Source organism: Hemitrygon akajei, chromosome 17, assembly GCF_048418815.1.
Source record: "Hemitrygon akajei chromosome 17, sHemAka1.3, whole genome shotgun sequence".
NCBI classification, from domain to species: domain Eukaryota; kingdom Metazoa; phylum Chordata; class Chondrichthyes; order Myliobatiformes; family Dasyatidae; genus Hemitrygon; species Hemitrygon akajei.
The window spans coordinates 19,991,794-20,122,947 of record NC_133140.1 but is presented as its reverse complement, the minus strand read 5'-3'; the positions used below and the strand labels follow the sequence as shown (position 1 = coordinate 20,122,947).

The following is a 131,154-nucleotide window of genomic DNA, read 5'->3' as shown; positions in this document are numbered from 1 at the left end:
AGAAGCTGCAGAAGATAGTGAACATAGCCCAGCACATCACACAAACCAATCTTCCATCCTTGGACTCATTTTACACCACACGCTGTCGGAGCAGTGCTGCCAGGATAATCAAGGACAAGACCCACCCAGCCAACACACTTTTTGTCCCACTTCCCTCTGGGAGAAGATACAGGAGCATGAAGATTTGTACAGCCAGATTTGGGAACAGCTTCTTTCCAACTGTGATAAGACTGCTGAACAGATCCTGACCCAGATCTGGGCCGTACCTTCCAAATATCTGGACCTGACTTGCACTACCTTACTTTCCCTTTTCTATTTTCTAATTATGATTTATAATTAAAATTTTTATTATATTTATTTCAATTTGTACTTCAGGAAGTGCGAAGCACAGAAACAAATATCACTGTGATGATTGTACGCTCTAGTATCAATTGTTTGGTGACAATAAAGTAAAGATATTGACCATTTGGTAAATTGTATTTGTTTGAATTTCTTCTTTACGAGTTCAATCACCATTCATAATCGAGGTGGACAAGTTAGTAAAGCAATTGTCCCTTAGTTGTTGGGTGTGTTTCACATCTTTCTGTTATTCCTATCTTCTCTATCCCAGGCAACCCCTCGTGTAAAGGGATACAATGTCTTAGGAAGACCTTTCCAGAAGTTACTTGTCTGGTTTGAGTACACACAGCTGCAGTCACCTTCCCCCCCCCCCCCCCCCCCCACCGGCTAGCAAGTGGGTGGGTAGGTATCTCCAGTGGTCTCACTGGACTACAAACACCCCAAGCTATCTTTGCCAGAGCATTGTCTTTAACCCTTACCTTACCACAACTTTCACAGATCTAAGGTGATGTAAATCATGGGGTGGAGGTAGTCTGTTGGTGGCTGTAGACAGCAAAAATTAGTTCAGAGTAAAATGTATTATCAGAATGTATCACCACATAACAATCCTTAAATTCTTTTTCTGCAGCCACAGTTAGAAAATCTATAGAACAGTAACTGTCAACAGGATCAGTAAACTCTAAACAAACTCTACAAATAAAGATAATAAATTGTAAGAAATAATGAGCATGAAATAACAATATAGCAGAGTCCTTAATTGAGTGTAGTTATCATCTTTTGTTCAAGAGCCTGATGGTTGAGGGATAATATCTGTTCTTAAACCTGGTGGTGTGAGTCCTGAGGCACCTGTACCTTCTACCTGATGGCAGCAGAGAGAAAAGAGCATGATCTGGGTGGTGAGGATCTTTGATGATGGATGCTCTTTAACGTTTCATGTAGATGCACTCAGTGTTTGGGAGGTACTGTAATGTACTGGGCTGAATCCATAACCTTTTGTAGGATTTTCTACTCAAAGGCATTGGCGTCCCCAAACCAGGTCATAATGCAGCCAGTCAAAATACTTTCCACCATGCATCTATAGAAGTTTGCCAAGATTTTTGATGACATGGAGAATCTCCACAGTCTCTCGAGGAAGTAGAAGCGCTGTCATGCTTTCTTCACAGTTATATTTGTATGATGGGTCCAGGACAGGTCCTTTGAGATGATGACACCCAGAAATTTAAAGTTACTGACCCTCTTAGTAACTTTAGTGACCCTCTCAATATTTCAGTGACAAATATGAACTGAAAGGTAGAAATAATGGGATGTGTAAAAGGATGTAAATCTTGCAGAAAAACAACCAGAATGGAAGTTAAAAGACTTAGTTACTTCTACTTTAGAGCTACCTGAATTTTATTCCAGGACAGTCACAAGAAAATGCAACTCGAAAATGTATCATTGTGTTGGTATTTTAGGTCCCAATAATTTTGCAATGACTACAATTTAATTCAACTTGAGGACCACCTCACCGAAAGTCTTCAAAATAGAATTGGAAGATAATGAACTGTTAAAGATAAATGGTTATGCAAGAGATAATAGCTGTCCATGTGTGACCAATATATCTATTTTATTTCCTGTCCATTGACTATAGTAAAATCCCCAGGCTCCTGCTTCCCTAACTTGGTGGTAGAGCCATACCCATTTGTGCATGAGGTGATTATGTGCCACAGAGTATTAAAATGAGCTGCAAAATTTATTTCTCCCCATAATATTTCACCTGCTTTTGGTCTGGCCTTACGCCAGATTACAGTTGACAGGTGCTCAGAACCCATTTGTGTTTTTTGTGACGATTCTTAATGAATGAGAGGGGTCTATTATTTGAGAATGACTGGGAGATATTACAGTGAACACAATGTATTCAAATGCACTTTTGTAGTGAAGTCTCACTGAATTTACTTGTAGTGGGAATCCATCTGAGCACTCCTGGTGTAATGATTGATATAGTTTTTACAGCTCCTTTTAAGAAATTTATTCTTATTATATTGCACCAAATCATATTACTGCTCACACAGGAAAAAAAGCTATGCAAATAGTAGAGTTGTTGAGGTAAATACTCTTAAGCAAATATTAAAGAACTGGGGAACTCAGAGATAGAAGGATTTGTATAATGGGTGAATTACATCTTGAAATTGCTAAAATAAAAACTGTCACATTCAGTTACATTCCTTACTGCTAATACTGGTACTCTGCCTAGGTTTACTCTATCATTACCTAGCATATCATTATTCACTTGAGCTATGTTAAGCAATTTTTCTAATGTCCCAGAGATGTAGCTGCATATGATAATTTTATCGTAACCTTTGGAACCTTATGTAGTGTCATCCTTCCACATTGTGCTACAGAATGTCCTGACTTGGGTACTTTTTATGTTTATAATACAACATCAAACATTAAGGTTAATTTTTTTAAAGGAACTGTTTGTTAGGGTTCGGAGGGAGGGAGGATCAGAAGCCTGGAGATCAGCTAAAGAAGCAAGTACAAATTCAGACAGTGGTTTCTTTTTTCACACCCGTAGTGGCACTTTGGGATTATCGTTAGTCTTCTGTTTCTTATTGTTGTGCAACACTTCTGCAACATCATCCATGATCATACCTTTCACCTGTCCATTGATCATTCCTAGTTCCATCTCATCAACAGCTCTCTTGTATCCCATCATGTCAGGGAGCTTGTACAAGATCTCGTCTTAGTTGAGTAAAACAAAGGTCTTCCAAATAAATAGAGGGAAGACTAATGCTGTTAACACCACATTTGTCACAATGTCCAACCACATAGTGATTGACTATGTGAATATGATAGTGAAGCTGAACCAGAGCATTCCCAGAAAGTGGGGGCAATTCAGGGTACCAGATGTCGATTGTCAGTCCAAATTATTGGAGATTAGGAAATTAGGAGGTGCTGATGAAAGTTCCAAAGTTATTGCCATATATTTTTACTCCCAGTGCAAATTGAAGCCACCAGTGATTGAGAAAGTGAATATTTTAGGTGATGGAGGGAGTGGTAATCAATCAAGCTGCTTTGGCTTGGTGGTGTAGAGTTTTCATGTAGGAAATGCATTACTTATTAGAAGTAGAAAATATCTATCACACTCATGACATGTCTTGAAGATGCTGGAGATTCAGAAGGTGAGCCACATGCCACAAGACAGTGAGCCTTCATTTCTATTAGAGTTCTTTAACTTCATGAATGATGTCAAACATATCCATAACCAGTCCTGAAAACATTTTCTCCATAACACTACCTTACCACGGAGTCCCAAGCTACAACTTTCATGGGTCTCTGAATTTGAGATATGGAAACTCTGTTCCTTCATGGTTACAAGCAACCACAGGAGATAAGTACAAATTCCAAATGCAAAAATAGGGAAGTGATGCAGAACAGAGATTTTGGTATCAGACTAAAGAAACAAAATGCAAAAGTGCTTTTCAATACACAAGGATAATTACACCAGTGAATCTTGTGGTGAGAAATTATAGATAGGGAAAGCTAAGTTCTGCTCTTGCCAAGAGACCATATATAGAGCACTTTGCCATGAATAACATACTTTAAAAGGCCATTTACAGAAGAATCTCTACGCATTTTGGGATTTAAAATAACCGTTCAAGACTATAGATTCAGAAATCTGATCAGTTTGGAATTGTGCTGTATTTTATTTAGATGAATACAATCAGTTCAGACCTCCTGCCAAAAGGACAATTATAAATTACATATGGAGAAACAATGAGATAAAACCTCACATCTGTCACCTTGAACAGTGATAATATTTGAGAACAATTTAATTGCTTGTAAGGTACTTTGAGATACCCTGATTTATTTGGTGGATTCTACAGAACAAAATACTCCAAATCATTTCATAGCATGTGATAAAATAAATTGACATATTTAAAAGGTTTGAATTAATTAACTGAGGGTTTCAATGGCAAGGCCACCATTATTGCCTTAGAGAAGATGGGTAACCTGTAGCTTTGAATGGCTGCTGTCCTTCTGCCGACAGAATCTTTGTGCAGATTCGGCATGTTCAAAGTTCAAAGTAAGTGTACATACTTTGAACCAAAGAGCATACATGTCACCATATACAACCCTGAGATTCAGCTCCTTGCGGACATACTTAGTAAATCCATAATAAAATAATAACCATAACAGAATCAGTGAAAGACTGTACCAACTTGGGCATTCAACCAGTGTATAAAAGACAACAAACCGTGCAAATACAAAAAAGAAAGAAATAATAAACAATAAATATTGAGAACATGAGATGAAGAGTCCTTGAAAGTGAGTCCATACGTTGTAGGAACATTTCAATGATGGGGCAACTGAAATTGAGTGAAGTTATTCCCTTTGGTTCAAGAGCCTGGTGGTTTGAGTCCTGAAGCTTCTGTACCTTCTTCCTGATGGCAGCAGTGAGAAGAGAGCATGCCCTGGAGGGAGGGGATGATGGATACCACTTTCCTGCAAAAACGTTTTGTGGAGATGTGTTCAATGGTGGAGAGGGCTTTGCCCATGGTGGACTTTTGCATTCAAGGGCATTGTTCTTTCCATATCAGGCTGTGATACAGCCAGTCAATATATTCTTCACTACACATCTATAGAAGTTTATCAATGTTTTAGATGTCATGCTGGATCTTTGCAAACTCCCAAGGAAGTAGAGGAGATGCCATGCTTTCTTCATAACTGTACTTACGTGCTGGGTCCAGGACAGATCCTCCAAAATAATAACACTGAGGATATTAAAGTTGCTGACCCTCTCTGATCCTCCGATGAGGACAGGCTCATAGACCTCTGCTTTCCTCCTTTGGAAGTCAACAGTCAGCTCTTCAGTCTTGCTGACATTGGGTAAGAGGTTGGTGCTATGGCACCACTCAGCCAGATTTTCAATCTCCCTCCTGTAGTCTGATTCATCACCACCTTTTATTCAACTTACGACAGTGGTGCCATCAGTAAATTTGAATATGACATTAGAACTGTACTTAGCCACAAAGTTATAAGTATAAAGAGAAAAGAGCAGAGGGTGGTGTACCTGTGCTGATGGAGATGTTGTTGCCAATCCTAACTGACTAGGGTCTGCAAGTGAGGAAATTGAGAATCCAATTGCACAAGGAGATATTGAGGCCAAGGTCTTGGAACTTATTGAATAGTTTTGAGAGGATGGTGGTATTGAATACTGAGCTGTATTTGATGAAGAACATCTTCGCAGTCCAGATGCACCAGGATTGAGTGAAGAGTCAATAAGATGGCATTTGCTGTGGACCTGTGGATGTATGTGCTATGGATGATTGTCATTGAGGTAGGTTACCATGTTCTTCTTAGACACTGGTATAACTGAAGCATGTGGGTACTTCAGACTGCTGAAGTGAGAGGTTAAAGATTTCAGTGAACCCTCCAAGTTGATCAGTACAGGTACCCCGTCTGGGCTTTTCATGGGCTCCGCCTCCTGCATGTCAGCCTCAGAGACTGAAATCACAGAATCATCGAGGGCTATCATATTTTTAGATACCACCAGGGAAAATGGCCTCCCAACACCCACCTGCCAATCCTCCTCAGAATCTTAGATGCTTCCGTTTTTTAAAACTCTAATCTACTTGACATTTCTTCATACATGTCAACCTCTTTATCCCAGGGATCAACAGAGCAAAGTTTCTCTGCCCTTCCTCCAGTGTTGTTGATCAAGTTGAGTTTATTGCCATGTGCATAAGAGTGATGAGGGATGAGTACAATGTAAAACTTGCTTGTAGCAGCATCACAGGCACATTGATTCACCACAACACACAGCAAGTAAATTATATTTGGATCATCCAACAGTGAAGAAAAAGGCTGTGCAAAACAGAACATCAGTACAAAAAATCCCACCGAGTCCCAGGTGGTGCAAGAGATAGCTTGTGGTGTTCCATTGAAGAGGCAGCATGAGGGTTTTGCAAGTCAGTTCAAGAATCTGATAGTTGTAGGAAAGTAGCTGTTCCTGAACCGGGTTGTGTGGAACTTCAGGCCTTAAACAAAGGCAACCAAAACTGAACACAAGGCACACACAAAATATGGAACAAGTCAGGCAGTATCAATGGAGGGGAGTAAATAGCTGACGTTTTGGGATGAGACCCTTCTTTGGGACTGGAAAGGAAGGGGGGAGGAAGCCAGAATAAGGTGCGGTGGCATAAGGGGAGGGGAAGGAGTATAAGCTGGTAGGTGATAGGTGAAACCAGGTGTGGTTGAAAATGGATGAATGGGAAATGGGGAATGAAGAAGGAAGCTGTGAGGTGATCAGTTGATGAGCTAAGGTGCTGAAGAAGAAGGAATCTAATAGGAGAGGACCATGGAAGAAATAGAAGGACGAGGGGCACGGGGGAAATGATGCACAGGTATGTAGAAGGGTTAACCAGGGAACTAGAATGGGGATAAAGAGAGAAGAGGGAGGGGGAAATATTCCCACAAGATAGAGAAATCTATGTTCATGTCATCAAGTTAGAGGCTACCCAGATAGCATATGAAGTGTTGCTCCTCCAACCTGAGTGTGGCTGCAGAATAGGCAAAGACAAACATGTCAGAATGGGAATGGGAATGGAAGTCCAACTGAAATGAATGGCCACTGGGAGATCTTGCCTCTTGTAACAAAGGTGTTTGACAAAGCGCCCACCATCTGCATTGGATGTCAGCAATGTAGGGGAGGCCACCCTGGGAGCACCATATACAATAGATGACCCCGAGAGACTCGCAGGTGAAATGTCACCTCATCTGGAAGGTCTATTTGGGAGTGTGAATGACAGTGAGAAGAGGTACAAGGGAAAGTGGAGCACCTGTTACGCTTGAGGTACACAGTCTTCCAGACAAGGCTTCATCAGTCCAATGTAAAGTTGCATCAAAATTTCTCTAATCTCCACTCTTCTTGCCACAAACATCAACATTCCATTTGTCTTCCTAAACACTAGAACTAGCCATGGGTTAAGGGTGAAAGGTAAAATGTTTAAGGGGAACTTCTTCACTCAAGAGGGTGGTGAAAGTGAGGAACGAGCTGCCAGTGAAAGTGATGAATGTGGGTTTGATTTCAACATCTAAGCAAAGTTTGGATAAGTACATGGATGGAGGGGTATGATCTGGGTACAGGGCAATTGGGTGAGGCAGATTCATAGTCCATCATGGACCAGATGGGATGAAGGGCCTTTTTCTGTGCTGTAGTGTTCTATGACTCTTAGAAATATTATGTGGCTAATTTGCCTATCTATTTGCAATGTGGTTTACAATAGGCATAAAGGTGCGGTCTCTACATCATAAACAACACAGACCCCAAGTCGATCCGCAACTGGTATCAAATTCAGTAAGAACAGAATATTACCCTTTCTTTTAAAAAAGTCCACATATCACATATGTTTGAGGGAAATCCATGTGATCCACCTTTCATTATTTACACATTTAGAGAAATACCAACTGAGCTGGAAATAATTGTATTAACCATTCTATTGGCATGGGTTTTTGAGGACTGTTGAATACATGAGCAATATGTGGTAGATAGGTAATGACACTATATGTTTATCAGAATAGTTATACACTGCAATGTTAACCTTAGGCCAAGGTATTTGCATTTATGTAATATGTAAGAACAATATTCATTGCCATACCTTACCTCAGGTAATAGATCAAATGATTTGAAAAAAAGGTGCATATTTCATTTGAGCAAAAAAAAAAATGACATGGTGTTTTTCCAGAAACCTTGAACACTTAAGAAAAGTTGCAAATGATGAAAGATTGTTTCCATTTCTTTAGGAGGTCCAAATTAAGTGGCACCAAAAATAGGCGTAATAGAAGCTCAGAATAAGGAATTCAGAGCTCTTGGAACTTCACTCTCAGTGACATTGGTTGAGACAATTTTGTTGGTTGAACTGTTGGGTAACAATGAAGGGAGAATAAAGGGAACTAGGACAGTGATTTAATTAATTTTAAAACTTAATGGAAGCTTAGTGATGATACGGACTAGTTGGACCCTTTCCCATCTGGTCACCAGTATTCAGTGGTAATAAGCAAACATCATTGGAATTAGGCTTGGATTTTAAGAAGTATTTTTTTTTAAGATTTGCTAGTAATGTGCTTTAAGGCTTGGATTATTCACAGGTTGTTTATTTTTGTTTGCAATAACTGACCTCAGATAAAATGGCTATAGAAGCTGTTACACTGACTGCACCATGGCTATTTTAGAAACAGTCATATTCAATTACAAAACCACACTGGTAAACATTCTTGCCTGCCCACGATGTGTTTGGAAATTCGAGGCTGCTTGTTTTCAAAGGCAGTGCTGTTTATTTCTCTCGCAACACCTGGCAAGCACATGATTAAACTCAGTTGTGATGAAGGCATGGGAACTGAGTACAAAAGGATTGATGTCCTTATTTAGGGAAGTATGAATGGGAAATAATTCAGGGAAGTTTATGATACTTGGAATGCGTCGGTTGTCCAATAACCTGGTCTGTTTTTCACGACAGGCTTGGTTCTCCGCGAATGTAGAGAAGGGGCTAGTATGAAAATAGAAGATCCTTGGGTGTTTGTACAGGGTCAATGCAGACGGGAAGTTTCTGCTTCTGGGGAGAAACTTTGCACAAAAATGAACTTTTTCCGTCCCGTCCCCCCACCCCACCCCCAGTGAATGTCCAATGCTCGTGATGTTGAAGTTTATCATTGCAGCTGTACATACAACGGTAAACACGACTTGAACACAGACAAAATTAATTTTTATTCATAGTATCACCGGGACTTTCAGGAACCCGTACTCTGCAGGCAGTGGAAGCAGTTTTTCGACCGTCTTTAAGGCAGAAGTTCACATTGTTTATTCAGCCAGCCAGGGGAGGTGAGGGTATGGATGGATGGATGCAGGACCTCAGTGCACGGTGGAGCAGCTCCACACACCAAGCAGCATGATAGCACGATGTCCCCTTCCTTTCTGGTCCTGATGAAGGGTGTCGGCCCGAAACATTTCCGTCCGCAGATGCTGGCTAACATGCTGAATTCCTTTAGCATTCGGTGTGAGTCATGATTCCCTTTAACCCTCCCCAACCCCCTTCCCCCCTTCCCCCTGTATCCCCACTCCCCTGTCACCCCACCCCTCCCCTCCCCTGTACCCCCTACCCCGTAACCCTTTCCCTCTCCCCTCCACCATAACCCCTGCCCTCTCCCCTCATACGCCCTACACCCTGCCCCCTCCCTCACCCAAATCCCCTCTACCCTCCCCTATACCCCATGCCTCCCTCCCTACCATACTCCTGCCCCTCCTCCCCCGCAATTCCCGTAGCCCTGCCCCCCGACGGCTGGGCGCTCCCGCGGCTCCCCGCCGCCGATCTAACGTAGACGACGTGACCGCGCAGCGCGGGCGCGCGAGCGACTCCCCGCGACTGCCGCAAACGTGGGCGGCCGCGCCACCCGGAAGCGCTTGCGACGGAAGTGCTGTTGTTTAATCAGCTGATGGTGATGGAAGCGGCGACTGTTACTGTTCGGCGCTGAGACACAGAGCCAACCGCCTCTCTGACCGCGGCTCCTGTACGGCCGTGACCGCCGCATCGGCACTGCCTCCCTCCACACACACACAGCCACCGCCTCCCACCCCTCTCTCAGCTCTGACACCCCCCGGGCTTCCTGCTACCCAGGGCGGATAGGCACCCCAACACTCACTCAGTCACCGGCTGGGGATCCCGTACCCCATCCCCACCGCTTCCTCCGACGTCGGGCCTCCTTCAGCCGCAGCTCGCAACGGGCGGCTTGGCCGGCAACGCGTAACCGAGGCCGGATCCGTCTGACTCCTCTCCCGCAGCCGGGCCAATGCTGGATTTGGAAGTGGTGCCCGAGCGGTCACTGGGGAACGAACGATGGGAATTCGCTTTAGGTAAAATGATAGCATGGTTAACCTCTTTTTTCTCTTATTCCAGAAGGGATAACTGTATCGGTGGCAATAATGGAGAAAGAAGCGGGTTTTAATATTGCTGAGAACTGGTTGCTCTGAAGTAACGGGAGGGCTGAATGCAGTGGCAAAGACAGTGTAGAATGGGATGGGGGATGGCCTTTTTTTAGAGGGGAAGGTGTGGGATGCAGGAGGCGAGTGGTTTGAGTGCCAAGGTAGAGAGCAGATGGTAGGGTTGTGCGTGGTAGCATGTGCATGTGTGGGCAGGGTGGACAAGGATGGTTAGAGGGTATGGGAATGATGTTAAGGTGGAAGTGCTGGGTGTGAGGTTTGTCATGGACGGTGACTTGCCTGGGGATGCGGAATAGAGAGTTAATAGTGCTTTAGGGGAGTCAGGTATGCCACAGCACTGGGAAAGTAGTGGGCAAGTGTGTTTTAGAAAGTGGAGTTGTGGGGAGAGAATGGGTGCGGTGTCATGGAGATGATCACAGTGAGGGGTAATAGGGGTGAGATCAGTTGAATTTGGGGAGGGGTGTCAAACATGCTGATGGTATAGTGGAGCACAGCGTGTTGTGGAGGGAGATGGGACAAGGAGTACTGTAAGGTGCTGATGGGAAAAAGTGGTTACAGGCATTGGCCCAGATGTGGGATTGGAGTGGGCTAGGGTCACTACAAGAAGAGGAAGGAAATGTTTTTGTTGTGAATGGAACAGAAATTCTAGGTCTGCACACCTTTTAATGTACTCCTTAAAGTGTAACTCTTGAGCTGTTATGTAAAAGTATCTGACTAATAAAGCTGATCCTGCAATCTCTGCTTTCAAATGTTGATAGTTCTCTTAATGAGCCTGAAGCTATATTTCAAAGTAAAACAAGACCATACAAGTGGTTGTTTTGAAGTTGCATCGACTTGGGAAGAGGTTATGTTGTACGAGGCTCCTCCTGCTCTGTGGGCAACTACAGTTTGATTAACTACTTATACTTTTCTCAAGTTATCTGTGCTGGTGGATTAAATCCAGTCTCTCCAGGAGGGTTTCTGATAATTACTGACAATTAATCATTGCAAGTTGAATATATTTATTGAGATAGAGTGCAGAATAGGCCCTTTGAGCCACACTGCCCAACAATCCCTCATTGAAAAGATTGCAAAAGCAATACCTCAGAGAGAAAAACAGACACATTCAAAACCATGTCCACTGCAATGCGAAAGGTGGCCCACAGTGAGGGTGATGCAGGTTGGTTCAGGAACATGGTAGTTGTAAGAAAGTAGCTCTTCCTGAAACTGTAGGGTGGAACCTCCGAACTGTCCCTCTTGTGCAATGGTAACAACAAGAAGAGGGCGTGACCCACGTGGTGGGGTAATTACTGATCTGGCCCCTGCCGCCCATGGTGCAGTGACTCCTGTAGATACAGTAAATGGGAGTGACTTTGCCCAGCCCTCTGTGTAGCCTCATGTTCCTGTGCATTCATCTACTTATCCAAATGCTACTGATTCAGGAATCAGTATCAGCAATAAAACATTCTTGGATTTATAATAACTATTTGACTTAAAACCTGCTCGGCCCCTGAGTGGAGATATGTATGTAAATACACTCCTGAAAGGTAAATTAGCCTCCTTGCTTATGACTAGAATGAGGACCTTGTACCCTGCAATTGTGCTCGGATTATCCTAAATCACTCCTGTTGTGCAGGGCTGATGTTACACCTTCAGGGTTTGGTGTAATTTGCTTCCAGTGAGTCATCTGTATAGTCATATATTTTCTTTGTTTTATTTGGTGGTCGATCACAAATATGTGCCCTTCCAAAAATTATGTACCCGGACTTGAGGCAACTGAAATTTGTAAGTTTTGTGCAATTGTTTGAGGTATTAAAAATAGCAATTGCCACTGTGAGGTGGATTATTGTAAGAATTTGTAGTGTCTCAGAGAATTTAGTAAGATAACGAGAATTTGTGTAGGTAGATAGTGCTTCATCCAGTACTTTAAATTAGGCTCCATTGTCCTGCAGCATATTTTTCTGCCCAGAGAATTGCCAGATTTGCTGAGCTTGGAAATGTGTCTGAGGTCCCCAGTAGTGTTTGGATAAGTAGATGAATGCACAGGAACATGAGGCTACACAGAGGGCTGGGCACAGTCACTTCCACCATTTACTGTATCTACAGGAGACACTGCACCATGGCGGCAGGGGCCAGATCAGTAAATACCCCACCACGTGGGTCACGCCCTCTTCTTGTTGTTACCAGTGCACAAGAGAGACGGTTCTGAAGTTCCAGACCACAGTTTCAGGAAGAGCTACTTTCTTACAACTACCATGTTCCTGAACCAACCTGCATCACCCTCACTGTGGGCCACCTTTCGCATTGCAGTGGACATGGTTTTGAATGTGCCTGTTTTTCTCTGAGGTATTGCTTTTGCAGCCTTTAAAATTTGTTTCAACATTGTTGGGTGGTGTGGCTCGAAGGGCCTATTCTGCACTCTACCTCAATAAATAATTTCTTTTCACTGTCTTGTATAATTTATATTTTTGAGTTGTCTTTATCTGTGTACCCATGATGCAATTTTTTCATTGTATGTGTAACTTTTCTGTACGACTTGACTTGGGTGACAAAATCAGCTAGATTCTCACTAAATGTCAGAACAAGCTCAGTGCCTGTTCCCTGCCCACAAGTCCAGGCATTCCTCCAGTTCTAATTGTTCCACTTTTGGCAATTTATCTTCAGCTGTGTAGGATGTAAACTCTGAAATTCTCTTCTTGAATCACTCTTTTAAGATGCTTCAGAAGGACCTACTATGTTGACCAATTTTGGTCATTTAACCTCATCTTCTAATATGTATATTTTGTTTGGTATTATTTTTGTGGAGACTTGATGAATTAGATGTATGGCCTTGTGATGAGAAGTGCAACACACACATTTCCTCGCCATGCAGCTGGGGCTGTGTTGTGGCATAGATTGATACTAATCTGTTATTTCCTTGTCCTAGTAAACTATTTCAGCTTTTTGCTGATGGAAAATGTTTCTTTTTAAATTTAAATTAAGATTTTAATTTCTGTCATTGGGGTTCTGTGACCTTGAAACAAGAAGTACATGATCAAATTTAGATTGTTGCCCATGTTGGTTTCATTGGTGTTTTTTGCAGATCTTTGCTATAAGAAGATGTCATTGAGCTAAAAAGGGCACAGACAAGATTTATAATGATGCTACTAGAACTGGAGGGATATAGAGATGAGGAGTGAGTAGATAGATTGAGGCACTTTTCTCTAGGGTATAAGAGGCTGAGATGTGACCTTCTAGAGGTTTATAAAATCATGATGGACATAGATAACATGAATAGTGATAATCTTTCTCCCATGGTAGAGGCGTCAAAATACAGGGGAATGATTTAACCCAAGTGGCAAGCTTTTCCACACAGCGATGGGTACAGGCCATTCCTGGTAACAAATTAGTTTAGTTTCGTTTTTGAGATGTCCGTAAGTAGATTTTTTTTCAGTAAGTCAGAAATTGCACAAAAATCATAATGACCATAATTCTGTCCCAGTGCAATGCATCAAAAGCGCGAATACTGATAAGAAACAAAAATTACTAAAAGTGAAGAGGTAAAACAATTTGCTCTACTACAATCAATTTGTTTTGTCAGTGGATGTAGTCTATATGGAGTTTACTAAGATGTTAGACAAGATTCCTCACTATAGGCTCATTCAGAAAGCCACGAAAACTCGGCTTTGTGGTTTCAGAAATTTCTTGCCCACTGAAGGCAGAGGGTGAGCGGTAGATTAAGTATATTCTACCTCAGGTCAGAACAAGCTAGGAACAGTTTGACTGGGAACTGTTCTGGGCCCCCTGCTCTTTGTGATTTTGGTATATTATTTGGATGAGGAGGAGGGGGGAAAGATGGGTTAGTAAGTTTGCAGATGATAGGAAGGTTGGTGGTATTTTGAATGGTGTAGAACATGGGTTCCCAACCTGGGGTCCACGGACCCCTTGTTTAATGGTATTGTTCCATGGCAACAATTTAAAAAATGGGAACATCTGATTTAGAAGTTTCATAGGTTAACACAGGACATTGATAGGATGCAGAGCTGGGTGAGAAGTGGCAGATGGTATTCAGTCCAGAAAAGTGTGAAGTAGTATGCTTTGGAAGATCAAGCTTGAAGCAGTGTACAGGATTCTTAGCAGTATAGTTAAACAGAGGTACCCTGGAGTCTACATCCACAGATCCCTCAAAGTTGCTGAACAAATTGATAGGCTGGTTAAGAAGGTATATGGGTGTTATGCCTTCGTTAGTCAGGGGATTGAGTTCAAGAGACTTGAGCTAATACTGCAGCTCTCTGGTTAGACCACTTATGGTGTATTGTGTTCAGTTCTGGTTGCCTCATAGGCAGAATGTGGGAACTTTGGAGAGGTACAGAGGAGACTTACCAGGAAGCTGTCTGGATTGGAAAGAATGTCTTTTGAGGGTGGGTGAGTGAGTTTGGACTATTTGGAATGAGCGTGGATGAGAGGTGATATTATAGAGGTATCTAAGATAAGAAGCATAGGTAGAATGGACAGCCAGACTTCTTCCCAGGGTTGAAATGGCTTGTACAGGGTGGCGTAATTTTAAGCTGATTATAGGAAGTTATAGGGGGATATCAGAGGTAAGTTTTTTTTTGCATGGAGTGGTGGGTGCATGGAATGTGCTACCAGTGATAGTGGTGGGGGCAGATACATGAGCAACATTTAAGAAACTTTTAGGCACATGGCCTATGGGGGCTGGGGTGGTTAGACTGATGTTAGTAGTAGTAGTAGAGGAGGTACAAGGCACTCCTTCCCTGCTCTAGCCTGCAGGTTACCCTCGGGCAAGGTGTAGCACCTGCTTAGCCCCTGAGCAGGGTCACGTGAAGCCATGTGAGCAGCTAATGGATGTTTGCAGGAGCAGCTGGTGCATATCACAAGTCCGGGTTATGTGACCACTGATGCCAGGCAGACAGTCTCTGAAGAGTATTGATAATGGTTGGGGTCACCCATCTTGTAAAGACTCTGCCTAGAAAAAGGCAATGGCAGGCCACTTATGTAGAAGGATTTGCCAAGAGCAATCATGGTCATTGAAAGACGATGATCACCCACGACATACGACACAGCACAAAACGAGCGCAAACATACTCGTATGTGACTATATGCATTGTGGCTGGAGCACAGTTCTTTTATAATACTGTTCAGGAAGCACTTGAGATTTGAATTGCTTTCGAGTATTTGAAGATGTGCTGGAATGACTAATGAGATGATTTATGATTTCACACTTATTAAAACAATATTTATAAGAAGAATGGGCCCAAACATTTTCAATACAAGATTTATTAGTACAGTGCATTCCCCTGAGCTGCAGATCTGCAGTTCTCACTTGGGAACAGTTGTGCTCTGTCATTATAATCCAATTTATATGGCATTTCTGAACCTTGGAAGAAATGGTAAGTGAAGTTCACTTTTCAATTGATTTTTTTTATTAATAGGTTGATGAGAAAAATTGGAGTCATTATAATCCAAATTGTGAATGTGCAAATGATAGTTATTAACAGTATAGTAGTTCATAGTGCATTGTAACCAAATGCATAAGAACTGAAGACTTGTAGTTAAATTTAAGGAAGTGCTGGCATCTTTAGTTTGTTTTTTTCCCTTCGTTTTAAAATTGTGATTGGCTACTACAGAATGTACAATTGATTGCAAAAGATACCTTTTTTGAAACAAGGTGATGATCGATTTGGAATATTTGCTTTAATAGCCCATGTAGGAACTGGAAAATTACAGCTAGTTGTAGTTCAACAGTCCACAGTGTCAATGATAGGTCAGAACGGGTTGTACTGCTGCTGTAGGTTAAATACATTAGCTGACAGTGTGTTCAAGAAACTGGATGATCGCCATTTCGTATGCAACTGCGTCACAGGAAAGGGTGGAAGCTAATTATGTTGAGAGTGGTTTGAACACTCAGGTATTTAGGAATAGTTTTTTGCAAGCTGTCCTTTCACCTGTGGGACATGGAATAGTTTTCAGATTGACGAAATGAGTGTTCGCTCTCCACACTACCAGGCAAATCATGTGCTGCATTGACCTAGTGCTTTGAGACCAAGTCCATAAACACATCTCATTGCATGTTGGCAGTATATTAGAAGTCTTGTTAAAAATTTTGCTGCTGCTACAGCTGTTGCTGTTCTGAACTTTGGAATTAGGAATATTATTAAGTACAGTTTAGGAAACTTTACCCCTCATTCAGCTATTCAGAGTGGAACCTGAAAATGCACAATACTGTAACCGTGAGAGTGTGAACACTGAGGGTATTGATTTCTCATCCAATAATTGAAGTGCTCTTTATATTGTGATATGTTACCAATGACATAATTTGATTAAAACCAACCTTAAAAGGATTTTAAATATGAGCAAGTGAATAAGCTGTTTTCAGAAATGCTCTGAAAGTTGAAGCTTCCAGCAAGTGTTCCGAGTATCTATATTCTTGTTTTAATCTGGCCCAGTTGTTTCATTCTAGTACTTTAATTATTTTTCCTTCATGTACTTAGTTGATATAAGGTGGACAGTAAAGTTCATCTTGCAAAGCTTGTGAAGCACACCCATACTCCTGTGCATGTTGTTTCCTTAAAAACTTGTGATTGGTTTGCAGTGTTTGTCTTTTATTAAGTTTTATTGATTGCATTTTTCCTCTTTCCCACTGATCTTGGTCACTTTCCAGCTAAACAGTATTTCAATATGCCGTGCATTCCGGTTAATTGGGGCGACCACATGGGACAACTCTTAAAGAACAAACACTAATGGAGAAAATTGCTGGATACCCTTTATTTATTAGGCACTATGCTGCTTAATTGGGGCAGGAGTCTGTTGCTGAACCATTTCTAACTAGCGTCAACTGTGTGCACTTGTATCTGTTAGACACTACACTGTGCTTAGAGCAAACAGTTTTAGTTAGCGTCAGCTGTGTGTGTACTCAAAAAGCCATGATTTTTTGACACTGATCATTGGCAAGAAATAAGCAGGAAGATGATTCAGAACTGTTTTGCTCGCTGTGGTTTCAAGCATTCAGGCTTGGAGATGCCAGAAATAAGGAGGAGTGAAAATGAAACTATTTCACTACTTCAACAAGTTGGGAACTACGAGGAAATTGAGGTACAGTATTGACAATCATCTTCAATGTTACAGTGCTAATAAAGATTTGGAGGATGCAATTGTTGATAGCATTGTATAATGCAGTCCTATGTGCCTGCATTGATTTTGTTACCGTAGATGTCGGATTATAAGCCGCTACTTTTTTCCCACATTTTGAACAGCTTTGAACACTGCGGCCTTTACTACGGTGCGGCTAATGCATGATTTTTTTTCATGCCGCCAAAAACATTTTGCCTCGTAACAGTAGACCAATAAAATTGATGAGTAGTTCACAGAGGTCCAATGAAATTGTACGATAAATCAAGCGCACTTTCACAATTAAATTATTGTAAATCAGTCATTTGTACTCACCCTCATCAACATGGAAAACACTCGAAGAAAAGCATTGTGCTGCCTTTATGGCAGTTATTTAGTTTATAATATTTTCGCTTAGTAATTCATTTGTTAGTATTTTTTAAGTTAGAAGTGTTTTAACTATATTTGTTTTCTGTACTACATCCCGGGATGCTATGACGTCACACCCGGTTTCGCCACGTCTTGTGGGAAATACCGGTTTGCGATAAACGGGAAGGTGGGGGGCGAGCGGCATTAGATCTGAGCGAACGCTGCTTTTAAGTTAAAGGCGATCAATAACTTTTCCTGGTAGGCTGCAGTATATATATTTTTTACCAGTCGTTAGGAGATATTGGAATGTTGTTCAGTAAAAAAGTATACGCAACGTAATTTGTGTGTTACCGATACGTATGTATATTTAAAAGTAGCCGCGTTACAGGCACGGTTCGAAAAAAAGCATTTGCAATATGTATTTGTTTATGTTACCATATGGATTTAATTAAAAGTTAAAAAATCCTCACGTGTAATATCTTTCTGTGTAAATATCTCATATTACAACGTGGGACACCTGCAGCCGAAAATCCGGTGCGGCTTGTACAAGTACAAAATTGATTTTCTTTCTAAAATTAGAGCCAGCGGCTTTTAATCAGGTGCGCTCTGTAGTGCGAAATCTACGGTAATTCAAAAGATACTGAATTAATTCCTCTATTGATAACAATTAAGAATTAATAGTTTTATAGTACTGTAGTAGTATTGATTGTGTTCTAATTTGTTCTGTGTTGACTTTAAATGCATGATTTGTTACAGTTAATGGCAATTTTTTACACCTTTTTAACTCTTTCCATGAAAGACTTTGGCTAATTGGGTCACAATGTGCTGAACAAGATCTGTCCCAATTAACCAAATCTACTGTATTTAGAAAGTTTTTTCAAGCAATTCTGGTATTCTGCTCCATTAGTTAATTCTGTTCACAACAAGTGGACAGAATTAACAACTTGTAATATTATGAAACGGGTGAGGACACAGCAAATCATACAGCACAGGAACAAGCCCTTCTGTCCACTGAGTATGCACTGACCATCAGGCACCTATCTGCACTAATTTCTACCTACCCCTAAACCATGTTATTCTCGCCCACCCCCTTCCCAGATTCTACTACTCACCAACACACAAGTCAATTTACAGTTGGCAATAAACCTACCAACCCTTGCATTTTTGGGATGTCTGAGAAACTGGAATACAGAGAAGGAATGCACGGTCACTGAGAATTTGCACGTTCCATGCAGTTGAACATGGATCACTGGAGCCAAAAGGCAGATGCTCCACTAACTGCTCCTCACAGCTGTCCATAAATGTAAAACAAAGGTTGTGATTTCAGAAAATGTCCTTGGATGAAGGCATGACTTGTTCTAAAGAAGTGAAGAAAACTTCTACTTCAGAACAAATTGTGCCTGTATCCAAGCTCTTTTACAACACTGGCATCTAAACAAATAGGTCATTACCCACAAAACAAACTGCGGAGATGACCTAAGTGTGACTTCAGGACAGCATTTGAACAGCTATGGCTTGGAAAAGTCTTGACCAAGCTAAAGTCAGTCTGTATTATGGTTGGAGTTGCTTATTGTACATGGAAGATGATTTTTTGTCTGTTGGTCATTAATCATTGTAATCTCAAGACATCACAACAGGAGTCCAAATGGGAACGTCCAAAGCACATCCTCTTCATCTCCCTTCCTTCCGTTATAAGAATGGAACTGAGGATGTTCACACCAGACAACAATTTTTTTTGAATTTTTGTTTATGATAGACCACTTGAAGCTGAACACAAATATAATTTCAGATTACTTGTAGGAATTTGGAGAAATAAGAAATCAATTTTTATTGATTTTGGAGAAGGAAGTCTGAGAATCGGAACGGGAGTGTGGCGGGAGCCATTTTGATTTTTTTCTTCTCCTCGGGTTAAGAGAAGAGGGGAAGGCAACAGTGGCCGTGCCTCCGGCACAGAGTCCAGCCCTGTAGCTCAGAAGGGTAGGGAAAGGAAGAGGAAGGCAGTAGTAATAAGGGACTCGATAGTTAGGGGGTCAGATGGGTGATTCTGTGGACGCAGTTAGGAGACCCGGATGGTAGTTTGCCTCCATGGTGCCAGGGTCCAGGATGTTTCTGATCGTGTCGAAGATATCCTGAAGTGGGAGGCTGAGGAGCCAGAGGTCGTGGTATATATAGGTACCAATGACATAGGTAGAAAAAGGGAAGAGGTCCTGAAAGGAGAATATAGGGAGTTGAGAAAAAGGACCGCAAAGGTAGTAATCTCGGGATTACTGCCTGTGCCACGCAACAATGAGAGTAGGAATGGAATGAGGTGGAGGATAAATGCATGGCTGAGGGATTGGAGCAGGAGTCAGGGATTCAAGTTTCTGGACCATTGGGACCTCTTTTGGGGCAGGTATGACCTGTACAAAAAGGATGGGTTGCACTTGAATCCGAGGGAGACCAATATCCTGGCAGGGAGATTTGCTAAGGCTGCTGGGGAGACTTTAAACTAGAATGGTTGGGGGCTGGGAATCAAATTGAAAAGACTAGGAGAGAGGAAGTTAGCTCACAAATAGAGAAAGCTAGTAGACAGTGAGTGAGGGAGGATAGGCAGGTGTTAGAGAAGGGGAGCACTCAGACCGAAGATGTAGGGGAGAAGGAAGAATAAGATAATAAAGTTGTTTGCACCGTTCGGGACAAACCAAGAGTAAGAGGTGGAGAATTTCTTAAATGCATCTATTTTAATGCTAGGAGCATTGTAAGAAAGGTGGATGAGCTCAGATCATGGATTGATACCTGGAAATATGATGTTGTAGCCATTAGTGAAACATAGTTGCAGGAGGGGTGTGATTGGCAACAAAATATTCCTGAATTTCGTTGCTTCAGGTGTGATAGAGTTGGAAGGGCAAGAGGGGGAGGTGTTGAATTGCTTGTCAGAGAAAACATTACAGCGGTGCTTTGGCAGGATCGGTTAGAGGGCTTGTCTAGTGAGGCTATTTGGGTGGAATTGAGGAATGGGAAAGGTGTTAGTAACTCTATAGGGGTGTATTATAGACCACCTAATGGGGAGCCAGAATTAGAGGAGCAAATTTGTAAGGAGATAGCAGATATTTGTAGTAAGCACAAGGTTGTGATTGTGGGAGATTTTAATTTTCCACACATAGACTGGGAAGCCCATTCTGTAAAAGGGCTGGATGGTTTGGAGTTTGTAAAATGTGTGCAGGATAGTTTTTTGCAGGCTGAGTACTGGGCTACAGTGGGAAACTTCGTCACATGGTGTGAGCAGAATCATCTGCAGCTTAATGTGAAAAAGACTAAGGAGCTGGTGGTGGACCTGAGGAGGGCCAAGGCACCGGTGACCCCTGTTTCCATCTAAAGAGTCAGTGTGGACATGGTGGAGGATTACAAGTACCTGGGGATATGAATTGACAATAAACTAGACTGGTCAAAGAACACTGAGGCTGTCTACAGGAAGGGTCAGTTCCGTCTCTATTTCCTGAGAAGACTGAGGTCCTTTAACATCTGCTGGACAATGCTCAGGATGTTCTACGAGTCTGTGGTGGCCAGTGCTATCATGTTTGCTGTTGTGTGCTGGGACAGCAGGCTGAGGGTAGCAGACACCAACAGAATCAACAAACTCATTCGCAAGGCCAGTGATGTGGGGGTGGAACTGGACTCTCTGATGTTGGTATCTGAAAAGAGGATACTGTCCAAGTTGCATGCCATCTTGGATAATGTCTCCCATCCACTCCATAATGTACTGTATTTTCAAAAGGCTTTTGGCAAGGTCCCACACAGGAGATTAGTGTGCAAACTTAAAGCACACGGTATTGGGGGTATGGTATTGATGTGGATAGAGAATTGGTTGGCAGACAGGAAGCAAAGAGTGGGAGTAAACAGGACCTTTTCAGAATGGCAGGCAGTGACTAGTGGGGTACCGCAAGGCTCAGTGCTGGGACCCCAGTTGTTTACAATATATATTAATGATTTAGACGAGGGAATTAAATGCAGCATCTCCAAGTTTGCAGATGACACGAAGCTGGGCGGCGGTGTTAGCTGTGAGGAGGATGCTAAGAGGATGCAGGGTGACTTGGATAGGTTAGGTGAGTGGGCAAATTCATGGCAGATGCAATTTAATGTGGATAAATGTGAGGTTATCCACTTTGGTTGCAAGAACAGGAAAACAGATTATTATCTGAACGGTGGCCCATTAGGAAAAGGGGAGGTACAACGAGACCTTGGTGTCATTGTACACCCGTCATTGAAGGTGGGCATGCAGGTACAGCAGGTGGTGAAAAAGGCAAATGGTATGTTGGCATTCATAGCAAAAGGATTCGAGTACAGGAGCAGGGAGGTTCTACTGCAGTTGTACAAGGCCTTGGTGAGACCGCACCTAGAGTATTGTGTGCAGTTTTGGCCCCCTAATCTGAGGAAAGACATTCTTGCCATAGAGGGAGTACAAAGAAAGTTCACCAGATTGATTCCTGGGATGGCAGGACTTTCATATGAAGAAAGGCTGGATCAACTAGGCTTATACTCACTGGAATTTAGAAGATTGAAGGGAGATCTTATTGAAACGTATAAAATTCTAAAGGGATTGGACAGGCTAGATGCAGGAAGATTGTTCCCGATGTTGGGGAAGTCCAGAACGAGGGGTCACAGTTTAAGGATAAAGGGGAAGCCTTTTAGGACCGAGATGAGGAAAAACTTCTTCACACACAGAGTGGTGAATCTGGAATTCTCTGCCACAGGAAACAGTTGAGGCCAGTTCATTGGCTATATTTAAGAGGAAGTTAGATATGGCCTTTGTGGCTAAAAGGATCAGGGGGTATGGAGAGAAAGCAGGTACAGGGTTCTGAGTTGGATGATCAGCCGTGATCATACTGAATGGTGGTGCAGGCTCGAAGGGCCGAATAGCCTACTCCTGCACCTATTTTCTATGTCTCTATGTTTCTACTGGTTAGGCACAGGAGTATGTTCAGCCAGAGACTCATTCCACTGCGATGCAACACTGAGCAACAGTTTCCCTCGGGATCAATAAAGTACGTCTGTCTGTCTGTCATAGAGGTGCCAACTAGAGAAGGGACAGTGTTGCATCTCCTGTTAGGGAATGAGATAGGTCAGGTGATGGAGGTATGTTTTGGGGAGCACTTCGGGTCCACTGATCACAATGCCATTAGTTTCAATTTAATTATGGAGAAGGATAGGACTGGACCCAGGGTTGAGATTTTTGATTGGAGAAAGGCTAACTTTGAAGAGATGTGAAAGGTTTTAGGAGTGGATTGGGACAATTTGTTTTATGGGAAGGATGTAATGGAGAAATGAAGGTCATTTAAAGGTGAAATTTTGAGGGTACAGAATCTCTATGTTCCTGTTAAGTTGAAAGGAAAGGTTAGAAGTTTGGGAACCATGGTTTTCAAGGGATATTGAAAACTTGGTTCAGAAAAAGAGAGAGATTGACGATAAATATAGGCAGTATGGAGTAAATGAGGTACTCGAGGAATATAAAGAATGTAAAAAGAATCTTAAGAAAGAAATTAGAAAAGCTAAAATAAGATTACGAGGTTGCTTTGGCAAGTAAGGTGAAAATAAATCCAAAGAGTGGACAGCTATGTGTGGAGCCAAAAGAGATGGGGGGAAATTTTGACCAATTTCTTTTCTTCGGTATTCACTAAGGAGAAGGATATTGAATTGTGTAAGGTAAGGGAAACATGTAGGGAAGTTATGGAAACTATGATGATTAAAGAAGAGGAAGTACTGGTGCTTTTAAAGAATATAAAAGTGGATAAGTCTCCGGGTCCTGACAGGATATTCCCTCGGACCTTGAGGGAAGTTAGCGTAGAAATAGCAGGGGCTCTGACAGAAATATTTCAAATGTTATTAGAAGCGGGGATGGTGCTGGAGGATTGGCGTATTGCTTGTCTGCTTCCATTATTTAAAAAGGGTTCTAAGAGTAAACCTAGCAATTATCGACCTGTAAGTTTGACGTCAGTGATTGGTAAATTAATGGAAAGTATTCTTAGAGATGGCATATATAATTATCTGGATAGACAGGATCGGATTAGGAACAGTCAACATGGATTTGTGCGTGGAAGTCATGTTTGACAAATCTTATTGAATTTTTTTGAAGAGGTTACTAGGAAAGTTGATGAGGGTTAAGCAGTGGATGTTGTCTATGTGGACTTCAGTAAGGCCTTTGACGAGGTTCCACACGGAAGGCTAGTTAGGAAGGTTCAATCATTAGGTATTAATATTGACGTAGTAAAATGGATTCACCAGTGGCTGGATGGGAGATGCCAGAGAGTAGTGGTGGATAACTGTTTGTCAGGTTGGAGGCCAGTGACTAGTGGTGTGCCTCAGAGATCTGTACTGGGTCCAATGTTGTTTGTCATATACATTAATGATCTGGATGATGGGGTGGTAAATTGGATTAGTAAGTATGCAGGTGATACTAAGATAGGTGGTGGTGTGGATAATGAAGTAGGTTTTCAAAACTTGCAGAGAGATTTAGGCCAGTTAGAAGAGTGGGCTGAACGATGGCAGATGTAGTTTAATGCTGATAAGTGTGAGGTGTTACATTTTGGTAGTAATAATCCAATTAGGACATACATGGTAAATGGTAGGGTATTAAGGAATGCAGTAGAACAAAGTGATCTAGGAATAATGGTGCATAATTCCCTGAAGGTGGAATCTCATGTGGATAGGGTGGTGAAGAAAGCTTTTGGTATGTTGGCCTTTATAAATCAGAACATTGAGTATAGGAGTTGGGATGTAATGTTAAAATTGTACAAGGCATTGGTAAGACCAAATTTGGAGTATTGTGTACAGTTCTGGTCACCAAATGATAGGAAAGATGTCAACAAAATATAGAGAGAGTGCAGAGGAGATTTACTAGAATGTTACCTGTGTTTCAGCACCCAAGTTACAGAGAAAGGTTGAACAAGTTAGGTCTTTAGTCTTTGGAGCGTAGAAGGTTGAGGGGGGACTTGATAGAGGTATTTAAAATTATGAGGGGGATAGATAGAGTTGACGTGGATAGGCTTTTTTCCATTGAGAGTAGGGGAGATTCAAACAAGAGGACATGAGTTGAGAGTTAAGGGGCAAAAGTTTAAGCATAACACGAGGGGGAACTTCTTTACTCAGAGAGTGGTAGCTGTGCGGAACTAGCTTCCAGTAGAAGTGGTAGAGGCAGGTTTGATATTGTCATTTAAAAAAAAAAAATTGGATAGGTATATGGACAAGAAAGGAATGGAGGGTTATGGGCTGACTGTGGGTCGGTGGGACTAGGTGAGAGTAAGCGTTCAGCACGTGACTAGAAGGGTCGAGATGGCCTGTTTCCGTGCTGTAATTGTTATATGGTTATAATGAGTTTGCATAATGGTGCTGGCATTTTGCAATAGTTTAACTAAGCTAAAGAAGTTTTGATGAATTTAATTTGTACTCTGTTTCTGAGGCTTCTTGCTTAAGTGTCCAACAATAATTAGCAGCATTGATGGATTTCAGTTTCCTTGATACGGTTTCTCCAGGACGGTAAAATCCCAGTGAAACCGTTCGCCATGCTTGTCATTGACAGATTTGTAGGGAAGAAGTCTAAATGGGAATGTGGAAAATGAATCTTTAATGACTGTTGCATTTCATGGTTTTGTATGTTCGAAGCTTGTTGTTAACCAGCTGTACATAGTTCTGTCGTTCCAAGAAAATTTTCAAAAACATCCTTGAATCCTTCTATGCGATTTTCTCCAGTTCCACTAGAAGTTCTTTGAATCGCCTGTCATTGATAACCTGTTTGATTTGTGGATGAACAAATGCCAACCTTAATCTTGGCATCAGTTATTCTGACTTGAATTATGAATTGGAATAACAAATATAGACGATTTTAAAAAAGTGATGTGTGATAGAGAACTTTCATGATCAACAGTCCAAAATCCATAAGTATTTCAGGAAGCAGAATCTTTGCTGCCCAGTGTTATTGTATGAAGCAAAACCTAGCTCACATTTCAGTGTGATTAGTGTGCCACTGATCCAATAAGAGTTATCACCATCACCCCTTGCTTTGCCCTGCTGTCCCCATTATCATTATCCCATGGGATGTCAATAACAACTCAACAGGGCCAGCCAAATAAATGTCTTCAGTGCCACTGGGTGTTCTGCAGTGTTACCCTGTTGCCTGATGGGTCTTTGGAACTCCTTCTCAAAGGGCTTTGACTGCCAACTCATGAAATATTTTTAATACAGTCATAGATTCTCAGTAAAGAAGGGGTGAAAGATTGCTGCAGTTCAACAGGAATATATAGTTTAGTTTCCAATCAGATCAGCTCCTGATTGGATCTATGCTTGGCTTAAACCAGTCATCCCTACTAGGGCATAGGCTGCCAACAGCAGCTTACCAGAGTCCTCTATCCTTGGCCAGTCTTTCAAGATGTCCCCAGCTGTAGCCCATTATCTTTGATCCTTCCTCTCATAGGAATGAAGTTCCCAGAGCTTCTGTTGACATTTCTGCAGCACTTTTTTATGGGTTGGGCTTGCTGGTCCCATACTCAACCCTCCTTTCGCAGCTGGGCTTGGACCCGTCCATAGCGGAGTTAATTAGAATCTGTGCAATCTAAGTACACGTTATTAGTCTATTCCAGCAGCACCCCTCAAACCTGAAGCTCCATTTCTAAGAATAAGACCAGCTGGCCCACAGGAGCACCACATCTCTTAGGTCCCATTCCAATGGGCACACTATCTTGCCTTGGATAAATTACCCCATTCCTCTTATTGTGCAAGCGTCACCACACTTCCGGCACCCACATAGCATGCCCATGACTCACTAGCCCTAACCAAATGTCCTTGGAAACTGGAGCACCTGGAGGAAATCCTCACGGTCGTGAAGAGAAGATACAAGCTCCTTACAGCAGCAGGAATCGAACCCCCATCTTACAGCTGATATGCTGAATTGCTATGCTGTCATGCTGTACAAATATGTACCAAAAATTAATTAAAATATTGTATGTCTCTAAATATGCACACCTAATTAAATGCTAATTCTTTTATATTGCATGTCTGTTTCAGGAATGCCATTGGCTCAGGGTGTTGCTATTCTCCAAAAGCACTGTCGCATCATCAAAAACGTACAGGTTCTCTACAGCGAGCAAGTGAGTGAGACTCATCCTTAATGTACTTGCCATGAAAGTTGTGTTTTCCTGTTGTCAGATGTTGTACTGCTTTAAGGTTCAGTTCAGATAAGGGAAACGAAGCTGGTCATGCAGCATTTACTCTCATTATTGATTACTTTCCTGGTTCTCTGACCGCTTGTACACATTTGTTGGCTATGGAATATCAGTACACATTGCCTTACAAAAATATAGCTGGAAGCCTTTTGTACGATGTGGACCCATGTAATTAATTCTTTATTGCACTTGATCTTAAAGTGAAGTTTGTTTATGTCCCTCCCATTCTAAAGTGGCTGTGGTGACCTCCTTATAAATAGCTGTGCTTGTAGGTTCTTTTGATGGGCGCAGGTCCAACCATTTAATGGAATGAACTGCCAGACTTAGGTTTTTTTGGAAGTGAATATTGAATCCTATAGGAGTGAAGAAGTTTCCCAACTTAGTTTTAATTCAGATTGGAATGAGTTAGGCAATCAGAAGAAGCTTTAATGAAGCTGTCTGCCTTCTTTCTGTGGTATGAGGTTAAAAGGATTTAATAGTCTACAGAATGTTCTGAATGGAATTATTTATCAGAAGAGGGGGTAAAGAAAACTACATTTTGTATTGAAAAGACTGATATTTATAAATATTTTAGGAATTCTGTACTTAGCAGCTAAGCAAAAGGATACTGCGTCATCTGTTATTTTGTGAGTTTGGTTTCTGTAAATTGGTCACTATAAATTGAACTGTGATGAGGCTAGTGATAAATTGGTGGGGGTCTGGGTGGTGTGGCTTGCTGGACCAGAAGGGCCTGTTCCACGCCTTAATAAAATTAAAATAAAAACTATTCTGAACAGAAAATTTCAATAAATCAAACCTTCCTGTTGTATTTGCCACTTGTTTACTCCACCATCCCTGTATTTCATTCCAAAAGGTTCACAATTTCATGACTAGCCACAGGATTTTGTAATATCAGCAAATATATGCACCTATGATTGCAAGAAAAAGCTTGAGAACCTTTTGCAAATGCCTGATTTCCTGCATTAATTACTCATAAAATGTGGTCTGATCTTCATCTGAGTCACAATAATAGATAAACACAATCTGCCCAAACTAATAACACAAAAACAATTGGACTTCTCGTCAATACTGAGTACACCATTTAAACAATCACAGAGTAGGTTCAAAAAAGTGTGTGAACCTGTGGGGTAATGCCTTCTACAGAAGCTATTTGGAGTTGTTACGTACCCCGTAACTGGGTCACTTACCAGCAAAGATAGAGAGGTCCGTTGAAGTCTGATGGTACTATTTTTTAAAGTCTTTATTTATAAAGGGGCACAAAAATAAGGTTAATACAAACATTCAGATAATATACGTCGTCAATACTCAATCTAAAAGCGCGGGTATAGTAATAATCATCAATAAGAAATAGCTCTGTTGTTTGTCTAGGGGATAATATATTGTCCGATGGAAATATAAAAGTCACTCAGTTCCTGCAGGCTTCAGCCTTTGGGGACCGCTGGGTTTTCACTTGTTGGAGAGAGAGAGATTTGTGAGAAAAGAAACTTGCCCGGGTCTTTTGATGAGGCCAAACCGTTGAGTCGGGGCAGATGGTTCCCCGTGGTTAGTTCAAGAAAATCGTTTCTGTGGTACCCGCCACCGGTTCCCAGGCAAAGGAACCAAACGCACGTGGCTTCCTTCAAATGGCTGCCCGCTATTACGGGATCGCTAGCGTGTCTTCTGGTGCGTCTGAGGGGCCGTCTCTACAGCCCCTCTTTTATCTTGACTAGCAGGGTAGTAGATGTCAATCAGGTTGGGGGCGATGCAGTCTCTCTCTCAACCAGCCCACTTTGCCCGAGGGCTTGCGCGTAGCCCAGTCCCCAATCCACAAATGTGTCTCCAAGAGACAATGGCCAATGTCGCGTTATTTTGCATCACCGGGGTACGAGGCATCCGGCACGTCTCTCTCCCATTTCCTGGGTCCACTGACCCCCCCCCCCCCCAGTGCTCTTGCGATTCTCGCAAAGGAGGGGGCTGCAGGCATAACACCTGCGATTCTCACAAAGGAGGGGGCTGCGGTCATAACAGAGTCAGGTGTTCCAATCAATGAGCTGAGATTGGAGGTGTGGGTTGTAGAGGTGCCCTGCCCTATATTAAAAAAAAACAGGCACACACCTGGTTACTGACAGAGCCTGCTTTTCTCAAGAAAGATCTGTTTATGTGCTGCATGCTTTGATCACAACTTTCACAGGACCTTTACAAGAATAGTAGAGATGCATGAAGCTGAAAAGGCTAGAAATGCATTTCTGAAGATCTGAGTATTCCATAGTAAGAGAAATTGTCTACAATTGGAAGAAACTCAGTACTGTTGCGATTCTCCCTGGGAATAAGCATCCTGCAAAGGTCACACCAAGAACACAACATGCAATGCTGAAGGAGGTGGAAAGGAAGGGTTCACATACTCCTTCTAGCCTGGATTGTGAATGATTAAGCAATCTGTTCAATAAAGTCTTGAGAATACAATTGTTTGTTATTAGTTTAGGCAGGTCTGTCCATTATTGTGAAAGATGAAGATCAGACCACATTTTATTAGTAATTAATGCAGAAAACCAGGTAATTGCAAAGGGTTCACAATCTTTTTCTTGCAACGGTATAATCAAATCATACACATTAAAATTGGGTTATTCCAGCAGTAATTATTTATGAAAGCTGTAATTCTCAACATCTAATTTTTTTTGTCTTGATAAATGAGCATTAAGACATGTTTGTGTTCTCCACGGCCTGCCCATTCACATTGTGGTTATAGTGTGTGCAATCCTTAACATCACTGCAACGTATGGGCTTTGCTTTGCATCTCCTTTCCTCTGACCTCCCACCATCACTAAAGGTGACATTAGTGTTTCCTAAAGTCCTCAGCTCTTTCTTGTGTTATTGTCCTGGAAATTCATCCCCAACAGCATTAAGAGAATGTGTGCCAGGGCTATAATAATTCAGGGAAAAGACCTAACCTTTCCACATTGACATCTAGGATGTAAAAGCAACATTGCAAACACTTTCCATGTCCGAAGCTTAATTATATCAATAATTGTTAAATACTTGCAGTAAAGCAATTAAGTCAATAGATTTGTCTTCACATGACAATTACTCATTAGCAATCCATTCCATGCGGTCGTCCAAATCGCATCTGTTTGTTTCTTGTACCATGCATGAACAGTGTATAGTGTTATCATTGTCATTTAACAGAGTGTCTCTTTCTTTCTAGTTGCCACTCAGTCATGACCTCATCCTTAATCTGACTCAGGACGGAATCAAACTACTTTTCGACGCTTATAATCAGAGACTAAAGGTCAGTGAGGCTTCAGCTTCCTTTCCACTATGTACTAAAATATTAATTCTATCAGGAAGAATTGGGAATTTTGATGTGACAGTTAACATTTAATTAGATGATCAATTGCCTATGGCACAGTAGGTAGAAATAAAGTTTAGGAAATGAAAGGATTCAAATGCATGAAAGGAATTCATTGTTGTAAAACTTGTCATTATGAACATAAAGTGTTGAAGGGAGTTGAGTAGTAAAATGTAAGGCAGTTTAAGAAGCAGAGTTGAGAGAAGTATCAGAGGTGAAATTTGTAATTTTTACAGGACTACTATAGAGAGTGTAATTACAATGCATCATTTAAATAGGCAACCTTTGTTATATGCATATGCCATTTTTATCTCAAAAATTCATGCCAAACTGTAATACTAATTTAGGCTTGTAGATCTAGTGTAGCAATTTAACTTGACCCAAACAATGCATTTCACTTAGATGAAAATGTGATTAATTAAACTAATTTTTCATTTTAATGGCTCTGGACCTCTTCTCTTTGGAGTTTAGAAGATGGGGGTGGGGGGAAGAGGGAATGAATGGGATCTCATTGAAACCTATCAGATATTGAAAGGCCTTGATAGAGTGTATGTAGAGATAATGTTTCCATTAGTGTGAAAGTCTAGGACCAGAGGGCACAGCTTCAGAATAGAGAGGCGACTCTTTAGAACGGAGATGAGGAGGAATGTTTTCAGCTAGAGAGTGGAAAATTTGTGGAATTCATTGCCACAGATGGCCGTGAAGGCCAAGTCATTGGGCATATTTAAAGTGATGGTTAAATAGGTTCTTGATTGGTAACTGTCAAAGGTTACAGGAAGATGGCAAAAGAATGAAGCTAAGAGGGAAAATAAATCAACCATGATCAAATGGCGGAGCAGTCCTAATGGTCCTAATGGCCTAATTCTGCTCCTGTCTTATGATTGTTTAATTCAAGTGGAAAAAAATAGCAAACTAAGATGTGTACATTCTGCTCCATAGTTGTGGTTTATCCCTAATACTGCCAACACACTGTGTTAAAGTTACATAGTATGTTACATTGATGTTGCCTGACCTACCGAGTTTCTCTACCATTTTGTGTTGATTGCTCGGATTTCCAGTATCCGCAGATTTTCTGTTGTTTATAGTATGTTCACTGTTCTGTTAATAATCATTGTTGCTATTTGCTATACTACTGAAACTGAAAACTTTTTTTATTGTAATTTCAAGTGCTTGTATTATTTTCCAGTTTCTCAGATTTTTAATTGCAGGGGTTAGTTTCCTATTGTTTTCTCCCTCTTTGCTACATGTAAGCATTAGAAAATCTTTCCCCCCTCAAGGGGTGCAATGCTGAAATGGAAATGAGGGTAAACTCAGCTTCCCTTTGGACGGGCACTGATTTTTTAAAAAAAAGTTATGTTAACCAGTTAAACTGAAGCATCTAAACGTTGTCAGAAGCTGTTTATTACACTAAACCTGTGTAAATTTTTAACTTGAGAATTGCAGTGCTATATATTCATTCAGAATGATCCAACTCCAATTATGCAAATGAGGCCATACAGTTCATTTTGTCTGTGCTAGCCATATGAAAGTTCACAGATTGGTGCATTTCCATTGCTCTGTTCAGTTTACCTCATGCATTAATCCATTAAATAGGAATGAAAATGGGTGTAGTCCTGTAGTCAGTGTTCAAAGAGGAAGATATCTGCATAATTTTATCTGGATTGCTTTCTATCATGTGCTGTTAAGTATAAGATACTGTGGTTTAAAAATTCAGTAATGCTAGGGGAAAAATGTGGGAGTTATGATATTTGTTCTGGAGCTGAAGGGACTGGTTAAGATAGCTGGCTTGTTGTGATGGCATTTGATAACCAATACTGTAGGAATATGATCTTTCTTTGTATTATTTTTATTGCCTATTGGTTCACAAGACATGGAATGCCACCCTTCGCTGCCCCAGCTGTAATTGTGAAATCATACATTGGGGCGACACGGTATCTGGCAGTTAAGTGTGATGCTTTTCCAGTGCTAGCAACCCGGGTTCAACTGTGCCACCCTCTATGGGCAGTTTGTACACTCTCCCCATGATTGCGTGGATTTCCTCTGGGTGCTCCAGTTTCCACCACATCTCAAAGATATGCAGGTTAGCAGGTTAATTGGTCACATGGGTGTCAATGGGCAGCATGGACTCATTGCGTCAGAAAGGCCTGTTACCGTGCTGATTCTCAAAATAGAAAAATGTTAAAAAGCACCATGTCAGGATCGAAGGTTTTCTTTCCTGAACACCCAAATCAACCAGTTGTTTTGATCATGAGTATCAAAACAAGTTTTTGTTTCAGGTATATTGTAATTAAATCATTACTAATCCCAGGTAATTGCAAAGGCTTTGCAAACTTTTTCTTGCAACTTTATGTACCATATATAAACTTTAATTGAGTTTTTTTTTCTATATCTATGTATTGCTGCTACAAAGTTAACAAATTTCACAATGTGTGCAGGTGATTTTTAACCTGATTCTGATTCTATCCATCCATCTGTCATTGTGTCATTGTCTTTGGTGGCAACTTACTCTAAACCTCATTTACCAAACCAATCAAACTGCTGCGTATTTGCCCCAAATTGATTCCTCTCACTGCTGGATTCTTCTGAAGTGCCATTTGCTTCCCCCTTCCTTTTCTTGCCCCCATTCTAAGATTCCATTCTAGTGCTCAGCAGTACAGTCACCTAGTAATTACTTTGTCAGATGAATAATTAATACAGAAAACCAGGTAATTGCAAAGCATTCACAAACTTTCTCTTGCAACTGTATACATATTAAATACTTAAAATAAGTAGTGCAAAACAGAAATTTTAAAAAAGTAGAGAGATAATGTTCATGGCAGACATCCCACCTCTCCCGGAAGTTCCGGGAGCCTCCGGCATATTGCTGGCAGCTCCCTGATGCCTGCAAATTATATACAATATAACAGAAATCAATTTTTTTTTGAGAGCGAAGGGAGGGAACATCCTGATTGGTCTCTCTTTGTGCTAAGTAGACCTATCAGTTTTCTCTGTGGGCGGGCTTTACAGTTGACCCTTCTCTCTCTCTCATTGTCCATCAGTTCAGTTTAGTGTCCCGCAGCGCCATGGCAGAGTGTTCCAAAAAAAGAAAATATAAAACGTACTTCACCCCAGACTACACTAAAGTGTACCCCTGCCTAATAGGGGTCAAAAATAATGACAGTGTTGCTCACTGCACTGTTTGCAACAGTGACTTTTCTATTGCCCGTGGTGGGTTAAATAACTGTAAAAGACATGTTGAGGTGATCTAACAGGTGTCATTCATTCATTAGTATAGCTAATGTTATTTAACTGTTAGCTGCTAGGGAGCTACTCTATTGATGTCCTACGTGATAAGGCCAAACTCCCTGTAGACTTGCTTAAAGTAGCAATAGAATAAAAAAAACAACTCCATGATAATATAAGTACGTATTTTAATACACCCTTGGAGGTCGACCGGGGGAGGGGGGGGGTGCTACCTCCCTGAAATGAGTTTTTGCAGGGTGGGATGTCTGTCATGGGTTCAATGTCCATTTACAAATCAGAAAGGAAAGGTTTAGAAGGATATCAGTCAAATAGAGCTGGCTCAAATCAGAGGCTAGGATAGCATGGATGATTTGGACCCAAGGGCCTGTTTCTGTGTTGTGTGACTCTGACTTGGGTTAGACATAAGACATAGGAGCAGAATTAGGCTCTTTGGCTCTTTATCCCTGTCAACCCCATTCTCATGCCTTCTCCCCATAACTTTTGACATCCTGACTAATCAAGACCTATTAACCTCAGCTTTAAATATACTCAATGACTTTGCCTCCACAGTTGTCCGTGGCAATGAATTCCACAGATCCACCACCCTCCGGCAAAAGACATCCCTCGTCATGTCTGTTCTAAATGGATGTCCCTTTATTCTGAGGCTGTGCCCTCTGGTCCGAGAATCACGTACTATAGGAAGCATCCTCTCCACATTCACTCTACCTAATAATCAATGAGATCTCCCCTCATTCTTCTAAACTCCACTGAGTACAGGTCCAGAGCCATCAAATGGTTCTCATACATCTGGTCTAGGTGACTCACCTACCTTTAGACTTTTCAGCTTCCCAAGCACTTTTTCCTTCGTAATAGCAACTTCACTCACTGCTGCTTCCTGACACTCAAACTTCTGGAATACTGGTAGTGTCTACTCCACAGTGAAGACTGACACGAAATGCTTAGTTTCATCTGCTTTTTCTTTGTTCCCCATTACTACCTCTTTAACACCATTTTATAGTGGACTGGTATCAACTCTTGCCTCTTTTAATCTTTATAGATCTTAAAAAAATAAAAACTTCTGGTATCCTCTTTTATATTGTTGACTAACTTGCTTTCATATTTAATCTTTACCCTCCTTATGGCTTTTTAGTTGTCTTCTGTTGGTTTTTAAAAACTTCTCAGTCCTCTAGCTTCCCACTAATTTTTGCTAAGTTATATGCTTTATTTTGCTTTTATGCTGGCTCTGACATCCCTTGTCAGCCACAGTTGCCTCATCCTCTCTTTAGAATATTTATTCATCTTTGGGATGTATCTATCGTGAACCTTCTGAATTGCTCCCAGAGACTCCAGCCACTACTGTTCTGCCATCATCCCTGCTAGTGTCCACTTCCAGTCAACTTTGGCCAGTTAGAAACGTAGAACATAGAAACATAGAAAGCCTACAGCACAATACAGGCCCTTTGTACCCACAAAGTTGTGTCGAACATGTCCCTACGTTAGAAATTACTAAGCTTACCTATAGCCCTCTATTTTTCTAAGCTCCACGTACCTATCTAAAAGTCTCTTAAAAGACCCTATCGTATCCGCCTCCACCAGAGTTCTTCTATCATGCCTCTGTTATTCCCTTTACTCCACCATAATACTGATATATCTGACTTTACCTTCTCCTTCTCAGACTGTTACTTTAAAAAGTCATCTTGCAGGCTTTCTGCAAGTTCCCTCTTTGGGGATCCAGCTCCAACCTCATTTTCCCCAATATATTCATATTGCAATCCCCATGACTATTGTAATACTGCTCTTATTACATGCCTTTTGTATCTGTTACTGTAATTTATATTCCACATTGTGGCTACTGTTTGGAGGTGTTTATATAACTCTCATCAGGGTCTTTTTACCTTTAAGTTTCTCAACTACCCATAAAGGTTCTACATCTGATGCAAGAAGGCTGCGAGTGAACTGCTGATTTTTTCAGAGTGAAGGGAGTTTTTTTACTACTTGGGTTAAAGAGAGGTGAGACTGCACAGGCACGTGACGTCAGCCAGTAGAGCACGAGAGGTTTAAAAAGGCAAGAAATCTTCAATGGTTTTTAATTTGGAGCAAGAAGACTGCGAATGAACGGCTGATTTTACGGAGCGAAGGGAGTTTTTCAGCCCCTGATCCTTCCTTGTTCAGTCCTGACGAGAGGTCTTGGCCCAAAACGTTGACTGCTCATTTCAATGGATGCAGCCTGACCTGCTGAGTTCATCCAGCTTTTGTACAGGTTTAAGGTGCTGTGGAGTAGGTACAGAGGAGATGTCAGGGGTAAGTTCTTTTACTCAGAGTAGTGAGTGTGTGGAATGGGCTGCCGGCAACGGTGGTGGAGGCGTATATGATAGGGTCTTTTAAGAGGCTTTTAGATAGGTACATGGAGCTTAGAAAAATAGAGGGCTATAGGTAAGCCTAGTAATTTCTTTAGTTAGGGACATGTTTGGCACAACTTTGTGGGCCAAAGGGCCTGTATTGTGCTGTAGGCTTTCTATGTTTCTATGATGCTTTCTAAGGATTTGATTTTATTTTTTACCAATAGTGCTACCCCACCCCTCTGCCACCTGTCCTTTCGAAGCAGTTTGTATCTTTGCATATTAAGCTTCCAACTATGATCTTCTTTCAGCCACAACTCATTGATACTCATGCCTGCCAATCTGTAACTGCACTGCAAGATCAACTACCTTACTCTGTATACCATGTGCATTCAAATATAACAACATCAATCTTGTATTCATCACCCTTTTCAATTTTGCCTCCATATTACACTTCAATTCATGCCACTGACTGTAATTTTGCCCTATCATTTATCTGTTTTTCCTTAGTGTATCAACTTGTATAGCAGCTCCCCCATCCTCAGCTCTATCTCTCCAGTTCCCATTCCCCACCAAATTATTTGAATCCTCCCAAACAGCTGTAACAAATGTACCTGCAAGCATATTGGTAGCCCTTGGATTCTGGTATAACCTGTCCTATTAGTACAGATCTTTCCTTCCCCAGAAGAAATCCCAATGATCCAGAAATTTGAAAGCTGGAACCAGCTCTACTTCCTCAACTACTTGTTCATCTGTACTATCATCCTATTCCTGTCCTGACCAGCACAAGCTAGACTGGAAGTAATCCAGAGATTATTACTTTGGATGTCCTGCTCTTCAGCGTCTTCCCTAACTCCCTATACTCACTGTGCAGGACCTCCCCCAGCTTTCTACCTGTTTCATTGGTGCCAACCACAAGCTCCTCCTTGTCCTCGTCCACCTCGTCCTCGTCCACCTCGTCCTCGTCCACCTCGTCCTCGTCCACCTCCTCCTCGTCCACCTCGTCCTCGTCCACCTCCTCCTCGTCCACCTCCTCCTCGTCCACCTCCTCCTCGTCCACCTCCTCCTCGTCCACCTCCTCCTCGTCCACCTCCTCCTCGTCCACCTCCTCCTCGTCCACCTCCTCCTCGTCCACCTCGTCCTCGTCCACCTCGTCCTCGTCCACCTCGTCCTCGTCCACCTCCTCCTCGTCCACCTCCTCCTCGTCCACCTCCTCCTCGTCCACCTCCTCCTCGTCCACCTCCTCCTCGTCCACCTCCTCCTCGTCCACCTCGTCCTCGTCCACCTCCTCCTCGTCCACCTCCTCCTCGTCCACCTCCTCCTCGTCCACCTCCTCCTCGTCCACCTCGTCCTCGTCCACCTCGTCCTCGTCCACCTCGTCCTCGTCCACCTCGTCCTCGTCCACCTCGTCCTCGTCCACCTCGTCCTCGTCCACCACCTCCTCGTCCACCACCTCCTCGTCCACCTCCTCCTCGTCCACCTCCTCCTCGTCCACCTCCTCCTCGTCCACCTCCTCCTCGTCCACCACCTCCTCGTCCACCACCTCCTCGTCCACCTCCTCCTCGTCCACCTCCTCGTCCACCTCCTCCTCGTCAACCTCCTCCTCGTCCACCACCTCCTCGTCCACCACCTCCTCGTCCACCTCCTCCTCGCCGTCCTCCTCCTCCTCCCGGTCCTCCTCCCCGTCCTCGTCCTCCTCCGCGTCCTCGTCCCCCTCCTCGTCCCCGTCCCCCTCCCCCTCCCCCTCGCCCTCCTGCTCCTCTTGTTACTCTGAGACATCCTGGACCCTTACACCTGGGAGGCAACACACCATCCTGGCATGTCCTTTGCGGCCACAGAATCTGCTGTCCACCGCCTGTCACTGCTGCTCTGCTTGACTTTACCCTTCCCTGCTGAGCCTCAGAGCCGGCCACAGTGCCACTCTGATTTCTATGGCTATATGCAAGGGCATATCTCCTTGCATCATAAAGTTGTTGTAACATTAATACTCAAACAATAGTCTTGTAACAGACTTTAGGTATACTAAACAAAAAGGAACCAAGTTAAATGCAGAGTGCTAAAGAGATTTACAGATGACAATGAAGGGAAGAGTGCCTGGCCTCATTGTGTAGCGGCAATGGTACTGTTGTGTTTTTAATATTTCAGTAATATTTGAATAATATTGTAAATATATTCAATTAAGCATTCTTTGTTTAACTAATTCATCATGGGTTATATGTAATAGTACAGAATGGCATACGTCACCACACCACCTCGTCATGCGTGCACATGTCTTGCTTAAAGTAGATGAAACCCGCTGGTTTCCTTGGCTGTGTAAGTCTAGGGACTCACTCCGGTCCCGCCAAACCCGTGAGATTGAGACAGCTCTCCCACCCCAATCCCCGGTTTGTGTGGATGCTGTGTAATTTGCTACCCTGTTACAACTCAGTGCCAAGAAATAACAGACAGCACCCTGCATATGACTAAGGGAATTATGAATCTTAACTTAATTGAAGAGTTAGTAAAGAAAAGAAAGAAAAAGAACAAAAAGGGCCCATTATAATTAGATAGTAAATTTAATTGGAGTTGGAGCTCAACTTATACATATTATACATAACTTATTCATATGTATAAAGTTATACATAATCACCTACCCTGAGTAGACACCAGCACCTTGTTCCATTGAATCATGGTCCCCCACCAGGTTGAATTCTACAACCAGTTCTCCCCAGTGTCTTCTCTCTCCATCTCCCGCCGAACCAGAAAAAACCCCCCAAGACCAACCTTAATGGCGCTCACAAAGCCTCGCCTACCTCCAGTGTTCTCTCAAACCTACTCCTAATTAGATGGCACACATTCCTCAGCCACCCTTACCTTCAACAATAGCCCAAGCTGCTCTTACAGAAGTGCTATCTCCCAGGCGTTATCTCTCGGCTCCCTTGTTTTCCTTTTAATTAATTTCCTCAGCATCCCTTATCTTCAACAATAACCCAAGCAGGCTGAATGCACAACAGACTGCTCTTCCAGAACTGCTGAACTGAAAATCCCACAGCAGAGCATAAAAATGTGAACTAGGGTGTTACTCTTCCTCCCCCCCCAAAATAGTAATGCCCTCATGACCTTCAAATAATTTAACATCCCTTCATTAGTAACGGTTTGCAAAGGAATTTTGTGATGGTCAGGTGTTAAGGACCTCCAATCCATTTGTAAATGGTAGTGACATATTTCACTAGGGGGATAGGCACAACACTCTGTTCCCCCGGTGAGACATAGGCCAGCCTAACTGGGGGTTTCCTGACTCTTTGAGACCCCCTTATCCCATCATCTACTTCAGTTTCAGACATTCCTTGGGAACATTCTTGTCTACATGTCACAGCCTCCCCCTGCCCATTACTTGTGCCCATCCACTTGGCTGAGCTCAGCTTCATTCCCAGTTACTTTAGAGCTCAGTCTCCCTTCACTGTCCACCTGCAAGCCTGCCTGTCCACTGCAGGTCTCCCCCACCCCCATTTCACCTGCCTCATTGTGATAAGGGTTGGGAATCTCATCATCAATTATTGGGGAGTTTGTGAAGGGCAGCATATACCACACCGCCATTTCCTCATCCTCTGAGTCTGTATCACATTCAGGGGTAGTGTATGGTCTAATCCTTCCCACTGTTGGTCCCTCAGAGTCCTCCTACTAGTTAACACAAAGTACACTGCAGATGCTGATCACACGTACAAACAAGCTGGAGGTCGGACAGCATCCGTAGAAACAAGCAGTCAACGTTTTGGGCCAAGACCCTTTGTTAGGACTGAAGAAGGAGGGGGCAGGGGCAGGGGCCCTATAAAGAAGGTGGGGGGAAGGTGGAAGGTGCCAGGTGAAAAACCAATCAGAGGAAAGATCAAGGGGTGGGGGGAGGGGAAGCAGGGAGGGGATAGGCCGGAAAGGTGAAGAAGGAATATAGGGGAAAGCACTATAGGTAGTAGAAGAAGACAGAAGACAGAATCATGAGAGAGGTGATAGGCAGCTGGAAGAGGAGGCAGAGTGAAACTAGGATGGGGGAAGGGAGAGGGAGGGAATTACTGGAAGTTGGAGAATTCGATGTCCATACCAAGGGGCTGGAGACTATCCAGACAGTATATAAGGTGTTGCTCCTCCAACCTGAGTTTGGCCTCCTCATGGTAGTAGAGGAGGCCATGTATGGACATATCCGAATGGGAATGTGAAGCAGAGTTGAAGTGGGTGGCAACCGGGAGTTCCTGTCTGTTGTGGCGGACAGAGCAGTCCCCCAATCTGCGTCGGGTCTCGCCGATGTAGAGGAGGCCGCACCAGGAGCACCGGATGCAATAGATTACCCCAACAGACTCACAAGTGAAGTGTTGCCTCACCTGGAAGGACTGTTTGGGGCCCTGAATGGTGGTAAGAGGGGAGGTGTAGGGATAGGTGTAGCACTTACGCTTGCAGGGATAAGTACCAGGTGGGAGATCTGTGGGGAGGGACGTGTGGACCAGACAGTCCTCTTACTAGGTGTAGGATCCAGGTCAGGTTGTGGGTCAATGTGCAACTCTTGTCCCAGAGGTAGAAGGTGGTTTCGATGGAGAATCTTGACAGGCCCATTCCATCCTCTGGTTTTACCCAGAAAATTGGTACATTTGGCATCTGACTCTCCACTACATGGGGCGTAGCCTCCAGCAGTCAGCCAACTTATGCTTCAGATAAGTCTTCTGTAGTAGATCTTCCTTGCCAGTGCCAAAACAGAGGTCAACAGGCAACCTCTCCTCACGCCCAAATATCAGATAATACAGCGAGTACCCAGTAGCTTCGTTCTGTGTACAGTTGTATCAGTGAACCAGATGTCCAATATATTGACTCCACTAGTTCTTTTCGCTAATCTCCAAGGTTCGAGCATGTCTAGCGAGGTCCGATTAAACATAGAAACATAGAAAATAGATGCAGGAGTAGGCCATTCGGCCCTTCGAGCCTGCACCGCCATTCAGTATGATCATGGCTGATCATCCAACTCAGAACCCTGTACCTGCTTTCTCTCCATACCCCCGATCCCTTTAGCCACAAGGGCCATATCTAACTTCCTCTTAAGTATAGCCAATGAACCGGCCTCAACTGTTTCCTGTGGCAGAGAATTCCACAGATTCCCCACTCTCTGTGTGAAGAAGTTTTTCCTCATCTCGGTCCTAAAAGGCTTCCCCTTTATCCTTAAACTGTGACCCCTCGTTCTGGACTTCCCCAACATCGGAAACAATCTTCCTGTATCTAGCCTGTCCAATCCCTTTAGAATTTTATACGTTTCAATAAGATCCCCCTTCAATCTTCTAAATTCCAGTGAGTATAAGCCTAGTCGATCCAGTCTTTCTTCATATGAAAGTCCTGCCATCCCAGGAATCAATCTGGTGAACCTTCTCTGTACTCCCTCTATGGCAAGAATGTCTTTCCTCAGATTAGGGGACCAAAACTGCACATAATATTCTAGGTGCGGTCTCACCAAGGCCTGTACTGAAATCCTTTTGCTATGAATGCCAACATACCATTTGCCTTTTTCACCGCCTGCTGTACCTGCATGCCCACCTTCAATGACTGGTGTACAATGACACCCAGGTCTCGTTACATCTCCCCTTTTCCTAATCGGCCACCGTTCAGATAATAATCTGTTTTCCTGTTCTTGCAACCAAAGTGGATAACCTCACATTTATCCACATTAAACCTCTTAGGCTGATCTCTGAGCAATCCATAGGTCTTGTCAACCCCCAAATGACCAGAATCAACATGCAGTGATTTCAACACAGTCCTCCAGTACTTCTCAGGCAGAACCAGCTGGGAATGGCAAGGCCTGTCTGGAGGCGACATGACCCAGTATAGAGTCTGTTCCTCAACTCCAGTCTGGGCCATTCTCTCAGTAGCAGAAACATTGCAGAGTGTTTCATCTTGTCCGCTTGGGCCCTGTCCCCTTTTGCAACCACTGATCAAACAGCGCCTGTGCATGGCTCATCTCGCTGAGCGGCTGCCACTTCCCCAAGACTCGATTCCGGAAACCGCTTTGTCTTCAGAGCAGTCAGGTTGCAGAAGGCCTGTGGAATGACACCATCAGAAGCTCCCAAGTAATCAATTATGTGATTCTGCCTTTGACTTTCCTGATGGAAATCTGCCACATGGTTTTGACTCCTGGGGCAGGAACGCTCCCCCACTCTCTGTCCCTGTCCAGCCCTTCAGGCACCTGTCAGGACAAAGCATCAGCGTCACTGTTCTGACTCCCCGGCCGGTATTTCAGGCTGAAATCATAGGCAGGCAACGCGGCCAACCATGACGAGCATACAGTTTTGCTGAGGTCAGGTTGTTGTCCGTCCTCACCTCAAACTTGGCAGCATATAGATAGTCACTTAGCTTATCCACCACAACCCACTTCAAGACCAGGAACTCCAACTTGTGTATGGGGTAGTTTCACTCAGACAGACCCCAGCTGATAAATGTGCCCTGATCCTGATCCCGAGCATCCCCTTTCCCCCCTCTGTTGGTGCCCGTGTGCAGTACATATGGCAGTGGGGGGCGGGGGGGGGGGTCAGCAAAAGCCAGCACCAACACCTGGGTCAGCAGCTCCTTCAGCAACTGAAAGGCCTCTTCACATTTTGTATCCCATCTCGCTTCAAAAGGCTCCAAAGATAAGATAACCTTTACCATCCTCTCCTTTCATCCTTCCTTTCTTCCCCAAGAGAGGGTAACGGCACAGAAGCTGATTTAAAGGGAGACTTACTTTAGAGTAGTCCTTCATGAACCTCCGATAGTACCCACAGAATCCAAGGAACGAGCGCAGGGCGCTCACAGTCTGGGGTCTTGGTCTTGTGGTCACTGCCTCTATCTTAGATGAATCTGTATTTACTCCAATTCAGTGAGATTGTGTGCCCAACATAGTTGACAGGCGTCTTGCAGAACTGACACTTGTCCAGAGAAAGTTTTAACCCTTCAGTCTTGCTTCATTTTCCTCCAAAGTGGACCTCCAAGCACTGAGATCATCCAGATACACCAATACCTCAAGCAAGTTCATATCCCCCACTGTTTTCTCCATGACACACTGGAAATTCACCAGAGCTCCCAATATGCCCTGGGGCATCCTTTCGAACTAGAAGAATCCCAGTGGACATATAAATGCCGTCTTCTCTTTGTCAGCCTCACTCATTGGGATCTGGTAATATCCACTCCTCAAGTCCAGCACTCTGAACCACTTCGCACCAGTCAGACAGGCCAGCGCATCTTCGACCCTTGGGAACATATACTGGTCAGGGACGGTACGCCTGTTCAGTCCTGTAGTCCACACACACCCGTACCTTCCCATTCTTCTTCCTGACCACCACTATTGGAGACGCTTAGGGGCTTCTGGACTCAGTCATGACTCCAGCTTCCTTCAGCTTCCGCAGAGGCTGCCAAACGTTTTCCACCTCTGCAGGTGCCAGTTGCCACAACCTTTCTCTGAACAGAGTGTCCTCTGTTACCCAGATGGTGTGCCGAGTGCTCTTGGAACAACCCACATAAAGCTCGTCAGTAGAAAAAACATCTTCTCTATTGACCTCCCCTTCCAACCTCCAGGTACTGGGGAGTACCCAAAATTGAATGAATCAGCAGTCAACTTCCCCTTTTTCGGAGTGGGTTTCTCTCCGGTTTTTCTCAAAGGGACAATAGATGTTACAGTCACCGGAAAGAGGTGCGGCAGTGGCATCCCCTGCCTGAGGGTGGCCTCCCTCTTTGAAGTGTTCCTGACAATCCTGCTCATCTGTACAATCCAGGGCTTCTGCAGTTCAGGCCTCAGCAGGTAAGCATGATTCCTCTTTGTAACCTTCCAGAGCATCCACCAGGAGGTCTTCGGCCTTGGGCATTCTGGGAAATTTGGGGATTCCCATCACCCTAGCTACTTCCCCAGGCCGTAACACGACTGGTTTGGACTGGCTGTACCATGCAATCCCTCATTTATGTTCATCATCCAGCCTCTCTTCACTAGAATTATGACAGACAACACCAGTCACTCCCCTTCTCGCAGACCCCTATTCACTAGCAGCCCTGTGCTTAGTCTGTCCCCTCCGGGAGTCCGACTCCCTGTCACCTTTATTGTGCAGGGTAGCTGCACCCGCCGATAATAATCAGGACATCCCAGTCCTAAACTCTTCCACAAGCACCTTTATCACTCCCCGGTGTGAGCTATCAGAGGTCACTTCAGCCAAGGGTGCTACTACCGAGGACTGTGCCCTGCTGACGGAGGTCTCCTGCACCTCCATTGCATTCTCCTCGACAAATGAGGGAGCAGGGTGCGTCTTATGAGACATTCAGAGACCCCAAGCGATCATGTCCTGTGCCTTTCACCACTTGGTCCATTCTTAACTGATTCACCTCAGCCATTTGAATGCCCCCCCCCCCCCAATGCTGCAAGCAACTCAGCTGCCTCTCTAGCCAAAAAATGTAGGTGGAAAGCTTCTCGCCCTTATCCTGAAACATGTTCCAAAGCCCTGTCATAAGCTCCATCGGGAAACATTTTCTAGAGCTTGCATGTAGCCCGCAGAGGTAGCAAAGGGGTTCTGTGCCTTTAAGGATTTCACTATGTCAGTAATCAGCCTCCTCAGACTCTTTACCAATCACTGTGTCTTTTTACTTCATCAGAGTACTGCCACTTATCCAGCATCTCAGAGGTCTGCTCCGCCCAAGTTTGATATTCCTGCTCCCGCTTAGGAGTAGACTTCATTCCTGAGAACAAGCTGAGCCTACAATAATTAGGACTCTCTCCCTTGGCACTTGGACATTTATTCACCAGGGAGCAAGGGTCAATACCAACTCAGAATGTTCACTCTTCGCTGGAGGACTCATTAAACCTTCCAAATCAGAACAATCCTTCCCCTCACTCCACAGAAACGAGAACAGCTTGTCTTTAAAATCTCCACCCCCTAGCTAAGGGAAACTCTGCTTCCGATTCGGCACCCTTGTCTAGTCTCCCTTCCTCCCGGAAAGTATGGACAGCCCATGGCCCGCTCTTCACCTGGGGCCCTAATAGTACCAGGTAGGTTCATTGCCATTATGTCAGCACAAGTCTGGATTAAAACAAAATCTTTGCCTGCCATTTTGTCAAACCTCTGCTCCATGATCATAATTGCTTCTAATGTTTTAACGGTACTTAAAGTTCGAATTAACAATTTGTCGGCGATATGAAAGTCTACCCCCTCAATACACGTGCATTCCCTGCTGGTAACCCCGTGGATGCACAACACTGTTGAACCCCTACAGTGCCTATAACCACGTATCTTGATCACTTTACCGGGCAATAATTGAACTCAGGCTTAAGCACACAACCCAGTGACTCAATGCCCAGGTCAATCACACAGCATCCAACAGAATTGAGCCTGGATGAGCCCCCACATTGAAACCCGCTGGTTTCCTTGGCTGCGTTAGTCTAGGGAAGACACGCTCTGGTCCCGCCAAACCCGCGAGATTGAGATGGCTCTCCCTCTCCAAACCCCGGTTTGTGTGGATGCTGTGTAATTTGCTACCCTGCTACTCAGTGCAAAAAAATAACAGACAGCACACTGCATACGATTAAAGGAATTATATTTATGAATTGTAACTAAAGGGTTAGTAAAGAAAAGAAAAAAAGGGCCCATTAATATTAAACTGTCAAGTGTGTGCAAGTTGAAGATTAATTCTTCCAAAAGTCATACATATTCACTGATCCTGAATAGACCTCAGCACCTTGCTTCATCAGATCATGGTCCCCCACCAGGTTGAGTTCTACAACCAGCTCTCTGCGGCGTCTTCTGTCTTCATTTCCCGCCGAACCAAAAAAAAAACCCAAGACCGACCTTAGTGTCCCTCACAAAACCTCACCATCCCCCCAGTGTGTACTCCCAGTTCCACCATCCTAACTGGATGACACACGTTCCTCAGCAACCCTTATCTTCACCAATAACCCAAGCTGCTCTTACAGAACTGTTATCTCCCGGCTCCCTTGTTTTCCTTTCAATTAGTTTTTGATTTGTAGTTACAAAATATAACAGTGAGAAGGATGTTTTAAACAAACCCAAGGTGGCTATCTACCTGTTGATGTGCAGCGAGATGTTACTTTAAAAAAGGGTTCAGCGAGATGTTCAAGTTTTTCTTTAAAAAAAAGTCGCAGCGAGAAATGATCAAATGAAAAAACAGCATAGCACGTGTCTCTTCAGAAGGGTAAGAGAGAAGATGGTCGAGTAAAAACAAAGGCAAGAAACAGACAAACTCCCAGATCATAAACTGTGATAATCATAATTTTTTAAAAAAGCAGAAATGGCTGTCTGCATGAAAAAGATAGACACATTCAATTATAAAACAAACAACTGGCTCATTTTATACTGACCAAATTGACTGGCATTTTGAAGCAAATAAAATAGCCACTGAGAAGTGAGTTCCAATTTTGCTGAGTACATTGGATTTAACGGCATACAGTTTGCTCAGAAGTTTAGCTGCTCCGATCAAAGCAGCCGAAATGAGCTTTGCTGAATATTGTGTAAGTAATGCAGGAACATTTAGAGCCAAAGCCATTGCTGATTGCAGAATGATTTAGGTTTCATAAGCGGAATCGAAAGGGAAGAGTCAATTTCAGACTACGTGGCTGAATTGAAGAAGTTAACTGAGCATTGTCAGTTTAGTAATGGGCTTAATGATAAACTGAGATTATTTAGTTAGTGGAATTTTACAAGAAAGCATTCAAAAATTGCTCCTAACTGAAGTAGAACTTGCATTCAAAAGAACAGCTGAAATAACTATCAATGGAAACGGCAGACAGAGATGCACCTGAGTTGAGGTCAGGAATGAAAGTGAGCATGAACAAAATTGCAACATGGACACAGAAACCAGCCTAGCCTAACAAAATGAGTTACCTTTGCGGCTCACATACACCAGAGCAGTGCAAGTTTAAAGGTGAAATTTTCAGAAAATGAAACCATGTGGGATATGTGCAAACAGTATGTTAGGGAAACAAAAATAAACAGGCTGCACAGGGAAGAGAAAAAGATGAGAAAAAAACCAAGTTGTAGTTTCAAAAGAGCACTAATTTGCATGCTGTCAATGAAAAATGTGATAATGATGAGAATGACACAGCAATACAATTTACAATGTGAAAACTAATAATAGGCAATCAATATGGCTTACATCAGAAGTGAGTGGCAAATTAATTAAAATGGAATTGACACTGGGTTGGTTCTTTCAGTGATTCCATAAAATTAAGTTTGAATAGCATTTCATCGATACTGAACTGAAGCCTGCAGATATCCAGTAAGAACTTGTACTGTTCAGAAGATAATTCCTTTGGGAATGACATTTGTAACAATGAGATACAATAACCAACGAGCCATATTGGGCTTGTATGTGGTAAAAATAGGAGGGCCACCATTGTGGGGATGTAGTTGTCTCAGCTAATCACAACTTGATTTCAGATTCATCCACCATTACAAGGCACATTCCCTGGAATAGAGTCAACTGACAGCAAATTAAGAAAGGTACCTGATGATACGACAAATTTTAATGGATGGCTTAGGAAAATTAACATATCAAGGGTAAAATAGTGTTAAATGAAAATGCTGCATTCAATTTTTCAAAGCCTGTATGGTTCCTTATACCACCTGTGATAAAGAGCCAGTGAGCTTGATTGCATGGAGGCTGAAAGAATTCTTTCCAAGGTTGAGTGGAGCCAGTGGTTCCAGTGACCGAGAAGAATAGTCTGTCAGGACATGATGAATTTAAAGTCACTGTCAACCCAGTACTGAAAGTAGATCTGCCCAGGATAGAGGATATCTTTGCAAACCTTTCTGGAGGGAAACACTTCTGTGGATTTAGCTGAAGCCTGCCTACAGATGGAGACAGAAAAGGAGTCAAAGAGTTTCTCACCTTAAACACTCACAAAGAGCTTTATCGCTGTTAGCATCTGCACCTCCACTTGGGCAGAGAGCTTTAGACCAGGTGCTGCAAGGCTGGCTGGACACTCAGTGTCACCTGGATGACATCATTATTACCAGTAAGCATGACAAAGAATGATGAGAAAATCTCAAGACACTGTTAAAAATATTAGAAGATTGTGGACTCAGACAATGATGCAGTAAGTGTGAATTCTTTAAACCAAGCATCACTTACTGTGGTCACACCATCGATGCACAAGAATTACACAAATGTGCAGAGAAAATTCAAGCAGTGGTGGATGCCTCAAAGCCAAAGGATGTGTCATAGTTGCAGTCTTTTTTAGGATTTGTCAGTTACTATAACGAATTCCTGCCAAAGTTGACAACTGTGCTCCACCCCTTGAGCTCATTACAACGGACCAGGAAGAGATGGCAATGGACGAAACTGTGAGGCGGCTTTCAGAAATGAAAGGAAATGGTGATGTCAGACACTGTACTGACACATTATAATCCACATCGTCCAGTGAAGCTTGCTCTGCACTTTTCGCAGACAAACTGGACGAAGTCGCCTGCATCTCCAAAAAACCTCTGGTGCCATCTTTAGCTCCTCCCCTCCACTAGGATTCTATTTGAGTGGCAAGAAAAAGCCGAGTTGGGAACTGCAGGCCAATATAACATCGATGGGAAAACATAATTAAGCATTTGGAACGAAGATGAATAAAATCAGTTAAAGTTTGTATTTTGCTTTGTAGATAATGGTGGTGTCAGGAGCACAGTCAGTTGCCAAGGGAAACCCATCCCCTGACCTCTTTTGCATGACCAGTCCAAGTTGCTGGTTGGAGGAGCTCAACAACAGTAATGCTGTTGAATGGTGAAGATAAATGCTGAGCTCTTTCCTTGTTAACATTGTCATTAGCTTGTCCTTGCATGACAAGAATGTTAATTGCTACTTTCATTTGCCCAAATATATGAAAAGATTTTGCTGTATGCAGGCATAAGCTGCTTAAGTGGGTGGTACAGTAGCATAGTGGCTAGCACAATGCTTTCCAGTAAAAGCAACCCTGGTTCAATTCCCGCTGCAGCTGGTAAGTAGTTTGAACATTCTCCCTGTGACCACATGGTTTTAGTCTAAAGACGCTGTGGTTGGTAGGTTTATTGGTCATTGTAAATGGTCCCATGATTAGGCTAGGATTAAATTAGATTGCTGGGTGACTTGGCAGAAGGGCCTACTCTGCGCTGATTCTCGGTAAATAGATCATTGCTAGGGCGGCATTTTGTGAGTGGGACAGCGTTAGAATGGGAAGACTTTTGGTTTTGGCTTACCCAGCTTGGGCAATAACAGGCGTAGGTGAGGTAAGTATCTAGTGAGCTTTTTCTTGTTGATTCTTCATCTGAAGATGTATAATTCGGGCAGTAAGCATGGCTCTAGGGGCTGTGTTTTGTTCTGTATATGGGAATCCTGGTAGACCTCCAGTCTCCCTGATAATCGCATCTGCACCAGGTGCACTAAGTTGCAGTTCCTCAGAGAATATGTTAAAGAACTGGAGCTGCAGCTCAAACTATGGCTCGTAGGGAAACTGAGGAGGTAGATGAGAGCTACAGGGAGGTAGTCACTCCCTCGCTTGCAGGAGGTAGTTGAATGGGTAACTGTCAGGAGTGGGAAGTAGCCAGTAGAGAGTACCTGTGACCATTCTCCTCAATTACAAGAATACTATTTTGAATACTGTCGAAGGGGATTACCTACTGGGGGTGGGCTGTAGTGAAGGGTCTCTAGCACCGTGGCTCAAAAGGAAAGGAGGCAAAGGAGGAATGCGGTGGAGACAGGAGATTCCATGGTCAGAGGAATTCATAGAGTCTAAGTTGTGTATTTGGATTTTCAGAAGGTTGCTAAACAAGTTAAGAGCCCAGGGTAATACAGGGAAGGTACTGCCATGGATAGAGCATTAACTGATTCATAGGAGGTAAAGAGTGGGAATAAAGGGATCCTTTTCAGATTGTCTGCCGGTGACTAGTGATGTTCCGCAGAGACTGTGGGACTGATTCTTTTCTCATTGTATGACAACAATTTGGGTGATGAAATTGATGGCTTTTTGGCCATGTTTATGGATAATATGAAGGTAGATTGAGGGGCAGGTAGTGTTGAGGAAGGAGAAAGGCTACAGAAGGACTTAGATGGGTTAGGAGAATGGGCAAAGAGTTGGCAGATGGAATACAGTGTCAGGAAGTGCATGGCCATGCACTTTGGTTGAAGAAATGAAAGGGTAGACTATCTTTTCTAAATGGAGAGAAAATTCAAAAATCTGAGGTGCAAAGCGATTTGGGAGGCCTCATGTAGGATTCCCTAAAGGTTAATGTGCAGGATGAATTGGTGGTGAGGAAAGTTAATGCAATGTTAGCATTCATTTCAAGAGGACTAGAATATAAAAACAAGAATGTAATGTTGAGACTTTATAAGGCACTGGTGAGGGCTCACTTGGGAGTATTGTGAGCAGTTTTGGGCCCCTTATTTAAGAAAGGATGTGCTGACATTGGTGAGGGTTCAGAACAAGTTCACGAGAATGATTCTGGGAATGAAAAGGTTAATATATGAGCATTGATTGAAGGCTCTGGGTCTGGACTTGCTGCAGTTTAGAGGAATGAGGTGGGATCTTAATGAAACCTATCGAGGCCCAGACAGAGTGGATATTGAGAGGATATTTCCTTTTGTGGGCCCTGTCTAGGAACAGAAGAGGGCACAGCCTCAAAATAGAGGGACGTCTACTTAGATAAGAGATTAGGTGAATTTCTTTAGTCAGAGGGTGGTGAATCTGCGGAATTCATTGCATAGGTGACTATGGAGGCCAAGTCACTGATGTTGATAGGTTCTTGATTAGTCAGGGTATATCAGGATATGGGGAGAAGGCTGGAGAATGGGGTTGAGAGAGAAATGGATCAGCCATGATGAAATGGCAGAGCAGGCTTGATGGGCTGAATGGTTTAATTCTGTCCCTATGTCTTATGGTCTTAATTGAGGATTTACAACTGGAGCAGTGCAATCAACACGTTACTTCACTGACCTGCTGATGGAAAAAGGCTCATTTTATTACCTTCAGCCTTGATCACTCTTGAGCAATTTCTGTAGCAGTGCCCTAGGGCTCAGGTAATCGACATTCAATAAACTTTTTTCTTTTGCTGTCTATTTGGGAGAATGTGAAGGTGATAGGAACTATAGGGAGGTAGTTACACTTAAGTTGCTGGATGCAGATAGCTGGCTGATTGTCAGAAAAGGGAAAGGGAATAGACAGTGCAGAGCACCTCAGTTCCCCCCCCCCCAATAACAAGTATATCACTTTGGATACTTTTGATGGGGGTAACAGCCTTCCCTTGCAGCAATCAGGTCTGGCACTGAGTCTGACTGTGGCTCAGACAGGAAGAGGCAGAAGAGGAGATTGGTGGTGGTAGGGAATTCACTAGTTAGGGGAGCATCAGGGGATTCTGAGAATGTGAAAGACTTGGACGGTATATTGCCTCCCAAGTGCCAGGGTCAGTGACATCTCAGATCAGTTTCACAGCATTCTTCAGAGGGAGGATAAGCAGACAGAGGTCTTGGTATCAATGACATGAGAAGAAAAGGGAAAGAGGTCCTGAAGAGAATATAAGGAGTTGGATTGGATGCTGAAAAGCCGACCGAAAGTGTAGTAATCTCTGAATTTACTGCCTGTGCCACAGACAAGCAAGGGTAGGAATAGGACAATTTGGTAGTTCAATGTGTGATTTCGGAAGTTTTGCAGAGGGCAGGGATTCTGATTTGTAGATCATGGAATCTCTTCTGGGGAAGGTATGACCTGTGTAAAGGGGATGGGTTACACCTGAGCTCGTGGGCAAGCTTGCTAGAACTGTTTGGCAGAGGATAGGGACCCGAGTGATGGGTCAGAGGGTGGGGCCCCATTGATGGTGTAAAGGTAGATACAACTTGTAGAGAGACTGTAAGGAAGGGCACGCACTGGATAAGGCATATTTGAAGTTAGTTGGGTGGGTGAAATGTGTCTACTTTTAATACAAGGAAAAGGGTGATGAACTTCGACCGTGGGTCAGTACGTGAAACTACGACGTTGTGGCCTCTAAAGAGAATTGGCTGTAACAATGCCACTAATGTCTGCCAGATGTTCTGGGTTTAGATGTTTCAAAAGGGACAGGATGGTAGATAAAATAGAAGGGTGGGGTTGCATTATTAATTATGGACAGTGTCACAGCTGCAAAAAGTGGGATTATCATGGAAGCATGTCTACTAAGTCAGTGTGGGTGGAAGTCGGTCAGAAACAGGAAGGGAGCAATCACTCCCTTGGGTGTATTCTATAGACCCTCCCCCCCCCCACCCCCGGCCTGCCAATAATAATGGGGACACCGAGGAGCAGCTCAGCAGGCAGAGCTTGGCAAAAATAACAGGGTTGTCATGGGTGACTTCAACTTCCCTAATAGTAATTGTAGTAATAGTAACCTGAGTGCAAAGCGTTTAGATGGGGCAGAATTTGTTAGGTGTGACTAGGAAGGATTGCTGATACAATATGTGGACAGGCCCACTAGAGGAGAGGCCATCCTGGATCTGATAGTAGGCAATGGAACTGGGTAGATGACATATCTTGGTTGGTATGCATTTCAGGGACAGTGACCATAATTTCCTGTGCTGGAACTTCTAAAAGAATAAGTGAGATAAGTGCCTGGGGCCAGATGAGATACTGTATACCCCAGGTTATTGCAGGAAGCGAGGTAAGAGATTGCTGAGCTTTTGGTGATGATCACTGGCCACAGGAGTATTAACAGAAGATTAGAGAGCTAAGGCTTTTCTCTTTGGAGAGAAGTAAAGATTAGTAGATTGATTTATTTATCCCATGTACATCGAACATGCAGTGAAATGTGTTATTTGTATTAACCAGTACAATCTAATGATGTACTGGCATTGTGCTAGCATGCCCACAATGCTCAGCACAGCAACACAGAGCACAACAAGCAACAAAAGAAAAGAGCACATGAAAACCTCTCTTCCCTCCCACCCACACACACAGACAATTCTCCAAATCCATGACTGGCTTCCGGGTCTTCAGTACCTGGACTTCGGCCCTCAGGCTTTGACTTCCAGACTTCTGAATGACCTCTGGACTTCGACCTTTGTTGTTTTCCCCCAGACTAGTCAATGACAGGACTCTATACTCACTGTCCCCTAAACCACCCCTACAAAGTCTACTTAGAAAAACACCAAGACTGAGCCACACCCTTGATGGTGACTGCATTTCATCTTGACTGGATGAGAGGAGTCTTGATAGAGGTGTACAAGATGATATGAGGCATAGGTAGAGTGGGCAGCCAGCTCCATTTTTCAAAAGCAGAAATGGCTAATATGAAGGAGCATAACTTTAAAGTGTTTGGTGGAAAGTTTAGGGGCATGTCAGAGGCCGGATTTGCTTTTACACACCGCTGGTGTGTAGAATGCATTGGCTGGGGTTGTGATGGAGTCAGATACATTAGGGACATTTTAAAAAAACACTTAGAATAGTCACATGCATGTGCAAAAAAAAGTGGGAGCTATGTTGAAGGGCAGGGTTAGGTTGTGGGGTAGGTTAAAAGGTCGGCACACTGTGGGCCAGTGGACCTGTACTGCTATACTCTAAGGATAATGAGATTGGAATGAACTACTGGATCTTCCAGAGTCAAATAGTTTGACTCTAGAATGACAGCCCACTAGAAGCCGACTCTCTTGGAGAAGAGAAAATGTTTGGTAACAGGTATTTCTTTCTTGCATTATAAATCTGTTAATCATCTTCACAACATTAGGGTAAGGAGCTGAAGTAATAATTTGGATTTTCTAAAGGTATTACCCAAGAATTCCAGGTTGGCAAGAGGAAGCTCTCCAGACAGCCATGAATTTATAATCAATGATGAGAGGGAGGATGCAGAGTAGGAAGCAGAATATTGACAATTTAATCTTTGCACAAATTTAAGTAACATTTAATTCAACTCAACATGTCAGCCTTGCCTGGACTATAAATTGGGTTGGTCATGCTACAGATACGGATCTTAACTAAATTAAAATCCTTAATAGTTGTTCTGGCCAGCTATTCTTGGTAGCCATTAATTTCGACATAAATACAACACTGAGGTTTCCTTCTGACTCTCATTTCATAATTAGCTAAAGAACAAATAATTAGTTGGTCAGTTGGCACATGGGATAACTTGAAGAACGAGCAGCTGCACAGACTGAAAAACAATCTTGACCTCATTGTGTAAAATATTCAAAAGAACCATAACATTGAGGATAAATTCACAGATTACAGATGTGAATACTGGAACTAATTACATCAAAAACCAATGTCAAATCCCCCTATAGTAGCCAAAACGTTGAAGTTCAGTATTTAAGTAACTGCATGGGTCAGTAAATGTGACCTTAAACTCCAATATTGTTGTCCAAACTCCATCTGGTTCACAAACGCCTTCAGTGAAGGAAATGAGCTATCCTAAAGAATCTGACCTCTATATGACTTTAGATCTAGAGAATGGATAACTCTTAACTGGCCCCCTGAGTCACTTGGTTGTATTAAACTGTCTTGTCCAAATAAGATAAGATAAACCTTGAAGAGCATATGACATTGACCTTGATATTGGATTCAAGCATGATAAAATCATATCAAGTCTTGTAAATACTGTCTCACAAATATCTGAAGGCTATGGTGTAAATATGGAGAGCTACTGCAGACTCCATTCACCATGATCAAAAATGGCTCAGAGTTACCACAGCTCACAACCGTAAATGTCTCGGAGGCAGTACCAGACTCAACCTCGTAACTGTAACAACAGAACCCATCTGATCTGCCAATGTGCTGAAGGCAAGGACTTCATGCTGCTATAAAAAACATTATCTGAACTATTAATGCTGGTGGATAATTAAACAGTTCATGATAAGACAACCTACAAATGCCCCCAGTAAAAAAAATTAGCAAGTCCAACATAATTACATGCAAGACAAACACAGAGAACATGATCCAACTTTGCCTCATTCAAAATCTTTGCTATCACAAAAGTCAAATGTGAACAAGAACTACATTCTGCATGTGAGGAGAGAGTGATTGTCCGTGACAGTAAGCCAGCACTTTCAGTAGCATCCATTATCAACTGAAATCAAGGGGCATCTCCATCAGCTGCTGTAGGAGAACATATACATAGAACATAGAATAATACAGCACATTACAGGCCCTTTGGCCCACAATGTTGTGCCGACCCTCAAACCCTGCCTCCCATATAATCCCCCACCTTAAATTCCTCCATATACCTGTCTAGTAGTCTCTTAAACTTCACTACTGTATCTGCCTCCACCACTGAGTTGGGCAGTGCATTCCACACACCAACCACTCTCTCAGTGAAAAACCTTCCTGTAATATCCCCCTTGAACTTCCCTCCCCTTACCTTAAAGCCATGTCCTCTTGTACTGAGCAGTGGTGCCCTGGGGAGGAGGCACTGGCTGTCCACTCTGTCTATTCCTCTTAATATCTTGTACACCTCTATCATGTCTCCTCTCATCCTCCTCCTCTCCAGAGAGTAAAGCCCTAGCTCCCTTAATCTCTGGTCATAAGGCATACTCTCTAAACCAGGCAGCATCCTGGTAGATCTCCTCTGTACCCTTTCCAATGCTTCCACATCCTTCCTATAGTGAGGCGACCAGAACTGGACACAGTACTCCAAGTGTGGCCTAACTAGAGTTTTATAGAGCTGCATCATTACATAGCGACTCTTAACCTCTATCCCTCGACTTATGAAAGCTAATACTCCATAAGCTTTCTTAACTACCCTATCTACCTGTGAGGCAACTTTCAGGGATCTGTGGACATGTATACCCCCAGATCCCTCTGCTCCTCCACACTACCAAGAACATAGAAAAGTACAGTACAGGCCCCAAAGGGTTGGCATGATGTTATGCCGACCCTTTAACCTACTCTAAGAAGAATCTAAGCCTTCCCTGCCATATAGCCCTCCATTTTCTATCATCCATGTGCCTATCTAGGAGACTCTTAAATGTCCCTAATGTACCTGCCTCTTTTACTATCACTGACAATGCGTTCCACACACCTACCACTCTCTGTATTTTAAAAAAAAAATACCACTTACAATATTCCGCCCTCCCCTTTATTTTCCTCCAGGCAGCTTAAAGTTAAATGCTATTGGTCATTTCTGCCCTAGGGAAAGTCTCTGACTGTCCACTCTGTCTATGCTTCTTATCATCTTGTACACCTCTGTCAGATCTCCTCTCATCCAATCAAAAAGGTGGAGCTGTGGTCACCATGGAGGTCGTAACTCAGACTTAGATTTTTTAAAAGTTTGTAGGGATGTTTTTGGGGACAGAGAAGGGAGTTATGGTTCAGGGACAGGAATGGAGGTCAGGCCAGAGCCTAGGCCCAAGTGCTTGAAGCCCAGCGACAAAGATGGCGACTGAGGACATCTAGAGTTCAGACTTCTGCTTGGCACTAGAAGCCCAATGATGTGGACGTGGGACAAAAGACATCTGGAGTCTAGGCCTCTACACTGCGCTTGAAGGCCAGCGACGTAGATATGTGGTGAAGAATGTCTGTGGATGTCTGGCTGTCCCAGGATTGAATGCCCATGCCAGTTAGAGGCATGAGGGCTTGAAGCAGAGAGCCAAGAGTTCAAGGCCTGGTTTGGGGTCCTGTCATCAGCTAGCCTTGGGGGTCAGTACTGCGATCAAAGCCCAAAGATCTGGAAGCAGAATGCTGGAGGTCTATCCTGCAGTTGTAGGACTCTCGTGTGGGTGGGAGGAAAGGCTCTTGTTCTGCTGCTGTTGTTTTGTTGTTTGTTGTGTTCTTTATTGCTCTGCTGAATGTTGTGGACATGCTATTGATGCTGGAATAAGTGACGATGTGTGTGGGCTGCCCCAACACATCCTTGGGATTGCAAAGAACACATTTCATTTGTTTGGATGTACATATGATAAATCTGAGTCTTTACAAATCTTTACTTCTCTCCAAAGAGAGAAGCCGAGCTCACTCAACCTATCCTCATAAGACATGCTCTCTAATCCAGGCAACGTCCTGGTAGATATCCTCTGCACCCTCTAAAGCTTCCTCATATTCCTATAATGAGGCAAACAGAACTGAATACAACACTCCTGTTTGATTTAACTGGAGTTTTATAGAGCTGCAACATTACCGATGTTCCTTCAGACGGTTAAGAATCCTACTATTAACCCTGTATCCGGCCTTCAACTTCACCCTTCCAAAGAGAACTACGCCACATTTTTCTGGATTGAATTCAGCTATTTCTTAGCCCAGCTCCGTCTCTTATTAATGTCAAGTTGTAACCTACGACAGCCTTTTATACTATCTAGACCATAAGATATAGGAGCAGAAGTAGGCCATTTGGCTCCTTGAGTCTGCTCTCCAATCATGGACTGATCCAATTCTTCCAGTCATCCCCACTCCCCTGTCTTCTCCCCATACCCTTTGATGTCCTGGCTAATCAAGAACCTATCTATCTCTGCCTTAAATACACCCAATGATTTGGCCTCCACAACCAGTCACGGCAACAAGTTCCAACAATTTACCACCCTCTGACTAAAGTAATTTCTCCATGTCTCTGTTCTACGAGACTTCCCCCTCATTCTCCTGAACTCCAGGGAATAAAGCCCAAGAGCTGCCAGACGTTCCTCATACAGTAACCCTTTCATTCCTGGAATCATTCTCATGAATCTTCTCTGAACCCTCTCCAATGTCCTTTCTAAAATAAGGAGCCCAAAAGTGCACACAATACTACAAGTGTGATCTCACAAGTGCCTTATAGAGCCTCAACATCACATCCCTGCTCTTATATTCTATACCTCTAGAAATAAATGCTAACATTGCCTTCACCTTCTTCACCTCCAATTCAACCTGGAGGTTAACCTTTAAGGTATCCTGCACAAGAACTCCCAAGTTCCTTTGCATCTCTGCATTTTGAATTCTCTCCCCATCTAAATAATCTGTCTGTTTATTTCTTCCACCGAAGTGCATGACCATACACTCCAACATTATATTTAATTTGCCACTTCTTTGCTCATTCCCCTAAACTAAGTCTCTCTTCAGGCTCTGTTTCCTCAGCACTACCTGCTCCTCCACCTATCTTTGTATCATCAGCAGATTTAGCCACAAATCCATTAATCCCATAGTCGAAATCATTGACATACATTGTAAAAAGCAGTGTTCCCAACACTAGCCCCTGTGCAACTCTACTGGTAACCGGCAGCCAGCCAGAATAAGATCCCTTTAATCCCACTCCCTGTTTTCTGCCAATCAGCCAATGTTCCACCCATGCAAGTAACTCTCATGTAATTCCATGGGCTCTTGCTAGGCTCATGTGCGGTACCTTGTCAAAGGTCTTCTGAAAATCCAAGTACACCACATCTACTGCATCTCCTTTGTCTATCCTGCTTGTAATTTCCTTGTATGCCCTCTCTTTTGCTTTTACTTTGGCTCTGACTTCACTGTCAGCCATGGTAGTGTCCTTCTTCCATTTGAAAACTTCTTATATCTATCTTTTACTTCTCTCATTTTTCACTGAAGCTCTAGCCATTGCTTCTCTGCTATCCTTCCTGCTTGTGTCCCTTTCCAGTCAACCTCGGCCAGTTCCCCCCTCATGCCATTGTAATTTCCTTTATTCCACTGAAATACTGACACATTGGAATTTATTTTCTCCTTCTCAGATTTCAAAGTGAACTCGATTATATTGTGATCACTGTTCCCTAAGGGTTCCTTAACCTTAAGCTCTCATCACCTCTGGATCATTGCACAACACCCAATCCCCTAGTGGTCTTGATAACAAGCTGTTCTAAAAAGCCATCCCTTAGACATTCTACAAATTCTCTCTCTTGAGGTTCAGTACTGACCTGCTTTTCCTAATGACCATTTTCATGTTAAAATCCCCAACGATTATCATGACATTGCCCTTCTGACACGCCTTTTCTATCTTCTGTTGTAATTTGTAATCCACATCCTGGCTGCTGTTTGGAGGCCTGTATACAACTGCCATTAGAGTCCTTTTACCCTTGCCATTTCTTAACTCAACCCATAGAGATTCTACACCTTCCAATCCTATGTCATCCCTTTCTAATTATTTAATATTATTTCTTATACACAAGGTCTCACCACCCCGCTCTGCCACTAACCTATCTTTCCGAAACACCGTATGTCCTTGGACATTCAACTCCCAATGGCAGCCATCCTTTAGCCAAGTTTCAGTGATGGCCACAATGTCATACTTGTCAATCTGTAGCTGAATTTCAAGATCATCCATTTTATTTCTTATGCTGGGTGCATACAAATAAAACACTTTCAGTCCAGTATTTGTTGCTTTCTGTTTTAACTGCACCATGCCTCTATTGCCCTGTAACTCATTCCACTGGCTGTGATGATGCCTCATCTCCTGCCTGTCCTTTCTATCATCCCTGTTGCATGCTATCTTTGATTTATTTCTGTTTTCCCCTTCCTCAGCCCTATCATTCCATCTCCTCTCTGCCAAATTAGTTTAAACCTTCCCTAACCACTCTACTAAATGTGCCCACTATGAGATTGGACCCCTTTGGGTTCAGCTCTAACATGTCCTTTTTGTACAGTTCGTACCTCCCTCAGAAGATGCCCCGATGATCCAGGAACCTGAAGCCCTGCCCCTTTCACCTGTCTCTCAGCCGTGCATTAATATGCCAGGTCATGCTATTCTTATGCTCATTAGCACATGGCACAGACGGCGATCCTGAGATTACTACCCTACAGGTCCTGCTTTTCAGCTTCCAACCCAACTCCCTGAATTCCCTCTTCAGGACCTCCCCCCTTTTTCTACCTATGTCTTTAGTACCAACGTGTACCAAGACTTCTGGCTGTTCACCCTCTCCCTTCAGAATACTCTGCACCCGATCTGAGACATCCCGTACCCTGGCACCTGGGAGGCAACACAACATGCGGGTATCTCTATCAGGCTGACAGAACCTCCTGTCTGTTCCCCTCACTATGGAATTCCCTGTGACTATCTGAGCTCTTCCCATCCCTTCCCTGACAGTCACCTAATTATCTAACTCCTGCAGCCTTGGGTGACTACCTCCTCGTAGCTCCTGTCTATCTCCTGCTCACTTTCCCTAACAAGCCGCAGCTCCAGCCTTTGTGTCATTTGCTAATTTTCTATCCTTCCCTTCCACTTGCTCATCTAAGTTATTTATAAAAATCACAGCATAGGGGTCTCAAAACAATCTCTGTGGGCACCACTGGTCACTGACCTCCAGGCAGGTACACGCCATTTACTACTACCACCTACCTTCTGCAGGCAAGCACCCATACAGCCATGTTGCCCTGGATCCCATGCCTCCTGACTCTCTGAATGAACCAAGAGGAACCTCATCAAATTCCTGACTAAAATCTTTATACACCACATTCTCTGCTCTGTCTTAATCAATATGTTTTATCACTTTTCCAAAGAACTCGGTCAGGCATAACCTGCCCTTCACAAAGCATGTTGACTATTCCTAATTAGACTATCCTTTCTCTAAGCATGCTCTCCAGTAGTTTGCCCAATACCAATTTAAGACTCTCAGGTCTATAATTCTCTGGATTATCCCTATTACTTGTACAAAGAAATAGCATTTGACACTGTCCAATTCTTTGGCAAGGTTTCTGTAGCCAGTGAGGACAGAAAGATCATCACCAAAGACACTACAATCTCTTACCTTACTTCCTGAGGTAACCTGGTATGAATTCTGTCCAGCATCAGAATCTATACTAATGTTTTCCAAAAGTTCTAGCACATCCTCTTAACCTTGGCTTATTCCAACATATCTGCAAATTCTATGCTGACCTCGCTTTTGTCAAGGCCTCTGTCACTGGTGAACACTGAAGCAAAGTATTCATTAACTACTTCCCCCACCACTTCTGACTGCAGGCATTATTTCCTCTTTTGTATGCGAAGGGCCCAAAGCATTGTTCACACTATCTTCACACAATCACTTTGACCAACTAACATCAGGAAGGAGGTACAGGAACACCAGGACTAGGACTGCCAGACTGTGTAACAGCTTCTTCCTCCAGGCTGTGGAACTGATAAATACCCTGCCACTAGGACAGAGAGCTGCTTACTGTTCACCTGTGCTGCGCACTTTGAGTTGAATTTTATTAACTTATTTGTGGTAGTATTTTATTTTGTACTGTGTGTGATATATGTATTGTAGATACACAGTGATCTGCAGGAATGTTGTTTAGATGTACAGTCAGATGACAATAAAACTTATGCCTGATTAGTCCTGCCCTTAATCTAACCATCCTCTTGTTCTACATGTATGTGAAGAGTGCTTTGGGGTTCTCTTTAATCCTACTCGCCAAGGCCTTCTCATGCCCTTTTCTTGTTCTCCATTCTTAACCTCCTTCCTGGCTACCTTGTAACTCTTATGAGTCAGGTCTGAATCTGTTTCCAAAGCTTTAAGTATGCTTCTTTCTTCCTCTTGACCATATGTACCACATCGCTTGTCGTCCATGGTTCCCTCACCCGACCATCTTTTCCCCTTCTCAGTGGGACAAACATATCCAGAACTCCATGTAAGTGCTCCCTAAACAACCTTTATATTACCATCGTGTACAATGAATACATCTGTTCCCAATCAATGGTCCCAAGTTCATGTCCAATAGCATCATAATTTACCCTTCCCCAATTAAATACTTTTTTCCATATCATCTACTCCTTTCCCTCTCTAAGGTCAGGCAGTTGTCTCCAAAATGCATACCCACCAAGAGATCTGTTACCTGACCAGGTATATTGCCTAGCACCAGATCCAGTATGGACTCTTCTCTAGCTGGCCCGTCTACTTACTGTATCAGAAATTCCTCCTGGACACAAGTTCCACCCCATCTATACCTTTTGAACTGAGGATGTGCCATTCAATGTTGGGGAGACATTGACAACAGCCTATTATATTTGCATCTTCCCAAACTCTGCCTCCTGAGCTCTTCAGTGTCCTTTCTAAGACCCAAAATTCTGACTTTAGTGATGTGGTCAGAACTGTTAGCTTTATCCCTGTTGAGTTCCAATGTTTTATAAAGGGTCAAAGTAAACAGTGTTTTTGTACCTGTGCCTTTTATTTATGCTTCACTAAGAATTCCATCAACATATTCTGTAACTTTGAAAGATTTATGTATGCATCAGGCTATGTCCCTCTGTTCCTGAACACCTTTTAGAATTGACTGTGTCTCTGCCAAAGTGTATCATTTCACATCTGTATTAAATTACATCCGTCACATGTCTGCCTGTTTTGCAGCCTGTGCCCTATTGCAGTCTATTGCTGCTGCCTTCAGTGTTTGCCATACCTTCAAGATGTTTAAAATTTAAAATTTTATAGTGGACATCCATTTTCTAGTCTATGATGTATAATCGAGAAACAGTGGACATAGCACTGGTCCCTGAACAATGCCTTGCTTTTTCATCTTCCAACCTGCATTGCGATTGTTTACCATGGCTGTTAACTTTGTTCTTAAGCATGATATTTTATATAACTTATGCCATGGTCTCCCTCTGAATCTATTATTGTGTGTATCTGAATTTTGTCAGCTAAACTTTTATGTGAGACCATGGCAACTACTCTATGAAAATCCATACTGAGCAACTTTGTGTATTCACTTTACCACCTCTATTTCCTACTCTGAATATCAAATTAGATTAACAGTTTGCTTAACCGTTCCATACCAATGCCCCTTTTCATAAAGCATCTACTTTATGCCCAATTTATTTTTGTTAAGTTTTCACTTGACTGTGCAATTGTTGTAAACATATGTGTCATGATTGCCAATTGCTCATTTTCTGGGACCCAGTGAGGATTAGAAGATTGCAGCAGGACGTGCAATGTTCATCCCACTTCCCTCATCAACTTCAGTAGTATCCATCTGGACCAACCAATCTCTACTTTTCATGTCATCCACCATTTCCACAACATTCCGTCTACTCGGATATCAGCAACATCTTCCTTAACTTTGCATTATTTCACAATTGCATTAAAACACTGTCCTTTATCCTAGTATGCTTTATCCCATTTTATTTATTTCGAGGTACAGTATAGTAACAAGAAGCCTGTGTTGCCCAATGTGACCGATTAACCTACTAACCCATACCGTTTTGGAATGTGGGAGGAAACACACACGGTCACAGTGAGAATGTACAAACTCCTTTCAGAAGTGGCAGAATTGAACCTGAGTCCCTGAAAAGTCATTTTACAAAAAACATTTAAAACTTATCAGTAAGGTAGTCCTGGGGCAAAGGGGAGGCTAAATTCTAAATTGAGATCTACCCACTCTCAAATCTCTGTACTTTCAAAATTCCTGACTGAGCAAGTACAACTTTGACAGAATGTTAAATTAGGAAGATGACTGTACATCACAATGAGGTGCATTTTGTTCTGGCCAATGCAAAACCTACACAATTCCTGAAGCTGATAAAGGAGTGTGGGCAGGCAGAACAGATGATGCTGACTTGAGAACAATTTGAGGAATTCAATGTCCATTTTGATGGTGATTGTTAACTCCTTTAGAATCCCATGTATTTTCTGTTGACACCTTTGTGGGTGATGATGCATCTGGTTAGATTAATGAACTGGTAAATGTACAGATTCTTGGACAAACAGTAAGAGGTTTTAAGTTCAAGATCCACTTGGCAGCTGCAGAATTTAACTTTGGTCAATCTGATTTTACTCTTGATAGTTGTGATCTAGAGTTGTGTTGATTGTTGTGTAACTCAACAAATTAGTTTGCTGTTGTCCTTTAGGCAAGTAAACACACTGGCCTTTCCTTGTGAATAAGAATAATGATAAGTAATTTATTGATCCTGAGTGGGAAATTATTTTGTTACAGCAGCAACATTTAAAAACACACAATTAGCAATAATAAAAAATATAATAACTAATATTAGAGTACAGAATAATAATAAACACAATAATTTACCAATGTGCAATAATAATGTATGAAATAATAAAACAGACTATTGTACTCAGTGTGTTCTCCTGTTGCACAGAGATGAACTGCTGTCTATCTTTATTGCATTTGGTAGGAAAGATTTTCTGTAATGATCCTTGTTCGAAAGGGTGCTCCGCTGCTGATTAGTCGGTCATGGGGAGGATGTGCCTGACTGTCCATAATGGATAACCTGTCCTCCACTATTTCAGGAGTGTCCAGGTTATGGCCAAGGATGGATCCAGCCTTTCTGATGAGTTTATTTAGTCTTTTTACATCACCAGCATCGATGCTGCTCCCCCAGCCTAAAGCCGCAAAGAAGACTGCACTTGTTACAGTGGACTGGGCCATGGTATTGTGGTTGGTTCTTGGATGTCCCCTGAAGTTGCCTGGCAAACTGTGAAATTGTATCAAATGCATATCTTGTTAAAACAGAATAAAGATAAATCTGGGCAACCAGGTACCATCCAGACAAAGAAGATGTCATAGAATGATATTTTTCTGACATCACCAAAACAATCTCTAGGTACATTCTTTTCCGCTGGCAGAACAGACACTTCAATAGAGGGCATACTGCAGTATAATCTGATGAGAGTAATTCTGGGAATCCTCAGTATTTGCTCCAGATCCCGTGAAATCCCGCAACGTACACCACGATAGCATAGTGGTTAGCGTGCGCTCAGTATTATAGCTCGGTGTCAGAGTCCAAATACGCACTAGCTAGTAGGTTAATTGGTCATTATTAATTGTCCTGTGATGAGGTTAGGGTTAAATCGAGGGTTGTGTGTTGCTAGGTGGCTCAGCTGGTAAGGCCTATTCCTTGCTGTATCTCTAAATAAATAATAAACATCAACACAAGCAGGGACAAAGAAACTATCCTCTGATTACCACTGTTATCCTCACTCAGCCCATAAAATCTGTGCTCTACTATGTTAAATAACACTTGGTTCAAGCATTGAAATTAGGATATAAACACAAATTAAGAATTGGAGAAGCCCATTCGTCCCCTTGAGGCTGCTTGCCTTTTATTACAGTCTCTGCACTGCCATCTACTTGTGGTAACCTTTTACCGTTTTACTTATGAAGAACTCGTCTACCTCTGACTTAAAAATATTCATAGACATATTAATGTCTCTATTGCCCTGAGAGGAAGAGTTCCAATGCCTCAAAAGTGTAGACATTCTGCCATCTTCATCTGATTTGTGCACATCATTGACACCATGGTGACCTACAATATGCACAATACTCCAGATGTGGTCTTGTAACTGATCAAGGACACAGTGTTCTTTCAGTGGAACTTCAATTTCCATTATCGTGACTACAGGTAGTCCCCGAGTTAAGAACGTCTGACTTACGGACAACTCGTACTTACAAACCGAGGAAGGAGAACTCCATCCGCCATCTTAAGTCAGATCGCAATGCTGGCCGCCATTTTAAGTCATTGCCATTGACACTGTGTTGAGTGTTTAACTTTGTATTTGGCTTAAATTTTTCTTAGTAAGATTCACCCTGACCCCGCCCCCCCCCCCCCCCATTCCGGTCGGCTGGTGGCACAGTGAGATCAGCGCCGGGCTCGAGAATGGAGGTTCAATCTAGTGACAGTCCGCTCCCGTGGTGGGTTGATGTCGATCCAGGGACTCCCATACCATCTGTGCCGGGTTGATGTCGAGCTCACAACTCGACCTCGTAAGATAAAACACTGCCACTTCTAGTTTAAATACCCACGCGGAATATTGTAGAGGATCATATACCCAAACCCAGCACAGCCCCCACTTGTCCCATTTAGCCTGTCTCAGTGTGGTGGTCCTTAGGACCCAGCGGACCTCGGGAGCCGGCGCAACTCGGGACCCACCGCCCGCAGTGTTTCTGTTCCATTGACGGGAAGCGATCGTGATTGAAAATAAAGTGGAAATAATAAAGCGTTTGGAAAGAGGTGAAACACCATCAGTCATTGGAAAAGCGTTAGGCTACAGTCGGTCAATGATCGGAACAATTTTAAAGGACAATGGGTAAAGTGAGAATAATGGAGCATGTGAAACGCCCTGCCCCGATGAAAGCTATAATTATTACTAAGCAACGCAGTGGTTTAATTATTGGAATACATATGTTTCTTAAGTGTTTTATATGCATAGAAAGGTAAAATATGTATTATATACTAAGACAAATGTTTGACTAATTGACACTAAATAATACCGGATGTACTTGTTCCGACCTACATACAAATCCGACTTAAAGACGAACTCAGGAACGGAACTTGTATGTAACTCGGGGACTGCCTGTAGTTCAGTCACACCACCACTGAAGAACATTGCAGCCAGACTGCACCTGAAACAATTCAGCAAGAATCAGTCTATTTAACTGCACCTTCACTCATCACAGCTACTACTTATTATAGGTATATTAGTGTGGGAATTAACCTACTGCACTGGCACTGCCAGAGTTTTGGACTATTGATTCAGAGATGCATCATCAAATCTACCTAAAAACCCAACCCTCACCCTGACCATTGGGAATTTGCATAGAATATAGAAAAGTACAGCACAAAATTTAGCATATGTGTATAAGAAATTTACCAGGGATGAAGGACTTTGTGGATAAATGGAGAAGCTAGTGTTGCTCTCCTTGCAACAGAGCAAAATATGAAGAGAACTGAAAACGATAATCAGTCATGAAGCCAAAGGGGATTTGTTTTCACTGGTGAAGGGGGTGAAGAACTAGAGAGCACAGAATATAAATGACCGGCAAAAGAACCAAAAGTGACAGGAAATCATATTTTTAAATCTGCAATGCACTGCTGGTGGAATTTGCAGGTATATTAAATTGTAGCATTCAAGCAGGAGTGGATGAGTTCTTAAAGGATGTTCAGGTTTATGAGATGAGGTTGGGAGAGTTCCTCCTTTTGGCTTCTATATTCTCTTTTGTATCCTATGCAGCCTGCTGTCCCAGACTGACATGGAGTCTACGTGGAAAAAATGGCTGCCTTATATACAACAGTACAGCACAGGACACACCCTTCAGCCCACAATGTTGTGCTGAACCAGTTAAATTAGTAAATAAATTACCAACTAAACTACACACACAAAATGCTGGTGGAACACAGCAGGCCAGGCAGCATCTATAGGGAGAAGCACTGTCGATGTTTCAGGCCGAGACCCTTCATCCTGACGTCCGAAACGTTGACTGTGCTTCTCCCTATAGATGCTGCCTGGCCTGCTGTGTTCCACCAGCATTTTGTGTGTGTTGTTTGAATTTCCAGCATCTGCAGATTTTCTCTTGTTTACCAACTAAACTGATCACCTCTGCCTGCACAATCAGAATCAGGTTTAATAACATCACTGGTATATGTCGTAAAATGTGTTAATTTTGGGGCAGCAGTACAATGCAGTGTACGTAATAATAGAGAAAAAAACCTGTGAATTACAGTTTGTGTGTGTATATTCATTAAATTAAATAAATAGTGCAAAAAATAGAAATAAAAATGTAGTGAGGTTCAATATCCATTCTGAAATTGGATGGCAGAGAGGAAGAAGCTGTTCCTGAATTCGTTGAATGTATGCCTTCAGGTTCCTGTACCTCTTTCCTGATGGTAGCAATGAGAAGAGGGCATGCCCTGTGTGATGGGGGTCCTTAATGATGAACGCCGCCTTTTTGAAACACCCCTCCTTGAAGATGTCTTGGATACTATGAAGGCTCGTACCCTTGATGGAACTGACTCATTTTACAACTCTCTGTAGCCTACTTCGATCCTATGCAGTCCACCCCCGCCGCCCCCAATACCAAATGGTAATGCTGCCAGTTAGAATGCTCTCCACAGTACACCTATAGAAACTTGTGGGTGTTTTTGGTGACATACCAAATCTCCTCAAACTCGTAATGAAATGTAGCCACTGTCTTGCCCTCTTTAAAGCTGAATTGATATGCTGGGTGCAGGTTAGGTCCTCAGAGATGTTGACACCCAGGAGCTTGAAGTTGTTCACTCTCTCCACTTCTGATCCCTCTGTGAGGACTGGTGTGTATTCACTCATTTTGCCCTTTCTAAAGTCCACGATCAGTTCTTTGGCTCAGTTCCACATGCCTACACTATCTGAGCTTCTTACAATCTTATAAACCTCTATCAGATCTCCCCTCAGCCTCTGCCACTCCAGAGAAGACAACCCAAGTTTGTCCAATCACTCATGATAGTACACACCCTCTAATCCAGGCAGCAACCTAGTAAACCCCTTCTGCACCCTCTCCAAAGCCATGACATCCTACCTATAATGAGATGACCAGGACTGTATGCAACACTCTAAATCTGGCCTAACTAGAGTTTTATAAATCAACAACATAACTTACTGACTTTTGAATTCAGTGCCTCGACTTATAAAGGTAAGCATGCCATATGTCTGCTTAACCACCCTGTGTAGCCACTTTCAGAGAGCTGTGAACTTGGATTCCAAGATCCCTCTGCTCATCAACACTGTCTGTACTGTCTCTTTACCAAGGTGCAACACTTCATATTTGGCCTGTTAAACTCCATCTGCCATTTCTCCACCCATATCTGCAACTGATCTATATCCCGCTGTATTCTTTGCCAGTTTTCCACACTACCATTGTTCACCTCACCCTCAAACTTACTAACTCACCCGTCTACATTTTCATCGAGGTCACTTACATAAATCACAAACAGCAGAGGTGCCTGTGCAGAAAACCACTTCAGCTAGAGTACCGGTAAGTCCCTTCAACCACTACCCTCTGTCTTCTATGGGCACCCCAGTTCTGAATCTAAATGGACAAGCATCTTAATCCTCTGCATGTGCCTCCCATGAAGGACCTTGTTAAAAGCCTTACTAAAATCCACAGTTGTACCTTCATCAAGCACCCTTGTCACCTCATCAAAAAACTCAGGTTAGTAAGACATGATTTGCCTCCACGCAAAGCCATGCTGGCTCTTAATAATTAGGCCATGGTTTTCCAAATGCTCATAAATCCTATCCCTAAGGATTCTCTCCAGTAACTTCTCTGCCACTGACGTGAAACTCACCAGCCTATAGCTTCCAACATTATCTCTGATTTCCTTTTTGAATAATGGAACAACGTTAACTACTCGCCAGTCCTTTGGGGTCTTGCCTGTGACTAGAAGGAACACAAAGATAATGGTCTCTTCTTTAGCCTCTCTCAATAATCTGGGGTATATCCCATCAGGCTCTAGTGATTTATACACCTGAAATATGTATACTTAATTATATAGATTCAAGTGATTGAATGTGCAGTTAAAAAATATTGTGCTAGTAAAGGTGATGTTGAAACTTATAGATTATTCTGAAGATCCATCTGATTTAATGATATCCAGCAGGGAAGGAAAATTGTTGAACTTGCCTGTTCTGTTCTGTAAATGACTCCAAAACCTCATGTGGTTGACTCTTAATTCCCTGATGGAGTTAGGAAGTGGCAGGAGACACTGGCACTGTAAATGACATTAACAACTTATAAGTGAAAAGAATATGTGTATTTGTTCATTATAACGTTGGTAGGAGTGCCCTTCTGCTGTTAAAGTCCCATCATCATACCAATCTCAATGAAATATGATTAAAATCAAATGTAATGCCATGAATGGTGCAGATTCAATGAGCAAATGGCCGATTGTCATGCTGTAGTGATTCTAAGATATGGAAATGAGAAAAAATAAATCAAATAGCTTGTATCACATTCACGTACAAATAAGAATTTTAAGTTTATGCTGCTGCTCCTTTTTCAAGCCTGTAGGGTTTCCGATGAGAACCGGTTTCCTGTATGTCTTGATTCATGCATTTTTATTATTTTACCTCTGGGTATTTGTTCTTGTTGGGCAGTTCTTCATGATTAAGAATGACCTACTGTGTTCTAGTCCAGTTTAGTAAATTCTGAAGTAGCTGATGGGGGCTGTGTGGGATTTACACATTCTTCTACAGATGGAACAGGGGGTGTTTGATGGGACGCGGTAGGCGTAACTGTACTTTATGAAGTGATGTGCTCCTCCAATGGATCATGCAGGGCTTCTGTGAGCTCCTGATGGATGGATTCAAGGTTCTCAATCCCATCTTGAAGGTACCTTCTCCATTTAGAGTAGTCTTCACCAGAGACTTCAAGAGTGCTTCATGTGAGAAATATATCCTTATTCAAGGGTTGTGGAAGAGTAGCCAAGAAAGGGCTGAAGATGATATTTGCATTCCTTATTGATTTCTCGGCTTTTACTTATGTGTCATGATCCTCAGCTCTGACTGGTGAATCATGGGAAAGGTATAGAATTGGTTATTTGCATAGCTGGCAAATTTGTCAGTGTGGGTGGAATTTTTATTCCTTTTCATTAGAGCTGTTCTGCCTAGGCTGGAGTGATTGTCCTCATTAAATGTGCTCCTTAGAGATCCTGCTGAATGAATTACCTCAAGTTTGCTTTTGCTAGGCTCTGCAGAAGAATATTTAGTTTAGTTTCTTTCAGAAGGAATAGTTGGACTCATTGGACAATGGTTCTCGACTGGACAGTAATTAAATTTTGGCTTACTAACTCTAATTACTCTGAGGTTGGAGCCAAAACACTGGAAAGATGTATGATAAAATTAGTTTAAATCTAGCTGTCTCTGAACACCACAATGCTATTGTGCTCCTGGTTTTGACAGAATGTTTTTTGTTCTTATGTTATGAACTTGCCTTTTGTTTCCTGATTTGCTTGTGAGTAAATATTTCAAAAAGAGTTAACATTTCTAGTTATTGCATGTGGAATGAAAATACATTGGTAACTTGGATCAATGTTGACTCTTAGGCCTCTGAGTCAAGACCATGTAGGCTCACACCAGATTCTTTGGCATAAAACCTAGGCTGAGAAAAAGTTGGACAGGGTAGAAGGTGCTGTGGAGCCATTCAAAGAGCTGTGGAGTTCTTAGGTGCACTAGGAACTGGGTGGCATTTAGTCTTCATTACTCTACTTTCCTTGCAATTAGAGCTAATCAACCTTTCATGTTTCTAATTCCTTGCTGTACCTTAACATCAGTTTATTTTAATTCATATGCAAGAGAACACTTGTCCCTCTGAACAGTAGTCCTTGTTTCTCACCACTAAAAGCAAATCTATTTTACTTTGTTACCAGACTAACTTCACATTTTTGTAAATTATTTTCTATCTGCCACCTTTTTTGCTTGTTCATTTAATCGGTCTCTCTTCCTTTACTGACTTTCTCATGGCCCATTTTCCAACTTGTTCGTCCTTTGGAGTCGAAGACAACCACGACTTCTGTCAGGTGGAGGGTTTGTGACTGTGGGTCCGGAGGTGACGGGTGACTTTCCAACTTAGCTTTACATTGGCAGCAAATTCAGTGTATTATACTGGAACCTTTGCTAGTTCCATAATCATTTTAGGTTATTTATTAATCTATTATCCTTGTTTCCATAAGACATAGGAAGTAAATTAGGCCACTCAGTCCATCAAATCTGCTCTGCCATTCCATCATGGTTGATTTATTATCCCCCTCAACCCAATTCTCCTGCCTCCTTCCCATGACCTGACTAACCAAGAACTTATCAACTTCCACCTTGAGTATGTTCAATGACTTGGCTTCCACAGCCATCCATGACAAGGAATCCACAGATCCACCACCGTCTGGCTAAAGAAATTCCTTCTCACCTCTGTTCTGAATAGACACCCCTCTATTGTCAGGCGTACTATCTCACGCATCCAAGTACCCCAAAACATCATCCTTAATTATGGACTCCCACATCTTCCCAACCACTGAAGTCAGGCTAACAGGCCTACAATTTCCTTTCTTCTGCCTCCTTCCCTTCTTAAAGAGTGGATGGCATTGCAATTTTCCAGTCCTCCAGAACCATTCCAGAATCTAGTGATTCTTGAAAGAATCCATTGCCTCCACAATCTCTTCAGCTACCTCTTTCAGAACCCTGGGGTGCAGTCCATTTCATTCTCCATAGATGGATTTCTTTTACTATGAAACTTCTAGGAAGAATATATTCCTTAATAATAAAATATTTAAATGTTTGCCATGTTCATCTACCGTTGATCCTTCCTAATCTATTTTAGCCAATGTTCTTTAAAAAATTAGCTTTGTTTAAATTTTAGACTCCATAAGAAATTCCTAAACACAAGAGTTTCTTCAGATGCTGGAAATCCAGAGGAGCAAATAAAAAATGCTGGAGGAACTCAACAGGTCAAGCAGCAACTATAGAAAGGAATGAATAGTTGCATTTCAAGCTGAGATCCTTCATCAAAACTATCTCAGAGCTTGAAGAAATCCACGCACAGTACAACCAAGCTAGAGACAGTTGCAAAAAGCAAGATGTGGGCTTGAATGTTATTTTTAATCTGACCAAATTTGAGGGAAGAGAAAAGTGGGAATCCTATCTAAGAGCAAATCAGATCAGAAATTCCTCTAGACAGCCATTTCTGGAAGAAAAGTATCAGGGAATTAAGCACTGAAAAAGGCAAACAACAAGCTGCAGACAAATGCTTGAACCTAAAAGAAAAATGTGCCAAAAATATCAGACAGATCAAGCAGCTTCTCTATAGAGACAAAAAAAGTTAGAATTTCCTTCTGTAATCAGTTTTAACAAGTACAAACAGTGAGAACATGAGGGAAATGTAGGCAAACGTGGGCAAAGTACTGGAGAGTTTAACATCGGTAGCTGAGCGAAGGGCGCTGAGTAGGCTACAGTCAATTATGGAAAACCCTGAACATCCTCTACATAGCACCATCCAGAGACAGAGAAGCAGTTTCAGCGACAGGTTACTATCGATGCAATGCTCCTCAGACAGGATGAAGAGGTCAATACTCCCCAATGCCATTAGGCTTTACAATTCAACTGCCAGGACTTAAGAACTTTTTTTTAAAGCTATTATTAATGCTTTTTGAGTTAGTGATTTAGATGCATTTCATATTATTACTGAGTTAAGTATTGTATGTAATTAGCTTTTGCTACAACAAGTGTATGGGACATTGGAAAAAATGTTGAATTTCCCCATGGGGATGAATAAAGTATCTATCTATCTATCTATCTATCTAAAAGAAAATAAAGGAGAGGAACATGAGACTGAGTAACAAAAACAACGATAAAAAGGCATTGGGACAAAGCAAACAAAAAATCCTAGACTAGCAGCTGTGTAGCAATTATCTTATGTGACTGGTCGCCACACTCCTTATTAGAAAAATTGAATTACATAATACTACACTAGGTGCTAGAAGGCCATCAGAAGCTCTAGATATCAGAAGGAGGCAGTGAATAGAAAACACACTTCTGGAGGTAAGTTTTGTTTATTTTAAAAAAACAAGATATATAAAATATTTACATGAGTAAGAATTCTAACATTCTCTTAGGTCCAAATATAGATATCAAACAAAAAACAAATTCCTTTTTTAGATAGAACCAGTGAGATTCATTAGAATAATCTTTGTTACTTCAATTTCTCTAACTAATTAGATCTAGTGTTATTCCCTATTTAAAGGTCTACAGACTAACCTTTTTGTTTATTCCTGATTAGAAAACTAATTGAATTCCTATTCGTAAGTATTATGGTTAACTTCAGTTTCAGTTCAAGTCCAAGTCAGTAAGTCTTCAAATTCAAATTCAAATATTATATATACACAGCTTAACTCTTTTCACAATTCTCCAACATCACAACTTTTAAACAAAATAAATCTTGTTCAGTAACTTATCAAAGTCTTTGCAAAAATAATCAGTTCTTGGAGAAAATCAAATTCAGGTCCTTCAAATGAAAATAAACTTATACATCCAACCATATTAACTCCTCTACATCATGAAACATTTTGTTCCCATGCTGGTTCTTCATCTTGGGTGGTTCACTTTCTTGTTTTTTATGGATAAAATAGTTGATCATCCACAAAAGTCAATTCATAAACTTGTACAAATAAAAACTAGACCAAATCCCTTGGTATGAATCAACAAATTCCCAGTTACATGATACAGATCTTGGACACTCGTCTCTGCCGATATTGTCTCATTATAGCTGTTGCTTGTTATAGCTGTAGCTTCAATAGATCTTTTATCACTATCACCTCTCCTCCAGGGGTTTCACCCTGAGCTTTTCAGGTAAGTAGGGTAGAGATACTCACTACAAATTCCACTTTTAATAGTTTATATCTTTAGTTTCTAACAGTTTACTGCGTGTCTCTCGCTTTCCCACACTGCGTCAGCCACACCTCGTTCTTGCATAGCTTTTTTTTCTCCCCAAGTTTTTTAAGTTTGGCAAGTTTAGTTTTCATCCCTCCACAGGCGGAGCTTTCCAACATTACATCTTTGGGTTTAATTAACCTGGGTTAGACCAGCCAGGAAATATCTTTCATTATTTTAGCAAGGACTAAGGTAGCAGCTAACTTTTTTGTAAATACCCAATAGATTGCAAGGTTCTCAGAATAATGTTGTTGGGTTTCCCTTAGTAAAGATGCACTGTATTTCAGCTTCAGTACATGCTATTCTATAGATCTATTGTCAGATCCCTCAGCTGTCAGTACTTGACTTCATATCAGTGATCTTTTGTTCAGCCCTTATTGGGACAAGTACACACAACATACAAGCCACACTGCTTCATTAGGTGGAGAATGCTGCAGTGATGAGAGAAGGGAGGCTGAGAGCTCCCAGACTTTCTGGGAACTTGGATAGGTTAGCTGGGAAGAATTTCTGTAGGAAATTACCTATCTACAATCAAGTACTCCTAGCAGGAGTTTACTAGTGAGATCGCAAGATCTCATTAAGCAGTAATATACATGAGGAGGGTCTATAAATATCTTACTCAGTTCTTTATTCATTGTCTCATTAGCTGCTGTTCTCCATCTAGCTGAATCTCTGCCCAGCAGTAATAATTAAACAGTAATAGGCCTTTGCCCACCAAGATAATACAATCAGGTTTGGCCGGTGCTGCAAAACCAATAAATAAAATACAGCACAAAGTCATATAGTCATATAAAGACAAACGAGAAAATCTGCAGATGCTAGAAATCTGAGCAATACACACAAAATGCAGGCCAGGCAGAATCTGTGGAAAAAAGTGCAGTCGATGTTTCGAGCTGTCCTGCCGAAGGGTCTTGGCCTGAAACATCGACTGTACTTTTTTCCATGGGTGCTGCCTGGCCTGCTGAGTTCCTCCAGCATTTTGTGTGTGTTGCTAGTCATATAATGGGACATGTGTATTCTACAGTGATGAATGCATTTTAGAGGGACAGACTTTTTCCCACAGCAAGTAACATTGTCCAAAGCAGAATATTGGCGTGGATATGGAGCCTAAAATGTGATAATGGCTACATAATTATTGCCGTGACAGCGTAGAGGTCAGCGTGATGCTGTTACAGTCCAGGGTGTTGGACTTTGGAGTTCAGTCCCGGCATCCTCTGTAAGGGGTTTGTGCATCCTCCCTGTGGAATGTGTGGGTTTTCTCCAGGTGCTCTGGCTTCCTCCCACAATCCAAAGACGTGCTGGTTAGTAAGTTAATTGGTCATTGTAAAATTGTCCCGTGATCAATTTAGGGTTAAATTGGGGGTTGCTGGGCCTGAAGGCTTATTCCGTGTTGTATCTCTAAATAAAAATATTCTTTTGCTGGAAATTGACTGAGGATAATAGGTTTGAAATGAAGGATAAAAATCTTCATCATAAAGCCATGGGATCTTTATAACCTATCTACAGGATCTTGGTTTAAAATCTCATTCATAGAAATGCACCTGTAATATATGATGTATTCTCTGCACTCTGCTAGAGTCTAGTTATCTGTATTTTTTTTTACTTTTTTTACCACATTGGTCAGACCTTGAATCCATGCCTTTTGATGAGAATGTGCTAATATGAATCAAGTCCCATTTATTATCAGAGACCCTATAGAGGTCTACAGTATTAGTGACTGTAGTTATTAGGAACTTCCATTCATAATATGGGTTGGAAGTTATCTCAAGCCATTTATCTTAACTATTCCTTTCATCTATTGATCCAGATGTACAGTAAGAACTATTAAACTTCTTTCTCCTAACTGTGCAGACTAAGGTTTCTTCACTTGGGATGCTTTGTAACTTGTTTGTAAATTGCAGGCTATGGATCACAGATCCCTTCAGAAAAATGTAGGTTGTTTTCTATCCTTTGATGGTTATGCAATTACTTTAGAAACGTTGTCAAGGCCTTGTGCTCGGTGAGCAGTGAAGATTGCTCTGTGATGCTAAATTGATGCAGTAAGGTCTAACCAACTTTCTACATTACTTTTATTTTTCAATTTAGGAATGTATATGGTGCTCAAGAAGTTTTTGTCTCATCGAGTCAGCAGCTCAAACTGATCTTGCAATCTTCTTCTTTCCTTAGGTGATTGAAGTTTATGACTTGAGTAAAGTTAAATTGAAGTACTGGTGAGTGGTTTTACTATATTGTCTCTGTATGTGTCAAGACAAGCAATTATGTCAGAGTCCCAAGTGCAGGTCAGTGGCCTGTTCAAGGAGTACTGAATATTCCAGCTGGTTTTAAGTTTCAGTGAAATATAGAGAAATGACTGACCACAGTTGCTAAATTTGGAGAAAAAAAAACAAACTATTGGAAGAACTCAGTAAATTGAGTAGCATCTATGAAGATGGTGTTTCAGGCCGTGACCCTGCAACAGAATCCACTGAGTTCCTCTGACAGTTTGTTTTTTTTTGCTGAGGAAAGTCTGGCCCTGATTTAATCTTTCATCACATAGGTCAGATTGCTGTGGTATTCCCAGAGGTTTGGGAAATTGTAGTTATCTTTGCTGAATTATTGTAGTCTTAGTGAACATTATGAACAGTTCATATTCCCACTGATTTCTTGCTTTAGAGATGAAATCCAAGAAAATAATATAATTAAGTAATGATTTTACTCTGGAAAATAAAGGTGTTAGAAGAAAAATTGCATGGAAGGAAATGGGAAGTAAGTTTTAAATTTGAAAATCTGGAAGACAAGAATGGAGTTTCAAAGCTTAATCAGCATCTGAGCTGACCTTGTATTGAAATTCTTTACCAGAATTATCACTAATACTTTACAATCATATTTCACAGTTTAGAACTTTTGTTCACAAGAAACAGGTCCCAATCTCCATATCTGTACAGTGGTACATATACACTGTTGTACAGATCTTGAACCTATGCTGTCTGGCCCATCCCATACTATTGAACTTTCAAAATTAGAAGAGTAAGTTTTTTTTAGAAAGGATACTATCAAGTAAGGTGCAGTTCTTGTTAAGAACAAGTGAGGTTTTTATTCAAAAGAAATGTAATTGGCTCAAAGTGTTGAGAGCGACCAAACTTGAGACTTAATTTGAGAGAATCATTTATTATCCTAGACACAGGTTCAATAATTGAAGACTGGGACGTTGTAATGCCCATGTTGATTGGTGTGAATGTTGTGGGGGTGTAGGCCATTCATTTTCTTATGAGTTTCACTAAGTGTTGTACTGAAGTGGCTACCAAGAATTAATGAAATCAAGAAACGATTTTTGATTCAATCTTTGTCACCTCACACATAAACACATCTGAGAAGAACTCCATGGAGTATCTGATTGAATGAGTTGCATTCCTGAAATATCACAACACTGGATTTGAAATTTTAACATTAACAAATGCTGCCCTCGCTGAAAACCATCAGCACCATAAGCAATACACTTCCTTGACAATTTTATCAACAATTGTTGCAAATTATTAAAGAATAATTCAAAAGCCAACTTCTACCTTTTTTTATACAGTATTTGCATAATGTTGTGATTTGTCAAAGTATTTGAGTATAAGGCCAGTCTTCTTCTTATCGTGTCCACAGACAGTCTATACATGGCCCAGCCAGAACTGAATGCATTTTTGCGCCTTGTTGTTGAATTCAGCAATATCTGCAACAGTACAGGGTTCCTCTAGTGATGGGCATTGCAGGGGATGTTGCATAGTTTGTGGCTCAGTTCCACATTCACAAGTTGTCGGGCTGATTGTATATCCCCATTTGCTTAGTGACACCTTTGAACGACCTGCACCAGTCCTAAGTCTGTTAAGGCATTTCCAGGTTGCCCAGTTACAATTAGTTCCTGGGGGAAGGCTTTCATCCGGTGGAATTTCCATCGTTGGGGGTTGTTTGAGACTGGCGAGCCGGTCTTTCCACAAAGCGATGCGGGCTTCAGATGGGGTGGAATGAAATGGAACAACACTGTTCATGAAGCTCTTCCTTGACTTCAGGCAGCTGGGTGTGGGTGTATGACCATGTAGAGGGTGCTTCTCATCTGATGTTTGACGGAGTCGTTCTTTCTTGCTGGCTACAGTGAAGATTGAGGAAAAAGGTCTATGGTTTTTTAAGATGGAAGCAGACCTGTCACACACATTGCATTGCTTTCTGTACTCTGTACACCATCAGTTACATTGTAGGGCTCAAAGTTAATAGGACTCTTGCCCAGCCATTTCAAATATAAGTCCTAGATATGTCACGTATAGTGTACTCCATGAAAGAACTGGAAGAAAACTGACTTCCAAAAAATATGTAGAAAATAATGAGGTATCATTAATCATTTAATGAAAGAAAACAAGTAACACAATGGCCTTAACTGGAAATCCAAGTAATTCTTTTTTCAAAATATTAATGAACAGCCATTTAATTTTAAATAGCCATGATTAACACCTGTGATATGAACACTGAGGAAACTGTTTTTGATTGGAAATCATTCAGAATCGACCAACCTTTTTGGTCATCTTGGAAGAATCAATTTAACAGGATCACCTAGCTTAGACCTTCTCATCTGTGTTCATCCTCTGAAGGCCAGGAAGAGCCTTTAATGGTTGTTGTCCAATCTCTGTCAAAGTTTTGCTGTAGGTAACATTTCTGATAAATAGGTGTGATGCCTGAGAGAAAATGACACATAGTCTTTGACCAGATGCAGTAAAGCTGATGATCTGGTGTTGTTTGCAGATCCTGATGGTCTAGTAGTTGGCTCACACTTTGGTCTGGGATGTGAGCTGGGGCTCCAGAGACTGAGCAAGATGTGCAGAGATAGTGGTGGCTCCAGAGCCCGGCAAGGACCGAACTGTGTGCCAGGAACGCAGCCGGAACAAAACAACCAGCAGTCAGTGCTGGGGTCAGGACGGCTTGTCTATTTTATGTTCCCCTTTAACTTAACGGATTCACTGAAGAATTAATTACACTACTGCGTAATATGTAATAAAAACTGAAATGGAAGTGTGTTTTTATTAACAGGAGTGCAGTAATCCAATAGTCCAGCACTTGCAAAGGCTGAAAGGTCCTGTACAGGTCCTCCCCAGGTTACAAAAGTTTTCCGCCAACTATTTGTAACCCAAACAGGTTGCAAGTCAGAAATTCAGCTGCACATTGCATTCCCACAGTGACAAATCCAAAGATGCCTGTAGCCAGCAGCCAACAAATCTACCCCATTGGTTTTCCAAGAGCTCGTTTCATTTGTAGGGGCTAATCATAAGCTGGGAAAGACCTGCCGTGGTCATTGAAGGACAAACAGTGCCCGTGTGGTAAACGGGATATGCTTGTCTGGTTGGTGCACAGATGATAGAATGTCCCAGGTACCAGTGAGAGTAGTGGGGAGAGGAGTGATGCAGATGGATTGTCCAAATCCCTCTGAGGGTACACACTTGAACTAGGTACTGATTTTCAGTAACATATGTAAAAACTTAACAAACACCAAAGTTTATTATCAACCCATTTTCTTTTTAGATTATCTTAGATTATCTGAATCAAGCAAATCCACTGTTGAGTCACTACACCTTGACATGCATCCATTCCTGGACAAGCTGCAACAATCTTCTGGCACATGTTGCATTATCTTGCTATAAGCTCCATCGTATTCTGGGTGCACTGTCTCAAACTGAACTGTCTCACCTTGACATTTTACTCAGCCCTGAACTGAGCTTTGGCCACTCCAAAGATTGCCCTTTCCCACCTGGGTAACCCAAGGACAGGAGCAGATCTCAGTGTGGTGAACTACATATACCTGTCTGGACACACCCCCCCCTGCTGACTGCTCCTGTGGCTCCTCCCACAGACCCCGGTATAAAGGTGATTGGAGGCACTGCTTCTCCCTCAGTCTCCAGGATGTTGTGTGGTGGGCTCTTGCTGCTGACGGTGCTTTCTTCCAGCTAATAAAAGCCTACCTTCACTCACGTCTCCGAGAGTTATTGATGGTGCATCACTCAGTCCCTCAGATCTGCTATACCCTTCCCTTATGTCACTGTTCATCCAGAGCTCAACTGCACCCACCTGCCTTGATCCTGCAACCTTTAATGTCTGTGTGTGGCAAAAACAGCCTCCTCTGTGGCACCATTGTTGCTGATGTTCTCACCTTACATTAAATATTGGAAATTGGAGCAGGAGGCCATTTGCTCTTTAGGGTCTGCAGCATTATTTTCTTGGGCTCAAGAATTATTGTCCATCTGAACACACTTTTCCTGCTCTATTCTCATATCAACACAAAACACTGGAGGAGCTCAGCAGGTCAGGCGACATCAGGAATAAAGAGTCAATGTTTCGGGCGGAGACCCTGCTTCAGGACTCTATCCCGATACCCCTTGATTCCCTTGCACCCAAGGACTTATGAATCTGTTTTGAATGAACTCAGTGACTGAGCCTACCCAACCATCCATCCATTGTAGAGAGTTTCAAATCTTTACTCTGTCTCTCTCTGACACGTACACACAATCTCTCTCTCTGACATACACAGACTGTCTCACACTCATCTCAATGTAAGCACACAAGCCCTTATTCTGAAACTGAATGCTGGTTCCAAACTGCTCAGCTATAGGAAACATAACCACCCTCCCCCCCATTAAGTCCTTTAAGAATTTGTAATTTTGATGACATCTTATACACCAGAGAATGCAGGCCTTATTGACTCATTTTCTCCTTATAAGAGGATAGCTGAGGTCATTCCTTTCGGGTAGAGGATAGCTGAAGTAGTTTCTTTACTTAGAAAGGGCAGTAGCAATGAGCCAGTGAGTTTCGCATCAATGCTAGGGCAATTATTGGAGGACATTCTAAGGGTAGGGAGCTGATCAGGGATAAATGACCTCTCAATTGAGTTTCATTTTTGAAGAGTAATAAAGAGGACTGATGAAGCAAGGCAGTGGATCTTTTCTATAAAGACTTTACCTAAATACATCTGACAAGGTACTTCATGGTAGTCTGGTTCAGAAGGTTAAGGCTAATGGGATCCAATGTAACCTAACTATTTGGATCCAAAATTGACTTGGAGATGAGAGGCAGAAGGTGGAAGGATGTTTTTCTCTGATTGGAAATCTGTGATCTCTGCTGTGTGGCAGTTATTGTTGCCGGGATATTTGTTGGAGACCAGGATGTAAATGTAGCGAGATGTATGACACAAAAGTTGTTGGTATTTTGAATAGTGAGGAAGATTGCCTCAGGCTACAGCAGAATATAGATCAGATAGAATGTTGGGTGGTGTTGACAGCTGAAATTTAATCCTGACAAGTGTGTGATGATATATTTGAGAAGTCAAACAGGTTGAATATGCACAGTAAATGATAGGATACTAGGCAATGTCAAGTCCATCGTTTCCTGAGAGTGACAACATAGGAAGGTAGGGTAGTGAAGGGGGCATGTCATGTGCTTGCCTTCGGAGGTCAGGGCATAGAATCTAAAAGTTGGGCATTGTGTTGCAACTTCACAAAACACTGATTAGAACACACTCAGAGTGCTGTGTGTGGTTCCAGTTGAAGGAAGTGATTAATAATTGGAGTGGTGAAATTAGATACATTCAGCACATTTGAGACATTTAGACAGGCAAGGCATAGAATGATATGGGCCTGATGTGGGCAGGTGAGATTAGTGTCAATTTGGGCATGGTGTAGAAAGGCCTATTTCTCTACTGTACAGCTATATGAGATGAAAACCATACACAACACACCAGGAACAATATTACCAATGCCCAACAATAATTGCATTAAGACATTGTTACTCTTGTACTCAAATCTTCTTGTAATAAACGGCAATATACCATTCGGCTTCCTAATCCCTTGGTGCACCTCAAGTCAAGTCACTGTTTATTGTCATTTCGACCATAACTGCTGGTACAGTACGCAGTAAAAGCGAGACAACATTTTTCAGGACCATGGTGCTACATGAAACAGTACAAAAACTACAGTGAACTATGTAAAAACAACACAGAAAAAAAAACTACACTAGAATGCAGACCTACCAAGGACTGCATAAAGTGCACAAAACAGTGCAGGCATTACAATAAATAATAAACAAGACAATAGGCACAGTAGAGGGCAGTAAGTTGATGTCAGTCCAGGCTCTGGGTATTGAGGAGTCTGATGGCTTGGGGGAAGAAACTGTTACATAGTCTGGTCTTAAGAGCCCAAATGCTTCAGTGCCTTTTCCCCAGATGGCAGGAGGGGGAAGTGTTTGTATGAGGGGTGTGTGGGGTCCTTCATAATGCTGTTTGTTTTGCGGATGTAGTGTGTAGTGTAAATGTTTGTAATAGTGGGAAGAGAGACCCCGATGATCTCAGCTGACCTCACTGTCCACTGCAGGGTCTTGTGATCCGAGATGGTGCAATTTCCGAACCAGACAGTGATGCAGCTGCTCAACCATCTCTTTTGTTTTGTTCACATTCAGAGACAGGTTGTTGGTTTTGCACCAGTCTGTTAGCCCTGCACCTCCTCTCTGTAAGCCGACTCATTGTTCTTGCTGATGAGACCCACCACTGTCGTGTCATCGGTGAACTTGATGATGTGGTTTGTTTTTGTACGACGGGGCGGACATCGGGCACCGCTACAGTGGCCCTACGAGGGGCCCATTTGCGGTGATCAGAAACAATGTGTCCACATTCATGCTGGACATTGGGGTGAAAGAGGAGGTTTTCACAGTGGACCGACTCAAACCAGCCCATGTGAACTTGGCGCAGCCGGTCGAGATTCAGGCACCGCGGTGCAGAGGCAGACCTCCCAAACAGAGTCCGACCCAGACTGTGGACATTGGGGGGTGTATCGCCAGTTCTGGGGGGGGGGGGTTATGTGGCGACCCACTTCCCAGCGCACTCGAACCGGCTCACGCGCGCCGGCATTGAGGCCGGTCTCAAAGAGGACGCCAAGCCTGCTTTACCAGCAAGGGGAAAAGCCCACACGCGGGACGGGACTGTGAATACGCGCCGACAGCATTCCCGCCCGGGGAGGGCGGGAACAGGAAGGCTTTAAAGCGAGGCCGCGAAGTTTGAATAAACCTTTTTTGCAACTGCAGCTCACCGACTCCGTGTCGTTATTTCAGCGCTGCGTGTAGCACACCGCTACATACATATATATATATGTGTGTGTGTGTGTATATATACACACATACACACACACATATATTACATACACATATATGCACACATTTATATATATTCTCATTTTGGTGGGGAAAAAGGAGTAAGTGAGCGAATAAAGAATAACAACTAAGTATATAAAATCCACATTATAATAAGTATTTCTCAAGATAGGTATATCACTGTCTACTTTTGCTTCCGTTTAGCTTCTCAACATTTTTAAAATTAGCCAAACCTTATGGCTCTTCTGAAGGGGGTGAGGATTGTCTTTGGGAAACTCCCGGTTTCTTCCTGATATACTTCTCTCGGCCTCCTCCCGTCTCCTGCCTTCTCGATTCTCACACTATTTCCCAAGTGGAGCGGGATAATTCCTGTTCCAGGCTTTCCCTCGGTTTGATCATGCTGACGGGCAACCCTCTGGCCTTCATGTCGCCTCTTCCACTGTCTGGTACAACTGCGTCCTGTCTCCATAAAACACCCGAAGTTTAGCACGGTACGGAGTTTGAAATCTAATTCTTTCTTGCTTTAGTACTCACGTTACTTCAGAGTATGCTTAACGTTTCTGCAGGACTGCTGGGGGGGTAATCTTGGTCGAAATATATTAATTTATCATCTAAAAACACCCTCCTCTTACCCCAGGCCCTTCGTAGAATCTCCGCCTTGGTACTGTACCGAAGGAATTTTATTATTATTGAGCGTGGCTTATCTTGGGTAGGTTTTGGGACTAGCGCACCATGCATTCTCTTAATTTCCAGCTCCATAGTCAAGGGAAGCTCCAGCGTGTCCCACAGCAACTTTCTGACAAACTCCGTCATAGACGAGCCCTCTGCTCCTTCGGGAACGTTGTATATTCTGATATTTTTCCGCCGTGATCTTCCCTCCAGGTCAAGCAGTTTACCTTCTTGGTGATTTAATATTTTTATTGTCTTACTCAGTATCCGTTTCACATTTTGAACACGATCTTCCGCCTGCTAAATTTGAGTCTCTACCACCGCTATTTTTTGATTGACGTTGGCAAGCTCTGACTTAATATCATGTAGCTGCTGCTTTATATCTTTCTGGAACTCTGTTATCTCTTTCAGAATTTCAATTATATTCGCCGCTTCATCTGAACAAGGCCCGGCAGCCGCCTCGCTAGCACGCGGTCGGGTCGGAGAGCCGCTCGCTGCACTCCTCTCGGCCGCAGGCTCCGCAGTGTCGCTTTTTTTATTTCCATTCTTTTTCCCCATTCTTGCCCCTCTTTTCAGTTCAACTATTTTTTGAAAAATTCTATATTTGATGGGTTAACGGGGCTTAATACGTGTTTTTCCGGAGGAGCTAGTGACTTAAACTGCCATTCTCGACAATGACGTCACCGGAAACCCTGCAATCCTAAATCTATATTCTTGTGGCTTAGTAATTCTAATGTTTAATACTAAGTTCCATTCTCACCCATAGTTCAAAGCCTTTGAGTAACTTGGAAATATCCCAGTAGAAGCCTATATCCAGATTTGTAATGGTAAAATAAAAAATTGCACTTTATTAAACAAAATTGCAGATATCACTGATATTTCATGGTTATATGTCATAGATTGGACCTATTTTGCTTAGCAGAAATGTAACTTAACGTCTGTGGGGTCAATGGAAAGGTGCATAGTACAGCAGAACTTGTGTTGGCCGTAACCTAAAATTCCAGAATATGTGATATAAACATCTCTTCTCTGTCAACAACAATCTGGAAGCACACCAATAAATATTTTTCATATTTGTAAATCGAAGAATTGGAGCATGCGAAGTTTAGTTCTGTGATGTAGCCTTGGAGCATTAACTGCATGAACTAAGAGCAAACTATACAGCATGCAGTTGGCTGACTGAGTTAAATGGTTCCTAGAATAGAACAGTCCATTGTTGTCTGGTAATGCAAGCCATAAGTTCAAATGCCACAACACATAGCTAGACATCTCATTATACTTCAAAGTAAAATTACAGTTCTCAACTTCAGTAAATTCTTGTGTGGGAGTGATTCCACGAGTTGTGCTTCTAAAAATTTTATAACCTGTTAGTACTTTTGCTTTAGTCTCCAGCCCATCTGTTTCTCCCTTATAAATTTTCCAATTCTAGTTAAAGTTAGACTCACAATGTCTCAGCCCAGCCTCTGCATTTACATTGAAACTGGATTTCAAGAAGGTTTCATTGAAATTAAAAACAGCAGTTTCTGCTCCAAGCTCCACACACCTTTCAGCTGCCTTCAGATAATTTTTGCAAGGCAATTTCACCAACATGATGCAATAAGTTGTTATTAAAAGGCAGACTTAATAACAAGGCACTGGCATCATATTTCACTATAGAAAATGAATAGCTTTGCTATTGCTTTTAAAAATTAGGAATTGTTTTTGACTTGCTACAGCAGATCACATGGGGAACAAAGATTCATCCAAAACACTTTATATCACAGAAAAGACGATCCTTAGCAAAGTCACATATAATAGCAAATTTTACTCCTTCATAAAGCTACCACTTTATTTCCATTGAGGCCCATTTCACTGCTCCAGTGCATCTTTCTGCTAATTACAGCTTGATTTTGCTTTGAGATCATGATTGGTAGTTCCAGGCCAATGTGAATGAGGCAGTGCTAAGTTTCCCCAGGGTGGGTCCTGCAGTCTGTATTTTGTGCACCATTAGCTGAAACTGCAATATATTCTGACAACTGTAAGGTTAGTCTTTTCTCCATTGGGCTGTTCCTATAACATGAAGAATGGTGATGAGCAGTTATTATTATGAGCAATTGGGAAACATGTAGAAAGAATTTAGAAATTCAGAGTTCAAAGGAAATTTATTTTCAAAGTACACGTGTTACATATCCCATAGGTATCCTGTGACTGTCACATGATCATGATGTAATTGAGGCTGCTGGGCATGATGTAATGGTCTTGTGATGGCGGAGTGATGTAATTTTCCTGCCAGCGAGAGGTCATGTGATGGTTTTTTCAACAGGATATAAAAGGAGAACCCCTCCCTGTGACGCAGGTCAGTTTGTGATTTAATTCGTCAGTGACTCCGTTCTGCATAATTGAGTTTATGACGCAGTTTCGTTTTAAAAGTGGAGTTTTAATTTCTACTGTAAGAATCGTTGTGCCGGCAGTTCTGAAAATTGCTGCCAGTTAAAGTCCAGTCGGAGAGTGAAGAATTATCGAAGTTTGGGAAGCTGAAGGATCGAGGAAAGTTGGTGTTGTCGGCAGTGAAACAGTTTCAACTTTATTTGATCCTCTTTTGGAAGGAATTAGTAACCTGCAATCCAAGATAGCTCCTGCATTGCTAAAAGAGCAGAAGGAGGTGGATGCAAGGTTTCGCCAAGGAAAGGTCAGTGCCTTTAAAACGTTTCATCGTAAATCTTTCGGGCAAGGCATACTTCGGCTGGGATCAGCAGTAACGTCACATAAGAGAATTTATTACTTCGAGGAAAGTCTCTCCTAACTGTGTAAATCATTTGGACTTTTTCATCTACTACTTTAAAGAACTGAGTTCGCATTTCTTGTTTTAAGAACTGTTTGAGCTGCCGTGTAGCAGTCCATTTCCGGTTAAGTTATACTTTTGGGGTTTTTTTAGCAGTGTTTAATAAAAGCTTTAATTGTTATATAAAACCTGTCTCAATTATATATTCGTTGTTGCTGGATTGTAACACATGTATGTCACCATATACAGCTCTGAGGTTCATTTTCTTATGGGCATACACAGTAACACAGAATCAGTGAAAAACTGCACCCAACAGAATGGACAAACATGTGCAAAAGACAACAAATGTGCAAATACAAAAGAAAATAATAATAATAAAACATAAATAAGGAATGAATATCAAGAACATGAGATGAAAAGTCCTTGAAAGTGAGTCAATAAGAGAATGGTTCGGTGGTGGGCTGTTTCTTGTAGAAAGGAGTGCAGTAGAACATAATCTTATTGTCAGCTCTTTGCCAGTGAGCTACAAAAAGAAATGTCTTAGCTTTGCTTCTGTGTGACTGTGGGTAATGCACTAAATTAAGGCCCAGAGTGAGCTTTGAGGGCTGGAGAGGTGTGGGGAAGCACCCTCTCCAGTGGATATAATCTGTTGTACCTTATTGACTAAGACTCTACATTCTGTACCAAGCCCATTCTATAATGAACATGTCTGATCTTTGTTGTTTTGCAGTGGTGTGCACTTCAACTCTCAGGCTATAGCTCCAACCATAGAGCAGATTGACCAGTCATTTGGAGCAACTCATCCTGGAGGTAAGAGATGTGTGTTAAAATATGTACGTGCCTGATGAAGTGACCAGTGAAGCTTTGGAAAGGGTATCAAAGAGATTTGCCAGGATGCTACCTGGACTAGAGGGCATGACATACAAGGAGAGGTTGGGAAAATGTGGGTTGTTTTTTCTGGAGTGTCAGAGGCTGAGGAGAGTTTATAAAATGATGATTGTGAGGATAGTCAAAATCTTTCTCCCAGGGTAAAAATGTCAAGTGTTGGAGGACATGCATTTAAGCTGAGACAAGAATATTTAAAAGGAATTGTGTGAGTCAAACTTTTTATGTGGCAAGTGATAGGTACTGGGAACGGGTGTCCAGGCTTAGTGGTAGAAGTTGATATGATAGAGGCTTTTGGATGAATATGCCACGGATATAGATGATGGGCAGGCAGAGGGATTTAGCTTAATCTGGCATTATATTGGGCTGAAGAGCCTGTCTCTGTGCTGTACCGCTCTGTTCTAACCAGGGGAGCACTTGACCAAAGAGCAAGACTCCACTTTGGAAGGAGTGATGATTCTGTCGTATATTGCTCCTACAATTGTAGTTACAAATTTGTACCTGAATTACTCTGGTGCAGTGGTGAAAGTGACAGGGACTTTAAATGCTTCCATTTTAGGGTTGTGCAACAGCGTCAGCTTTGAATATTGAATCTGTTATCAGTGTGGTGCAGCCTGTCCAGCTGCTTTCTCATAGCTCCAGTGCCAAATTCTGCCCTGACTCCCAGGTTGCATCCACAAGGAGTTAGCACGTTCTCCTTTTGACTGCTTGGGTTTACTCAGATGGCACTGGTGGACCTTGGCAACATGTGGGCAGCTTACAAAACTTATAAATATAATTCTTTTGAACTGTGCTCACTGCAATCTGCAGCCTGTAATTTCCGTATAAGCAGCATACTTTTGAACTGTCTTAACGAACTAGTGATTTCACAATCTTCTGAAGGATTTGGCGGACTTAACTTTCAGGCAAGATTTAAACGGATAAAAGTACATCACCACTGCCAAAAGAGAGGGAGGAGGGGTGGGCTCCAAGCCAGGCTAAAACGAAGAGGCATGGAACTTCCTCCACCCAGCATCTTGTTAACAAATGTACAGTCGCCGGAGAACAAGACTGAGGACCTAAGGGCAAGATTGCTGTATCGGAGGGAAATGTGGAATTGCTGTGTTCCCTGTTTCATGGAGACATGGCTCACTCTGGACACACTGGATACATTGGTGAGATCTGAGAGCTTCTTGGTACACAGGATTGACTGGCCTGCTGTTTTGGAGAAGGCAAAAGGTGGGGTCTGTGTTTCATGATAAAGTCTTTGTGGTGCTCAAACACAGCAGTCTTGCCGCACTCTTGTTCCCATGACCGGGAACCTTTAATGATTAAGTCCCGACTGTCCCACTTATCAAGAGAGTTCTTTCTGTGATCCTGACTGCAGTTTACATATCGGCAAAGGCCAGTGTTAAGCAGGGACTCGAGGTATTGAGTGCTGCCATCAACAGACAAGAAACAGCCTACCCTGATACCTTTCACATCATCGTCAGGGATTTCAGTCAGGCTTGTTTGGAGAAATCTCTGCCCAGTTATCATCAACATATCATCTGCAGCACCAGCGGTCCCAACACATTGAATCTACTATACTGTGGTAAGGAACGCCTGCCATTCCATGCCTAGACAGCATTTGGGGAAATCTGATCACTTGCCTGTCCTTCTACGTGCATACAGGCAGAGGCTAAAGAGCAAGGCTCTCAGGATAAAGATGACAAAGAGGTGATCGTGGGAGGAGTGGCTACAGAACTGCTTCGAGTCAGTGGACCGGGCTGTGTTCAAGGACTCATCAGAGGATCTGAATGAATGTACCACGGTTGTCACGGACCTTATAAAAAACAGTTGTAGACAAGTGCCTTTCCACAATGTCATTCAGAGTCTTCCCTAACCAGAAGCCCTGGATGAGTGGTGAGATCCTCAGTCTGCTGAGGGCCTGATCAGTGGCTTTCAGGTCTGGTAGCAAAGTAAAATACAAGAAGTACAGGTACGATCTCCAGAAAGCCACCTCGTGCAAAGTGGCAATTCCGGACCAAACTTGAATCACAGAAGGATGCTCCACAGCTGTGACAGGGTTTGGATGCTATCACCTCCTGCAAAGTAAAACCAAGTGGCATAGGCGACAACAGGGCTTCACACACAGGTGAGCTCAATGCATTTTATGCTCACTTAGACTGTCAAAACATGGAGGCGTCCTCACAAACTCTCACAGTCCTCAGTGATCCTGTGATTTCAGTCTCTGAGGCTGACGTGAGAGCATCCTTCAGGAAAGTGAACCTACATAAAGTATCTGGCCCAGAAGGGGTACCTGGCCGAGCACTGAAGACCCGTGTAGATCAACTGGCTGGAGTGTTCTCCGATATCTGTAACCTCTCGGTTCGGATTCAGAGGTACCCACCTGCTACAAGCAGGCTTCACTTCTACTGGTGCCTAAGAAGAATGTGGTAACCTGCATCAATGACTATCAAACAAAAGAAAATCTGCAGATGCTGGAAATCCAAGCAACACACACGAAATGCTGGAGGAACTCAGCAGGCCAGACGGCATCTGTGGAAAAACAGCTGAAACCCTTCAGCAGGACTATTGTCTAGTAGCACTTACATTACAACGATGAAGTGCTTTGAAAAGTTGGTGATGAAACATACCAACTCCTGCCTGAGAAGTGACTGGGATCTGCTCCAATTTGCCTACTGTCGTAACAGGTCAACGGTAGATGCCATTTCATTCAGCCCTGGAACATCTGGACAGTGAAGGTACATACATCAAGATGCTCTTCGTTGACCACAGGTTGGCATTCAATACTATCATCCCCTCAAACTAATCAATGCTTCAAGATCTTGGTCTCAATACCTCCTTGTGCAACTGTATTCTTGATTTCCTCACTTTCAGACCCCCATTATTATTTCAGGGGATCTGTCCTGTGTCCTGCATGAAAGTGCCATTGCAGAGAAAGCATGTCAGCACCTCTACTTTCTTAGAAGTTTGCGAAGGTTCAGTTTGTCATCTTAATCTTTGAAAAACTTCTGTAGCTGTGTGGTGGAGAGTATATTGACTGGTATGGAAACAACAATGCCCTTGAACAGAAAAGCCAACAAAAAGTAGTGGGTACAGCCCAGTCCATCACGGGCAAAGCTTTCCCACCGTTGAACACATCTACACAGAGCGCTGTTGCAGAAAGACAGCATCCATCAGCAAGGACTTCACTATCGAGGCCGTGCTTCCTTCTCACTTTCAGACTGTTCTAGTGGTGTTTAGTATTGTGGCTTTCTGGAGACTTACATAAATATTGCTGGGTAGGCCTAATTGTTTAATGCTATTATGTAATGACTTTGGGATGATACCAGATGTAGTATCGGGACAATGTATACCCTGTTGAAATTTCCTCTTTTTAATTCAGCATATTTCTTGTGTTTTACACTTACTGATTTCTGTAAGTTATGTGTGTTTGGAATGGCTATAGCTATTAAGTAAGTTCCTGCTTGTTTATCCTGTATTATTATATCTGGACGTTATTAGGGACTGTCCTAACTGTATTAATGAATTGGTTGTAGTCTAATTTGCATGACTGTGACTCTAAAACTGGATCAGGCTTTTATTTATGGTAAGCACAAAGTACACTGCAGATGCTCTGGTCAAAGGAACACACACAATACGCTGGAGGAACTCAGCAAGTCGGGTAGCATCTGTGGAAACGACCAGTCAAAGTTGATTGCTCGTTTCCACAGATGCTGCCCGACCTGCAGAGTTCCTCCAGCGTATTGTGCGTGTTGTATTTATAGTAAAGTATGGAGTCTTTTATGAGTTTGTATTTTAAAGCAAGATTTTGGTGAATAATGTTTGCCTCTTAATTGAGCCTGTGTAAGTAATCAGATTGAGTTAAACTGCTGCAGGATCCTCTAAAGTGTTGGATTGTTTCTGGTTTCTCTTGGCATTTTTTGCATTAATTGTCTTGAATTTCTTGGTCCTTTACTATGTATTTTTGATTTTTTTTAATGTTAACCACCTGGTCCATATTGCCACAAGTAACACCCTGTTTCTAGGCAGAGGTCTCCAATATCTGAGCCAGGTGTTCAACACTTCCTTGTTGACATCTAGTCTGTTCAGATCGTAGGGATGTCTTCCATGGATATAGTGATAGTTTCTTCATTTGTCTGGGTTCTGCTTTTGTTTAAGTTTAGTGGTGTGTACTAATTTATCAGAATTGCATATGTTCGCATGGAGTGCTAAATCTTGTTTTCGTTGATGAAAATATATCCTTAGATGTTATCTGTCTGTTGTGTAAATTGTTCTTCCTCCTTCTGCGTAAATTCTGTCAAAAGTTTTCCTTCTATCACAGTATGATCTTTTTTGCTTGTTAATGTTCCAAATACTTATGTTTCATACTCATCCATCGATTCTACAATACCCTCTTGCTCGCCTTTATATTCTACTAGCTCTATTGCAACTTTTTATGTTTAAGGTTGTGCGCTTATCTAGTTCAAAGTTCACATATATATCCTTTGAAAATAGTTCAACGCTATTTGACAGGTGACATTCTCCAGATGGTCCTCAAAACTGTTTCTTTCACATCTTTTATGTCTTTTTCTTTTAAATGTGGTTGTGGTGCTGTTGCAGCCTATGATCTACAGTCTGATGGTGTGTGTTTGGATCAATTGAGAGATCTGACACTTTGCTGTCTCCGAGTAGCTCCTGGCAGGCGAGCAGCGTCAAGGCCAGGAAGCTTAGAGGCAGGGTGCAATCCCATGATTGACTCTATTTCTCGTTGATCTCACTGATTAAAGCATCGAGGAAGATTGAAAGCATCGAGGCAGGTGCAGAAGGCCGGCGAGTGTTGAGCTCTGTCCACCAGCCTCTCGCTCGCTGCTGCTAGAGGCAGGTGTCTGTGTTCATCTGTCTCTCTCCTCAATGCTATTGGAGAATGGAGCTGGAGCAAGGTTTAATCGACGCTGTTTATGGATTGGACTATACTTCACATTGTGATGTGTTTATCTGGTTTATGGTCGCTCATTTTTCTGTTGTTATTTTTGGATGACCTTGAATCAGGGTGGTCTGAGCTGAACTGAATGTGGACTCTGATTTTGTGTTTTATATTCGCTCATTCTTTCAAATTGTTTTTTTGCGTCAGGGAGTGGTCGATGTTCTTCCCATTTGTGTGGTTTTTTTTGCTCATGAATGGGTTCCATGCTTTCTTTGTTGTTATGGAGAAGATGGAGATTTCCGGTAAGATGGCGATTGTTTAGCTGCTCCGAACTTTTGTTCCGTTACTGTCGCTACCTTTGCACTAAATGTCTCCATTTTTTAAACCTTAGTTAGGAATTATTTCGGTATCTCTTACTTGCCTGTGAATATATCTAACTTACAATGTCTAGCAAGAGTTCTAAATCCGGGAGAAAAGAAGCTATGACCCCGTCGGACGAGACTCTGGTTGCGCTGGGAAAGCTCCGAGACGAAATCTTAAAGGAATTTAAAACCGCTGGGGACTTCCGCAAGAGTTCTAAACCCGGGGGAAAAGAAGCCATGACCCCGTCGGACGAGACTCTGGTTGCGCTGGGAAAGCTCCGAGACGAAATCTTAAAGGAATTTAAAACCGCTTTCAAACAGTTAGAAGACAAACTGGATCGGATCAATGATAAAGTGGACAAACATGCTGAACACTTATCTCGCATCGATTCGACTTCTGAAGATTTAGAAAGTCGTGTTCGATATTTGGAGACTCTCTGTTCTGGCTTAGAGGAAAAATCTTTAACAAACTTCTTTCCAAAATGGTGGATCTCGAAAATCGCAGCAGACGCTGTAACATGGAGAAGATGAATCTCAGGGTTGTATACTGCTACATACTTTGTTAATAATTTAAATCCTTTGAATTACTTGCTTTAGCTTTACTAATGAAGGAGTGTATAATTTCAAATCATCCATGTATAGAAAGTGTATCAAGGTATAATTCATTTGGTTGTTTCTGATTTGATACCCTATTTTTATCCGATTCAGTAAATTAGAGAGTGGGTTGAAAGCTAGACGAAACCATAGTGGGCATAGAGAATCACTGTGATAAATGCCTCGGTTTATTTTGATAATGGTGCTTCTATTTTGGTTGTTTAAAAATAGATGATTATAGTACGCTAATGCTTCATCAGATTTTGTAGGAATTTCACAAGTATTGGATGAAATTTATATATATTAAGAGCTTCTATTTTCCTTAAGTGTGGAACTGAATCAAATGATTTTTAGTAGTCAATATGACAACATGAAAATTTTCTGTTTTTCCTCGGGTTGATTTGAAATTATAGAATCTGTTATCAGTTGTTCTTTACATCCTTCCATGCCCTTACAGCATCCTTTCTTCTCTTCTGTTAGTATATTGTGGTTAAGTGAGGGGTGATTAGTTGCAAGATGCATGATGTTACAATTTTAAAAATAGCTTGTAAACCAGTAATAGGATGATATTTTGATGGGTCATTGTGATTTCTCTTTCAGGCAAGAGATAATGCTTACCTTCTGTTAAAAATTCAGGCACTTTTTTGTGATATTTAAGAAAATTATTGATATGTATTAATAGATACGGATGAAGATAAGTAAATATTTTATACCAATAATTATGAATAATATCACTGCTGGTACATTTTCAGTTGAGGGTATTTTTTATATAACTTTTTTTTAGCATATCCATTGTAACTTCGGGTGTTTTTATGTCTTCAATTGGTCGAGTGTGTTCTTTGTCCTCCCTAATCTAGCTTGCTTGCTTGATTGTGCCAGATATTAGGCCAAAAGTTCATCAACTCGACGGGAGTAGCATCTTCATTATTCTCCTGTGTATCATTGTTGTGGTCTTTAAGTTGGTTTCTTTCTCGCTCTTGTGCAACTTAATGGTTTATTTGCTTAGCATGTCTATAGGGATTAAGTTATTGCATTATCACTATGTTGATTAGCTATTCATTGTGCATTTACTTGCATGATTGTGTATTTTGCTAAATAAAGTGAAAGGGCATTGCTTTTTATGCCTACAATGACGTATTTTGTTTCAGCTGCCCCTAAAATAGAGAACAGATGCTGACCATTGCACCGCCCAGTCTGGGTACAGATGCGCCTAGGTTTCTTTCTGTTTTAGTCCACAGGTGGTATTTTATTCCCTACCTGCAGAAAGCCCCTCATGGGTTATTATTTTTTTTCTTCATGTACTTGCAGTTTTTTGTCTTTTGCACATTGATTGTTTTTCCATCCTATTGGGGACGGTCTTTCATTAACCATATAACCATATAACAATCACAGCACGGAAACAGGCCATTTCGGCCCTCCTAGTCCGTGCCGAACTCTTAATCTCACCTAGTCCCACCTACCCGCACTCAGCCCATAACCCTCCACTCCTTTCCTATCCATATACCTATCCAATTTTACCTTAAATGACACAACTGAACTGGCCTCTACTACTTCTACAGGAAGCTCATTCCACACAGCTATCACTCTCTGAGTAAAGAAATACCCCCTCGTGTTTCCCTTAAACTTTTGCCCCCTAACTCTCAAATCATGTCCTCTCGTTTGAATCTCCCCTACTCTCAATGGAAACAGCCTATTCACGTCAACTCTATCTATCCCTCTCAACATTTTAAATACCTCGATCAAATCCCCCCTCAACCTTCTACGCTCCAATGAATAGAGACCTAACTTGTTCAACCTTTCTCTGTAACTTAAGTGCTGAAACCCAGGTAACATCCTAGTAAATCGTCTCTGCACTCTCTCTAATTTACTGATATCTTTCCTATAATTCGGTGACCAGAACTGTACACAATTGATTCTATTGTGTTTATTGTGTACAGTTCTGGTCACCAAATTATAGGAAAGATGTCAACAAAATAGAGAGAGTACAGAGACGATTTACTAGAATGTTACCTGGGTTTCAGCACCTAAGTTACAGAGAAAGGTTGAACGTTAGGTCTTTATTCTTTGGAGAGTAGAAGGTTGAGGGGGGCTTGATAGAGGTATTTAAAATTATGAGGGGGATAGATAGAGTTGACGTGGATAGGTTTTTTCCATTGAGAGTAGGGGAGATTCAAACAAGAGGATATGAGTTGAGAGTTAAGGGGCAAAAATTTAGGGATAACACGAGGGGGAATTTCTTTACTCAGAGAGTGGTAGCTGTGTGGAACGAGCTTCCAGTAGAAGTGGTAGAGGCAGGTTCGGTATTGTCATTTAAAGTAAAATTGGATAGGTATATGGACAGGAAAGGAATGGATGGTTATGGGCTGAGTGCAGGTCAGTGGGACTAGGTGAGAGTAAGCGTTCGGCATGGACTAGAAGGGCCGAGATGGCCTGTTTCCGTGCTGTAATTGTTATATGGTTATATTGTATGTACTGTGAATGCTTGCAGAGTTGTATATGGTGACATATATGTACTTTGATAATAGACTTACTTTGCACTTTCTGCTGGGATATGCAGGTTGGTAGTTTAATTGGCCTTTGTGTGTGCAGGTGAGTGCAGAATTTGGAAGGACGATGTAAAGACGGGAAAATAAAATGGAAGTAGTGTAGGATTAGAGTAATCAGGAATTATTGTGCTGCAGGTCCTGTTTCCATACTATATGAATATGATTCTGTAATTGAGAATACTTGCCTCAGGTGTGCTTTTATACACTGAGTGGCCACTTCATTAGAGTGAAGAAGTTCCCCTCAAGGGAGTGAAGCGGAAAGGCTTGCACTTTTACTTCCCTCAGCTGTGGGATAAAATCATGGGTGCGGATTTAAAACAATTTTTGGAAGTACGAAAGTGGGGAAGAAAATGTTTTGAGTCCAAATGGTGATGATGGTTTAGGCTGTGGCAGCAGAGACCCTCGTCATATTTAAGAAGTTTGTGATGTGTTCTTGTAAACTGGTGACTTGTAGGACTGTGGATCCTGTGCTGGAAGGGAGATTAGGCTGCTGGCATTTTACTGACTGCTACAGAGCAGGCACAGTGGGTGCTTCCTGTGTTGTAAAGTTTAAATGAGTTCTGTCGGTGAGTGCCTGCCATTACTGAACAGCTGGCATTTCATGGGGCTCGTGTGATGTGAGTGGGAGGTCCGATGAATAATGATTGAGCGTGTGATGAGGTCCATGGATTGTAAAAGACTGTAGCTGGGTAAATAGGGTGGCTGTATCATGTGGATTTCTGTGTAAGGTAGTGACATCATTACTGAGACATGAGCCTTCAGTGACCTTGACCAAGCACGTGAAAGTTTTCTCGCAGCCCTGCATCCATGCTCTTCGGCTTTTCTCCATTGGTTAATCTCTCCCTTCAGGTGCTGTTTAACAGTTTACATTGCTTGTTAACCCCTTTAGTACCGTTGTTAGCTTTTCCCTCTTCCTTCATTAAGTAAACTGCACTTTGTGGAAAATTGAGGCAGTGCACTTATAGTGAGTTTGTCACAATGATAGAAACAATAAGCACGACGTTCCTGATAACAGCTAAAGCTTTCTGATTATTACAGTGTGGAAGCTCTGGGAGAGAGTACACACATGAAAGGAAAGTGCACAGTAAAATGTGAATTAACAGGGTTGAATGAGCATTGACATGCAGGTCCGGCCCGGCTTGTGAATACGAGTGAGCACTTTGGAGAGTGGTGCTGTGGTTTTGTCAGCTGCTGCAAGGCTGTCGGCATCTCCTGCAACGTCGGAATTCGATACAGTGGCACATTTCCGATCTGCCAACTGTTCAGGCTACAGACAGTTCGAGGGAACAGAACTCTGTTATAACGTGGGGATGTAAGACCGTTGGGAGGGTTGTAAAAGAAAGTCTGTAGTCTGCATTAGTCAGGAATTGAAATGTGCTAGTTTGAATTTCATTACCTCTTCTTTATTTTCATTCTACAGTGTACAATGCAGCTGAACAACTTTTTCATCTCAACTTTCGAGGGCTTTCTTTCTCCTTTCAACTAGATTCCTGGAAAGAAGCTCCAAAATTTGAGGTGAGAAGATGAGTTCCAAGCGATAGGGAGCAATGACTTTGCTTCTGTTTGGACAGCAGTGGACAACTTCAACTTGTGTGCGTCTGATGCTTATTGGTGTTTAGAATTATATGTGGCAATCTCTTTGAGACAGGCAAGGTTCTGAGAGGGATAAGTGCTAAGATACTAATCCTGCAGACAGAGTCCAGAATGAAAGAGCAGCTTGAATAGCTGCAAGGCCGATACAGAAGATCAATCTTAATGTAATTTTGTTTTTGTTAAAGATTGAAAATTATATAGTTCGACCTGAAACCAGGGTTTTGAAGCTAAGTAAAGTTAAGTAAAAAGGCTTCAGGTGTGAGTTAGCTCTGATAGGTTGTTTCTATTAATGGAATTAATATATAGATTGTAACAAATAAATATCCTTTTAAGGTACCAAGGGGAAGAAAGCTGTTTCAGCTTAACTATTGATGAGTTAAACGTAGTATTAAAGAAAGAGATGAAGAGTTTTGTCAAAAAAGTAATTGCCGTAAGGATTAAACAAAATTTGTAATCCAGTGAGAAAACAGACTGAGAAAGCTTCTGTCAATATGGAAAAAAGGAAAAGATTCTTTAACCTAATGCGGGTCATTGAAAGACAGGAGCAAGGGATATTATACTGGTGAAGGATATTAAGCAATATTATACTGGTGAAGGATATTAAACCTTATTGAATTTTTTGAAGTAGTTACGAGGAATGTTGACGAGGGTAAGGCAGTGGATGTAGTCTATATGGACTTCAGCAAGGCCTTTGACAAAGTTCCACATGGAAGGTTAGTTAAGAAGGTTCAGTCGTTAGGTATTAATGCTGGAGTAATAAAATGGATTCAACAGTGGCTAGATGGGAGATGCCAGAGAGTAGTGGTGGATAATTGTTTATCGGGATGGAGGCCGGTGACTAGCGGGGTGCCTCAGGGATCTGTTTTGGGCCCAATGTTGTTTGTAATATACATAAATGATCTGGATGATGGGGTGGTAAATTGGATTAGTAAGTATGCTGATGATACTAAGGTAGGAGGTGTTGTGGATAATGAGGTGGGTTTTCAAAGCTTGCAGGGAGATTTATGCCGGTTAGAAGAATGGGCTGAACGTTGGCAGATGGAGTTTAATGCTGAGAAGTGTGAGGTTCTACTTTTTGGCAGGAATAATCCAAATAGAACATACAGGGTAAATGGTAGGGCATTGAGGAATGCAGTGGAACAGAGAGATCTAGGAATAACAGTGCATAGTTCCCTGAAGGTGGAGTCTCATGTAGATAGGGTGGTGAAGAAGGCTTTTGGAACGCTGGCCTTTATAAATCAGAGCATTGAGTACAGAAGTTGGGATGTAATGTTAAAATTGTACAAGGCATTGGTAAGGCCAAATTTGGAATATTGTGTACAGTTCTGGTCACCGAATTATAGGAAAGATATCAATAAATTAGAGAGAGTGCAGAGACGATTTACTAGGATGTTACCTGGGTTTCAGCACTTAAGTTACAGAGAAAGGTTGAACAAGTTAGGTCTCTATTCATTGGAGCGTAGAAGGTTGAGGGGGGATTTGATCGAGGTATTTAAAATGTTGAGAGGGATAGATAGAGTTGACGTGAATAGGCTGTTTCCATTGAGAGTAGGGGAGATTCAAACGAGAGGACATGATTTGAGAGTTAGGGGGCAAAAGTTTAAGGGAAACACGAGGGGGTATTTCTTTACTCAGAGAGTGATAGCTGTGTGGAATGAGCTTCCTGTAGAAGTAGTAGAGGCCAGTTCAGTTGTGTCATTTAAGGTAAAATTGGATAGGTATATGGATAGGAAAGGAGTGGAGGGTTATGGGCTGAGTGCGGGTAGGTGGGACTAGGTGAGATTAAGAGTTCGGCACGGACTAGGAGGGCCGGAATGGCCTGTTTCCGTGCTGTGATTGTTATATGGTTATATGGTTAAATACAGTGGATTCCGGTTGACTAGGAAACATCAGGACCAGTACATTTTGGCCCAGTTAAGCGACTGCCACAATTAGCTGAAGTATCATGGAAATAGTTAAAAAGATATAAAAAAGACAAAGTGCATTTTAACTAAGTAACAATTTAAGTATTTAAATGAAATACAGAACAAGTGAGAACACTCTAAATACTACTACAATAATATAAAACTGTGCATTAGTTCCTAATAATTGGCCAGCTGGCAGTGCAATGGCTTCTGGAGCAAAGGCTCCCGAATTCAAATCCAAGTTGGGCTACCCCTGAGCATGCTTTCCATCCGTGCTGGGTTGAGCGTCAAGCTAGCCACTCGGCCTCGTAAAAAAAACAAGGGTCGAGTCATGAACGTTCATATCGTGACCCAATTAATCCGAAAGGAGACCAATCCTGACACCACACGCCAGACAAGAATGGCTGACTGGTGCAACACGCAAAAAAAAATAGAAGATATCGACTGAGGATTTTGTTGAGTGTACACTGCGAAGTTCTTTTGATTGAGTGTAAATGAACAAAATCTGTGCAGACACCTAGTGTAGAAAATGGACTGCCTTTGTACAATGCTGTGAATAATTGCATCCTCCAAATCTCTATTTTTATTGTACCATTCAAGATGATTGTCGATGCCTTCAAATTCTTCAGTGGTCCTAATTTGTTGGAAGTAATGAAATCATTTCATTTTCACTCCCGGCCATTTCTGACATCTCCAAGCCTGAATTCTTGAAACTGCAGTAATTGTCTTACTGCTTATTTCTCGCCAACTATCAGTGACAAAAATCACGGATTTTTGAACACAAGCAAATGCACCTGACACTGTTTAAACACCATCTGAAATAACCATGGTCTTATGAGCACACAAGTGCACGCGCCTGATGCTAGTTAAAATCTATTTAGCAACAGTCTCCTGCCCAGTTAAGCAGCATGGTGTCCAAAACAAATGAAGGGAACCCCGGCTGTTTCCTTGACTAGTTTTTGTTCTTTGAAGAGATGTCCCAGGTAATCAATAGCCCAGTTAACTAAAAATTCACTAAGTTTAGTGCCTATCTTCAGAGAAAAAGCATGGGAAACCTAGAAATAATGGAGAGAGTTGGATCAAGATTGAATGAGCAACTGAAGAGACGTTTAAGAAAGTCTTAGCTCGGCACATGGATGATGGAAAACTGGAGGCCATGTAGAAGGAAGGGTTACATCGATCTTAGAGCAGGTTAAAAGGTCGGTGCAACATCATTGGCAGAAGGGTCTGTACTGTGCTGAAATGTTCTATGTATGTGACTGAAAAAAATTAGTGTCAATTGAAATAGTGTTGGAGAAGTAAATGGAACCAGAAGGCATTGTGGAATCTGTGTAGTGGGAGGTGTGGATTGGAAGTGGATGGAAATTGATTTGCATGAAATGGGGATGTATGGATACATTACTAGAATGATGTTCTGCTTCTCTCTTTATCCATGATTTGTCCTTGCTGATGACTATAGATGTTTAACATTCTGTGTTTCTGCAGCCGAAATTTGCTCATGGGCTGGCCTCCCTGCAGATTCCTCATGGTGCGACTGTGAAACGCATGTATATTTACACTGCAAACAGTCTACAGGACACAAAGTAAGAAAACTGCCAGGCAGAAGTTGCCATGTAACTTTTTTTCCTCCAGATTGGCTTAGCTTCTACTGACCATCCCAATGTTCACTGACAAGAAGAGTATTAGAGATGAATTTAGTAATTGTCAAAATGTTTTTGGCTCAGTCATTTGCCTTTTTATTATTCAGCAGTATACAAGTAATATCAGGGATTTTTCTGTAGAGGAGCTCACTTTGAGGTTGTACTGTGCCTGCAGAAATCTAACTGAGCACTTTGGCTCTGAGTCACAGTGCGGCAGTACAAATTCTGCCTCAGGTGTACAGCCACAGTGCTACATTTTACACAGGGTCCCCAAATAGACCCCAGCCACATGCTAGGATCCTGTCTCAGAAAAGTCCCTTGCAATGTAATTTATTGTCTGGGCCTCAACCTGACTCAATGATCACTCAATTACCATATCAACTCCCTAACCACCTCTCCCAAATCAGAACCCCAATTCTTAACTCTCGCCCCCAAGCCCTGCTCAAACATTGCACCCAGGTCATACCAGTATCTACCTGAGATGGCCACGTTAACAAAGACAAGTAGGCGAAAGCCTTTTAGTAATATCCAAATGGATGGGCACCTCATGCTGCAGAATTTGCAACTGAATTAAAGCTAGTGAGGAGAAATTTACATCTTTAACATAAATACTCAAAACTGATGGCAGTTGTGTGATCCAGATTGCTTTAGAAACCTGAATTGTATGTGCTGGCTGGGTGCTCCTTTAATTGGCACTGTCCTTGCAGTGTGTCTTATGACAGTCCCACAGCTACAAGACAGCAATTAAAACTAGCCTTGGTAGATCCTAGATGCTTGGATTGCACTTTGATGAGTCTTGCCAGTAAAACATTACATGCCAATTAAGAGCAAGGTTTGTAATGCTGAATGCTCGCTATTGACACTAATATTCATTAAAACTGGTCCCTGGGCAGCATGGTCTACTAAAAGCAAAATGATGGAACTGTACAGTATCAATACCATCTGAAGAGAATTATTTATTTATCAGTGTAGTTTCCTGAAATGCCTGCCCAGTGAGCATATCAATCTGGCTTTTCTAGAGCTCCCATGATGCCACTGAGTTGTTTCTATGGTAACATCTATGCAGAGACTGTTGAAGTTCTGAGAGATCCAATGGGACCCCTTGGCCTCCAACTGCGACTACTAACAGCAGGTAAGATTAAAGTTAATTTCCTCTCTTTTGGAGTAATAAACCATTTCAGTGAAAGATGCATATAATACAGATTTACTCTGCTTAGTGCATTATATTTAGAAATTACTCCCCGTGTATGTATGTATGTATGTTGAAACACAGGGTTGTAAATTCATATCATTTTAATACAAACCAGAATGGCACAGGATGATAGTGAGAGCAGTGGTGTCAATCACTACACTTATCTATACTGCTTTAGAATCAGAATTTGGTAATGTAGACATTACTATTCACTAAAGACATGTCATGAAATTCAATGCTTTGTGGCATCAGTACTGTGCAACATGTATATTAAAAAAGTGACTTCTTGATAAACTTTGGAGCTTGGTTCTTGTAAAATCAGAAGTATCTAGCCTGTGTGTTAACCTCGATTCACATTTGAATTTTAACTCACACATAAAGAGAGTGAGTGACCAGTGTAGCGTTTCTACTCTTAAGAAATATTGCAACGGTAAGTCTGTTTCTGTCACGTAATGATGCTAAAAATGTTGATTAGTACTGAGGGAACGTGGTGTTGAATGGTGAGCTGTAATCAATAAACAGCGGTCTGACGTGGGTATTACTGTTGTCCAGGTGGTCCAAGGCTGAGCTGACAGCCAGTGATACAGATCTGTGATAGTAGACAAATCATGGATGTTGTCTTAAATGGATGGTATCTACCTGATAAATGGTTATTCAACTGGCTGCAATAGAGTAAAAATTGTAAGTTAGTGGCTGAAGATCAATTATCAATCTTGTGTCTAGTTATTTTCAGGGTTAGGATAAGGGTCTTACATGACTTGGGAATCAGCTTGGTTCAGTTAATAACAATCAATCAGATGTTTGAGATCTGAGCTCTGGTGCCAAACTTGAGTGCTTAGTATTGCAAACACCAGGAAATCTGCAGCTGCTGGAAATTCCTGACGAAGGGTCTCGGCCCGAAACGTCAACAGTGCTTCTCCCTATAGATGCTGCCTGGCCTGCTGTGTTCCACCAGCATTTTGTGTGTGGTGATTGGCTTCGGTGAAGTACTAAAGGAGCATCATATTCTGAGAGCTGTCATCCTTTGAAGATTTCCTTGCTCTTCATGGGCTTGTTTTGCTATTTACACAATACCATCCTTTACCTACTCACAGATTAGTTTCCCATCATTCCATGTTGGAATGAAATGTTGGCATAAAAAAGCCATTTGAAAGCTTGGTTAATAAATGATTCTATTAATGGGCCAACTGCTATTGTTTTGTGAAATTAGTATACAAATTCCCCTGGAAAGACAATTTTTTACAACGTGGCTCCAAATTGAAATTGAACCTTTTAAAAAAACTGCATACATTGAAAAGTTGAATTACAGCAGAATGTACTGGAAATACTCAGCAGGCCAGGCAGCATCTGTGGAGAGAAAGGCAGAGTTAATGTTTCAGGTTAATAAACCCTCATCAGGACAGCAAAAGTGAGGAAACAAGTATGTTTCCAGTTGCAAAGTGTTGGGGGGTGGGGAGAGAGAGAAGGAGAGAGGGAGCTTTGGTAAACACAAGTGCTACAGAACCATCTGCTTAATGGGTAAATGGTGATTGCAGCAAAAAGAACATGTAGGATGCAGAATGTAGCAGTTACTGGGAACCTAAAACAGAAAACAATGCTTAAACACCTAGAATATCAGGCAGCACCTGCGGAGAGAGGAAAAATTGAGCTAAAAATCAAAATGAGGTTTAATAGCACCAGCATATGTCATGAAATTTGTTAACTTAGTGGCAGCAGTACAAAGCAATACATGATATTATGGAAAAAATAAGTAAATCAATTTCAGTAAATACATGTATTAGTTAAATTAAAATGGTGCAAAAACAGAAATAATATATAAAACAGTGAGGTAGTGTTCATGGGTTCAATGTCCATTTACAAATCAGATGGCAGAAGGGAAGAAGCTGTTCCAGAATCACTGAGTCTGTGCCTTCAGGCTTCTGTACCTCCTTCCTGACAGTAACCATGAGAAGAGGGCATGTGCTGGGTGATGGGGGTGGCTTAATATTGGACGCCGTCTTTCTGAGGTACTGCTCCTTGAAGGTGTCTTGGATACCGTGGTGATATCACGTGTCAGAACGTGATTGTACTGAGTTCTGAGCATGCGCAGAAATCTGAGAAAGATCTAGAAACACAGAGAAGCATGGTATTGTAAGACACGTGTGGTTTTGTTGCTGTTGTAAATAAAAGTTCTAGTTCTATTCTTCCAGAATATGTTCCGTTATTAGAAACCCACTGTACGTATTAATATAAAGAACACAAGTCGGTCTGAAAGAATAATACGTTTCCAAATACAGGAGAATCAGAAGATAATTGAAGAAAAAAAAGAGTTCAAACTGTTTTGGTGCTTGCTAACAGTTTTACAAATGGAAGGACTGCAACTGCCACTGTCACTTCAATTGACTGGGAACGTAGCTGAGAGCTGGAGAAAATTTAAACAACGTTTTGAAATTTATTTATCGGCGATCAGAGCAGATAAAAAACTGGAAAAAAACGAAAGCTGCGATTCTACTCCACGTAATAGGTGACGATGCAATTGAGGTATATAACCATTTTACTTTCGAAAACGGAGATAATTTGAATCTAAAAGTGATAATGGACAAATTTGAAGCATTTTGCATACCAAAGTGAAATGTGACTAATGAGAGGTACACCGCAGTAAAGCATGCGAGTTTGCAGAACTCACAGACTCTCTCATTGAAGACAGAATTGTTTGCGGCATTCTGGATAATGGTCTGAGAGAAAAACTGTTAAGAAAACAAGGCTTAGATTTGAGAAAAGTTTTGATGCTTTGCAAAGCTTCGGAAACTGTGACATCACAGGCTAGGGAGCTTTTTATTGAAAACTGCAACGTATACGCTGTGAATAAGCGCGAACATATTAGAAAAAATAATAAAACAACAACAAAACCAACATTAAAAGAGAGCATTTCAAATTGCATACTCATGAAGAAATTATGTCACAGTTTGCTAACGCAAAGTACTTTAGTAAATTAGATGCATCCTCTGGATTCTGGCAACTTAAACTAGATGAACTGAGTTCAGAATTGTATACCTTTAACAATCCTTTTGCCAGATACTGTTTTCCTCGGCTTCCGTTTGTGCTCATATGAGCACATTGAGGGCGTGGATACTTCCATGGACGATATTATTGTTTGGGGACCATCTAAAAAAAGAGCATGGCGCTGGACTCAGACAAGTCTTAGAGGCAACACGCAAGGCAAACCTGAAGTTGAATAAAGACAAATGTCAGCTAGGAGTGACTGAACTTACCTTTGTGGGTGATATCATCAGCAGGGTGTGCATCCTGATCCAATGAAGGTTTCTGCTATTGAGAACATGTAATGTTCAATGTAAAAAGAATGTTCAGAGGTTTATGGGAATGGTCAACTACATGGGAAAATTCATACCCAATCTTTCGGAACACCTTGCTCCATTGAGGCAGCTAACAGAAAAGAGAAACAAATGGAGCTGGAATCATGAATAGGAGAAGGCATGGCAAAATCTCAAGAAAGTGCTCACTGAAGAACCTGTGTTGAAATTCTATGATGCTGAGAGACCCATCAAAACCTCATGTGATGCATCAAGCAGGCTAGAGGCAGTATTACTCCAGAAACATGATAAGGAATGGCTACCAGTAGCATATGCATCTCGTTCATGATCTGATCCAGAAACAAGGTCATCGGTTTTTTTCCAGACATGGTGTACCTGATGAAGACAATGGTCCACAATTCAATGGTGAATGCACGAGACATTTTGCTCAGGAATGGGGCTTTGTTCATACAACATCTAGTCCATTTTCCCTCAGTCCAGTGGATTAGTTGAGAAGTCGGTAGGAATTATCAAAAAACTGATGCACAAAGCAAAAGATAGTAGAGGTAATTTTTATAAAGCTTTGTTAGCCTATCGCAGTACTCCACTTGAATGTGGATTTTCACCTGCTCAGCTCTTGATGGGACATCGTTTGAGATCCAATCTGCCAATAGATGTGAGCCTACTGAGAACAGAGGGAGTGAACAAGTGAAAAGATGGAAAGATGAACACAAAGCAAAGCAGAAAACATACTTTGACAGACGTTCTCGTCCATTACCTGAACTGCACCAAGGAGATGAAGTAAGGATACAAGACAAAATGAACACATGGGCACAGAAAGCTACAGAACTTGAAGAAGTACAACCCAGATCATACATGGTCCAAACATACATACATGAAACAGAGTTAAGAAGAAATTGCAAAGACCTCAAGAAAGAGCCAACTTCAGAGTTTCAGTTAACTGATGCAGACTAGACAAAACATGGAAATAACAACGAAACACAAGAACTGTGTGAACCACTTAGAAGGTCTACTCGTGTTCGTAAACCCCCCAGAGAGACTGATAGAAACATGTTAAATTATGTATTTGCTCTGGTCAATGTTGCTAATTGTTTTTCTTTTTAAGTGAAGGAAGATGTGGTGATATCACGTGTCAGAACATGATTGGACAGAGTTCTGAGCATGTGCAGAAATCTGAGAAAGATCTAGAAACAGAGAAGCATGCTGCTGTAAGACACGTGTGGTTTTGTTGCTGTTGTAAATAAAAGTTCTAGTTCTATTCTTCCAGAATATGTTTCGTTATTAGAAACCCACGGTACGTATTAATATAAAGAACACAACAGATACTATGGAGCCTAGTATCCAAGATGGAGCTGACTAATTTTACAACTTCCTGTAGCTTTCGATCCTGTGCAGTAGCCCCCCGCCCCATACCACACAGTGATGAAGCCTGTCAGAATACTCTCTCCACAGTATATCTGTAGAAGTTTTTGAGTGTCTTGGGTGACAAACCAAATCTCCTCAGACTCCTAATGAAATATAACCACTGTCTTGGCTTCGTTATAGTTGCATCAATATGTTAGGACCAGGTTAGATCCTCAAAGATCCTGACACCCAGGAACTTGAAACTGCTCACTCTCTCTCCACTGCTGATCCCTTGTCTTCCTCTTCTTTGGTCTTACTGACATTGAGTGCAAGGTTGTTACTGCGATGCCACTCAATTAGCTGGTATATGTTGATCCTGTACGCCCATCTGAGATTCTACCAACAATGGTTGTATCATCAGCCAATTTTTGAGCTACTCCTAGCCACACAGACATGGATATAAAGAGGGTAGAGCAGTGGCTAAGCACACATCCCAGAAGTGCATTGATCATCAGCGAGGAGGAGATATTATCAACAATCTGCACAGATTGTGGTCTTCCGGTTAGGAAGTCGAGGATCCAATTGCAGAGAGAGGTACGGAGGCCCAGGTTCTGTAGCTTATCATTTGGGACTGTGGAAATGATGTTGTTCGATGCTAACTATAGTCAACGAACAGCATCCTGGCATAGGTGTTGGTGTTGTCCAGGTGATCTATGGCTGCATGAAGAGCCAGTGAGATTACATCTGCCGTAGAGCTGTTGTGGTGATAGGAAAATTGCAGTGGGTCCAGGTCCTTGCTGAGGCAGAAGTTGACTCTAGCCATGACCAACCTTTCAAAGCAATTCATCACTGTAGATGTGAGTGCGACTGGACGATAGTCATTAAGGCAGCTCACACAGCTCTTCTTGGGCACTGGTGTAATTATTCCCCTTTTGAAGCAGGTGGGAATTTCTGACCATAGCAGTGAGAGATTGAAAATGTCTTTGAATGCTCCCATCAGTTTGTTAGCACAAGTTTTCAGAGCCTTACCAGGTACTCCATCAAGGCCCGCTGCCTTGTGAGGGTTCACCCTTCTGAAAGACAGCCTGACAATGGCCTCTGAGACAGAGATCACAGGGTCACTGGATGCAGCAGGGATCTTCACAGTTGTAGTTATATTCTCTCTTTCAAGCAGACATAGAAGATGTTGAGCTCGTCTGATAAAGAAGCATCACTGTCATTCATAATGTTGGGTTTTGCTTTGTAGGAAGTAATGTCTTGCAAACCCTGCCATAGTTGGCGTGTATCTGATGTCACCTACAACTTCGCTCAAGGTTGTTTCTTAGCTCTTGAAATAGCCCTCCGCAAGTCATGCCTGGTTTTCTGGTACAGACTTGGGTCACCAGCCTTGAATGCCACAGATCTAGCCTTCAGCAGGCGACGAATCTCCTGGTTCATCCATGGCTTTTGGTGGGAATGTACAGCAAGTTTTTGTAGGCACACACTCATTCACACAGGTTTCACTGTAGTTGGTAACAACTAAGGTGGGTGACCTTGGGGTGGATGGTCAATTCTAACACAAATAGGAAAATCTGACTATCCTAAATTGTTGAATTCATCATTGAGTCCCAAGGGTTGCATAGTGCCTAGATAGAAGATGAGGTGGAATTCTGTTGTCATTAACTGGACTCTGAACTCATGCTCTCAATCCTCAATTATACTTTACTTACGCTCAAGGAGTCACTGTTCTGAAGTCAGAAAAGAAAAATAATATAACCATATAACAATTACAGCAGGGAAACAGGCCATCTCAGCCCTTCTAGTCCGTGCTGAATGCTTATTCTCACCTAGTCCCACCAATCTGCACTCAGCCCATAACTCTTCATTCCTTTCCTGTCCATATACTTATCCAATTTTTTTTAAATGACAATATCGAACCTGCCTCTACCACTTCTACTGGAAGCTGACTCCACACAGCTACCACTCTCTGAGTAAAGAAGTTCCCCCTTGTGTTACCCCTAAACTTTTGCCCCTTAACTCTCAACTCATGTCCTCTTGTTTGAATCTCCCCTACTCTCAATGGAAAAAGCCTATCCACGTCAACTCTATCTATACCCCTCAAAATTTTAAATACCTCTATCAAGTCCCCCCTCAACCTTCTACGCTCCAAAGAATAAAGGCCTAACTTGTTCAACCTTTCTCTGTAACTTAGGTGCTGAAACCCAGGTAACATTCTAGTAAATCTCCTCTGTACTCTCTCTATTTTGTTGACATCTTTCCTATCATTCGGTGACCAGAACTGTACACAATACTCCAAATTTGGCCTCACCAATGCCTTGTATAATTTTAACATTGCATCCCAACTCCTATACTCAATGCTCTGATTTATAAAGGCCAGCATACCAAAAGCTTTCTTCACCACCCTATCCACATGAGATTCCACCTTCAGGGAACTATGCACCATTATTCTTATATAGAATTGACTAACAGTTATAGATTGGTAAACTGTATGTTTGAAATTTTTACTTTCACCATTCACAATGGAGGTGTTAAAGTCAATAGAAACTACAAACTAACAACCAAGGATATTTTAAAGCTAGTAAAGTAATTGTTTCTTCAAAGACCTTTCTTGCCTGAGCTGTCTGCATTCTGTTTGCAATGTATCCTTGTCTGGATGTAACCCTTGCCTTACCACAGCTTCCTCAGTTCCATGAGCTTGTGTTGCTAAAAAAAAAATCAAGGCATGTTGCCTAGGTATGTTTGAATAGTTTCAGCCGGTCTTTAGAGGGAAAGTTTCTATTATTCTTTCTGTAATAATTCACAAATCCATAGTGACTTTTGAACTGAAGTGGCTAATATTTAGAATTTCTCTAGAAGTGTAGCCTTGGGTCCCCCTGCTGGTTCAGGTGAGTAACTATTGTGTGGGGTCTCGTGTATGTTTACGTATTACCAGTCCACGCTGAAATATGCTGTCCTTTGTAATGGTTAGCAGTGTAGATGCAGTCATTAATTTGTGCTTCTGCTTTAGAGATGTAAAAACACATCTCTCTTGCAGTCTTTAGTAAATCTGGTGAATCCGGATGCAAATCAACAAGGATGACATAGGTTGGATTTGACATCGCTGGAACAGCTGCTGTGGTTATTTAGAAAGAAAATGCAGCTTCTTGGAGAAATTAAGTGATGAAGCCCTTAATCACATTGTACATTCAATGGCCGCTTTATTAGGTACACCTGTACACCTCATTAATGCAAATATCTAATCAGCTAATCATGTGGCAACAACTCAATATTTGAAAGCATGCAGAAGTGGTTCAGTTGTTGTTCACACCAGACCTCAGAATGGGGAAGAAACGTGATCTAAGTGACTATAACCCTGGAATGATTGTTGATGCCAGATAAGGTGGTTTGAGTATCTCAGAAATTGCTGATCTCCTGAGATTTTCATGTACAGCAGTCTCTAGAGATTATAGAGACTGGTGTGAAAAGCAAAAAAAAATCCAGTGTATGGCAGATTGGCCCACAATATGCTGACCATGTAAACTACCTAGAATTTCCCTACCACAAGAAGATGCTAGAGTCCATTATTAAGGATGAAATAGTGGCATATCTAGATAGCAGTGATAGGATTGGGCCGAGCCAGCATGGATTTACCAAGGGTAAATCATGCTTGACTAATCTGTTGGAGTTTTTCGAGGATGTAACCAGGAAGTTAGACAGGGGAGATCCAGTGGATGTAGTGTACCTCGATTTTCAGAAGGCATTTGATAAGGTCCCACATAGGAGATTGGTGGGTAAAATCAAAGCTCAGGGCATCGGGGGGAAGACATTGACATGGATAGAAAACTGGATGGCTGATAGAAAGCAAAGGGTAGCGGTGAATGGGTGTTTCTCGGAATGGCAGGTGGTGACTAGTGGGGTGCCACAGGGATCAGTATTGGGACCACAGCTGTTTACAATTTACGTCAACGATTTGGATGAAGGCATTGAAAATAACATCAGCAAATTTGCTGATGATACTAAGCTGGGTGGCAGTGTGACATGTGATGAGGATGTTAGGAGAATTCAGGGTGACTTGGATAGGCTGGGTGAGTGGGCAGATACTTGGCAGATGATGTTTAATGTGAATAAGTGTGAGGTTATCCACTTTGGGATTAAGAATAGGAAGGCAGATTATTATCTGAACCGTGTAGAGTTAGGTAAGGGAGAAATACAAAGAGATCTAGGAGTCCTTGTTCATCAGTCACTGAAGGTGAATGAACAAGTGCAGCAGGCAGTGAAGAAGGCTAATGGAATGTTGGCCTTTATTACAAAGGGAATTGAGTACAAGAGCAAAGAAATCCTCTTGCATTTGTACAGAGCCCTGGTGAGACCACACCTGGAGTATTGTGTACAGTTTTGGTCTCCAGGGTTAAGGAAGGACATCCTGGCTGTAGAGGAAGTGCAGCGTAGATTCACAAGGATAATTCCTGGGATGTCTGGACTGTCTTACGCAGAGAGGTTAGAGAGACTGGGCTTGTATACGCTGGAATTAAGGAGATTGAGAGGGGATCTGATTGAAACATATAAGATTATTAAGGGATTGGACAAGATAGAGGCAGGAAATATGTTCCAGATGCTGGGAGAGTCCAGTACCAGAGGGCATGGTTTGAGAATAAGGGGTAAGTCATTTAGGACAGAGTTAAGGAAAAATGACTTCTCCCAGAGAGTTGTGGGGGTCTGGAATGCACTGCCTTGGAAGGTAGTGGAGGCCAATTCTCTGGATGCTTTCAAGAAGGAGCTAGATAGGTATCTTATGGATAGGGGAATCAAGGGATATGGGGACAAGGCAGGAACCGGGTATTGATAGTAGTTGATCAGCCATGATCTCAAAATGGCGGTGCAGGCTCAAAGGGCCGAATGGTCTACTTCTGCACCTATTGTCTATTGTCACATAGCCCTCCATTTTTCTAAGCTCCATGTACCTATCTAAGAGTCTTTTAAAACACCCTATTGTATGCCACTACTACCTTCGCTGGCAGTGCATTCCACACACCCACCACTCTGTGTGAAAAACTTGCTTCTAAGCACCTTTAAACTTTGCCCCTTCGTGTTAGCCATTTCAGCTCTGGGAAAAAGCCTCTGGCTATCCACCACTCTGGACTCTTTTACAACTCAAGTTCACAGTATTATTTTTATTTGCACTTTGTCTTTTGCACATTAATTGTTTTTTGTTCTTTCTCTGTTTATGTATAGTTTTTGTAGAATTTCATTATATTTATTTATTTCCTGTGAATGCCTGCATGAAAATGAATCTCAAGGTAGTTTTTGGTAACATATATATACATTGAACTATAGATGTCGAGTGCATTTTGTAGATGGTAAATGCTACCACTCTTGTTGCAGTGAATGGAATGAATGTTTAGTTGGATTTAAATTTCCAAAGCAGCAGTGGTGGAATTTGAACTCATCACTGGGTGCTACATGGGGAGGAAAGAGACTATTGTAGGCATATTTGAACATGACGATAAAATATTAAATTTGGTTAAGTTGGGGAGGTAGATGAATGTAAGTTAGTAAGCTTGGGGTTGCTATGGAGTAGGACTTGGTATTGATTATATCATATATGTCAAACTCAAGGCCCAAATCCGACTGATCCGGCCCGCATGAAGCTGCATTTAGGCCCGTGACCTAAAATGAGTTTGACACCCCTGGATTATATTATAAGCATCAGAGTTTTTAGATGGACTGGTTTGTGAAAGAAGAGGAGAAACGAGTTGGAAGCAGTGTCATCAGTGTGATATGGTAAAGCATAAGTGAATATTTTATGTATTATTCTGGACACAGATACAATTTGCACATTTTGGATTAGAGCCTGTAATTTTGCACTGACCTTTGACCACCTGGTCCTATCTGCGTCTGGCCACAAAGCTATTGGGAAGCTCCACAGAAATCTAGTGCGTTATCTCACAGAACCTGTGTTACAACACCATTCACACACCAAACTATTTCTATGGTGAGGACCATTAATTTGTGACTTGCATTGAAAAGATGAAAGGATTACAGACTAGAGTTGCAAAATAATTAATGATGGCAATCACTTATTGAAGCACAGTTTGATTTAATTAAACACACTGTACTTGTTGGCCTGATTGTGAAAAGTTAGTTGCAGAATCTGATCTCTAAGCTGTTGGTAAGGAAACCAGGAATTACACATAAAACAAAGTAATAATTTATTTTCAGCTATCCACAGATTTAACTGAATTCCAGGATTGTTAGAACAAATCAGAAGGAATTGAATTTCATTCATACTACTTTTTCCAATATTAGCATATACTGTCAGACACAGCCTCTGTAAGATAATGTTGCCAGTTTTCATTTTCTGCTAAGGTTTACCTAAAGCTGGCGTATTAATAGCCTGAGCAACACACGCATAATGATGAAAGAACTTAGCAGGTCAGCCAGCATCTATGGAGAGTTATAAACAGTCAACGTTTCAGGCCGAGACCGCTGTGTGTGTTGCTCAGGTCCAATCCATTGATGTTGCTGGATCTACTGAGATCCTCCAGCATTTTCTGTCTGTTCCTCTGGATTTCCAACATCTGCTGAATCTCTTGTGTTTGGTATTGCAAACCCAATTTCCATTTGCTGAAAGATGTATGTTTATTAGAAGTCGTTTCATCATGCCTGGCATTGGTAAGTCAGCAATGTAAGTTAACAAGGTCTTATTAACAAGAGGAAGTCTGCAGATGCTGGAAATCCAAGCAACACACACAAAATGCTGGAGGAACTCGGCAGAACAGGCAGCATCTATAGAAAAAAGTACAGTCGATATTTTGGGCCAAAACCCTTTGGCAGGACTAGAGAAAAAAAGCTGAGGAGTAGATTTGAAAGGTGGGGGGAGGGGAGGGAGAAACATCAGGTGACAGGTGAAACTTGGAGGGGGAGGGATGAAGCAAAGAGCTAGGAAGTTGATTGGTGAAAGAGACAGAAGGCCATGGAAGAAAGAAGAAAGTGGGGGGAGGAGCACCAGAGGGAATGTCCGCCAGAACAAACGGGATTGGCCACCCATTATTCCACTTTCATTCACTTTCCGATATGTCCATCCATGGCCTCCACACCCCCTTCACTATTTCCTATCCCCTCGTCCCTCTCTCATATTATCTCCTTGCCTGCCCATTGTTCCCTCTAATGCTCCTACACACCACCCCCCTTCTTTCTTCCATGGCCTTCTGTCTCTTTCACCAATCAACTTCCTAGCTCTTTGCTTGATCCCTCTCCTTCCAGGTTTCACCTATTGCCTGGCATTTCTATCTCCCTCCCCCCATCTTTCAAATCTACTCCTCGGCTTATTTTTCCTTCAGTCCTGCCGAACGATTTGGGCCTGAAACGTCGACTGTACTTTTTTCCATAGATGCTGCCTGGCCTGCTGAGTTCCTCCAGCATTTTGTGTGTGTTACTAAGGTTTTATTAACTCGCTTGAATAAAGTGTGATGTTCTTCATTTCTCCAGCGTGCAGACTTTGAGCTTGACCCTAAGGTACCTCTCTCCTGGTTGCAGGTTGTGGTCCTGGCATACTGGCAGACACAAAAATGCATACATTTGAACGCTGTGTGTATTTTGGAGATTCCTGCCAGGACGTACTGAGCGCTTTGGGATCTCCACACAAAGTTTTCTACAAGTCAGAGGACAAGGTAAGTTTAAATCTGCATCTATCCCCAACATCTAAGTGTTTTAGGGAGTGTGGTGTTTATGGTCCATTATGTGACAGACTGAACCTTGAGATGCAGTGTTAATCTTCCTTACTGATTGTTTTTCCAGTACAACTTGCTTAAAAACAAGATATGCATGTTTCATGTTATCCAGTTCCCATCTACAGCAGTGACATTTTAGTAGTGACTACATCATTATTTCATGCCACAAACACTCCACCAGCAACGCAGATACTGTTTTTGCCTGTATTGACTGTGAATTTTTTTGAGTGTGATACTATTTACCTTGTATTAAAGTAAGTTGGATTTTCTGCCCTTTCGCTGCTCATTTAATGATTATCCTTGTGATTTTTTTTAACAGATGAAAATCCATTCTCCCTCCCCTCACAAGCAGGTACCCTCCAAGTGCAATGACTACTTTTTCAACTACTTCACTCTAGGAGTGGTACGTATCCACTGTTGCACTTGTTGCTGACAAGCTGGTGTTATACCAGTCACCTCACCTCACAGCTTTTATTTCTTTCTGTCTCTCTTTGACAGGATGTTCTGTTTGATGCCACAACACATCAGGTGAAGAAATTTGTGCTTCATACCAACTACCCAGGTCATTACAACTTCAATATGTGAGTGTCAACCTCAACAGTAAACGTTACATTCAGTCAGAGAGTGAACCATACACAGAGAGAGTCGTGGGTCTTCTGGCTCTTTATAGCAAGCCGTTCTGTCCGGTTCCCCACAGATCTGCAAACTTTTATGTTTTAAAATACTTATTCAATTCCCCTTTGAAAAGCAAAATTGAATCTGCATTGACAAAATTTTCAGCTGGTGTGTTCCTAGTCACAATTGCATGCTGAAGAAAGAGAACCAGGAGTGGGCCAACAGGCTCCACAGGAACGCAGTGCCATTTCAGATTATGGATTATACGAGTCCATACTTCCTTGAAAGTGGCAACAATAATGGATAGGAGGGTAAAGAAGCCGTACTACATATTCCCCCATCAGTCGGGGTGCTGAGTATAAAAGTCTGGAAGTCATGTTGTAGTTATATAAAACTTCGGATGGGCCACATTTGGAGTACAGGGTGTATTTCTGGTCACCACGTTACAAGAAGGATGTGGAGTCTTTGGAGAGAGTGCAGAAGCCATTCACCAGGATGTTGTCTGGATTCGAAAGTATTAGTTGTAAGGAGTGGTTGGACAAACTTAGATTGTTCTCTGAAGTTACAGAGGGTGAGAGGTGACCTGATGGAAGCTTATAAAATTATGGAAGGCCTAGATTATTTTCCTAAGTAGAAATGTCAAATGCTAGAGAGCATGCAGTTAAGGTGTGAGGTGGGGGAGTTTAATGGCAATTTACAAAGCAAGTTTTTATTTACACAGAGAACACACTGACAGGGATAGTGGTGGTGACTGATACAAAAGTAACGCTTAAGAGGCATTTTAACAGGCATGTGATCAAGCAGGGAGTGAAGGGATTCAGACCATGTGCAGGCAGGTGGATTTCTTTAGATTGGCATTTGGCGTCATGGGCTGAGGGGGCCTGTTCTTGTTCTGTACTGCCCCATGTTCAGTGATGACTGCTCTTTTACCTACTTCCTACCATCCTGCACTGACCATATTCTTCGATTCCAAAGATCTCTCAGTCACTGTCTCTGTTCCAACTGTCCTATATTAGAGAGGCAGGGTTGAAAGTAAATGTAACTTGGATATCTGTGTATTCTAGTCAATGTAGGCGATCATTAGGGAACCAGAACAGTCTTAAATCACAACAGGACAAGTTAATTATACAGCATTGCAGAATACTAGCAGAAGCCCGTTCATGGTACCAGGTTCTCTTCAGAATAGTCACTGCTCTGTATATATAATGTTGGAATTTCCTGAAATTAGTCTATTCAGTAGATGGGTTCTGGAGAGCAACCACTTGATGACTGCTTGCTCTTTGTTTTACCCTACATACACATTGCAGCATCGAAACTGGGATTCAGTCTTGTTGCCACACAGAGTGAGAGGCGTTGAGCACAGCTGTCCTCTGGTATGGTGTGCACGTTAATGACTTATATCACTTAATATGAAGATGTGTATTTTTATCCATGGGCTCAATTGAGTCATGTAGCTCTTTCTGCAGTTCTTGAAAATTGCTAAAAAAAAACTTGAGTAAAAGTTTCTTTACTACTTTGGTGGTCTCTTGAGTTTGAGAATGACTTCTACTCCAGCTTTTGTAGCTTCTGAGGTCACTGCTGTATTCACAGACAGATGAATCGGGAAGTGCCTGACAGGATGAGTGGGTGTATAGTCTGTGTGCTCTTTGTGTTCCAATATGTGACTATGCCAACAGTCCTCCATTTTGCGCAGTCACGATGTAGGCGTTGTGGTGCTCCCAAGGAGGCTTTGAGATCACATTTGAATCTTTTCTTTTGTCCGCTTGGTAACTCCTTCTGTGATTAAACTTGGAATAGGGTGCCTGTTCAAGGAATATATGTGGACAACTGGAGTCAACTAGGTGTAGTTAGGGCCTTGATAATGGGGATGTGGGCCGGAAAAATTCATCCATCCTCCCAGTGGATTTAGCGGATTTTGCAGTCGGCCCTGGTGGTAGCTGTCCATTGTCTGGGTGCCTGCAACAGCAGTCCATGCCTCAGCAACGTAAGGGAGGTCATAATCTCACTGCTCCCCAGTGGATCAGGTTTTCATCCATTTTAAAAACTTGATTTTTAAGCACTCTTTCTCTCAAGCTGTGCTAATGTGCTGACATGATGATAAGTTTTGACACTGTTCTCTGATTTTGAAGTGGTTTCTGAACTTTGAGGAGTGCTCTACTTTTCCCAATGTCTTGAAATGAATCTTTATTGTCAGGGGAAAGTTTTGTACGGTCAAGTTTTCTTTGAAACCCATCCTTGTGTACTCCAGTGAACGGAGAGTTGGGAGCTCCTAGTATGTGCAAATCGAGTAGCATGATAACAGTTTGGATTAACTTTGATTATTACTGGAGACAATACGAATTAAACATTTCCCCATTCTCCAGTAGTTTATTCCCACCCCAGCAGAAAGCTTTTTTGGAGATGAAGTAAATGTGTTGGTGTAATGACACAGCCACACGGACAGGACCAGAGTTTCTGCTGCTACGAGATTGTAGCTGTCCTAGCAACACCATTTAGACTCCTGTATTGCATCCAGTTTTAGCATTTTCTCTCATAAGCATGGGATTGGCAGGGTGGTCTTAGTTACTCAGCAAAGCGAATAACTCCAAATACATATATAATTAACTGTCTGCAATTTTATTTGTTTTTGCCAGATACCATCGCTGTGATTTCAAGATACCACTGGCAGTAAAACGAGGTGAAATCCCTTTCTGTGGGACAGCTGGGGGTGGCAGATGATCAGTTCTTTTTTGCTTTGGAAAGATGATAATTCTAGAGAATACAAAACAGATGCTCTAGGAAGAAATTATTGAAGCTGAATGACTATATGAACTGCTTGGTGTGGCACTGTTCCCAAATGATGAGACAAAGGAAACATCTGGTGGGAGATTTTTTTTAAAAAGATCAAAACCATTGAACAGTTACCATTAACAGTGAATTCTGATTAATTGGGACACATTGAGACCAGTACATTTTGGCCCAATAAGTGGCTGCCCCAATTAGCCAAAGTTTTATGAAAGTGGACTGCCTATACTAAAACACTACTATAAAGCTGTATTTGTTCCTAATAGTTACCAACAGGGAATTTAGCCAGTGTTCGCTGCTGTGTTCATTTGATTGACAGTAAGTGAACAAAATTAACACAGACACCTCATGCAAATAATGGGCTGCCTTCATACAATGCAATGCACACACATTGCTGGAGGAACTCAGCGGGCTAGGCAGCATCAATGGAAATTAATAAATGGTCAACTTATTGGGCCAAGAACCTTCTTCAGGACATGCTTTCAACAACTGTATCCTCCAAATCTTCATTTTCATTGTAACATTCAAGATGATTGTCGATACCTTCAAGTTCTTCGTGGGCTGAAATCATTTCATTTTCACTCCCAGCCATTTCTGGCACCCTGAAGCCCAAATTCCTGAAAGCACAGTAAGCAAAACAGTTCTGATTTGTCTTGCTGCATTTTACTTGCCAACTGTAATTGACAAAAATCACTACTTTTTGAACACAGGCACATGTAATTGACGCTGTTTAAAAACTGCTCAAAACATGGTGTAGTGTCTACCTATGCAAGTGGATGTGACAGACACTAGTTAGAAACTGTTCGGCAACAGTCTCCTGTCCCAATTAAGTGGCATTGTGCCCAAATAAATGAAGGGAATCTTGGCTATTTTCAGAATTAATTTTTATTCTTTAGAAGTTGTCCCAAATAAGCAGGTGCCCTGTTTAGCTGAAGTAATCAGAATCCACTGTACATACAAATTTGTCTTGGAATCTAATTACAGCACAGTGCTTGTTTTCATATTCATTTGGCAATCGTCTGCTCTGCCCAACCAACATAACTGTTTTTAGATTTCTGTACTTTGTTCCTCTCACTTCTGCTTACCCAGGTTCCATGTCAAAGTTCAGATGAGAGGAACTCTACCATTGAAGTAACTGCAGGGTTTCTTAGTTATGAAAATAATCTTAACAATGAATGTTCTGTGCATTGTAAAGCAGGGCTATTAATACAAAAACGTCACTCCATCAAAAGCCTTTCTAACACCCCAAGCAGTTAATCTGATAAACCATTCCAGGTAGCTTCCCTCATACTCCCTCTATCTATTACTTCAGCCACTACACTGCACTGTAAACACTTCAAACCACTTTTTATAAAGCAGTTTACATTGTAAATACATGCTGATACTTATGTATTTATGCATATTTTATCCCATATCTATTCTTCTAACAATTATAAAGATTAAATAATTATATTAAAAATTTTTGTTGTATGTTGCACCAACACACCCCAGCAAATTCCTAATACAGGTAAATGTGTTTGGCGAATAAAGTTGATCCTTATTTATATAGGGGTTTCAGCTGGGGAAACTGCTATGGTAGTTCATAGAAACACCAATAGAAGTCATCTGCACCCATGAAGTAGTGATCGTAATCTTGCTACAAGGTAGGGTTAATGGATAAAGCAGTGGGCAACAGTGGGAATAAAGGGAGCCTTTTCTGGCTGGCTACCAGTGACTTGTGGTGTTTCACAGGGGTCTCTGTTTGGACCAATTTTTTTTACATTATATGTCAATGATTTGGATGATGGAATTGATGGCTTTGTTGAAATGTTTGCAGACGATATGAAAACAGATGGAGGCACAGGTAGTTTTCAGGAAGTAGAGAGGCTACAGAAGGACTTAGACAGATTAGATACATACTTTATTGATCCCAAAGGAAATTACATTGTCACAGTAGCATTACAAGTTCACAGATGTACAATATTAGAAGTAAGAAGAATAAATAAAAATAAATTATCTCAAATAGTCTAACAGGAGGGGAGTCATCACTTCCCCAGCTGTAGGTTATTCATTATAGAGCTTTATGGCCGAAGGTAAGAATGACCTCGTATAATGCTCTTTGGAGCAGCGTATTTGTCTTGATCTGTTACTGAAATTGCTCCTCTGTTCAGCCAAAGTGGCGAGCAGAGAGTGAGAAACATTGTCCAGAATTGCCAGGATTTTTCGTAGGCTCCTTTGTTCTACCACAGTCTCCATTGTGTCCAGTTTGACTCCTATAACAGAGCCAGCCTTTCTAATCAGTTTAATGAGCCTCTTGGCATCACCCGCATTGATGCCATTGCCCCAGAACAGCACTGCATAGAAGATTGTACTGGCAATAACAGACTGGTAGAACATGTGAAGGAGAAGCCTGAATACTCCAAAGGACCTCGGTCTCCTTGGGAAGTAGAGGCGACTCTGGCCCTTTATGTACATAGCCTGTCTTGGTGCTCCACTCAAGTCTGTCATCCAGGTGCACCCCCAGGTATTTGTAGGTCCTCACCATCAATAGTAACAGGGAGCAATGCCGGCTTAGTCTTCCTAAAGTCCATCTTTATCTTACTGATGTTGAGCTGCAGATGATTCAGCTTTCACCATTTGACAAAGTCCTCCACCAGGGCCCTGTACTCATCCTCCTGTCCTCCTTTTATACACCCAACTGTTGCTGAGTCATCAGAGAATTTCTGCAGATGACGTGACTCAGTGTTGTATCTAAAGTCTGAGGTTTGCAGGGTAAACAGGAAGGGAGCCGATGGGGCCGCAGTGCTGCTTATAGCCACGTCTGACACACAGCTCTGAAGCTGCACCAACTGAGGTCTGCCAGTCAGGTAATCCATTATCCAGGGTACAATGCAAGTGCCAATCTGCATTGAACAGAGCTTTTCCCTCAGCAGTGAGGAGAATGGGCAAAGAAATGGCAGATAGAATGCGGTGTTGGGAAGTGTGTGGTCATACATTTAGGTAGAAGAAATTAAAAGATCGACTATTTTCTAAATAGAAAGAAAATACAAAAAAAAACTGAGGTGCAAAGGGACTGGGAGTCCTTGTGCAGCATTCCCTAATTTGCAGGTTGAGTCTGTGGTGAGGCAGTCAAATGCAATATTAACATCATTTCAAGAGGACTAGAATGTAAAAGCAGAGATGTAATGTTGAAACTTTATAAAACATTGATGAGGCCTCACTTGGAATATTGCGAGCAGGTTTGCCACCCTTATCTTAGAAAGGACCTGCTGAAACTGGAGAGAGTCTAAGAACAGAGGGCACAGCCTCAGAATAGAGGGTCATCCTTTTAGAATGGAGATGAGGAAGAATGGTGAATGGTGAATCTGGAATTCTTTGCCACAGGCAGCTGTGGAGGCCAAGTTTTTAATGTATATTTAAGGCAGAGATTGATAAGTTCTTGATTGGTCAGGGCATGAAGAGATATTGGGAGAAAGCAAGAGACTGGGGCTGAGAGGAAAACTGGATCAGCCATAGAGAAATGGCTCAACAGACTTGATGGGCTAAATGGCCTAATTCTGCTCCTATATCTTATGGTCATGCGATAGTAACACCAGACCAGGTTATTCTTGATAGCAAAAATAATACTCAAATCAAGACAATTTTACCCTTCCAGTCAGCCCTTGAGGAGAAGGGGTCGATCGTTCTTTAGAGCTAGCAATCTATTACCCATTACAGCTCACGCAGAGCAGGAACAAACAGTTAGAGGAACTCAGCAAGTCAAATGGTTTCTGTAGAGGGAAGAAAAAGCTGAAGAGATTGTCTGGTTCTGTTTGAAACGTGCATCAGGACTGTGGTCCCTGCGCTTCGGGCTGAGATGTTAATGTCAGAACCTACAGTTTGAGCAGTTACGATGGAATGACATTCAAGTTCCATTGTTGGTTTTTCCATAGGGACCCGAACTTTAAGGTCCCAGATTTTCACTTTGAGCAATAGAAGTTATTTGTGTATTAATTCTTTATTTTAAAAATGGAATAGGCATATGGGTATAGCAGAGCAAGGTCGTCTAACAAAAGTCAGCATACTCCACTATATATTTCAAGTCTTTGATTTTCAAATGGCAATGCTCTGACAGAGGTTGTAACAGTCCCAGAGCTATTACAACTAATACTTTTAGCAATCCTTGAATCTGGCCATCTCTCCAACTTGTAATCACTTCCCAAGACAGCTCTGAAGCTGGTTTCTGCTTCAGGAATCTAGTGTTGGATGTGCAATGTCCTGGCCTGTCCAACAGAATGGCCTTGTTGCAATTATGAGAAGCGGTTTCATAAGCAAGAGACTTTACATGGAAATCCAGAACAACACACACAAAATGCAGGTGAGGCTGCATTTATGAAGAGGAAATATCAGTTGACATTTCAGGTTGAGAGCCTTCACTAGGACTGGAAAGGAAGGGAGCCAAAGCCAGACTAAGAATGTTGGGGGAGGGGAAGGAGTACAAGCTAGCAGGCGATAGGTGAGACCAGGTTGCCGGGGGGGGGGGGGGGGGGGGGGAATGAAGTGAGAAGTTGGGAGTTGATACGTGGAAGAGGTAAAGGGCTGAAGAAGAAGGAATCTGATAGGAAAGGAGAGTGGACAATGGGAGAAAGGGAAGGAGGGTGGACCACGAATGTTTCATTATGTTCACCTTTTGGTCCACTGTAGATTTCCTTTTTAAAGCTGAGATTGCGATCTGTCGCATTTCTGCTGGTTTCAACTGCAGTTTTGCTGGAGTTGAAGTCAAACAGCACAAAAACAGACCCTTTAGCCCATCAGATCCATGCTAGCCATCAAGCACTCATTCAAACTAATCCTATTTCTATTCTTCCCACATTCCTTTTGCTCATTCTATCACTTATCTACACAGCGGGGCATTCTAAGGTGCCAATTTAAGCTAGAGACCCACATGTTTGAGGTGTGGCAGGAGCATGGGGGGAGGGGAATAGAAGTACGTATAGGGAACTCGTGTGGTCATAGGGAATGAAGTATAAACTCTAAACTGCCCTGGAGGCTGGGACTGAAATTAAGATTGAACAAGTTGACTACATATAAATTAGATAGAATTGAAATAGTTTTGCTGGTTCTTACTGATCATTTGGGTTTTTATTGACAGATGAAAGCACTGATGCACACTCACAGCCATGTATTGTCACTACTTACAGCAAGGTGAGCCATTGATATTGAAATAACTGAATAATTCAATGCGTCCCAAGACTCAGGCACATACAAACCGTATCTGGATGCTGATCTGTTCCATGTAAATGCTATTGATTTGCATATATTTTACAATTGATTTTAGGATCTTCAACCTGCATTATTGCACTGTATTGATTGGCCCAATGGAAAGTATCCCTGTATTTAACCAGAAAACTGATCTGGCACCAAACCAGTACAGGGCTATTTCAAAGTAGCTCCCATAGGAGAGATGCATGCAAGTGCTCCAAACATCTGTTTGAAGATCTCTTCAAGTATATGAACTACTCTGGTGCTAACTTCTAAACCAGTTTCAGATGCAAGTAAATAAATGTGAAATTAGCTCACTTTCTCTTCTCCAACAAAGTAATGTGTATAATGTCTTAATTCATATTAAAACTATTTTTTCATGTCTTCATTCTCCCCACTACCTTCTCCAGACACCACAGCCCATTCTGAATCAGATCCAGGTTTATTATCGCTGACAAATAGAAACATAGAAAACCTACAGTACAATACAGGCCCTTCGGCCCATAAAGCTGTTCCGAACATGTCCCTACCTTAGAAATACCTAGGCTTACCCATAGCCCTCTATTTCTCTAAGCTCCATGTACCTATCCAGGAGTCTCTTAAAAGACCCTCTCGTTTCCGCCTCCGCCTCTGTCGCTGGCAGCCCATTCCACGCTCTGTGTAAAAAAAGCTTGCCCCTGACATCTCCTCTGTAACCGCTTCCAAGCACCTTCAAACTATGCCCTCTCATGCTAGCCATTTCAGCCCTGGGAAAAAGCCTTTGACTATCCACACGATCAATGCCTCATTATCTTCTACACCTCTATCAGGTCACCTCTCATCCTCCATCGCTCCAAGGAGAAAAGGCCGAGTTCACTCAAACTATTCTCATAAGGCATGCTCCCCAATCCAGGCAACATCCTTGTAAATCTCCTCTGCACCCTTTCTGTGGTTTACACATCCTTCCTGTAGTGAGGCAACCAGAATTGAGCACAGAACTCCAAGTGGGGTCTGACCAGGGTTGTAGATAGCTGCAACATTACCTTTTGGCTCTTAAACTCAGTCCCACGGTTGATGAAGGGCAGTACACTGTATGCTGCCCTAACCACACAGTCAACTTGCACAGCAACTTTAACTGTCCTATGGACTCGGACCACAAGATCCCTCTTATCCTCCACACTGCCAAGAGTCTTACCATTAATGCTATATTCTGCCATCATATTTGACTTACCAAAATAAACCACCTCACACTTATCTGGGTTAACTCCATCTGCCACTTCTCAGCCCAGTTTTGCATCCTATCAATGTCCTGCTGTAACCTCTGACAGCCCTCCACACTATCCACAACACCTCCAACCATTGTGTCATCAGCAAATTTACAAATCCATCCTTCCACTTCCTCATCCAGGTCATTTATAAAAATCACAAAGAGTAGGGGTCCCAGAACAGATCCCTGAGGCACAGCACTGGTCACCGACCTTCATGCAGAATATGACCCGTCTACAACCACTCTTTGCCTTCTGTGGGCAAGCCAATTCTGGATCCACAAAGCAAGATCCCCGTGGATCCCATGCCTCCTTACTTTCTCAGTAAGCCTTGCATGGGGAACCTTGTCATATACACTACATCTACGGCTCTGCATTCTTCAATATGTTTGGTCACATCCTCAAAGAATTCAGTCAGGCTTGTAAGGCATGACCTGCCTTTGACAAAGCCATGCTGATTATTCCTAATCATATTATTCCTCTCCAAATGTTCATAAATCTTGACTCTCAGGATCTTCTCCATCATATGTCATGAGACTTGTTGCTTTATGACAACAGTACAGTACAAGACATAAAAATATGTTATAAATTTCAATAAGAAATATACTCACACAATATAGAACATGGGTTCATTGTCCATTCAGAAATCTGATGGTGGAGGGAAATAAGCTCTGCTTCCCTTTAAACTCATCTTGTTTAACATCCAGGGAAATAGTCCTTTTATTTGCATCCCCTCCACCACCTGAATCCCTCATTATATTGACGGCTGGCATACTGTTCTGGATGTATTACAAGATGCACAGCAGCAACCTACCGAGGTTTCCTGCTCATCTCCCAACCTGTAGTATCAAGTAGGGCAAGAGCACATTCACCATCAAGTTCTCCAAGACCCATAGCAGTCAAGCTATGGATTGGTCATTATCATGATAAAAATATTCTCTATCAAAGCATTCATTTATTGCAATATGATTCTTCTTCAATCAATATGTTCAATAATGTTGTTTAATTTCAAAATTAGTAACAAGAACAAAGTTTACTCTATTCAAGTAAACAGCCCTACCACATTTTGATATCCCTGTTAACACCAAATGTACGAGTCTTCATTATCCTTGAGCCACTCAATTAAGACCATAGTTTGAAGCAGAGTCAGAAACCAAATAAAGCAAGGCAATGCTCTTACATCTGCTGCTCCGCAGATGTACTGTAAATGTATCATCTCAATTTTAGACCTCCAGTCAACTTCTAGCTCCAGTCAAAAGAAGTTCTTTCTGGTAGTGGAAAATCTCCTGATATACACAGGATCAAACAACTCCTGTCACATGCCAAGTCCATCCCATTGCATCATAAATTACTATAGTATCCTAGCTTTAACTAAGCTTCTTAACACATTAGCCATTACCACATGTAATATTTAAAAGTGTTTGTTCCACGTGTTCTACTTAATGAACTAACGTTACATAATATCACTCTTCGAAACCGCCTAAAAAGTTCCTGTATACCTCCTGAGAATACCTTCAAATTATTGTTTGCAAGACAGAATACAGTTCACTTCCATTTTCTTGAAGGCAATAAAAATTCAACTCCCCCTCCCTTTCTCCCTCAAAGAATATTAATGATTTTAAAACTGAAGATTAGCTCTAAAAAAGGTAACTCATCACATTGTAAGATTGGGAATCAGAGTAACACTTTATATTATCCCTTTACTTTTAAGTGCTGTGATTTATCTGGCTCCTTTCAGTCTTTCAGCACAGTTAAGAGAATTTTCTATTGATTATTAAATTCCTTTTTTATTGTATGTGGTGGATGGTACTTGTGTAAGCAGTTGGAAATGACATTGACCTTTGTTAAGTTCTGTAGCTAATAAGACACAAAAGCTTCTCATCAGATTTACTTGAGGATTCCCAGGCCCATGCATCGCAGATCAACTCCAATGTCCTCATCTGAATGAAGCACATTTACCACGAAGATGTCTGAACTAGCCTCGGTCAGCCTCTGAACACAAATATAAAGGGCGAAGGGAAATACAGAAAGTCAAAATAGTATGACTGTGCAAGCTTAACCCTATTCGTACCACACCAGGCAAAACCCATGGTGATGTATTGGTGTGCTGCTAATCGGGGCTGATACCTGTTTTAAAATTTTTCAGTGGGATGCAATTCAGGAGCTGCTTGGACACCCCATGGAGAAACCAGTGGTCCTTCATAGGTATGGTATGTGTATGTGATCAAAAAAATGTAGTAGTACAATAGTAGGGCTGGGATCAGTGTGAATATGTGTAGCACAGGAACTGAGGAACAAGACTGAAATGTAATAGACTTGCCAACTGAATCAGATTTCTTACTGCATATACCCTAAATGTTTAGACTTACAAGACTAGCTTAAAAGATAGGACCAGAAATTGGGTTAGTGCATTTTAATAATGTTAGAACAGTGTTGGAATTTCTTTACTATTTATCTGTGAAAATCACACAAAAATAAAAATACTTCTGTTGCGAGATTTACAAACCAGAATATAGGTGACACAGTGCTAAAATGGGAATTATCAGATTAAGCCTCGAGTTTTCTATAAATATATGTAAATTCTAACAGCTTCCAGAATTGAGCCAAGCAGGTTTCATCTCTGCAGCTGGCTCCAGAAGATAAATGTGATGATCCAAACAACTCATTTCCAGATACAGTGGAGATACAGTGCTGTGGAATGAATCTGGTGAAGAGTGCTGCCAAGTGGCCAAGGGAATTGGGACAGGATGGTGAAGATCAGTACCTGCATGAGAGGAGTGGGAGTTGTCCAGGGATAAAGTCAGGTGGTAAAATCTGTGAGGACATGGGTTCACTCTATCAAATCCTACACCCAGGAATTCTACTAGCCAGCAAAAAGCCTTTGCATATAGAAAATTAAATGAAGGCTCCTCTCCTTGAAGAGATCTCCTAAATACAGCAGTGAGCAGCAAACTGGTATTTGGCAGATTAGTGGCTGTATGTGTGTTGGTCTTTTGCTCAGCACAATTTCAAGGAAAATTTTCAGTCAAAACTAGTTCTTTTGAGTAAATAAGAAATGCCGGTTTTCAGAATAGTGAAGTTGAAAATCTCACTGCAGACATTTTACACCACTGTAAATGTCTATTGGAGTTTTATGTCTGGAAACAGTTGCTTAGAAAATCTTGCCAAAAAGTCAGAAGTCAAATCTACTAATGTGTGCAATATTCAACTGCACAGTACTTGTTTGTGGAATTGTTCAAGCAATTTTTAGGCCCCGTCGTTTAACATGAATACTAAAATCAGCAGCAATTTGGGAACTTTGCTTGTTTAGCAGAACTTCTGTGTTACAAATATGCAAACTACAAATATTTGTAAATTTTCCACCTTACTTTTATTTAGCAAAGACTTTTTAAACGGAACATGCAATGAAAGCATTAAGCCTGTTTGGAAAGATATTGGGAATCCTGTTACTAGGTAGCCCAATGTTGTTTCTCCATAATTGTTCTATCAATTGACTTGCTTTTGCCTCTCTCCTGGCACAGATCCTCTTCAGCAAACAACACAAACCCCTTCGGATCAACCTTCTGCTTCGGACTGCAGCGCATGATATTTGAGGTAAGGTACTCCAGTTCCAGACCTTGCAGGTTAGAAAATGGAAAGTTTGCTCACTTTGTCTTCTACGTTTATCAGTAGATGTTGTGCACAGACAAACGAGGCCAGGGAAGGTGCACCTTCCAACCAGCAAAAAAACAAAATTGCTGGAGGAACTCAGCAGGTCAAGCAATGTCTGTCAACATCTCAGGTCGAGACCCTGCACCAGGACTCAGTGGGAAGGTAGCATAAAAAAGGAGAGAGACGAAGTGAGACAGGCCAGAAGGTGATGGGTGGGTGAAGAATGATGGGGATGGGTGCTGTTAGGAGGCAGAGGTGTGTGGGTGATGAGTGAAAGCAGACAAATGGGGGGGGGGGGGGTTCCCACAAAGGCTAAATCTAACAAATCAGGAAGATGATAATCTGCAGTTTCCTGTGTCTTCCTTACAGCATGGTTACCTTACCTTACAGAGCTCTCCACAATATACTGTACTTGCTCAAGTGCCAGCTGCCCACTGGCATCGGATGTAGTGGCTATTATTACATTGTGAAGACTTCTGTTAATCTACCGAGCAATAAGTAATATGCCTTCTGAACCTCACCATGTCTGTACACAAATACCCCAGTCTGGGGAGAAAATCACACAAGGAAAATTCAAACTTAGTATGAATGTGATAGTGTTGTTTAACTTTCCTTGCTGTATATTTTAAAAGTGTTTAGATCATTAAGTGTTCCTGTATCTCCTTCACAGGTCATGCAGAACAATCACATAGCATCAGTAACGTTGTACAGTCCTCCCAGGCCCAACAGCCAGTCTCGAAACAAAGAAATGATCCAGTGAGCCTCTGCCTCATTTGAACCAACCAGGACGCAACCGGTTCAGTACAGTGTGCCTTGGTTTGCTGTCGCGATTGTATAGAACAGCCAATCTGATCCACACCAGCCCTGGTCGCACATGTACGGGGGGGGGGGGGGGGGGGGGGGTAGGGTTTCAGTCTGTCACTGACCTCATCGCTGGCGATGGGACCCTGGCGATGGGGTATGTTGCTCCTTGCTTGCATCATGCCAATTCCTCTCTTCAGTCGTACGCCACAGACCGAGGGGGCCCTGTCCTGTCCTATGTCTGTCAAGGATGAGGGCAACGGAGCTGCAGACACAAGAAGCACAAGTTGTTGAGCCTCAAGGGCAGTGTTTCAGGTTTCTGTTAATATGTGTTACTGTTTGGTGTGATACTCCATACACTCATATTTCTGTGTCCCAGCACAGTATGCAGAGACGGAAGTTTGTTTGTGAGTTCAGCCACAGCCTATCTCTGTAGCTTAGAAGGTAGCTTGTTTTATAGAATTTGTTGTATCATTGCACTACATACACTTTAATTACTTGATTAATGTGTTTTATTGACGGAGGAGTGTCAGGGTATAGTGCCAGCTAATTAGGTGAGACTGGGGTGTGGAGAGGAGTCCAGTCCATGTACACAGCCGGTCCTGCTGCTTGGTGGAGAAGTGGTGACTTGGTCACTTCACCACTCAGTTGAATCAAAATGCAATCCTGTCTGCCATTTCTTGAATTGCATATTATTAATTTGATGCCAAAGACATATCTTCAACACACTTGGTTTCATCGTCTCTCAGCGCTATTTCATTTGATGGAATTACACACCCCAGCGACAATGCTGGCCACTGGCCGATTTTGTCAGCCCACGGGAGAGATTGCATGCTACACAAGCTCAGTGTGGAGATTTCTGTTGTTTGCAGTATTCTTGAAAGGTATGTTCGTTCATGGGAAGATGTGAAGGTACTCGGGCCTTTCCCTTGTCAAAATAGTGATTGTTTTCCTTTTTTTAAATTAACTAAATCTGTTAGCCATGACACATTTTCACATCACACGTTGTAGCAACTTGTAATAAATGGACAAATTTTGTGTGTTTACACTGTGTGTAAAAATCTGTAAATAATACATTTTGTAATTTTAACAAAATGTACAGGGAGTGCCTGTATAGTCTAATGCCGAACAATGAGAAGGACGTATTTTGAATTGTAATCAATGTTTTCACTCTGGACCACTAGCAGGGATATGTGATGTGTGTTTTTGTGATATTTCACATTCTGTCTTCCTGTGTGAGCTGTGCGATTCCAGACTGTTATACTCAATACACATGGATGTTGTTCACAGACTATCGTTACTGTTTACTTTCAAAGCTACTGCTGTTCTCTGATAGCTGTTAATTCTTAACTGAACAACTGAGTTTAGTGCTGTTTCCTGTGCTCTTTGCTTAACCATGGAAACTATATGTGCCTCTTCATTCACTTTTACTGCACTGTCCTGACTTTTCTTTTTAAAAAAGCATAACGTTTTGGGGAAAGGGGGTAAAATGCACATTAAGAGCATGTATTCTGCACCATAAATAAAACAGACTCCAATTCCCTGTTTGTGACAATTTGAGTTGGCTGGTTCTTTTTTCAGAAAGGAGAAAAGCCCATCAAGGTGTAATCATTTAGCAGAACTCACACGCATGGAGTCACTTCTTAATGGGGTGGCTTTCTGTACAGAGACTAGTTTGTATGTGAATTTATTCCAACCCCTCATTCTTGCTTACCAGAGCCGTTACATCATCCACAGTGCCACTGTAGGTGGAGCAAATACACATTGCAATAATGTTCAGAGAAGTCTTTGCTCAGTAAAGAGGTATTTACAATGCATTTGTATAAGCGTTAGCCATCAAGCATGGTATGAGTTTCAAGTGATGATTTCTCCAATTGTTTGTTGGCCTTGGCTTTGGCCAGTACTTGGCCTTTCCACATACAGGGTATTCGACAGAAACACTATACATGTCCATCAGGGTGGGCAAGTAGAAGGCAAGGGTGGCTGAGTTGTGGAATTTATGGGAAGATGAAGACAGGAAGGCAGCCAAGAGATAACTGGGAGAGTACAAAGATGAATAAATTGCAGTTACGAGGCTTAGTCGTAACGAATGGAAAATGAATCTTGCATTAAACAGAAGATGTGGTATAGCTTGATTCCAACCTACAACTGACATTTAACAAAGGCTGAAAATGCAGATTGTTAGATAGATAGATAGATAGATACTTTATTCATCCCCATGGGGAAATTCAACTTTTTTTTCCAATGTCCCATACACTTGTTGTAGCAAAACTAATTACATACAATACTTAACTCAGTAAAAAATATGATATGCATCTAAATCACTATCTCAAAAAGCATTAATAATAGCTTTTAAAAAGTTCTTAAGTCCTGGCGGTTGAATTGTAAAGCCTAATGGCATTGGGGAGTATTGACCTCTTCATCCTGTCTGAGGAGCATT

The 131,154-nt window shown here is 42.0% G+C and overlaps 2 protein-coding genes across 4 annotated transcripts; one reads left to right on the top strand and one right to left on the bottom strand.

The window, feature by feature from the left end:
- The first annotated feature begins 9,739 nt into the window (after positions 1-9,739).
- Positions 9,740-130,269, top strand: phaf1 (phagosome assembly factor 1). Of its 3 annotated transcripts, none has more exons than XM_073069765.1 (16): positions 9,740-10,228; positions 26,804-26,886; positions 30,143-30,226; positions 76,027-76,070; positions 87,159-87,238; positions 97,127-97,221; positions 100,689-100,786; positions 101,863-101,975; positions 114,206-114,339; positions 114,719-114,802; positions 114,898-114,980; positions 117,648-117,691; positions 122,909-122,961; positions 126,409-126,472; positions 127,784-127,856; positions 128,584-130,269. In XM_073069765.1, exons 1-15 carry the CDS (start codon positions 10,165-10,167, stop codon positions 127,846-127,848), a joined length of 1,188 nt encoding a protein of 395 aa, XP_072925866.1. In that variant the 5' UTR covers positions 9,740-10,164; the 3' UTR covers positions 127,849-127,856; positions 128,584-130,269. The 3 variants fall into 3 exon arrangements, with proteins under 3 accessions (XP_072925866.1, XP_072925865.1, XP_072925867.1); XM_073069764.1 differs by having other exon boundaries at positions 9,746-10,228; positions 126,409-126,467; XM_073069766.1 differs by lacking the exons at positions 9,740-10,228; positions 26,804-26,886; positions 30,143-30,226; positions 76,027-76,070 and adding an exon at positions 86,095-86,335 and having other exon boundaries at positions 126,409-126,467.
- LOC140740941 (uncharacterized) lies at positions 35,939-44,460 on the bottom strand. Its single transcript, XM_073070582.1, has 3 exons — positions 43,983-44,460; positions 41,796-41,894; positions 35,939-37,600 (listed from the first exon to the last, which is right to left on the bottom strand). Exons 1-3 carry the CDS (start codon positions 44,133-44,135, stop codon positions 36,638-36,640), a joined length of 1,215 nt encoding a protein of 404 aa, XP_072926683.1. The 5' UTR covers positions 44,136-44,460; the 3' UTR covers positions 35,939-36,637.
- Positions 130,270-131,154: the final 885 nt, after the last annotated feature.

What these genes read in the sequence shown, in the direction of transcription:
- phaf1 (XM_073069764.1), top strand. Translation starts at nt 10,165, where the DNA reads ATGCTGGATTTGGAAGTGGTGCCCGAGCGGTCACTGGGGAACGAACGA. An exon ending in ACTACTTCACTCTAGGAGTG is followed by an intron (nt 114,803 to 114,897) that starts GTACGTATCCAC and finishes TCTCTTTGACAG; the next exon opens with GATGTTCTGTTTGATGCCAC. An exon ending in TTGTCACTACTTACAGCAAG is followed by an intron (nt 122,962 to 126,408) that starts GTGAGCCATTGA and finishes AAAATTTTTCAG; the next exon opens with TGGGATGCAATTCAGGAGCT.
- LOC140740941 (XM_073070582.1), bottom strand. Translation starts at nt 44,135, where the DNA reads ATGTCTCATAAGACGCACCCTGCTCCCTCATTTGTCGAGGAGAATGCA. An exon ending in GGGGAGTGATAAAGGTGCTT is followed by an intron (nt 41,895 to 43,982) that starts GTGGAAGAGTTT and finishes GTCATTCCACAG; the next exon opens with GCCTTCTGCAACCTGACTGC. An exon ending in ATGAGCCATGCACAGGCGCT is followed by an intron (nt 37,601 to 41,795) that starts GTTTGATCAGTG and finishes CAAGAGGAGCAG; the next exon opens with GAGGGCGAGGGGGAGGGGGA.